General features: G+C 38.1%; 9 protein-coding genes across 24 annotated transcripts; 3 read left to right on the top strand and 6 right to left on the bottom strand.

The window, feature by feature from the left end:
* Window positions 1–11,668: 11,668 nt before the first annotated feature.
* Window positions 11,669–17,979, bottom strand: LOC119555070 (retinal-specific phospholipid-transporting ATPase ABCA4). Of its 2 annotated transcripts, XM_037866279.1 has the most exons (11): window positions 17,659–17,979; window positions 17,114–17,600; window positions 15,832–17,046; window positions 14,863–15,501; window positions 13,931–14,759; window positions 13,606–13,872; window positions 13,259–13,547; window positions 12,884–13,193; window positions 12,494–12,819; window positions 12,363–12,428; window positions 11,669–12,144 (listed from the first exon to the last, which is right to left on the bottom strand). In XM_037866279.1, the coding sequence occupies exons 1-11, from the start codon at window positions 17,868–17,870 to the stop codon at window positions 11,946–11,948; spliced, it is 4,839 nt and encodes a 1,612-aa protein (XP_037722207.1). In that variant the 5' UTR covers window positions 17,871–17,979; the 3' UTR covers window positions 11,669–11,945. The 2 variants fall into 2 exon arrangements, with proteins under 2 accessions (XP_037722207.1, XP_037722208.1); XM_037866280.1 differs by lacking the exons at window positions 11,669–12,144; window positions 12,363–12,428; window positions 12,494–12,819 and having other exon boundaries at window positions 12,890–13,048; window positions 13,105–13,193.
* Window positions 17,980–27,005: 9,026 nt separating this feature from the next.
* LOC119553704 lies at window positions 27,006–28,587 on the bottom strand. Its single transcript, XM_037864265.1, has 3 exons — window positions 28,441–28,587; window positions 27,251–28,183; window positions 27,006–27,183 (listed from the first exon to the last, which is right to left on the bottom strand). The coding sequence occupies exons 1-3, from the start codon at window positions 28,460–28,462 to the stop codon at window positions 27,116–27,118; spliced, it is 1,023 nt and encodes a 340-aa protein (XP_037720193.1). The 5' UTR covers window positions 28,463–28,587; the 3' UTR covers window positions 27,006–27,115.
* A 1,164-nt stretch (window positions 28,588–29,751) lies between these two features.
* LOC119554504 lies at window positions 29,752–30,412 on the top strand. The gene is made up of 2 exons (XM_037865441.1): window positions 29,752–29,979; window positions 30,042–30,412. Exons 1-2 carry the CDS (start codon window positions 29,952–29,954, stop codon window positions 30,350–30,352), a joined length of 339 nt encoding a protein of 112 aa, XP_037721369.1. The 5' UTR covers window positions 29,752–29,951; the 3' UTR covers window positions 30,353–30,412.
* An 848-nt stretch (window positions 30,413–31,260) lies between these two features.
* On the bottom strand, window positions 31,261–32,385 carry LOC119552525 (ribosome-binding protein 1; the record flags this gene model as incomplete). The annotated part of the gene is made up of 1 exon (XM_037862144.1): window positions 31,261–32,385. A coding segment is annotated over one exon (1,125 nt), but the record flags the coding sequence as incomplete, so codon positions are not given.
* Window positions 32,386–33,558: 1,173 nt separating this feature from the next.
* Window positions 33,559–77,966, bottom strand: LOC119555249 (rab11 family-interacting protein 4B). 14 transcript variants are annotated; one of them, XM_037866537.1, is made up of 12 exons: window positions 77,321–77,966; window positions 68,807–68,961; window positions 68,449–68,740; window positions 67,803–67,871; window positions 66,999–67,043; window positions 55,747–55,785; window positions 54,799–54,913; window positions 36,084–36,218; window positions 35,187–35,643; window positions 34,578–34,726; window positions 34,274–34,312; window positions 33,559–33,986 (listed from the first exon to the last, which is right to left on the bottom strand). In XM_037866537.1, the coding sequence occupies exons 2-12, from the start codon at window positions 68,937–68,939 to the stop codon at window positions 33,858–33,860; spliced, it is 1,602 nt and encodes a 533-aa protein (XP_037722465.1). In that variant the 5' UTR covers window positions 68,940–68,961; window positions 77,321–77,966; the 3' UTR covers window positions 33,559–33,857. The 14 variants fall into 14 exon arrangements, with proteins under 14 accessions (XP_037722465.1, XP_037722468.1, XP_037722467.1 ...); XM_037866540.1 differs by lacking the exon at window positions 66,999–67,043; XM_037866539.1 differs by lacking the exon at window positions 34,274–34,312.
* Window positions 48,367–49,328, bottom strand: LOC119555252 (peptidyl-prolyl cis-trans isomerase). Of its 2 annotated transcripts, none has more exons than XM_037866550.1 (2): window positions 49,170–49,328; window positions 48,367–49,106 (listed from the first exon to the last, which is right to left on the bottom strand). In XM_037866550.1, exon 2 carries the CDS (start codon window positions 49,063–49,065, stop codon window positions 48,571–48,573), a length of 495 nt encoding a protein of 164 aa, XP_037722478.1. In that variant the 5' UTR covers window positions 49,066–49,106; window positions 49,170–49,328; the 3' UTR covers window positions 48,367–48,570. The 2 variants fall into 2 exon arrangements, with proteins under 2 accessions (XP_037722478.1, XP_037722479.1); XM_037866551.1 differs by having other exon boundaries at window positions 48,367–49,065; window positions 49,170–49,324.
* On the bottom strand, window positions 64,165–65,149 carry LOC119555251. The gene is made up of 2 exons (XM_037866549.1): window positions 64,835–65,149; window positions 64,165–64,777 (listed from the first exon to the last, which is right to left on the bottom strand). Exons 1-2 carry the CDS (start codon window positions 65,051–65,053, stop codon window positions 64,256–64,258), a joined length of 741 nt encoding a protein of 246 aa, XP_037722477.1. The 5' UTR covers window positions 65,054–65,149; the 3' UTR covers window positions 64,165–64,255.
* An 850-nt stretch (window positions 77,967–78,816) lies between the features above and the next one.
* Window positions 78,817–82,168, top strand: LOC119553764 (transient receptor potential cation channel subfamily V member 5). The gene is made up of 8 exons (XM_037864371.1): window positions 78,817–79,215; window positions 79,555–79,781; window positions 79,895–80,688; window positions 80,838–81,064; window positions 81,127–81,278; window positions 81,345–81,453; window positions 81,512–81,934; window positions 81,995–82,168. The coding sequence occupies exons 1-8, from the start codon at window positions 78,817–78,819 to the stop codon at window positions 82,166–82,168; spliced, it is 2,505 nt and encodes an 834-aa protein (XP_037720299.1).
* A 9,859-nt stretch (window positions 82,169–92,027) lies between these two features.
* Window positions 92,028–93,949, top strand: LOC119554942 (SOX domain-containing protein dichaete). The gene has a single exon (XM_037866052.1). The coding sequence runs from the start codon at window positions 92,221–92,223 to the stop codon at window positions 93,367–93,369; it is 1,149 nt and encodes a 382-aa protein (XP_037721980.1). The 5' UTR covers window positions 92,028–92,220; the 3' UTR covers window positions 93,370–93,949.
* The last annotated feature ends 42,917 nt before the right edge of the window (window positions 93,950–136,866 follow it).

A 136,866-nucleotide genomic window follows, 5' to 3' on the forward strand; every position in this document is an offset into this window, starting at 1 on the left:
CGACGATTTTCTTGTAGATTTTTTTGGGAACAATTTTTCATGCTCGCCGCTATGGAAAATCGTTTTCCAATCACGTAAACACAGCTGGAATTTTATTGCTGCGTGTTTTATTAAAAAAGCGAAAAGGAAAAACAGAAGAAGAAGCTCCCGGGGAGGGAAAGGCGGAGAGGGAGATCCCGAAATCGTTGGACGCATTTTCGCAGAGCGTTGTAATAATAAAAGTTTTTCGCGAGGGAGGAAAATGTGGAAAGCCACCGCAGGACAGGGACCGAAATCTGGTACCGAGCGAGTGCAGTCTACAGATGCACAGAGATATGTGTACACATATCCTTTCGGGTTTTCGTGGGGCCTCTGGGGCAGACCATATAAATCAACCCAAAACGCACACACTTATTTGCCGCTCTGCGGCACTATGAACTCCCGAGTTGCGCTCTTTTTTTTTTGAGTCAGAGTCCTCTGGTTTAGGGTATTACGGTTCGGTTTGTTGTGCCAGCTGGAGGTCCTTCAAGCCCTTTATGTGCATGTAGATTATGGGATTTCCGGAGAAAGGTAATTGCTAGTCATATTCACAAAGGGTATTGTGAAACTAGTTTGGAATTCATATATAAAGTTTATTTATCTGGTAAAAAATATCTACAAATTGTTGTACTCATACTAAAAACTGTGTAATAAATATTATAATTGTATTATTTTTGTAAATATTATTTAAAAAAATAAAAACCTTGGGGTTTTAGGTAAGCAACAATATTTTAATAAGTTTCAACTTTTTAGTTGTCTACAAATAATAACCGATTCGCAAATTATATTTATTGGTTTTTTTAAACTGAGTTTTTCCGTAACTCTTGCCAGCGCATGCCAATGTTTTTTAATAGCCATTTTTACAGCAGATGTTTAATGGAACGCGTTAACTATAAATTCTTGAACATCAATAAAATCAAGTACCCAATATTCTGTACGTTCATGCTTTTGTCTGTTTCTGATTTTAATTGCTTTCCTGGATTTTTACACCTCACAAAGAGCATTCAATCGTCTCCAACGCAGCCATCCCATTGTCTTACATTTTTATTATCTTCTTTCCTCAGTTTTTACTGATTGTATTTTCGGTGAGGGAGGAGGAGTGGCAGCTGTTGCTACTTTCGCTGGTGCATGTTGCCTTGAAAACCCTCGCTGGATAGCGAAACAGTTTCCCCAGTTTTTTCGCCCGCTACCCTTGCATTTATTTATCATATTCTTGCTTTTGTTTCAGAGGGCGGGACTGGGCCAACGGGTCGCATGATGAATGCAGTGGGCATTAGAGGAAGGAGCGTGCGGTCCGTGGCAGTGACCAGGGAATTTATTTGTTTTGTACTTATGGTGTCATAAAATTGTTTTAAGGCCAACTTAAATAAAAATACAGAATGCTGAGAACAGAGAAAGGCAAAAGACCGAGGCAAGTGGCGGAAAAAATGCAACAAAAAAGCACAGCGGCGAGGAAACGAGGCTAAAATCAAATGGTCATTGGGGAGAAAAAAGGGAAAAGTGCAAGGAAAATGCATGGCATGTCGTTTGCTACTTATTTTCTAAATTGAAAATACTTTGCGTTATAATTTTTCAATGTAAGCGTCTTCAGGGGAAACGGAATGGAAAATGGGTACATAATTCAGATGTGAAAATCACTTGGATAAGAAGGGCAGACACTTTTTAAGCTGAATGAACGTAAAAGAATTATTTACCTTTAAGATCGCTAGCATAATAGCATTAAATGGTCAAAACAGTTCGTCCTTAAGCTGTACGGCTTGAAAAAAATTCAAAAAAATTAAAAACCCGTAAAAAACGAATATTTTAAACTAAAATCTAAAACCTAAAAAATCAGTGTTTTGGCTGGCATAATGCTAATACTATTCAGAATAAAGAATGTCATACCGCGTTGAGCTCATAGTTTAATTTTCAATATTTTGGCACCAAACTGTGGAAAACTTAAATTTCTGCCAATTTTCGAAAAAAAGGTGATGTAACCCCTTATAAAAAATGCGAAAATTGGTCAAAAAATAAATTTTCCTCAAAGTGATGAGGATTGTTAGCAAATGTTGAAAGCTGCTCAAAACAGTTGGTCTTTTAGCTGTACGTCTTGAATTGGCTAAGCTACGATTAAAAAACCACAAAAAAAGAAGTATTTTTTACTAAAATATCAATACCTTTTTTTCTGCCCTAAAAATTTAGTGTTTTGGCTGGCATTATGCTAATAAAGGTCAGAGTGAGGAACGTTATACATTATTGAACTCGATGCTTCATTTTCAATCTTTTGACACTCAAGCCTGACAAATTTAAGTCCTAGCCATTTTTTGCATAAAAATGTAAGGAATACAAAATTCAATAAATTGGCGAAAAAAAAGTTTCTTAAATTAAATTTAGCAAAATTAATTTAGCAAGATTAAATAATATTCTTGTTGTATGAATTATTTATTTATCATTTATTCATGAATAATTTATCAATTTTTAAAGCACATGTTAATTAGTTGATCCCAACATTTTAAGTGGCGTTTATGTCATGCATTTACCATGATTTAATTAAGCTCATGAGAACATAATATATATTAGCAACCTAGTTTTACATAATCTGTTATTGACAGTTAAGTTATTATGACAGGGGCTCCAATCTAATTGCCTTCTTTATAAATTCTAATTAATTTAGTTTATTACGTTTTTTTGCCTTCTCATGTACCCGAGAATGTTTTATTTAATAAACATAATTGTTCTTCTTTATACGTTTTTAGTAACGAGAGTTTCCAGTCATGCGAACATTTAACCCTGACTTGGTTTAGCTGCTTACTTCTTTTCAATTCCTTGTAGTTTCCACATCGACACAAGACCCTTGGCAAGAAATTCATAGCCATTACCCATAACCCACCTGAAACCACTTTGGCTAAGGACCCACCTTTCAGCTCTCTTCCTCCTTTTATTATATTTATAATACAAAGAGAGTGGGGAGAAAATTCTTTTTGAATTCCTGCCCTTGGGCTGCATTAGATATTTCGCTAAGCTGCATAAATGAAATGTTTGCAAGTGCTTAGCAATGCAAATTCGCGGGCCCTCAGGTGTGGACGTTGGTCCAAGATCCGTGGAAAATAGATGGCAACTCTCCTCGGGCCCCACACAAATTATCTAATTAAAGCAGAATGAAATTCCTTGCCACTGTCAGCAGCTGGGGCTTAGGCCAGGCTTTAAGCATTCTATGCAAATAATCCACAAAGGAAAAGTTACAAATTTTGCACCACTGCCGTGGGTTCAGGGGGGGACAAATTATGCAAAGGACCAACTTTCTGTTGCAGCTATCTGAAAACGCCACTAAGCAGCTTTAAGTGTCTGTCAATGTCATATTTTTTGCGAAGCTTACAGCAATTTTTTGGTGCTTCATACTTGTACTAGCTGATAAGCTTAAAACAAATGCAAAGACCCAAAACGAGGAGACAAAAATAACATGGAACGTGAAAAAGGCGAATGAAGTTGGAGAAGGTTGAATATCGCATACGCTATGGGGAAAAATATGGACTGCAGGACGGCTTAAAACTCAAAGTTTTAATTTCATTAACCTTAAATTAACTGAAAATAAAAATTAAAATATATTTAAAGACCTATTCTTGGAAAATAAAAACATGTACAATTTAAAATCTGTGGCACATAAATTCTGAAACTTAAATATTCAGATTGCATCACCAACAAATAAAGATCAATAACGTTAAATGTTATAAACTATTAAAATACTTCCGTTATCAGGGATTACGAGTCAAAGTTTATACTCTACCTATTTCAAAAAAAAAAAACACGTTCCAAATAAAAAGTTTTACCTTAAACACGAGCATAAAGAGGAAGTTTCAGGAGAAGGATGCTTTTTTTTCGTAGTTCCTCCTTTTCCCCTCGATTTCTGTCGGACCTCCTTCATAATTAAGTAATCTCCCCGACTATGCAGCTCACCTTAAGCTGCCAACTGGGAGAACCACTTCGAATCGCAGGGGTCTGAAGACTGGAGAACGGAGACTTGGGGACTGGGACAACTGGTTTCCACACCATAACGGAGCTTTGAGACAACCTGGCAGCATAAATGAGCTGACTAACCGAAAAACGAATAAAAAAAATTAAATTTAAGGCAAATTTTTCACTGAGGCTGGCAGAGAATAAGAACCAGGGTCTAGCGACTTCAACGGTAGCCGAAGTCCGCACTGCAGGCATCCCAATCACAATCAGTGAGTATGCGATGCAGAACAGACAAATATACACTGGAGAAATCAGAGAGCTACTTGTATAAATTCTCAGTAAAATAAAGTAAGTTAACAGAAACTTAACTATTCATTTTTATTTAATTTTTATTATTTTATTTAATTACAAAATAGGCTATAGGTATTTTAAATCAAAGCAAAATACATGTCATGCAAGGTAACATTTTAAAATATATTCTAATACAACATCTACTTTGGTAGTTCCATTTTCTAAAACGTAATATAATAGTTTTAACATTTAAGTGAAATACAGTTGCTGTTTCTTTTTTTATGTGTATACGAGAGGACCCAACTGAGCATATCTTATTACCTCTGCAGAGAGAAGTGAGGGAATTATATTACCAAGTAGCCAAGGCAACTTTAACTGCCTCTCGCTTTGACTTTGACACATGTTATGAAATTTGAATAGATCACCACGAGCATTACGGCCCGAATGGCGTCAAGAGGTGAGAGGAGCACATCATGATGCAGCAGAAACCTGTAAGTTTTACAACTTGATTTCTTTTTAGAAAATATATCCCGTGAGTTCTCCGAGAGGAACATCTGTACAATAAGTTAACATGAATTGAGTACCAGTTAAATAAAGCCATTTACTTGTATAAAAGATTGGAGGGGGGAATTACGGAAAGTGGGAATAGATTGAAAATTTGAATTGAAAACCTGAGGGGGGCAAAACGCTTTGACAAGTATAAGAGATTCTTTAAGAAAACCAAATGTAAAGATTTACAAGGAAATTTTGTGGCAAGTCATCTGGAAATTGGAATGTAGTACTCAGAACATTACAAGTGATCCGAAACTAATCTAAAATATTGAGAACAAAAGGTAATAGAGTCACGCATACATGTTGGTCGTGATATAATTATGTATGATTTATTATGTGCCTGAATTTATGATGGATTCAAATAAATATAAATCGGAAAAAAATGGTTTTTATTATATTTAAGTGTTTTGATTTTGGGGATACCCATTATTTATTAAGTGTCAAAAGTTGAGACGAAAATTTAAGAATAGTATTAAGATATTTTAAAAATGTTGTAACCGCTTTGTTAAATGTATGCCAATTATGCCTTTGCCATTAAATTTCCATCAGATTCGACACCACCCATCGCTTAAATCCATGCAAACCTGCTGCTTGGTGCTTCTCTTCATTTTAAAAATCCCACCTCAGTTAGGTACATTCAACCTGAACTCCACTCAGGTCCATCAGAAGGACAGTGACCGTCAGTGCACCTAGGGGCAACATTATCTAATCAGCTGGGGCTAAGGCTATTGCAGAGACTTGCACTTAACCCATTAGCCGCAATTGCCACAGACTCGGCGACTAGGTGCAACGAAAGATGGAAAAAAGGTTAAGACCGTAAGGCGAGAGCTCTGTGAGCGAGTCAATAATTTTCATAACTGCCGCTTAATTGAGACATTAGCCATAATTGGCCTTAGTAAGTGCAATACAAGCGACAAAAGCAGCCACATCCATTTAAGCGCAGTGGAGTGTTAAGGCAGCGATGAAACAAAACAGGAACGAAATCGGAAAAGAGGACATTGCCTTTAACATAGTTAAGTTTTCCTATCGTACACTCAGAAAAAAAGAGGAACCTTAAAGGGGTTTTTATCTATAAAAATAAATGGGTATCAACTAAAAACTGATTAGTCCCAAAGTAATTAAGAATTTGATTATATTATTTTTAACAGACACATGATAAAATCCTGTTTCTAAAATAGTCCTAATATTTAGAGATCAGATTTTTTTTACTGTACGGGGTGTTTGAACCCCAACATACAGGGTGCTTCTGCTCGCCTGGGCGTGAAATTGGCAGAGGGGTGAAATCAAAGCCAAGTGGCCAAGTGTGTGGCAGGCAAAATGTGTCAATAAATTATTTCAGCCAGGCTTTCGCTCAGGTGTTAAATTGTCTCCCTGCCGAGAAGGGGTTAAGGCTATATCCAACCACCTAGGACCTCTATACTTCGATGATTTGTCAGCGCACGTGTTGCACATGTCAACTGCGTAAATAAGCGGGAAATTGGCCAGCAGTAAAGGGAAAGCGCCCAAGACAGGAGAAAGTCGAGACCCTCGCACAGTCGTCGAACCATGAAATTTTCTACAACACTTGGCGACATTTCCCTCCGTTTTCCTACCAAATTCCCGAACTCCAATCAGTTCCTCTTTGGCACACTTGGCGTATGAGTGATTTATTACCTCTGACTCCTCTCGACCATCGCCTGAATCGAATTCAAATAATAAAGTTGAAATTAGTTGCGGTCCGAAATGGAAATGGCCAAATTGGAATTGCAATAGTTTTATGGCAAAAAACGCACAAAAACAAAGCGAGAGGAAACAATAAAATTGATGAATCGCATAATACGGGTAAGGTTGTGGACTTTACGGGGGGAAAACATTCTGTGGCCAAGTTTGGTTTCGGTTGGGTAAACTTTTCCAGGAGATTTTTATCGGTGGCAGATGAATCTGGGTTAGGTAAACAGCAAAAGGACTGTTCTATATAAAATTGGAAATAAAATTAGAACCAATAATTTAATAACTTTAAAGGAAAAATTTTATAACTTAAAGGTAAAACGGGTTGAATTTAACAAGGCAAGTATAAGGCTTCCACTTACTATATAGTTAAAGCCTTTCAATTGTTAAAAAAAGTATTCATATAATCTTATAAATTTATATCCATTCTCAAAGATTTTAATTTTAAAAAATTTATGTTTTCTATATTTTTGTCAGGTACACGTTTACGCATCTTTATGGCCTTGCATATATTTATGTACATCTGGTGACTGTCAACATCCTGCCCATCGCAACTACTCATCAACGCATGGTCATAAAATTTGAGCACCCAACTGGACGACTCCTCCCTATGATAAAGGTGGTACCCGATTGGTTATTGGGGCCCAGAGCTTTAAATTAACCGCAGGCTGAGCAGTGGACTCCGTAACAACATCGGCCTACACCCAATCCCACATGGAGCCCCTGCCATAGGAGAGGTCTTCCTGGGCAACTTTGGTGCACCATATGTGTTGAGTGATAAAGAACATGTTAATGGCTTTTAATCAATTTTCCATTTTTCTTTTTTCCTATATATATTTTATTTTTTTATTTTGCTGTGGCTCACTGGACTGTGATGTAATATGTAATGCGAAATTGATATTGCTGTGACGTGGCTGAAGGAAACATTGGGGGAATGGGGGGACTTTCCACGAGATTTTCTACATATTTTAATGATAGTTTAATTTGCGGCAATTAAAACGGTCTACACCAGTCGACTCTACCAGCGATTACGTAATCAGTGAGAGAAGACAACAACAAGTAGAGGCACCAGAAGAAGCTCTTCTCGGCGGGTCTTGCATAATGATCAGTCAGTGATGTTATCCTAAGAAAGTGGATAAAATTATTATATTTAATTAATTTTTTTAAAGTGTTTTATATTCTTAGCATATTATTTTGTTTTCATTATAACTTGCTTTGTATTATATTTTTATTTTGAAAATTTTATATATTTTAAAGGGATAAATTAAAGCTTTTTATGGTTATGTATTAGTAGTCAGCTATAGCTTAGTTGGCATCACAGCTCCTCTTCCTCCGATTCCCGAGTGATTTCCGCTGCTGGCTTGCGCTTTGGCTTCCTGACTTGGCATCGATCTCGAGCCCACCTGGATGGGTTGGGATGGTATGGGATGGCCCCAGATGACTCTGGCTGAGACTCCAACCAGTTATCTGGGAGCCAGCATCTTGGCAGCCATCCATGGCATTCGAAAGCGTCGAGTTGCGGCGACAGCAACTTGATATGCAGACAAGGAAGACAAAGTGGCAGGATCGTCAATTAATTCGCTAGATGTTGATTGATTTCCAACAGATAAAAAACCCTTGAAACCCTAAGTGTACAAATGAAATGTGAGTCCCCAACCCTGATTTCTGTTAATATCATCGGTCAAAAAATGTATATTAACATCTACTTTTACACAGGATTCAAGAAACTTCTCAACATCAAAAAGTTGAATGTATCTTTAAATAAATATTTTTATAAAGAAGAATTTCAGTCCGTACATCGTCTTCGTTTTTGCATATATTCATATTCCCTCTCTTGATTGATCCATTTATAATTGGCACATAATTATAGTTCCATTAACATCAAGGCCCTAGGCAAAAGCCACACTTTCCTCTATCGGTTGCACACTAGATTTCAATCTACGAGATTCTTTAGCGGCTTGTTTGGCCAGTTGTATAATTAGAGTCTGTCGTGTTTGGGGTGTGTTCGCCCAAATTGTCGCGTTAATTGATATTAAATGGGCAGTTTAAGTATCCTTCCATGGATAATTGACCACATAGAGATGATGAATGGGTGCCATTATGGTCAGGAGATTGGAATCAATTGATAATAATAAGAAGAATCAAGACTGCATAAATGTAAATAATATCTTAATGCGAAACTGAATGTCCTAATAGTAGTATCGTACTATTAATATTTAATGATTCCAAAAAGTTTGTATGTATATGATTTACGAATCCAGGGTTCATGACTAAAATTGCTTTTGATTATTAAAGTATAGGAATACATCCTAGTTTAAATACAATTAAGAGAGGTATTTAATAAATACTTAAGAAATAAATTTTAAAAAATTAAAAATTAATAACTGAAAACAACGTATACTTTAAAAATGTCTCAAATGTAATCTATAGTCTGTGATTTATTTCTGAGTTGTACCAATTATGGGACCCCTACCTGTTTCATTGTTGTTTCAGTTCAATAAATTTAAACATTATGGAGCTAGGCCCGCAATTTTCAATGGGCCGTAATTATCCGCCCATTGATCTACAATTTATAGCTTGCCATTCGCTTAATCCCTTTGCCAGTTTAACTTTAAGCGCGGAATTTTAAATCATCGCAACTGTCGCAGCTCATTAAGCATCCAAAGAATTTTTGGACCGCGACAGGGTCTGGAACAGGCCATGGCTTACTTGCTCATAAATTAGCAACAATTTCATTTCGCTATTGGAATTGACGGCCAGCACCGCTGCAAACACCCTTCATCCGCATCCCAGTTCCCATCCCGGTTCCCAAAATGGCACTGGCACCAACTGGGTCCATAAATCAAAAGCAGAGCATGGCGTTTAATACACTTGACGTCAGATTTCCGCGACAATTTGCGCATGAATTAAACATAAAAGCAAGTGAGGTATACACGAGTGGAATGCCCCAGCATCCATCCTCTCACCCATACTCCAGGGAAGTTATATAGGGCGGTGGGAGGACTTTTTTTTTGGAGAAAGAGGGTCTACAACAGCACTCAGAAAAATTAAAAAAAAATGGTTTCACATCAAATATTTTTTAAAAGGCCAAAAATTATATTCAAAAGTTTTCGTTTTTTCTCAAGGCAAAAGAGTATTCCTTTATTTTTATGGGTTAAGATTAAATATAAAAAATTTAAACGCATCTTTATTTATCTTAAATGGTATTTATTATGTTAATTATTATCTTAGAAATTAACTTGAAATTTTTCTCTTATGCTTTATGCTAGTCCTAAATTATTTTTTAGTCTTGGGAGAATCGATGTAACATAACTATGTTATAGGTAGTTTTCAAGGCATTTTCCCCAAAATTTTTTTTTAAATATATTTTCCCAGTGCCGTTTCCCTGGCGAGCAGGCAAATAAAATCAAAGTAGGTAACACGCGCAAATAAAACACTTGACACATTAAAACAGCAGCAACGGCCGCACACATGGTCGGCCCAAAAGGGGGGCCTTGATGTGGGTGCCTGGGGATGGGAATGGGAATGGGGATGGGGGGTGAAATGGGCGCAAAGGGGGCGTGGCAATGCCATGAGCAATGCGGCAACAAATTTCCATTTTGTCGCTGAAGCGATGACGACGCCATGCAAATAAGAGACACTCCACAGACCCCCGACTTTGGGGACGAGCAAAATGAGCAGGATATGAGGCTGCATATATCTCGGATATATATGTATAGCCCTCACATATCCACTCACGCATTATGCACGCCCCGACTATGGAGTGTCATACATACAAATTTAACGAGTCGCATTTATGATACCACAGACAAGTATAATAATTTCAATTAACGACACCCACGGGTGTTTTTGTGCCGCTGCAGGTTTATCCGAGGGATGGGCTGCTGCGGGGGATCCTGTGGCAATTGGGGTTACGGGGTGAAAGGGATATCGGATGTGGGGAAAAGGGAGAAAGTGTGCAACAGCCTGTGTGGTAGGGATGCGGGAAGTCACGTTTAAATAACCACCTTCCTAGCGTTGATTGTTCTTACGCTAAGTCACTATTTCAGTGCCATTACAATTTGCTAAAGTGGAATGATATTTCTTATAAACTAGCAATATCAAGAGTTTAACGGGCATTGTATGTAATCCCCTTAAGTGCACAGTTAAAAATGTCGAACATCTTTTCAATAAAAGATTTAATTATTAAAATAATTGAATTAAACTCTGCTTAAGACGTAACTCATGATAATATTTTATGTACCCATAAAAATGAAATAAAAGAATCAATTTTATAATGTCTTTTTTCAGCCTCCTTTTACATTCTACAAATTGGGATCTTTCTAATTTCTTAATATCTATAAATCTTTAAAAACTCTTATTAATAAGATGTTAATTTTATTACAATTTTCAATCTTACAGAGCAGCTTAGCACAGTATCCTAAAAACTGTGACTTTTCTCTTTGAATAAACTCAGGTGTGAAAAGTAGCTGTTTATGGCACGTTCACCACCACATGAAGGAGAAAGAATACCTCTATAAGGCTTAGGCCTTAAGGGTGTAATGTAGAAGCAACAGTTTATGAAAATATAGCCAAAAAAGATGAGATCAAATGGCATGTGCGTGCCATCTCGGCAGGTGAGCTTCAATAACCTGGATAAAGTGAGTGTGTATCTGCATTATTACGCCGCTAATTAACTAAACGCACATACGTACACCCACGTACACAAGGATATATTTGCCTTGGCCACACTTCTTGGCCAAGTTTTTACAGCCTTCGCCATCTCATCAACATAAAAGTTTTTAATGAGCCATTTTGTTACTGTTGACAACGTTTCCGTTGCCGCATTTCACTTGGAAACGGGGCTAAAGCGGGTCGTGGGGCGTATTTCAAATGTGAGGCGAATTTGTTAGGACACGCTCAGTTGACACATTTTAATTAAATTTAATTAATGCATTCAGCAGCATCCCGCACCCTCGGCAAAAGCCAAAACATAATGCCGCCACAGAATGAATGAACATGAAATCGGGCGCTTGGAATGGCAGAGTGAAAGTGTGGTAAATTTTGTTTTATGATGTGTTACATTTGTCGCCTCAAATGAGATAGGTAGTGTAATTGAAACATGTGTAGGAAAATCGAGCTTAACAAAAAAGTTGAGCTTGTTAATTAGACAATTCGAATTGCTAAATACAAATCAAATATTAATATATTATTATATAATTTTGAAAATGGTGGGTCGGTCCAAATAATGTATTAGAAGGTACATAAAAAAAAAATTAAATATTATTATTGGCCAACTTAGTCACTTAGAGCCCAACTAAACTGGGTAATTGAAGTTTGAGTAAAATGTTACCCATATACTGGTAAATCCAAAGTACCCAAGTCAAATGGGTTTGAGGTATGTTGGGCTTTTTTTGTAGGCTTGATTCTCAGATCAGGCTACTTATAGGTAGCGAAAGTAGCACCTATCTAAAGCCCATTTTCCTTTCTTTCTTCTCTTCGGCAATCTCCACAAAGACATCTTCTAAAGTTGGTTGCGTTATAGAATAGTCTGCCACCTGCCAGGCATTGCGATTGTTTTCGACAAAATTAAAAATCTGCGACCAGCTGCTGTCTTCTTCGGGAATTAGAAATAAAAGCCTGCCACTAAACTCATACTTTTCTCTAAAACGGAACGAAGAAAAGAAATTAATTTGTTATATGATTCGATTAATTAGCCTTATATTCTTTACATTATTCAGACTTTTTGGTTAGACATAAATGGCAAAAGTTTTTAAGTCTTAAAGTCCAGAATAATGGTGGTATCATAAATGTAGAAAAACGTCATTTTCAGCTCTAAAGAGCTCCATACCAAATTGGCTTTTTCTCGAACTTATACTTACTTAGTTCTTGCGTTGGGGTAGGCTCTCCTTATATCATCCTCAATCTTTGCGAGTGCTTGTGACATTCTGAAGGAAAAGTTCCCATAAAGTTAAACAAATTCAAAAATACTTTGAAAGAGCTTAATACTCACGCCTCGGTCTTTTCATTTACAATTAGCTTAAGCAGCATTCCCTTGGCAATTTTGTTTTTAACGTGCTGGGTCGATCCCATGGCGTAGATACTGCCGTCCACTAGGATAACGCTTTTCGTGCACAGGGCATTTATCTCGTCCATGTTGTGGGAGGTGAGCAACACGGCCTTGCCCTTGTTGGCCGTCTCGTTGATGATGGTCCAAACATGACGTCGTGAGGCAGGATCCACTCCGGCACTGGGCTCGTCCAAACAAATGAGCGATTTTGCCCTACAGGCAACCGCGGCGTTGATTTTCCGCTTGGTTCCACCACTGTAGTACTTAATCTGGAGGTGAATATAAATACTTTAAACCTTTTTTCAGAAGAAAAATGTTTTCTTGTAACTTGACCTTCTTATCCAAGTGCTTGGGAAATCCGAATTGATAGGCCAATTGTTCCGATCTTTCCTTCAACTTCTTGAATTCAGTGCCTCGCAACAGAAGATAGAATTTCAACAACTGGCGACCAGTGAGAAAATCAAAGGACGAGTCAAACTGAGGACAGTAGCCGAGTTCCTTCATCGCCTTCATACGTTTCATTTTCATGCTATAGCCCGAAATATATATATTACCTCTGTCTATGGAATGCTCGCCTACAATCATTTTGAACGTACTGGTCTTTCCGGCCCCATTGGGCCCGAGTAACCCCACACAATAGTAACTGAAAGTTATAGAAAATAAATAAGGATCCCAAGAGATTCCCCAAAAACGGATGGTAATAGTTACGGTTTAACAGCAAAGGAAATATTTCTGACGGCTAAAGGACCGCAGCAATATTTTTTTGATACCTCATTTACAACGAGTGCTCTACTTTCTATTTGCTCAGCATCCATAATCTTGATTTTCTCTGCCTCCCTAGCAACTTTTGGATCCTCAATTGGATTATTCGACTTACGAGTGCAACAGCCTTTGCATCTGTACCACAAACAGCTGCCGTACTCCAGGAACATTATTAAAATCCAGAAAATAACAGCCCCAACAATCATGACAATCATCTCAGGCCAGATTATTGGATCTAGGGATAGGTTATTTTACTAAGTTTCACTAGGGCCTTAACCATTTTTAAGACTTACGCTCGCACACACATCGCGGAAGATAGAGACTGTAGGGATTGACACAATTCATATTATGCGTGGCTGCTGCTTTTGGATCTTTAGGCTCTGGCGTTAAAGATGCTGCATTGAAGGACTCGCATAGATGTTCAAATTGAAAGCATTTGCCTAGGCAAGCATAACCAGCTAACATAGGATGCAGGTTAGCGATATAAATTATTACATATAAGATCTTAAAATTTAGCGCTAGTGCTCCAACGATAAGAACAAAGAATATTGCTATGTAAGCTGAAAAACAAAAGTTATCGAATAAATGTATAGCGAAAGTGTATGTATAAGGCCTTACCCGCCAGAAGGATCAAAGATACTGCTAGAAATGTGGCCGAAATCGCCAGTGTCACGAAATATGTAAATATCAGCCCCGCCAGTCCGGTGAAAAAGAGCACGAGTAGCACCTTATCCCAAGGTGCATATTTATAGAGTGGAAGCAAGAGGGCCAGCGCCAGGATCAGAAAGACCACCATGTCGAAGAGGAGGTGACTCAGCCAGTATGTGATCATGCCCAGGCCGGACACCTCCTGCTGCATCTTCATATGCGAGACTCTCTCCTGGATGATCGCGCTCGAGAACAGGATCATTGCAATGATCACATAGCATAGGACGTATACAGGTATTGATGCAGTGTCAATGGATATTAAATCGGTTTTGAGGCGCTTCTTAAATGGCACGTTTGTTACCTCTATGGTGATTTCAGAACCCAGGTGTTCAAAGGCCATGAGATTATATATAAGATTAACGGTCATAGGCGCCGCATGAATATAATGTCTGGGACCGACCCATCCGATAATTGTGGGCTCAATGCTGACTGCCATCGGCATAAAGGTAATCTCTCTCAGTCCCTCTTTCGTCTTCGAGGCTCTCTCCATGTATTTCTCAATTGGTTCCGATATCACCTTCAATTTGATGTCTTTCCCGATCAAACTCGCAATATGATTCGAGGGTCGTATTCCCACAAATGATTTGTTTATATGTTCAGACACCAAAATGGTAGCCTCGTCGCCTCCGTAGTCGCCCATATTCAAGTAAAGTTTGCCCAAATCCTCCGGATTCTTATCCTTCAAAAGCGTCGACAAGTAGTAAATAATAGGAAGCGACCAAAGCAGCAGGAAGAATACCTTGTTGCAGTATGGGGAAATTAAAAAAAAGTTATTATTAATTTTATAATCAATAACCGGGTATATTTTAAACAAATACTTCCTAAGTCTTACCCCTCATTACCTTGTTGTCATAGAGAAACAGGCCCTTCTTGATCATCATCGCCATCCAGTGCCTTCCACAGTTGCGTTCATTTTCCTCCTGATCTTCATCCTCGTCCTCAATATCGTCGTCGTCGTCATCATCGTCTTTTTTCTCAGCACCTGCAGTCTGCCGAGAGTCGAAGTCCTCCGCCCCGAAAGACATGAAAATCTCCTCTAGACTCACGGAGCTCATGCCGAATCCCCGAACACCCAACTCCTTCATCTGGTTCTCCAAGTCCCGGAATAAAGCGGAAAATGACTTCGACTTGCTGAGCGGCAGCTTGTAGCAAACATCTCGACCTTTCATGCTGAACGGCCTGATTTCACCCACATGGCGTGCTATTAAAGCCGTCAGCTTATTCACTTCACATCGTTTTCTGGTTTCACAGGTGAGCAGGCAGGTGGCATCCACCATTTTCTTGAGGAACTGCAGCGATCCAATACAACGCAGTCGACCATCGCTAATGATCACAATGCGATCGCCCAGGACCTCCCCTTCGTCCAAATGGTGGGTGGTCAGCAGGATGGTGCAGCCCTCCTTCGCCTCCAGTATGAGTTTCCACAGCTCCCGCCGGGCGCCGGGATCCAATCCGGTACTGGGTTCGTCGCAGATGAGCACCTGAAGAAGTACGAAATAAATGATAAGGTTTATTCATGTACCCTACTAAAATAATCTTTTAAAAATCGTAAAAAATATTTATTTATTTAAAGAAATCAAAAAAAAAATGGTAGCTTTTGTAGGATATGGTTGGATAGATTTATAACATAGTATGTATATGAAAACCCTTAAATGTCATAAAAATTAATTAAAAGTCAGTGCTGAAGCCATTTAAGCTTCAATCATATTACAATGCTGTCTGGACAGAAAAATTTCAAAATTAATTAGTAAAATATGTGAGTTTATGGAGAGTTTTTTATATAGCAATTGCAATATTAACGGTTACAATACCTTAACACCTCCGCAGAGCGAACAGGCCACGCTCAGCCGTCGTTGGGTTCCGCCGGAGAGATTCCGGGCAGCCGTCTTCCTCCTGTGTTGAAGGTTAAGCTTCTCCAGATACTTCTCCACCTCCGCCTTGACATCCGCGCCTTTGACTCCCCGAAGCCTGCTGAAGAACCAGATGTGGTTGGTCGGGCTCAAGTGCTTGAATAGGGAATTGTGCTGCGGACACAGACCAATGCATCTGCGGGCCTTGCTGCGCTCCCTTCGGATGTCATAGCCATTTACCACAGCCGTCCCAGAAGTGGGCGAAATAAATCCAGCCAGCATGCTAATCAGCGTCGTCTTGCCCGCTCCATTGTGACCCATTAGCACCGTGATCTGATCCTCGAAAATGTCGAAACTCAGAGGTTTCACTGCCTCCCTCTTGCCAAAAGTCTTGCTGAGACCTCTGATCTGAATGCCAGCTTTTTTACCCTGCGGATCTGCCTCGATGAGCTGCATATCGGGACGTTCGACATCTGGAGACGTGGCATAGAGGCCGAAAATCCTGTAGAAAAGCCTCTTATAGGGCACGAGGTTTTCGGCGGGGCAGCAACATGTGCAGAGGAAATGCCAGGGTCGAGATACCCCATAAGGACCTGGCCGGATCTTCTCCACATATAGGCAGATGAGGACGGACAGCAGACTGGCCAGAAGCATAAACAGCAGGATATATCCGGCGCAGATCGTATCGCCTGGCCACGAGTGCTTGAAGAAATACTCCCACTGCAGGCCCAAGCCATAGGCCTCCCAAGAGCTAATTGATATTGTCAATAAACGCAAACCGGACAAAATGAAAAGGCTGCTGAATGCGCTCACTGCCTCCTTAGAACTATTGGTATACAGGACCCAATGGGGAATTTCAGTGGCGAACAAGGCAAGGATAGTGATAAGGGAGATGTGACGGGTGGTGCTTATAAGGCTGCTCATCAGGAAGCTAAAGCAGATCATACAGTGGCTGAGGATGAGCAGTATGAACAGGACTACCGACCAATGGGTATTGGGCACAAAAGATGTGTCCGCTTTCGGTAGGACGATTTTCCAGCAAAGCGTTATTACCGCCGATCCAAACAAGAGCACTATGAAGTTCTGGACGTACCATGCCAGCCACTGCAAACTGGAACCAACTCCCAATAGATTCAGGGTCTCCTTGAGCTGGAGTTCCTTTTCTTCGACAATAGACTGTAACGGATAATATGAGAAAATCTGGATGATAAGGCTTACAGAGATTCGAGATTGTTGTCGATACCTTTGTCAAACTTATGACCACGAAAAATATTATGATTTGAATCAGAATTTGGGCAACACCACGCAAGGCAACTGTGTAGTCTGTGCCATAAATTGGTGGCGTGGGAAGATCCTTAAATTCTGGAAACGTCATATTCCCCTGACACTTGTTTAGTTCCTTGCACTTGTACATTATGTGCACTCGGCTCAATGCCTGCTGAACGCTTAAAAATGCGGTTAAATACAATTGAGATCCTTCCATCGAGAGCATGTCATTTACATCCAACACAGATCGTGCAGGAGCACGGAGAGCGAAGGATAACTTATCTGGCCATTCGGTCCAGCTGCCGTTAAATTGAATACCAATCACACTACTGTTGTCATAAGGAAAACCGACCAACGCTTCATGGAGTTTTTCCGGACTATTGAAGGCTGTGGCTTTATTTATTTTCAATTCACCCACTAACGTCCTGAGTAATTGAGTTTTAGGTGAGTAATAAATGTTTTCCCTATTGATATTTAAAAGGTAGTACACTTTATCTTAGGAAAAGGAAACAGAAGACTTACGGAAAATGGTTGAGAAGCGCAACTGTGGGAACTGATCCAGGTATGGCTGGTTGAGTCCTTAAGTCCGGAATAAGCCTGAGACACATACATAATATAGGCAGGAGGACAAAGAAAATGAAGAGGCTGATCATGTAGCATTTTCGACCGGGTAGCATTGAAAAGTTTTTCCACACCAGCAGCAAAAATTTTACAAAGCAGTTCGGAGCAGCCATACTAATTTAGTTTTGTGGGCAATGCATAGGCAATTTTATCTATTTTAAAAACTGTATGTGTATAAATCAATAAACTCTAAGCCACTTTGTTTTGTTTTCGCCTAGGAGAGGATTTTTCATTCGAATGCATACATAAATTTATTTTTACAAAAATGGTAAGCTATAATTTAATTTTATATTGATTGTTGTATGTTTTAATGTTGGGTTAGTTTGACGTTATTTTCTTTAAATTTGTATTCTAGTGTGCTTAACCCCATTTAAATTATGATTATTTGACTCTTTTACACGTTCTAAATTCTGGTCAGCGATTTTCCTTTATAAGGTAGCTTTTAATATATTATTTTTGTCGCAATAAGTCAGATATCTAACTAAGATTGGGAATTTTGTGGATAGTAGTATCTACGGACTGGAACACATCTTCCCAAACGTATTGCTGACTTATACAAATAATCACTTTATCTTTTTTACATCTTGTAAGGTTCGACAAATAGGATTACTGCGACACTTCCAAAGCAAGCTCCTTCGATTGCAGTCTGTCCTGTCATCATCACAGGGTTATCCATTTTGTACAAACAGCAGCAGAGGCGAAACCCCAAAAGTCAATCAGTCTGAAAATTATAAATGCAAATTGATGAGCCTGGGAAGGCTGGCAGCTCATTGATTACTGGGATACAGGAGAGCATAAACAAAGGCCCACCTCACTTCCACACACACACACATTCAGGCAATCGACGGGGCTAAGACGGATGGACAGTATATAACAATTAGAAGTTTCCTGCTCATCCAAGAAATCGGGGGGTCCACGGAGGTACCAGGTAATCTGAGGCCATGTGGACAAACGACAGTGGCAAAGGCAACTTGTCAGCTCGAATGACGTTTTAATAAGTCACATAATTCATGGGTCGAGAATGGAATGGGTGTAGGTTCGGTTCTGCATAGCGATAGGGGGACTGGCTGGAACACGTTCCCCGAAACTCCAGATTTCTCGTTTAGCATGGAGTTGGAGCTTGCAACGCCAATGTAATACAGTGGGTCTCATGGGGACCAAACTTGCCGGGACTGGAAACTCTACAAGCGTGGGGTTTTAATTATTAACATTAATATTAATAGTATTTGTCGTGGCAATCACTGACGATACAATGTTGTGATCACCTTAAGCATGTTTACTTTTTTAATTTATTGGTAAGTGATAAAATGAATATTTATTTTGCATAAATTATTGGTCGGTGATACAATGTTTGTAGTTAATTTTTTCATATTAAAAAAAAGTTAATTTAAGTGTATATAAGTAAATGTTGATATTGATCTGGTCCATCTGAATACAAAGTTCATAGAAATATTTTTTCCCTTCAAAAGGCGTCTATGAGTATGCTACGATTTATTTAGAGTTCAAAAGATGTTTTGAAAACGTTTTTAAACCTTCGGGAATTTCATTATGATTATTTTTTTTGGATTATTAAAATGGTAATTTGGTTACTAAATTTTAGAGACTATACATATGTACTCAACACACTGTGCACACTCACCTGGTTAGACCGCGTAGCATCCATTGGCCTCGGGGCAAACGGCGCTTTTGGGACGCTTGACACATGCTCCCTCCGCAGGCTCCACCACCCATCCCCCATCCCCCATCACCCATCCCCCCGGCTTGTCAGCTGCTCATTTGTCAATGTAATTGATTTTATGCCTGAGCTTTTGACTAAGGTTGTCGTGCCGTTAAGTTTGCCCGTGTGGGGACTTAGTGAAGGAGATAGCTTGGCCTAGAGCAGACACTCAAATCGGAACACTGGAAAAAATCCATTGAATATTATTAACAAACAAATAACAGTAAAAAAAATTTAATCGTAATTCCTTATGGTTTTTATTTTATTTAAAGGAAGCCCTGCTTTTTGATTTCAAATTTTAAGTATATTTCTAAAAATTGTTATAGGTCTAAGTATAAATCATATACATATGTAAGTAGGCTCTTTTTTTGAATTATAGAATTTGGTAATTCTACATTTTTTTCGAGGTCGCACAATTATATCCCCAAAATATGTTGTTCGATATTTCTTTCTGTGCACGCCGATAAAAGGGACGAATGAAGGGGCATCAGCATACTGGATTGGTTTTTGTGGCTAAGATAGTTGGAGCTACCTGGCGACTTGGGCACTAGCCTTTTGCCTGATATATTATTCGATTACAGTTAGACGTAAATCAAGTGGAAGAGCATGATGTAGCCATCACTTCAGCTCCGGGTTCGGGATTCGATGATGGGTTGGAGTTGGGAGAAGTTATTGCGTTGACTTCATATGACAACGATTCAAATTGAATGTCAATGTCTGCCCTGACCGATGGTCACCTGGGGGAGTTGAATCAATAAACTATGAGGTAAGGTCAAAAGTGTTCACACATGAGGCGACGTTCAAAGGGAGTCGGTTAGTTTGTAGACTTAGAATAGGAATACAAATATGATTTGGGACAAGAAGTATATTTTTTATTTTAATAAAAGAAATCAAGATAATTATATTGAACTATTTAGAGCCGTTGCTAAAAGTTGTCAAGTGAAAAAATGTTATTTCCAAGACATAAAAATTCTCAACTTAATAAAAAAACAAAACAAACTTTTCTTTTAACGCGATATCCAGTAAATCGTAAAATATACAGTACAAATGTAACTCCAAGTGAGGAAATATAAAAATCTGCCGTTATAAATTCGCTCCTTTTCCAGCATTTCTAATTGAATTTTAACACTTTTCGTGACGGTATGATTGAATGATGGATCGAGTGAGAGATTGAGGAGTGCGCCACCCAATCGGCACAACTTAATTTTCAATTAATGCACGAAACCAGAACAAAAGGCTGGCCAAAACCGGCGAAGGAACCGGTAGCCCGGGGAACTGGGAGCCGGCTGCAGTTGAGATTGAGGCGACTTTTTTATGGGTGAGCGCATTGTATCTGTGAGATACGTAGATGCTTCTATTGGCTAGCACCCGAGGCTCACACACGCATTCGCGTTTTGTGGTGGCAAAAGAAAATCCTTGGCGCTCATAAATTTTTATAGCTTGTAATTATTTGGAATGTCGGGCTGGACGGGTCCGCCATTGGGCCCTCTTTCATCCGGCCCCTCTCCATTATGTCTGGTCTATGGCTATCAGTGTTGGGGGAAATGTATCTGGCTATTTTGAAAGGTCAAAAACCGGTAGGATAAATAAAATAGTTCTTAGAGTTTTGAAAAACATTTAAAACCCAAATATGAATGGTAGGAATGCCACCACACCACTAATATTGTAAATAAATCATAGCTAAGTAATATTTGTGTATTGATTCAAAACAAGAAAATAATTTTAATATTTTTTGATAATTGTAAGGCTAATCCCAAAAACACCAAAACATTATTTTAACTTTTATCGAAACACTTACAAATTTTTTTCAAAACAGGATATATAGTGTTTGTTAATGGTTAAATAAATATTTTTTTATATAAGAAAAATATATTGCATGTTGTGTAATTTTTGCAAATTAATTTAATGATCCTTTCTCCTAGCTACTTTTTATATGGAAAGCTAGCTCTGATGGCCATTCTGAGCTGCGCATGCGCGGCAGGCGGTCCGAATGGCTGGCTTTGGCCAGCTTCCTGCTTTATTTGGTTTTCGGCTTTGGAGCAATGCGAGATTTATACATTGGCTTAATTAATGGCAAAGCTCTCGCGATTGGCTTTTATGTCTCGTACGCGTATCTGCTGGATGCATTCGAACAGCCAGAGTCTGTAATTAGTCGTGGCCAGCTGAGAATCGTGTTTACTAGGCTGTCTTGGCCAAAACCATCCGCTTTGCTTTCTCTCAGGTGCTAATAAAGTTGTCAGCTAATGAAATTGGCAATGCCAAGAGCCACAATCACGATTTTTTGCCGATAAACGATTGATAAAGAATGTTTCGTCCACTTTCTAGCATGGTCATAAGTACAAGTAAAATATAGTGAATGAAAATTGACTAAGGAAATACTTATACTGGATTTATTAATAGTTTTTTTTTTAACATAAACTTTTTCAATAAAATAATTTTAATGGGGAATTAAAGTGTCCCGATTTGAAATGCAAACTAATTTTAACTCCTTACAGTTCGGAATTGATGTTTAATTGTAAAAAATATCTACTTGAAAGATATTAAAGCTCGTGTTGTTAAAAGTTTTTTAAGACCTAGTACAACAACTTTTGGAAAATAAATCTAGCTATTTCTAGTCCATCACTATTTCTTTAGTTCACCAGAATTAAATCATTTTAGAAATTAAATTGTGTCTTAATGTAGGTTAAGTAGTAAATTATAGGTATCAAATTCGTAGCCAAATTGGTAATACCTCTAGTCGAAAAAATCCGTCAACCGTTTAAGTGGATAACTTCAAGAGATAATAGTTCCCATCTTTTGTGTTAGCTAATCACGGTTCTATATCGTATAAGTGCGGATCCAAACATTATGCATATAGCTCTGCTTGCTCATTATCTCCTCAGCCGGCACTTCTCCGATTTCCCCGATTCTCGGCCACTTTCAACGCCTCGGCGAGCAAACTCAATTACTTAGAGAACACGCTGTTGTCCCGCACTTCTGCATCCCTGCCACGCCCCCCGGCCGCTCCCCGCCCCTTTTTCCAGCCCGAGGCGATTCCTGTCTTTTGGCCTGGCTTTTGCTTTGACTTCGTTTCATTTCTGCCTTTCTGCCCGGCAACTTAAAATGCAAACATTTGCCGAGCTTCCACGGAGCTGCAGAGCCGCAGAGCTCGCTTCTCTACATGGCTGTTTTTGCCTTTTTGATGATTACAAATTAATCACACTTTAAACATGGCAATTACGCTCTGGAGGGGGGCCACAAAACTTGCATAGACACATGGCCCGACGAATCCGGGCTTCCTCAGCAGCGAACTTCGCTTCTTTTATATGGAAAATTGCTTCCTTTCGCTGTTTAACTTTCGTTTTAATAAATAATCAAGTAGGCTCGGAGTCGGGAGTTGGGAGTCGGGAGCCGGGCTCCACTTGAGCTGTTTTAAGCTCCACTTTAGCTGCTCCGGCACTTGGGAAAAAGAGTAATAATATTTAAGGCGGCTCGGAAATAAGCCATGCTAACATTTTTCTTTAATCAAATACAAAATAAATTTCTTTACAATCAATATTGATAAAACGATGAAAATGAACAGAACAGTAATGTTTAAATATTATGTTTATATGAAAATTGTTCCATCAAAAATTAAAAAATCTTCAAAATTAATATCTTTAAAATATATTTTGTATACTTTTTTATAACATTTTAAAATATTAGGGTAGTTTTAGCATAGCTATTATATCTTCCATCTGTACTCATCCATATATTGTTTAACCATTACAATCCGCAGGTAAGTACATATGCTGTAAATATGTAGATTGCTTTTATAGTTTTTAGAGGTGGACAAAAGCCAGTACTTTTAGGTTAGGATAATTATTAGAAAACCGCTCTAAATATAAAGAAAATCAAAGCCATTGAATATGTTCCTAACAATTTAATATACTTTTTTCCTCAGTGCTATTGCTCTTCTTGGCTGCTGCTGTTCGTCAAGTCCCTCGTGTAATTTCCAGGCAATTTCTCATACCCATAATTGCATAATTTCAAAGTTGTTGGCAACTTAATTGCGCTGCACATTGGACCAGGCCAAGACTGATTCTCCGGCTACCTGTCCCCTCTGCCTAGTGCCGTCCCGTTCTGGCCGCTGTCTTCGGTGTAAATAAAACCTTTTTAAACGCTTGTCAGGCGGTTGGAACCCACGTTGGGCCTAACTGCCAGCGACTTCAAAAGCGCGCATCATCATCAAACATGTGTTGTTGGACTGGGCCCAGAACTGTCCCACCCCCCCGGAGACCGCCCCCACTTATCCCACTCCCCTTTTCCTCCATCGAACCCCACGGCCATTTGCCATCAAAGTTAATATGCTTTATATTAAATTTTGTAGCCTGGCCTCCTTTTCAGTCCGGTTCAACTGCTCTGGCCGCCGGGCATTTTATAATCTGCATCTGCCGCACTTCCCCATCTGCCCACCGCCCCATTTTGTAGAACTGTTTTCATTTTCCATCTTTCCCCTGCGTGTCGCAAACATTTCGCATCAAATTACTCAATTAATTTCACTTAAATGAAAAACAAAGTTAAGGCGTGCATTTAATGTGGGAGAAACGGAAAAGCAGGAAATGCTGTGGCCAGTCGTTCCCACCAGGAATTACCAAATTGGTAGGCATTTGCGTGGAAATCGCGGATAATTGGCCGAGAATAAAAGAAGTTAAGCAGCCAATTTATGGTTCGTAGAATATTAAATGAAAGCAAAATTATACAGGTTCAGTGGATCAGGTTAAGATTTAAATAGGGGCAATAAGGAACGGAAAATATCCTGTTAAACACCAGAACTCATGGAAAATACAATTGAAAAATAATTTTCTTTACTGTTTTCTTGCAAATTATTTTCTGGGATCCCATCGTAAATACTCGCTCTTTCTTGCAATTAGTCTGGGTGGAAAATATTAAACAAATCTTTTAGTTACTTTAACAGAAGATCGATTCTACATGCTCCTTAAATGAAAAAAAAAAACAATTTAAGGCTACAAATGCTATCCAGAATTCCCAACAATCACCTCTTGAACTCCCCAGCAATGTTCAACCAACATGAATGCCAAAAAGTTGAAGCTCGTGTAACCTTTCAAAAACTTTGAAGCTTCCAAAACAGCCTCCTCCACAAAACCCAAAAAATTTTAGAAAGGTGCTCTACAAAGCAGTATTTCAGAGCGGACAGTAGTCAACGAGCATTTGCAAATTGATTTATGGGCACATTTCTTGCAAATGAGCCAAGCAAATCAAAACAAGACGGCTTGTAGGAGCTACATATTCCTGTTTCTCCCTCCAGAACCCCGATTCTCCACTGGCCATGGCCAATGTGGACTGCCAACAGAGCCAACGAAATGCATTTGGCACGCAATTACGGCCCAAAGTGTTAATTGCATTTCCGCTCTGCTCTGCACTGCAGCCAACCAAAGGAGCAGAATCAGAATCGCCAGCAGGAGCAAAAGCTGCAAGGTTGGAGTCGAGGCTATCCAAGCCATCAAATGCGGCACGGCCCACAGCTCACGCATTTGGCATTAACCAGAGACAGCCTACACACACTGTAAAAATTTCAATTGAAAAAAAACTTACATTTAAAAAAAAAGAAAATTCATTTTTATCATGAGTTTATTTATATTCCTTAAGACAAAATGTTTTAAGCAATGTGGTAAGAAAAGGAGGATCTATGAAACGACATTTTTTATGAGTCAATAGAATATTGTTCTTTAATTTCCGTTTAAAGAACTTAAAAAATTATAAATTAAACTTCATTTATTAAAGGTAAGATAAAATCTTTAAGGGTAAAAGTGCAGACAAACCTTATTTTCCTCCGTCAATGAGAAATTTTAAGTTCGTACTTAAGAACCACAGTTAAGCTGTGCCATTTATAATGGAAAGCAATGATGGAGTCTTATAAATAGGGGGTCCGTAGGTGTTTAAAAAGAAGATCAGAGATAAATTGGTTATATTTTGTTGCACCTTATACTTTGCCCTTTCTGTAGATGTCAATACAAGAATTATGAAGTAACAAGAATTTTTATTCTCACCAATTTTTCGCTCAGTGCATTATGGAGAAATAAATGTGGCTAAGCCAAAGCCAAACCAAAGCATTTGGCTGAGATAAGCGAGCGGCAGAGTTAACGGATTTTTTTTTGTGCGGCACAGTGCGAAGTGCAGGGGTTTTCGGCGGAGGAATGGGCATATAATGGCCAAGACGCATGCGTGGCACTGCGGACCAGGCCAAAAACAGAGCAAAGCAGTCCAGACACGCAGCAGGCAGCCAGATGGGGCGAAACTAAGTCAAACATTTGTAGAACACGGTGGAGAATCCAGCGAAGGGGTCTCTGTGCTCAGAAGATCTCCCGGGGGATTGCGGATGAAAAAGTGGAAAATTTATGGGCCCCAAAAGGCGAATAGATGTCGTAGATTTCGCATGCTACAGCGAATAGTTAACAGTTGGGGATGCGATGGGATGGAATGGGATGGGATGGGGTTTTGGTCTTGACCAAACCTACCATGTAGATGCTTGGATATATGTAAAATATGGGTTGCAGGAATTGATAGGTGCCCACAACGAGATAGCAATCTTTTTCTGAGATAACAAGAGAAATCCCAAAGCCATTTGTGAACTTCCCTTGAACTCCGTTAGCTGACCAGAAGTGCTTTTTAATTGGTCGTTGCTGCAATTTGCATAGACCATTTGCAGCGGCTATATCGCCCGGAGGTCTGACATTCGAAACGGGTCTAAGTTTCGATTCGGGAATCCAGCCCCCCATCAGCCAGCTACATGTGGCAACATTTCAGTGATAAGCCCCGGCAAAAATGTTGGCCAAGTCGGTGCCCAGCTGTCGATTCCGCTTTTGGCCATGCTCCAATCTCGAAAGCCAAGCTATCCCAATCCGAGTCCCCATCCCCGTCCCCATGGTGCTGTCGGTTTTGTGGCATTTGTATTGGCAAATCAATGATAATGACATTTATTTGAGCCAACTCCGCTGCGCTCGTCGTGCGGCTCTTAACCAAATCCGTTAATAAGCCATTTTGACAAATTGGATGATTGCCGCGCAATCGTTCGGCTGCCAGGAGCAGATGGGACATCATCCCAACGAATTCCCAGCGAGTTGGGAAAGTGTGGCGAAAGTGAAGATAAAATGTCAAGGAAACAGCTTCTCGGCAGATACGGAAAATGGAGTGGAAATGGGATGGGTAGGAAAAATCAAGAGAGCCATAATAATGAAAACGAAGATATCATACATACCATGTTCTGTAATACAAATTTAATAATAAATTTTGTCTTAAAAAATATTGTTCTACAAAAATGTTTTAAAAATGCTAAATAAAGTGTTTTAGTTAGTTAATAAATATGAAGTTAGTACACTTAAATAAAATGATATGAATATAAGAACTACAATATAGTACACAAATATAAAGAAATCAAAAGGGATCATATTTATAAGTAGCTTGAAGAAGCATGAAGTTAATACACTTAAATAAAATTATTTGAATATAAGAACTACAATATAATACACAAATATAAAGGAATCAAAAGGGATCATATTTATAAGTAGCTTTATTTCGAATTAAATTTAAGGTAATACATAATATTGACGAAGTGTTATGTAAATTCGTTGAGATAATTGCTGAGACTCCCTGAAGAATCACCTACATCATATCCCTCTTATAGCAAGTAATGGTGTTTTGGCACTCGGCATCGTGAACCTGATGGAAAACTGCAAGAAAAGTATAGATGTTTGGTTATTACATATGGACATTTTAGAGATGTCAAAAAACCATTACCATTCTTGGTGTTAAAGCAATTCCACTGACTCAGCTCACATTGTCCTGGAAATTTAACCACACATTTGCCATTGCTGGCACAGATGGATAAAGATTCTTTGGGACACTGGAAATTGCATTTTCCCAGCTTCATTTCCTCGCGATGTTGGGCAATCAATTGGGGAATGTGGGCATGGACTTGGTTTACGATATTGGATACTTTATCGGGAATTACCAAAGAACGACCCGTTTTGGAGGCATTTGATTGGGATGTGGTTTCAGTAGGCTCTGGATCCTTGTGATCATCTTTATCTTCCTTGTTTTTGTCCTGCTCCTTTTCTTTTTGAGCCTCCTGTTCCTTTTTCTGTTTAATGGCCTGGTTGACAGCCAAGGGAATGTGTTTTTCAGCCTGTTGCATCACCTTGTTCACATGCTGTTGCAGTTTGTTGAGCTTTTCGGCCACATTGATGGGTTCTTGACCAGGAAGTGAGAGCACTATTTGGTCCACAGGCGGCATCACCACCTTGTTCTGCACCACCGGACGTCCTTGATGGATTAGTGTACCGGTGGCCTGGTGATTGGTAATCTTCACCTGTGGATTGCCAACTTGCACCGGCTGTAGGCCAGATTGCAGCGCAGATGAAGGCGTTGGTGTGTCGGCAGGGGGAGTGGCAAGGACATCACCAGAGTGTGCCAGTGGTGGAAGGAGATCTGGATGGGGCTTGACCACTGGCGACCCACTCTTACTCCCACTCCCACTCCCATTCCAATCCACCGGCCCACTCAGAGTATTCGAGTCCTGAGGTTTGTTCTTTATATGCTGGAGTACATGATTGATGTGGCTGGTTATCAGGTTCTGGATGTGAATGGGCAGCTGGGGCTTCCCCGTTGTGGTTGTAGCTGCGGTTTCCGTGGTCTGGGGCAACTCGGCGGCTTGTCCCAGCGACAGGATGGCTACGAAATATAAGGTATTTATTTTCCAGATTCACTTTTTAACTTTTTAATAAGTTCAATCACGGTTAACACCAATTTTAAACTTAAAAAACGTATTCAAAAAATGTTTAATTTAAGTAATATTATAAAAATATTTAATCTTCTAAATTTTCTTGGTTTTTTGATTATTATTATTTTTTATACTATCCACTGAAGTTATAGTTACGGCAGTTTTCTGTATTATGTTTTTAGTTAACTTTAGCTCAGCTAAAACTCACCTAAAACCAAAATGACTTTCATGATTTTCAAATAATCTACACTTGCGTTTCTTTTCGACACTCAAAGGTGTTCTGTGACTCTTCCGAAAAATGTTGGCACTTTATAAAGGCTTTTCGGGCTCCCTTAAACGTCACCAGCCTTGCAAGCGATTTGTTTAATATTATTTGCTCATGTTATTATTTGATTTTTATTTAAATTCTCAGCACACGAGATGCTAACAGGTTTTTGGTTGCGCTTGAACGGACCAGTGAGCTGAGACTCGCACTTTGGTGGGGTAGGAGATGGAAAATACTTGTCTTACAGCTGGGAAGATCTCTCACATACAGCTTTAATCGCTTCCTTATGGAACATCATGTTTGGAATTAGCGTTTTAAAATAAGAAAATTATGAAGTATATTTGGAGAGTGTCCACAAATTACTAAGGGTGATAAGCAATTTAATATACAAAAAACAAGTTATTAAATTTTGAAGTTATTTGAATATTTACATGTGTTTTGCACATTAATCATGTGCCAATTAGATCGTAAGGTAAAGTCAAGCAAAATAGTATTTTGAATATTTTAAATTTATTGATTAGATTAACAACATTTAATTTTTTCAATTATTGAATATATTATCTTGAAGTAAAATCTTCTTATAATAGGAGTGCCGTTGAATCTTCTCTAAAAGGAGGGGCCTTTTGGATAACTTTATAGTAACATAGTTAGTGTAATCATATTTTAATATTATGCTCGATTCCTGCATTTTTCACTTTGCAACAAATACTTCAACGCCATCACAACAGCCACACGGAATTTTCTGCAACTCATATAAACTGGACACCATTCAAAGCGTACTTTTAGGCGGCAGAAACAGTGAGAGGAAAGTAAAATTCTAAATACACAGAGAAAAAATAGAATAGTCTTAAATCAAAGAATACAGAATCTTTTCCCCAGTCAAGACATAACTAAAAGTGTATAAATATCATTGCCTTCATGTAAACTGGTCTTGATTTAATAACATTATAAATGGTTTTTAAAATCTTTATTGAGAATTGCTAAAATTTTCATGAAAATTCCTTTTATAGAAGAAAGACACTTCAAGACACAAAGCAAGACAAAATTGGTCATAAACTTTGTTCTTGAGTTTTGAAAGCGATTTTCCTCTCAGTGAATAAATATGCAAATTTTATATTTCAGACTTTTGTATTTTTAGCCTGGCTGGCCGTTTAATTACAAGGCAGATAAGAATAAAAATGACAGACAAAGCTGTTGATGCCGCTGATGATGATGCAATTTAATATCCCTGGCAGGTGTTAAAATAAGGGATTATGCAGGGAATCAGGAAGGACAGACCGCAGCATCAGCAGCAGAAACCAAATGCTTTTATCAGCAGAAATCTGTTGGGTGTATAAAATCGTGGCCAGTCCGTGGCAAATTCAACAGTTTTACAGTTGCTGCGAAAACAGCAAGGTAAACGCATCAAAAATAAACACAAACAGTTTCAACCGAAGGTACCTCGAAAACCAACAATGAAGCTCATCTCGTTATACTTCCTGGGTTCGTCCTTTTGTATACCACATAAATAATTATTTTATTATAACAATAACATTTTTGTACAGCCTTTGTTGCCCTTACTGCCGCTAAAGTGGTGCCCGTTTCAAATGGCATTAATTTAAGCATTGATCAGCATGGAAAAAGGGTTTATGCGGATGAGGTCGAGGATAAGTGTGACTACTATTGCGCCAAAAAGGATCCCTCTGTGTGTGCCACCAATGGACAATGCCTTCTGAAGTTCGAGAGTCACTGTGCCATGACAGCCTACAACTGCCGCAATCCCCAGAAAGAGTTCAAGACCGTGGAGGACCATCGTTGCCTGCAGGACTGGCAGCCACTTTGCACGGAGGCAGATCTCAGGGAGTTTGGATTGTGAAAAGGAGTTTCGGTTGATAGGTTGTAGAATAAGGCTTTAATAAAACTAAATTGGACAATATATATCTTATGTTTATTACTTTTTGGCTGTACTTTCAACAAGCCCAAACCTATGATTTTTTTTCACATTTTAAGGATCTACGTGTTTTGGCCATGATTATGAGAAAAATATTAAAAACATCATTCTTATATAAAGGAAACCTTCGTCTATAGCCTACTGTTACTATGCTTAGCAAATGAAATACAGTTAATTTTTGATCTTGTTCAAATTAAATTTCTTGTTATTTCCTTTAAGTTCTGAGAAAATATGTAAAAAATTATTGCTTTCTCTGACAAAATCCTTAGCAACCATTTAAAAACAATTAAAACCTTTTTGTCTGATTTCACAATGATGATTAGTAATCATTTGCATTTACTGTGAGTGTGTAAACGGCGTTGTCAATACTTCATTAATTAAGTGCCGCTTCTGATTAATAATGTGGGTTTATTTTTTGATAAGCAAAACAATAAGTTTGTTGAAAGTAATGTGTGTATTTGAAATTACAGCGTCAAACAACTCATTGATCCCGCAATACCCTAATTTTATAGAGCACATCCCCGTAAAACGTCTTTTGACAGATATAAAGCCCCTGAGTACAATTTCCTCTTCTAATTTTATGAATTCCATGAGATAATGGTTAATTAACTGTATAAACTTATATGAACATATGTCAAATGACTGGCAAATTTATAAGAAAAAACCCACCCTTTTTTATTCATAGTTCACATTTCTTACTGATCATTAAACAATTAATTAAACAGGTAGATAATAAAAGAGTTGGCACTTGAAATATTTGTAATTGTTTATTATGTTTTATATGTAAATGAAAGTGTAGTGAATAAAATCTAATAATCGTAGTTCATGGTATTTTACAGCTTCAACTCCTCCTCCTCGCACCGCCTCATACAAACTCCCATTCTGCAGACCTCCTCGTCCACTGCACGGAAAGTCGAATCTCGATGTCTGCAATTGAATGTGTCCATCACACACTGATTGGCAAACTCATGGATGCAGATCCCGTTGTGGGCACAAATAGGCGAGTATTCGAGCTTTGTGCACAGCTCATCGCAGTTGTCCATCGGTGGAGGAGTCATTGTCATCATACCCGCTGGGGACATGGTTGTCATGCCTCCCATCAATAGATGAAAGCAATTCCTGGATGGCACTCGCTTGGCCGTTGGTGGTGAAGCGGGTGCGGTGGTGGTCTGACTTGGTGGCATTACCACGACCGGCATAAGTTCGGAGGCCTCGGGATTGGGGATGCCAGGATTGGGAATTCCGTGATTGGGGATACCAGGATTCGGAATACCATGGTTGGGAATACCAGGATTAGGGATGCCATCGTTAGGTATTCCGCGATTGGGTATTCCGTGATTGGGGATGCCTGGATTTGGGATACCGTGGTTTGGAATACCAGGATTGGGGATACCATCATTGGGAATTCCTCGATTCGGGATTCCATGATTGGGGATGCCACGGTTCGGGATACCGTGGTTTGGAATACCAGGATTGGGGATACCATCATTAGGTATTCCGCGATTCGGGATTCCATGGTTGGGGATGCCTGGATTCGGGATACCGTGGTTTGGAATACCAGGATTGGGGATACCATCATTAGGTATTCCGCGATTCGGGATTCCATGGTTGGGGATGCCCGGATTCGGGATACCGTGGTTTGGAATTCCAGGATTGGGGATACCATCATTAGGTATTCCTCGGTTTGGAATTGCTTGATTATATTGTCCCGAACTCGAAACAGATCTGGCTATCCGGACTTTGTTATCCGATTTGACTGTAGGTGGAACCACTACCTCCTGGACAACATGGACCTTTCCCGGCTTGATCTCCTTCACGGTGGCCACTTCCTCCCTATCCTGATTGGCCACGATCACGGGCTTTCCATTGGACAGCAACGGCACTTGTATGGTAATCCTACCGATTTCTGAATTTGGCACAACCTGCCCTGTGGCGAAGACGAAACACAGGAGCACTGAAAAATATAAAAGTCATTCCTGTTCCTTTCGATAAGGATGTTTAACTGCCCACCTGCGGCCAAAGGATAACACGGCTTAAACATCTTGAAACTTTAACTCCAATGTCTTCTCTGTCCTTGACTGCTGCATAACCCGGCTTATATAAGGAGTTCCAACTCAAAAGATCTTACGCAACAAAACCCGTTCTCCACTTCAGGCTTCCTTAATAAATTAAACATTTATGTGCATTTGTTTTTGAACGGGTTTCGCCCAATTAGCATCGCTTTGGTTATACGGGCAGTCAAAAAGGCGGGGGTTTGTTTGTAAAATATTCTTCTTTTTATTTTGATACAAATTCTGCGAGTTGCATCTGGTAAATTACATTTAAAATTCCATACTATTAAGTAGGTGTCTAAACGTTTTGGACTTTTTTGTTAGAGTTATCTAGGCCATAACACACTTTAAAAACTTCCCATTTAAGGCAATTAAATTTTGATTAACGATTTCACATCGATTCTTGAGTTTTCTTGGATATTACTTTAACTATTTTATGGTTGACCGCTTGAGTTGTTCTGTTGCTTAGACTATTAGGGATCGCTTTCGTTTGGAGCTTTAGGTGACACCTTTTCTTGTGCTATCCCTAAATGTTTGCACATTGTGTCCATTTCATGTTGGGTTATATATGCAGAGTAAGATTAGTTTTAACTGTGCTATACATTGACATATGTTTGTGGGTTAAGATATAAGTTCTCAGTTGAATAACTCCTTCTAGTGATAATTGCTTTCCTTCGATCCACATCAAACTAAATCTCCGTCTTCGTATCCTGGGATTGTCCATACCATAAACGCAAATTTTTTGATAGATTTTTGTAACTACTTTAGAGGCAAACTAAGAAGGGTCTACAAGTAGACAAAAAATAAAGAACAGATATGAAATATGGAAAAACCTTCTTAGCTGCCTTAACAAAATTGGAAAATATCTCTTATCAATCGTTAACACTTAATAAAATCTCATTTCATGCATATACATATTCGCAATCAGATTTTCCAGCAATTATCAATAAATTATTGGGTTCCATTTCATTAAAGATTAAACGAGCTCTTCACACTTAGTATCTAACAATATTTATAAGTAATATCCTTAGGGATCAACAACACGCACTATACAAAACTCAAACTAGAAACGAAGGAATATAATCTTTTACACAATTTTAGACTTTCTTTATACAAAACATTCTCTAATCGAATTAAGGACTTTTTCATCATTTTGACATGCAATCTTTGTGTTCTCTGTGTTGTTTTGGTTTAAAAAACTACATTAAATTGTTATAAAATAAATTACGACTTAAGTTAGGCATAAATACATGTATAGAGTGTAGCTTAAAAAGTTAACATAAGTAGGTTTAGTTAGTTTATTCATTTTAGTTAGTGTTAGGTGGTTGTGGTACTCTATCGAGTGCCAAGGGATTGATTTGTTCTTCCGGTTGGCTGCTTTACTTCCGCTCCATGGGCTTAACCTCCAGCAATTGAGGATAGTTCTCCACAATGTTGAGTAGAATGGTATCAATGTAGTGCTTGAGCCGAACATTTTCGTCCTCCTTTTCCTGGAAGGCCTGTTGCAGCTGTAAGACATAGGTTTTCATTAGTATTTTGTTTTAAATTTAGTCGAGACGAAGAACATGAAAAATAAACAGATTTATGAGTTTTTATACACACAAATGAATGTTAGAGATTTGACCAGGTGAAAATATGCCCGTTATGAGTTTGATAAATTAGATAACCATGAACCAACATTAGTTTTAAGTCAAATTTTGTTTAAGTCGAACTGCAATGCGTGCACAGTGGCTCCAAAACCGTGTTTTATTATTTGTTCATTTTGATTGTGGCTTTTGCGTGATTGAAGCATTACCTGACTTAAGGATGCTAATGTGGCTGAATCCACAGAATCCTGTAATACAATAAATGTCAATTTAAATACACATGTGGGCAGATAAAAAGTATATTTTATAGTAAACGCAGGGCAGTACGGACACTAGGAGGCTTTCAAACTGTAGGTTTCTAAAAGCGATTTCATCAGTTTTCATTTTGCGGTGACTGTGCGTGTGCTTTTGGACTTGGCTTCTAGACTGTGTTTTTGTGGGTGTGGGGATGACGGATTGGACTACACTAAAAGCGGAAGCAGGCGATGTTACAGGTGGGCTCACAATACACACCTGGGCTTGTGACATCTCCTCCAGCTCCTGGGCCAAACTGTTGAGGGTTCCGTTCAGCAGATGGCGACCCTGCTCCACGCCATTCGTCAGCATGGTGGCCTGGTTGGTCAGCATCGTGGCCTGAAGCTCCTCGTTCTGCTCTTCGAGTGCTGGAGAAGGAAAATAAAAATATTAGTTTAATTTTGTCAACATTTGATCAATGCAATTCAATACTCAAGGAAATACAGACTGATTTTGTATTATTTAGATTGTATTATTTGGCTATTTGATCTTGTTGCAGTTGATACCAAGGAGCTACTCTAATTTATTCGAAAGTTCTTATTGAGTTCTATATAATAAATCTACCTATATACATATCTATATTTATAATGTTTTTATTCGTTTGATGTCAGGTGATTATTAAACCTTACCATACGAAAGTGAATAAAAAAATGTAGCAATTTAAACAGATCAAAAGTATTAAAAATACATAATTCATCTAACAAAAATTATGTAGGATACTAAAACTGAATACTTTTTCTTCAAAAAAGTAATTTCTTTGTGGTACAAAAATCTCAGAGAGAAATATTTCATCAATCTCCTGAACAGAACCTTAGCTCTCCCACTCACATCGATTCTTTTGGCGCATCTCCTCGAGCTCCTGATGCAGCTCCTCCAGTCTTATGCTCTCCGGCGACGTGGTCGGCATCGCCCGGGCTCCGCTCTCCTCGCGGGCACGTTGCAGCTCATTGCCCAGCTCCAGCATCAGGTCCTCGGCGGACTTCTTCTCCTGCTCGTGGCGGCGCAGGGCCTGTGCCTGCTCCTCGGCCTCCTGCTGCAGGACGCTGATTTGGTCGTGGGCCAGCTCGAGTTTCTCCTCGGTGCGATGCAGGTCGTTGGCCTGCTTGTCGCACAGGACACGCAATCGAGTGGCCTCCTCCCGCAGGGCCGATGCCTCGATCTCGGTGGCCCGGATCTTCATCTGGCAGTTCTCGTTCTGCAGCGAGGCTTCGCGCTCCACGCGGGCCAGGATCTCGCGGTGCCGCTTCTGCTCCTCGGCCAGACGCTCTTCGGCACGCAGTTCCGACTGGAAGATTGAGGATAACATTAGATTAATATCTCATAAAGAAAATTACGTATCGTACTTTCCCATAGTCCTAACAAAATACATTAAAATTTTTTAAATATAAAAAATAAAGTCTAGTGCTAAGCGACTTTTGAAACATTCTTAAACCAAAAGAACAAATTTTGTATTTGTTATAATCCTCGATTATATATCATTATTTACCCTTCTATTAAAACCCCTTCTATGATAACCCCTTTTATTAAAAAACTTTTTCTGAATACAAAAACAAATTAAATCCATGTTAGCAAAGTGTCTAAAATTTTACTAGTGTTTGATGTGATTTGGAAAGAGTACTCTTTGATTGAAAGCGTTTACTTAAAAGTCAAGATAATCTTGGGACACCCTTTATCTGTCGATATTTACCCATATCAGAAAAATATTTAATAAACCCTTATACCAACCTCTCGGTACTGCTCCTCGAGCATGTGATATCGGGCCTGGAGCACAGCATATTCGGTCTTCGTGCGAGTCGTTCGATCTTCAGCTATATTCTGCGTATCCGACAGATCGTCCACCTTGCGCTGCAGCAGTTCCAGCTGTAAATAAATATAGAGAAAGAGAAACTGATAAGTCTATATTCGAATTCAGGGGTCGTGTATCGACTAACACAATCGTTTTTCATGTGCCGCAGATCGAGGAGCAGATCGTTCACCAACTGCACATCAGCCATGGGGTATTTCACATACATTTGCCTATATCTATATGGTGTGCAACTTTGTATATATTTTCGTTTATATATATTTTTCACATTATTCAGGAATGCTCATCTCTTGCAGGCTTAAGAAAAATTCAAATTATTTCTGCATCGCCGCGTAGTCTTTGCTCATTTGATGGTCGAAACAGACTGTTCGGCTGTTCGTTTATATTTTCTGAAAGCGACAACGACAACTCACTGAAAATGCTGTTAATTACACCAGTCAACACAGGCCAACAATATGTTGATAACGAAACTTATGCCTTTATATTCAACTTTTGGAAAAAGCACTCCCCCCGAGAAACTCTTTTAATGCCTTTCCTACACATCTGCCATCCCACTTCGGTTGCCCAGTGTGTTATTGGCATGCCTTGCCCATATGAATCTCATAAATATTAAGCATACGCCTCATGGGCCAACACTTCAGCAGAAGGCGTAAAAAGATACGCACACACACTTTGTCAGTGTTTTGCATTCAAGTTTTGGCCAACTATTCGCTGGCATGTGGAAAAATCTGTTTTCGCCATTAAAGATTTGCTGGCTGCTGCTTTGTGCGCAATTAGTCATGACCCGCCCGCGCATTTAAAAAACATATAGGAAATATAAAAACAGATGATTTGAACATGAGTCGGTTGCCTGCTTGAGGTGATAAGAAATGTGCAAAATGTCAGCAGTACAGGAGGTCGTCGAGCTTTCTTATCAACGCAACAACAAACAGGGTGACTATAGGGATTTAAAAATATAGTTTACAAATTTTCTTTAGTTATTTTAAAATATATGAAATTTTAAGAGATTAATGAAAGTTTTCTTGCAATAATTAAAATATATTCATAACACAGTTTAATTACTGAGTAAATTGATATAATATTTTGTAATATATTTATTATTCCTCTATTACTTTAGAAACCGATTGTAGAAACCAATAGTGATTGTCTACCCCTGGATTCATTGTGGGGCTTCGTAAAACTCATCTAATAATGGACAACACAGCGGGATTCCTGCTAATTAAATTTCACCACCTCTCCCTGATTCCACCCCCACAACCCAATAGTAATACCCTCAGAAATGTCAATTGAGAAGTTCAATTAGCAGTTACAAGCGGCTTTTATTTGGGGTCGGCGCCCAAGGACTGTCAAACTGTGCGGCATAGGGTTCAATTAGGCTTAATTAAATGCAATTTGCTGGCCACAATTCGCAGTTGACCACTTTTGCTGGATTTACAGAAAGTGTGGCACTATATGTTCGATCGAGATGAGAGCACGGTATAACGATGGACACACGGACACACAATCGACGTCAAAGGCGGCGCGGAAAGTACTGAAAAATGGGCCTAGGGCCCCAGTAAAAACAAACAACAGAGTGGCATAGGAATGGAGAAATGTTCAGAGAGTGAGAAATGAACTGAGAGAAGAATAAGCCCGCTGAGTCAACCAAAAAGTACGATATGGCGGGGGTCTTAATTAGGGGCTCGGTATGTGTACAATGAACCATGCCAAAAAACTAAGCATATTATATAGAAACTAGAATTTAAATTAAATGTCTACCGAATTCTTCCGAAAAAAGTACGAAAAGTCCAAGAAGCTGAAAAAAGCAGCAAAAACAAAAGTCGCTTCTCATTCAGAAACCGTTTGGTCAGAACGTAAACAACAACAGCAAAAAAAAGTAATAAAAATAAAAGGTTGCTAGGGGCATAAAGAGAAAACAATAAAAGTGTAAGACAAATTGAGTAACAAGTGACGAGGAGTTGTACATAGAAACTTGCAAGAATGTTATGAACGAGAACTAAGACTAAAATATACCCTCTGCCTTATATCATTAATGGAACTTTAATGATCTTTATTTATGGGACCATCAATATTATAAAGTCGAACTAATTTTTATGATAAGAAAGGATCTTAAAATGGTTATCAAAATAAAGTGATAAAAATCTTAATGATCTGATTAAGGTCTGTGAAATGATCTTTTTTATCACAAATATATATATATTTAGAAAGGATCTTAAAAATATTTTAAAAATAAAATGAAGAAAATCCTCTTGATCTGTGAAATCGTCTTTTTTATCACGAATATATATTTTATGGAAGATCTCCGCAGAACCACATTATACCCCTGATTAAAATACTCTACAACCGCTGGGTAAAAGTTGTTCGGTTACAGATTTATTTTTAATGCGCTTTGCTTGTGCTTGTCACTTTCCTCTTTCTTCTGCCTGAAAAAGGTGTTCCCGGGGTCATTAATGCCCCTCGGCCTCTAGGAGGGCCTTTGATTTTTCCAGTCTCGTTTTGACAAGTTGATGGCACGACAGGTGCGACTGAATGATGGGAAATTTGTAATGGCAAGTGCGGAAATACGCAAGGTTGAAGGTTGCCTAAACGGGGAAAATTACGGGAAAAAATTAAAAAAACAACAAGGTCCCCAAAAGGGACGTACAACATTTTAACAAGAAAAATTGAAAAGGTTAAAAGCTAATTGGTTTGATTTCCTATTAATATCAAGTGTAAAAGTTGAGAATTTTCTCTAAACGAATAAATAAAAGAATCATAAGTATTCTAATCTTCTTTTCATATCGATTTTGAAAAAGTTTTACAAAGTCTCACCCCAAATGTTTCTTGTTTTTGTTCCAGCTTACTCGTTAACAGCTCGTAAATAACGAAATGAAAAACAATCGGAAAAGAACTGGAAGCCTTCGGAAATTATAATCGGCATTAGCTTTGACCCCAAAAAGAAAATCTTGACTTGCGGCACACACACTAAGAGCTTCCTCCTCCAGCAATACAATGCCCTACAATTGTTTCATTTATCAAATGAGGTTTCCCCATTAGTTTATGTGGATCGAGTATAGTAAACAAATCTAGCATCCGCCGGAGGTTTATCGCTTTTCAGAAGCAAAGAACTGACCTCCAGTGCAGTGGCTACCATTTGTAGTCCCACTGGGAATAATGAGATTTATAATTGCTTGCATAAATGCTGGCAATTGCATCAGTACCTCATGCAAGGTTCTTTTCTCTCACTGCGCCGAAACTAGAGCAATCGCCTTAGAAATTAACCTTTCATAGGTCTTCCTAACTTTTCTTTCCATCCACATAAGCTCATAGCTTTGTTACTTTCGTTGACACATTTCTCCTTCACGGCTAATCATTAATTTTGTACAGTTTTTTGTACCATTAGTTTTGGCTCCCTCGACTAATTTTTCAAAATGTCTGTTTCGATTTTCCTTTCTTTTCTCACTCATGATTTGTGACCGATGATCTCATTTGACGAAAACTACAGTATATTTTTGTTTATAGTTAGCAGATGTCTGGCAAATTATATGGCAAACACAACAAGTTCTTCGACTTTGATATTTTATTTTTGGCCCAGTTTTGACGTTGAAAATGGTAAATAAGTCAAGGAAATCGTAAACACACAATCAATTTTCTAAAAAGGTGAAAGCATTTGGTTGCAAAAACTGAATACCGAATTTTATTTAAAACATGTTTATTATTTTTTTAACGTTTTCTATTTTAACTCACGACAAAACAAATGTTTTTCAAGCAAAATTGATGAAGATGGGTAAAGTCTTGGTAATTTCTTTCGGTTTTTCAACACTCCACTAATTTGAAGTAGATTTTCTGCATTTAATTCATACTTTGGATAGAATTTTCTGTTACTCAACCCACTTCATTGGTTTCCAGCATATTATTCCTGATAAAGCCTTCCAGTAGCAATTGATTAAAATGTCAAGTCGGAATTCCCACCGACGAACCGAACAAAACAGTTGAACTAAGGCAATTCAAAGTTAGACTAAAGCAAATTACATTCAATTGCGGCTTATTTATAGTGAATGGACTGGCCATTATTGACAGGCCGTATATACTATATATTACTTAGATGTCGTGACATGCGAACTAAATAAGCAGAGGGCGGCGTCACCACCCCCAAATGAACCCTGAACTTTTGAATGAAATTAGCCCGCAGAATCGGGGGAATTAGTGGTACTCTGCTTACTTGCTCGTTGAGATTATCGCAAATCTCGGCACTGAGGGCCCCGTTCATCATGCCAACAGGTCCTGATCCTCCACTGCCTCCAACTCCTCCTCCACCGCCGCTTCCGTTGGTATCCTCGAAATCACAGAGTAGTTTGTTCTTGAAATTCTTCAGGTTCTCCAATTTGAAACCGTTTGTGTTTGTATTATTCGTTTTATTATTGAATTTACTTGTCAAATTCTCCAAATTGTAGATCTTATTGTTATTATTGTTGTTGATATGATTATTGTTGTTCGATTCGAGGCTGTTGTTGTTCGTCTCTAGCTTATTTTCGATGAAAACCAGCGAACTGGGCTCCGAATTTGATGGCACAATGTCCTCAAAGTCCGCTGGATTTAGGCTGAGGAAGGTCTCTTGATCAATCAGTACTGGCGGGTGTTTTCCAAAACCACAGTAGTCACTCCCAGCACCGCCAGTGACTCCCAAACTGTAGGCGTTGCTTAGCGGATTTTGCGAGGCACTCGTGTTGAAGCTCAAATTCAGATCCTCTAGACTATCCGTAGATAGCTTTCGATTTTGTTGAGCTCCAATTCTGCACTTGTTGTTGTTCAGACTGGTATTATTGTTGCTGTTCTTGTTGCTCTGCTGATTTGTGGGTCCTACGAACTCGAATTGGCCCGCCCACATATCATAGGCTAAATCGATGCTATCGGGCTGGCTGGCAGGTTGACTACTCATGATTTACTTTTTATTTTATATTTGCGTAATTTGTTCCTTAATTGGCTAAATGGTTTTGCTGGGGCGTGGCACTGGTTGGGATGGGTTGTTTAGTTGGTTTGATTTTCGCACTTTGTTGTTTTATTTCTTATATTGTGATTTTACATTTAAGTGGGAAGACTGTTTTGTCTTAGTTTCGTAGGCACATAATTCAGATATTTGTGTGTTGCTTTGTTTTTGTCTCTCCAGTCATTTTTAAGGCACTTTTCTGGGCATGTTAAGGCTTGGTTCCGACTAAAGAAAATATTTTACAATTAATTCGAAAACCTTTGTGATTTTAAAATTTAATTGATTTTTTAAGATGTTTGTTTACACATCATTTATTTTTTTTATGTTTTATTATTTTATTCACTTTGTTTATAATGATATAATTATAAAGTTTTATTTCATGAAAGTATATATTTTTAGAACAGTGTTCTTTGATTGATTGATTTTAGAAAACTTTAGTTTTTAATGCAGTTTAATCTACCTATTTCTTTTACTCCAAGAATAAAAAGCTCCCTTCAACAATTTTAATAGTTCCCATAGAAATCCCATTAAGAAATTCTTTATTGCATAATTATAAACGGAGCAATTCTCTTGCAGATCTCTTCTCAACAGATTGTCCCCCATGAACTTCTTTCTTTTTTCTTCAAAAATGAGTTTATTGAACTGCCAGCAGAGTTCACCGAATAAACAAAAGAATTTCCATTCCCCCCGGCAGTCAAATGAATTATGCAGAAAAATAATAGTTGGAAAAAAAAATAAATAGAAGCTTAGCAAATGATTTCTTCTTTTGTATCGCGATGGCCTTTAGCACAATTCTTAACAAATTGAAAGGTAATTGTTTGGGATTTGGATTTGGATGGGTCCCATACAGAGATGAGAGATGCAGAAAGCAGAGCAAGAAATTGACTGGATACAAAGGCGGAGAATGCTGGAAAACCATAAAGAATTTTTCTGTATTTCATGCAGGAAATGTGCGCTTGCAAAAAGATAAACAAAACAAAAGAACCGACGAAGACAGTCTCCCCAATTCTCCTTTCTGCCCTGCAAGCCCCTCTTTTCCCAACCAGAGTCTCATTCTTTCTACACGACTGAGTTTGGTTTCTTCTGGGCTTCTGGCTAAGTTTAATTTCCTAGTTGAATTGATGAACTTCGTGTAGATAAAACAAAGTAATGGAAAGAAGAGGCTAAGAAGGGGGAAAACTGTTGGTGCATGCAATTCTTCTGCCGTAACTGAAAGAATTGCATAATCTAGTCGGAGACGGCCTTTGCTCTTCATTGCTCTCTTCTCTCAGCCGATGATTCAATCCTTCGCTAGAAATGGCGGCGTGAAATGTGTCATGAGTTTGAATTTTTCATCATAGGCAAAATTGTTTATAATAAATTGTGTGATTCAGAAGAGCGCAGAAACGGGAATTATACAAATTAAGATGGAAATAAGAAGGAGAGCAGAAAGAACAATTCTGCACATTTGCCCAAGTCAAATGGGTTTAAGTGGCTTGTCATAATAAATTAGAATTTATTTGCCTTACTTATATTTCAAGCTAAGAAATAAGAGCACATTTTTCACATAAGGGGAATTATATGTGGCAAAGTAAAATCAGTTTGAAAGTATTAAATCATTTCATACATTTCCTAAACATTTTCTAAGAGTTTTCTATTCCAAAACACTCTGAAAAGCCATTAAAAACAAAACCACAAATCCCTCAAAGACCGAAAACAAAAGTCCAAAACAACTTGACCACAAGACTCATTGATCTATGGACAATTTTGTCAATGGAGCATGGCAAACACAGCAACAACAAGATAAACATGCACAACAACAAAAACAACAACAACTTTCACCAACAAAACTTGTCCAATAAACAACTGAAAATAACAACAACATCGTCTGTCGTACACATCTTGTGCAACTTGTTTCGTTTCGTCGGAAAATTATGATGAAAATTGAAAGTAAGTGAAACAACAACGTCTTCAATAACAATTTCTATTTTCAACTGCAATATTTTCAGGTCTTTATGCAGTAGCAGGCACGTTTTATGATGCATTTTTCATCACCAAACGCTTGAAAGACGAACTGAAAGAATGTTTGGGATTCAGATGAAATATTTGAGCATAAATGGGGGATCATATAATGGATGCACACGCGCTAGCTAGGGAACTATTCGAGTTTATGAGTTTCCCAAATAAAGCATTTATGAGGGGCCATAAAGATTGACTTGTTTAGCATAAATAGCTCAAATTTGTGGCGATATGAGATGAGGTAGCAAGTCATGGTTAAGTTGGGATAGGGTGTGCATTATAAATAGATTAGTGGGGATACTTGGGAATTCGGAACTATAATTTGAACTTGAGAAACAATTTTAATCTTCCAGAATCTTTTTGAAAAGTTTTTTTAGCATGTAAAGACCACTTGAAAACTTTTTTCCAAATGACACTTGAACACTCATCAATTATTTACTTTAATATAGACTGAAGGGGGTACTTATCCTCGAACCCTCATAATTTAAGTGTTCTAATATAGATTTAAGTGGGTAATTTTTTTCGGACCCTTTACTCCTCTGAACCCCTAAAAAAACTTCCAATATTTCAACTTGGCAACAAATTCGTGCCAATTACCCCGTCTAACCTCGATTTCTTTGCCTGGTGTTGCAGTTTGCAGTTTGCATTCGCAATTATTTCTTCTGTTGTTGCATTTTACATGGCAATAAACCTTTTGGACGACCGCCCACGCTAAGACAAAGAACTAAAAGGTGAAACCGAAACAACATGCTAACCCCATTTCACAGCCTGAAGGGAAACGACAAGGAGGGCTACAGAAGAATGGAAAGAGACAAAAAACAACAGCTGTGTGCTGTCACAAACTGATCTACCCCAAGAAGTATTTCCTCTTTTATCAAAAATTATTATTTCACTATCAGAAAAAACAAATAATAGATTAGGTAGATAGAAACAAGTTGCATTTCTAGCTCTAAGAACCACTAAAAATATGCTAATCACAGTTAGTTTTCTATTCATTATATAAACCAACCCTCTCTTCTCTCTAGATCTTTTTTTTTAGATTCAACAGACCGTTAAATTATTTTTGTTCAGACTTCAAGGCAAATTCTTAGACAATTTACATATCCTCTCCGTACAGCTATTTTCCAACCTCTCCCCATTTTCTTTGTTTTTATTCTTTTGGTTTTGACTATCCGACAAGTATCTAATTACCAGAAAATGCAATGGCTGGCTAAGTTTGTTTTTTCTTTACTTGGAATTTTCTGTGCCATTTAGTTTTGTAGTCTAGCAAACTGAATCATTTTTAGTCTTATCAAAACGTACGGCGACTTTTAAACGTAGGTAAGGTGCCCTTGTCAAAGCTAAATAATCACACTAACACATACGCACAAAGGTCAATATTAGGGCCAATTTAAACCAGACTGATAACGATTTGACTAAATTGAAGACAAAACAATTCGACTTCATATTGCATTCCACATTTATTAAACAAGGCCTAATTGAAATTCGATGATTATTGAGTCACGGAAAATAAAATGGTTCTAAAATATTCAACGACAAATATATACAGCTCAACAGATAAGAAACCATTTAAAAATACAATTGTTTTTGTTTTTATACAGATACAGTCAGCATTTGAATATAAGAAATCCTGATTTTTATTCATTTTAGGTTTAGTCAACTGAACCAATTCAATTAAACCACAAATTGTTAATGAACTAAACTTTCCTTTTTTTCAGCTGAATCTTTTTAGATTTCCATATCTTTTAAACAATTTTTACATCGCACATGCCCGGCAATCAAAAACAGCATAAAAGAAAATTATCATTAGCTACTCTTCAGCAAAATTGAATTCCACAAAGATTTGCATACAATGGGTGCAGAAGGGAGGGGGAAAAAGGGGGATGAGTCGAAGGAGGAGGAGGAGCTCATTAAATGCAAATTTTACTCCTACTGTGCATTTTTCATGGCATAAAGTAATACAAGAAAAAAGTTTGTAAAATACACAATGATTGGGCGAAATGGGATCAGGAATGTCGAACACTGTATGAAATATGCACGCTTCAATCACTTTTAGCAAGATAATAAAAACGCAAAACCCATTTCCAAAATATTCCTGAATTCCTAAATTTCATATTATTTCCAATTGTTAAAGTCAACTTCCGAGACATGGGTTGATTTCTTTATCAAGGGATCACTATAAATTTAAAGATTGAAATAAAAAGGCAGATTGTGTGAATTGTTTTGGTGTGATGTGGCAATTTTTATCGCAATCCTGTATGATTTTACAACCAAAAGCAAATGATGTAATCAAAAAAGAATCCCTGGGGTTTCTTTCAATTTTATATTACAAGAAATGATCCCAAACGTTTGCACAAATCATTTAAAATTTCTTTAAAATAAATTTTTTAACATTTTTGCAATTATTTAAAATGGTGTGTTATATGTTTATTACAACCGCAGTCGAGGGAGGCAGGCAAAATTCGATTAAAGCACGCGAAACGCGAAAAGCAAACTGAATGAACCAGAAATTCAGGGGCAAAATAAACTAAGGCAATCAGAGAAAGAGAGAAAAATGAGAGACCGAGAGAGCAAAATCGGGCAATCTTTATAAATAGGAAAAAATAATAATCAACAAACAGAGCAATGACAAGGGGCTGAAGAAAGAGAGCGATCCCCCCGAAAGAAAAGTTTTTCGCCATATGTCCGAGGGTGATTCTCCCGTCGATTCAGTCTGTCTCTTTTCCTTTTTGAACATATGGTTTTTGACTCAGAGACAGCGCATAATTATGTGGAATTTTTTTATAGGGTCGCCCCCCAACCCAAGCGCTTCCAAAATCCCTCCCCCATATTATATCTTTCGCTCATTACTCAGCAAAAGCGCAAGTGAATAAGCGTGGACACGAACCGAAAAGCAAGAGTAACGGGACGCATGCGGGATTGGAAGGTATTCCCCATCCATCCCATCCCATCTCTTGCGAACACCCCCTTTTTTGTTGATGTCATCAGAGGTTCTGTTCCGTTCTTTTTGTTATTGTTGGTAGCTTAGGCCTTTTGCTTATTGGTTTTAATGGTAGTTTTCAGTTCCGGTTCGTTGTCTTCTTCTTTTTCTGCAGCGGGCACTATGCCGTTAGATTTATATGCCTACTAATTGACGAACCTTCGCTAATGAAAGAATATTTTCTTACCAAACTTAACGGTTCGGAAAATGCCCAGTAGAAGAAATTGAGACGGAAAGAAAAGATACGAGCATATATATATCGAATGAACTTAAAAAGGCTATGAATGATTCCAATTGGAGAGTCTGGATATATTTAATTCCCTGTTATGGGGGAAAATTTCAAAATAATACGTGTTTTACTTTTAAAACAAACTATCCCAAGTTAACTAATGACCCTTTAATAATAAGCATTGAAAAGAAAAATTATTAACAATAATCAACACCCATCAAAAAATAATGTATTATTTACTCGCTTAATTAATTAATTCATAGCCCAAAACCTTTACATTGTCCATTTTAAGTTCGTATATTTTTTAGCTTTATTATCTGCTTTCATTTTTTCTTCATCAATTACAGTCAGGGCTTTATCAATTCATAATGCCTCATATCACAATTTCTTTGAACTGCTTTTTATCTTTGTTATATTTTATTTCCGTTTTTTATTTTATATCATCAATTTCATCATTTATCAATTTTATGCCACACTTCCATTTTCCATTTTTTTAATTTTTCGATAAAACACTTGACAGACTTGTTCAACCGCACTTTTCAATTTAAGATCAATCAACCAATATATTTGCCAGAGGGCACGAAAATTGGAAACATGAGGCGAGTGGGGTTTTATTTTGATTAAGGTTTTTTCACAACAGACCATATAATTAACGTGTTTTGGTTTGATTTCGTTTTTGTTTTATTAAATAAGCGTTTAATAAGCCAAAGGCACCTGACACTGCTGATAAACGATTTCGATCGATAAAGAGGTAACAAAAAATATATAGAAAACACACACGAATTGAGGTAATTTTGGTTGAATTTTAAACCTTTTATTTTGGCTATTTTGCCTCAGGAGAGCAGCAGCAGCAGCTGCATTTTCCTAAGCATTTTCCTTGGCAGTTGCATTGCCCAACAACAAAACACCCGCGCGAGAGAGCGCGAGAGAGACAGAGAGGGCGGCTTTTTTCGCTTTTCCGCTTTTTGTAGTGTTGTTAACGCGGCAAGAGTTAAATGCAATCTGAGAGAGGAAAGCGCTATAAAGTCGGCGCCAAGTCGCGGCCCCACCTCTGCCGCTGGCGGCGTCGACGCTGACGGCGGCAGAGACCGCGACTTGTTTTGGGTGCCCAAAAAACGAAAAGAAAAACAAAAAACCAGAGCCCCAAAGCAAAAACAAAACAAACGCAATAGAAAAATGCCACTAATGCGACTTAGTGTTGGAAATTCGCATTGTATGCACTCGGAAAATAGTATTGCAGCTACTTTAGAAAATCTATACTTTGTAGCAGTGAAATAACTTCCAACTGAAATATAATAGAAAACTTTTTCAGTAAAAGTGCTATAAAAATACATTAATTTATATTATGTTTAATTTTTGGAATATCAGCCTACCATTTTTTTTTTGTTTTGCTGTGTTTGCTAATAATTTTTATTTAATTGTAAGGGTATTCTTTTATTTTGTTTAATTTTAGTCTTTTCTGCGAAATTCGGTATAATTTAATTTTGCGTGTTTATTAATTCTTTATAATGTAGTCAATAAGTCTAATTTTTGTAATTAAATTAATGATGATCGTGACAGCCAACTTCTTGAGAAAGAAAAAGTTAGAAATACTTCTGCGGTCAAGATGGAATGGTTACATATTTATTTGTGGTTTTTTTTACTTCGCATATGGCAATAGGTTTTTCAGTGTGTATACCTTAATAGAGATTTGCAAAGTGCATTTGGGTAAAGTGGATAGAAAGGCTTGAGGGAAAGGTAATGGGAGACGGCAACAGAATCGAGTGGAAAGAATCAAAAGCGACATATGCGAGAGCATCACTTGAACTAAATTGAGTCAATTAAAAGTAATGGAAAAGAAAATCAAAGGAAAATGAGTCAGGGCAGAGTACTGGTCAGGGTGCACCAGATGAGTCTACGAGTTTGTCTGTAAAATGAGTAATTTCACCCAAATTTTAACACGTAAAAATAAATTTTTTAAAAGGAACCCCATGGTTTTAGTTTGTATTACACATTATCCCCTTGTTTGAGCAAACCATGAATGCCATTTTGTTGTATTTTAGGCTCCCATATATTTTCGTTGTCGTTTTGCACATTTACTTAAAACATCGAAAGGTTAACTAAAGTGTGTTTCAAGTGTGAATATAGTAAGTCGGTTCGCACATTAACATTAAACTTCGGAAAGGATAATTACAGCGTTTTTCAAGTGTAAGTATAGTAAGAGTATTTTCGGTGTAGCAGTGTACTAGCTCCCTTTTAAAGGGAACCGCAGTCTGCGATGATGATCTTCTTGCTGGTCTTCCCGTCTTGGGATCCGTATGATTCCACCTTCTGGACAATATCCATTCCCTCCACGACTTTGCCAAAGACGACGTGCTTGTTATCCAACCAAGTGGTCTCGTCAGTGCAAATGAAGAACTGAGATCCATTGGTGTTGGGCCCGGCATTGGCCATAGATAGAGTACCAGGTCCAGTGTGCTTCAGCTGGAAATTCTCATCGGCGAACTTATTGCCGTAGATGGAGCGTCCTCCGGTTCCATTTTGTTTGGTGAAATCGCCACCTTGGCACATGAACTTCGGGATCACGCGATGGAATGGAGAGCCCTTGTAACCGTAGCCCTTCTCCCCAGTGCAGAGGGCACGGAAATTCTCCGCCGTCTTGGGCACCACATCCGATCGTAGTTCCATCACGATCCGTCCGATATTCTCACCTCCCGCAGATATGTCGAAATATACACGCGGCAACGACATCTTCACCGCAGAAGCCGATAATTTACGTAAGAAAGCCAGATCTATTAGGATTAATGTCTTACTTTTACGCCTTGTCCGAAAACAAGAAAACAAAAAATATTTACCGGATAAGTTGTTGAAGACAGGTTGATAGAAATAAAAATAAATTCCAAGAGAACCTTACAGCCGAACAGTAAGAACTGAACTGACCTTTTTGTTGAGCTGTCTAGGAATCTAAAAAATAGGCTGGCTGAACAAAACGGCACAGCCTCCTAAATATAACAACTGAAAACAAAGCCTGCTGTTCACATGTTTTAAATAATTTTGAATCGCTGAAAAAGAGACTACTTGATTCAATGAAATGCATTTCAATTATATCATGAATTTTGTACAGATGGACCTAAATAAAACATTCTATAGATTAATACCGGTTCTAAAGTTCCCCCAGATCCCATGCACCCACTGTTTGCTTTCCTTAAACTTCCCACTGCGAAATATTGCAATCTTTATTTACTCTTCTAATTTGTTTAACCGACTCTTTAATCAACGCAAGACCCGCAGATCGGAAAACGTTTAAAGCCAGCACTATTTACTTTTCATTTGCAGCTGTGTACAAACTTTATATATTCAACCGATGATTGTATGTTTGCATAATTAGGCAAAAATATAGTCAATATTTATGTGCCAAAGCAAAGAAAAACTGTGAGAATTATTCAAGTTTTAAAAATCTCGCTATTGCAATTTGAATTTATTCTCTTGTTTGTTTTCAGTACGACTCCTTTAAGCCTCACCAATTCCGATTTGTTTGCATTTAGCGTGTTTTGTGTATATGTTTATTATAGTATAGGCTGAGTTAGTTACCAAGGTAACGATTGCTTTTTGGGTAGATATACATAAGAATTTCTGAAGGGGGAACTAAGAAAGGTTGGTGTACGATAAGATTGGCTGGTTACCAAGGAAGTTGTAAACAAAAAGTTGAATAAAGTAAGCCACTTATATACATCTAGAATTTAAGAAAACTTTATAATGTCTTACATATTTATAAAATTTTGAATAAAGCTTTCAAAGATTTCCTTATGATAATCTTTCTCCTTTAAACCTAAAATAATAAACTCGATCTACTTTAATAAACCTTTAGTTTATCCCATCCCAAAATGCCAAAAGTTCAAGATGATTTAACGAAAGAAGTGCTGGCAAAAAAAGGTAATTCACACGTAGGCCGTAATTGTTAACTCAACTCTCCACTGGCTCATTATTTATAATAAATTGTTGTGCGGCCAAATAGCGAAGACAAGAAAAGATACAACCCATAGTTGGCCAAGACAAGTGCTGCCCCAACTGAACTCGAACTCGAACCCGATTCGATTCGATTTGCTTTGACTAGTTACCCATTAATGTAACGCCCCGTTTGCCTTGGACAACCTTGTGCAAAAAATAAGATACTAAAAGCCAATATGACGTAATGGAAAGCGTAGGATTTCTACTTGCCAACTGCTCCCACTGCCACGCCCCCAGAAAATAGGCGCCTCTTTTTGGGAGTGAGTGTGTGTGGGAACATAAATTCACATAATGGCCAATTCTTCGGGCGATTTTTCAGCTTAGATAAAAGGCAGACAAGAAACACTTTTGTGGGTTCGTTTTAACACTTACGAAGTGGAATCGGTAAGATAAGAGTGCTTGAGGTAGTTTGTGCTTTTTGGCCATTGTTGTGCTTACCTGGAAGTAGAGGAAAATAAAGAACGAATTATTATTAGATTTGGGATGGCAAAAATTTAGATAATGGATATGGAAATGAGGTGAATGTAAAGTCAACATTAGAACAACTTTAATGTCAAGCAGTAATAGGTTTAAGATAGGGTAGAGGGGAAAAAGGGAACAAACCGGAAACAACAAAGAAAATGTAAAATCAAAAGCAAACAGGCCCTAGAAAAATGTTTCTAAAAATGCTAGACCAAGAATAATATTTTACCGTCAAGAATAGCTGTAAAACCCCATTAAAAATATTTATCGCAAGCCAAAAGACCGTTTTACTAATCCCCTGCCCTCATCGATCGATCCATCAACTGCAAACCGGCAAAGAAAATCGGTTTCTGCACCCACTCTCCACAAAAAAAGACCACTGAAAATGGGTTTTTGTCTAGCAGTTCGTGCCATTCCATTCGCCACCTGCTATAGGGTCGTCTTATCGATTAAACAATTTTGCTGGCACCTTTGACGCCCACCTTCAAGACCCGCTTTCACAAGTCGAGGCCCGGCACAACATAAAAATTATAAAGCCGAGCCGAATGAGATATGGAGGGGAAAAACAAAAATAATACGAAAAACGAAAATCAATTTTTAACCCAAATGTGACGTTGACCCAGAAACCATCGAAATCCTAAAGACAAAGAGACCCACACACAACGAATTGAAGCATAAACGTTGCAATTATCATAATTAATGCAAATGCGCCTTAAAGTAGACCGAAGTAAAAACGGAATTAAATACTCAGAGACGTTTACGAAAACGTTTAGCCCAAATGGGGTAAAATTGCTGTGATAGGATAGATGTTGCAAGTCCATTAGGGGGAGGTTAATTGTTTGGAATGACAGAGAAATGGGTGGCTTAGTCATACTTCAATTATATTTTGTAGTTTTTAAGTGGTTCGTACATTAAGAAAGTCATAAAGAAATAATTCATCCTGTGGTCTTTTATGTTGATATTATTACTAAGAAGGTTTTTATGGCACCAAGAAATTGTAATCAATATAGTGGTCTCCAATAAAACCAAATAAAGATTTCCTTTCCTGCACACTTTTCTTTGTTTTTTCCATCCTGCTGAGCCTCATTTGTATTCCATTTATTATATTTATGCATTCTATTAGCCAAACACCTGGTGGTAGTTTTTTGTTTATGCGATGTCTTGTAGGTGGCTGTTTCCAGTAGACGCCTTCAACGGCAGAGATATATGTATATATGGCCACGGGAGCAGACAAAGTCGGGTAGATATTCAATTCGGAGATTACCAAATCCTAAACATTTTGCTTGGGCAACTTGAGTGATGTCGTCACCGCAGATACTCCACTTGTGCATGTATTAACCCAAAAAAAAAGAAGAAAAACAGATTTCTTCCCCACATCTCTTGCATACTCTGACAATTGAACAAATTGCAATTGTGGCATTGTCTTGGGCCTGCCTACAGTTATAATTGCATAAGTGCGACGATGCAAAACAGCTGGAAAGAGTCTAAGGCGAATGCAGATTTTAATCAACCTCTGACAGCGCTGGGAAAACTGGGAAGCCGATGTCAAGATCTTCGCATCCCAAAAACCTTATGTAATATGTTCGGTTCGATCCAGTGCGATTCGTCGTTTCTTCCGCATTAGATTGTCTGAAAAAGTGACCTCAGCTTAATTAAGCCAGCGGAGCATTGAGAAAATTTGGAACTGGGTGCCGAAATTTAGGCCAACAGAAGTGAAAGAAGAATTAAATAGAAAATCGTATTTGGTGCAGTGAAAATCTTTTTGGATACGCTTAACACTTTCCTGGGCATCGGGCCAAGGTGAGATGTGGAAAGTTTCTGGGCTTTTCACCGTCTACTTTCTGCCAGGGGTTAAATTTAAAACTGTTTTGACCGAATCCATTTGAGGTCACACCACCTTTACTTTAGTTACTTGCGTTTAAGAAATAAATACTCAACTCATTAGTCCTAAGAATTATGCGTCGTTATGTTTATAAACATTATATAATTCATATAAGGGATACAGTTATCGCAGAAAACATTCTCTTCTTTAATAAACCTTCTGTTTTTCTACTCGCAACTCATTTGGTATTCAACGCCAAATTTCACACAACAATCAAGCCAAATGCGACGCACTTCTTTGACTTGTAATGATCTTTTGGCCCAGCTCCACCTGTTCCTCACCTGGCCAAAGTGCCCTCCCCTCGCCCACAAGTTCCACTTCCGTTTCCCGTGGGCCTGTTGCATAAAAGAACAATCGCACAGGGGCGTTTAAAAATTGATTCGTACGTGAGATTTTTCTCAAAAATCATTTTCACTTCTGTTCGTTTTTGTTTTTTTTTTTGCTTTGTTTTTTCCTGTGTGCTTTTCCACCTTTCCTTTTATGGTCGTTGCTGGTGACTTTTACCAGCTTCATACTCCTTTTATATGTTTATTTTTAGCAATTATGCAGAAAGCAATTTTACACCTGTCCCGATCACCATTACATTTGTGTATTCCTATCACTTGATTTTTATTTTCTTTGCTTTCTTTCAGGAAATCTTAAAGTGTAAGATGGCAGGAAAGAAAGCCTTTGTCTGACCTTTTTAATGATTAAATAGGGGAAAAAAATAAGGTAGGTATTCAACAAATACTTTGCATAATTAAATAGTTTCACTTTAGAAGTAATTATGCCACAATTTGTATAAAATAAAAGAAAAGTGGTAAAAATTAAAATTAATATCGGGTCCAAAAACAATAGTTATGGAATCTAAAAGAGCAACTTTGGGTTCCCATTCTGGAAGCCATTGGACATACGAAAAAATCAGACATGAAAATGGGTTAAAATGTTTCCCCTCTTTTAAAAGAGCAATTTAAATGCAGAATATAAGAGAATTTTACCACAAACTCAGAGGTATCACACTTCAAAATCGGGATCCAATAACCCAAGTTATGGAATCTTAAAGTCCAGTTTTGGGTTCCCATTCTGAAAGCCGTTGGAAATACGAAAAAAATAAAACATGAAAATGCGTAAAAAAAAAATTTTGTTGTAGAATTTAAAAAATATTTCACCACATACAGTAACTGAAACATCTGCTTTGGTCAATTTGACTAAAAACAATTTAGTGTGCGCAACAACAAAAGTTTTTTACTCTTCCTCATATGTATATTCAAGATGTTTCCCACAAGGAAAAGCGAAAATATACCCTATAGGCCTCGTGATGATTTCCCGACCTCTTTGGCACTCAATCAAAAAAGCTCTTACTTGGCCAGTGGGAAATCTAATTGGCGGCAATTCGAGAGAAGGCTGAGTGAATTTCAATGACCTTGAGGCGCCAATGCACTCCCCCATTGGCCATGGCCAATTGCGGAGAGCCTGCTGAAATGCTTTTGCTTTTTTCGCTTTATATAATGTAATAGTCGGCGCAGTACAATCGGATTCGATCCGCAGAGATCGCGATAGACAACAGCAACCCACACCAAACCAAAGCACTGAATTTCACCTGCGAGGTAGCCACGAACTCCCAGTGAAATACCAGCGAAGGTGACTGCCACGGCGATTGAGGGAAAGAAAACACGTTTTATTTCATTGCGGCCGAAGATCCAAAGTGAAAAGTCACAAATTCACTTTTCCAGGGAACTTTTTTCCCAACAAACAAACATAAGAAACATTTTCGGAATTTCGTCTCAATGAAAATGATTTTCAAGCTCACACACATGAAAGTTGGTAAATTAGTTTTTGCAATTTCGAATTCGGTTCAAGTGCAGATTATTCCCCTTCATCAGGGAATTTTGTTGATGAAATATCAAACATTTTCTGCCAATTCATACAACGGTAGATTTACTTATTTGCTCCGTTATTTTATGCCATCTAATGGTTAAACTTTGAAATCAAATTGTGCAAGATAGTATGTGTAATAAGTTAAATAAACAAATTTGCGAACGATATCTAATTAACTGAGCAAAACCATTTTTAACTAGCCCCTTCTTGATACGGAAAATGATCAGTAGTAGTTAATATTATTATTATTTATTTTATTTAATAGATGTACTTACCCTATAATCGTAGTCATGACGATTCTCCAAGCTTATGTCGCTGTACATGTCTTCAGTTGTATCACAGTTGGAGCTACGGCCCGATGAGTTAAAGCTCGATGATCTGTAGAGTTGGCTGAAAAAAAAGGATTAAATATTTTAATTTATGCATGTTATTAATTGATTTTTCTCCTATTTTTTATATTCTTCATTCTCGTTCTTCTATGTTCCTACACTTTTTTAAAGCTAAAAAATTCAATATTTTTGAATCAAGGCGCCATGTTATCTTCCTCTACCATTTTTCCCTGATCTTTTCTAACAGAAATGTTAAGATGTAACGTTTTCTAACAGCGCTGCTCTGCCACTGTTAGAAAACGTGCAAGTGTTTCATTCGACTTCCGCAAGAGGTCGCTAGAATCCATATCCACGCTAGTGGCAACTTTAAATGAAGAAATTAAAATTCTGAGAATTTAAAAATCTGGTTTAAGTCTTTACTAAGGCAGAGCAAATTTTTTTTCATTTTCTATCAAATTGAAAATTGTTTTAATTCGCTCAGGTCTTGTTCGATTCGCCGCAGTTTGTTCGAATTCGACGTCTACTCGGCGAATTCCTAAGACATACACCTAGCATGTAAGTTACATTCTCCTCCATGTAATTAACATGGTTTTTGGCGCCACCTATGTGAAACAGCATAAACCAAGCGATTTCAGAAAGTGTTGCATACTTTTCGACAGAAAGACAGACTACGGTACTATGGGTCAAATCACCACTTTTTGTGGCTTGTTTGTTTATAATATTTACACGTTTTTTGTATAAACTCAAATTTTCTTACTAGATAAAAATCTTTCTTTGGCAGAATAGAAGTATGTCCTTAAGCTACCCTTTTTATGGAATTGACACAAATCGATTGCCCCATAGTCACACAAAATTATAAGAATGTGTCTTAAATTAAATGTGTTTTTAACTTACCTGGCTAAGGCATTTGAACTGATCTGTCTGCGACCGGAACTGAAAGCACAGATAAAGTATGGATTAGTAAGTTAAATATAATGCAAAGAGTTTTCACACTTCACCAGCAAGCCACCAAACCACTAAGAATGGATAAATACAAGTTTAACCCTAAGCCTAAACCAACCACAACCTATAGAAGCCCTTCAAAATGAAAGAAATTCTAGCAATTCGAAATGCAAATAAATTAGCTGGCATTGAGTGGCCAACAAAAAAGGCACTACCAACAAAGGCAACTTGTAAAACAACTTGACGCAGGCAGCCAAACGAAAATAAAAGGAAACCAAACACGTGATAATGAAAAACAGCCAGCCAAATTACAACAAAAAATGCGCCACCCACGCGAGCAGGTAAATGAAAAGTGGGAAAAGCCGAAATGCAGCCAAGAAATTGTAGCAGCAACGAAACGTCAAAGACAAAATAATTGCGAAAGATGTAGATGTACTACAGACAGATAAAAGAGCCTCAGATAGAGACAAAGGCGCAGACGACTGAATTTCGAGTAAAAGTGGAAAAGTGGGGGAAAATGTGTGTTTGTGTATAGTGCACATTGGGAAAATGGGTCAAAGGTGGGAGACATTTTGCAACTACCAGTGCTGAAAGCCAAATGAAGGGGAAAGGAAATGGAAGATGAAAACTGCCGGAAAAGTGTCTTTATTTATATATTTTTGTTGAAAGGTATTTGTAAAAAGTGAACTATATATTTTTTGGTCAGCTAAGTCGTAATAACAGGAGATAAAATATATAAAAAAATAATTTATTTAATTCATAATAATTTATTTAATTATTTTAATTGAGCCATTACAGCGCAGATAATTTGTTAGTATTAGAAAATCCCCCAACTCATCACTCATTACAAACAAAAAATGATTTTCAAACTATTACATCACCTGCATTTATGAGTATTTTGTTTTCTTTAATGCCTTCAAGCATTTTGCGGTTTCTAACCGAGGTGATCTCACATGGATAATTCATGGAAAATGTTTTGCTTTTAGTGGGGCCATTAATGCGTAGATATGAAAACCGCAAATAGTTTCCGTTTTGGAAAATTAAAAATAAGTAGACTAAAATTTGCAAAGCCAGAAAAGTTTGCAAACAAAACGTTAGATATTCCACTTGTTTCCCTCTCTCTTTGTCTTAGTTCGGCCCCAACTGAACTCATTAGCCCACTTTTGAGTGTAGTTGAGCTAAAAACATAAAACAAATCTATCTCATCTGGGTTTATGGCTCTCTATGAAGGCAACTTTATTTTATGTTTTAATTTACTTTATGTAAAAACAACCTACAAATTGAAGTTGCGTGCTCGTAAAAAATGCAAAAAATCTAAAAACAAGCCAGCAAATTATTGCAAATTGACCGAAGCCGAAAAGTGTTGGGGGGACCTGCTGCAAAGTGTTGCGCAATTTTTGCAGCCAAAAAGCAGAAGCAAAAAATGCAAAAAAAATCATTTGCGGTTAGTTGGATAGCTGTTTTTATGAGTCAGTGGTCCGGCTGGCATTTTATTGATGCAAAGTGAAGTTGACATTAAAATGGCAGCCGAAAAGTTGCAACTTTAAATTCGTCTGACTACAAAAGCCTGTTTTTTCAGCACTCAAAAGTTGTATTTTGCTAGAGGCAGCTGTCCACATACGGCATAATAAATAAATGCAGACTGAAGCACTTTGATCTGATGTAAAGCATTAAATGGAGTTATCTATTCAACTATTTTATAAAATAAAATAATTTCATAAAAGCATTTAAATTGAGTGTCGGGCAAATTTTACAATTTGTTTTATTATTATGTAATTAAAAAATGAGCAAATAAAATCAAAAAATTAACAAAAAATAGAAACGGAAATATGTAGCTTACATAAGCAAACTACTTATATGTACTTTTCTGGTTAATTTTTTGTTTGCTCACATTAATCTCCACAATAAATCCACATAAAACAAAACAGTAAAAGAAAATACCGAATCAAAAAATGACAGTTAATTGTAGACAAAAAATGATCAAGGTAATGGTATGTAATCTCTATAGCAACGAAAAAAACTGTTTAAATATGATTAAGGTCGTTGGCAGCATTTCAAGGAGTGTTGAAAAGGGGAGGGGTTTATAGGGGAGTGGAGTCAAAATTACTGAATCAGTTTTCATCATTTGGGTAACCTTGAATTTCGGAGGGGAGTGCTTGAAAATTTCAATGAAATTCGAGACTTTGACCGGAAATCGTGCAGCGGTTTTTCTTTTTTACAGACTGCTTACTTGAACTTCAACTGATGATTTTAAAATTCTCCACACAATCTCGAAGGTAATAAATCAGAAGATATATAAAAAGGTAAAGAAGTGGAGGTATAGGTAGAAAATCTGGCAAAGCATTTTACCAAAACACCTGTTGAATAACAAAGTCTACCAATTCTAACCTCTCCGTTTTATTTTTTTTTTACCGCTCATTGCAAGCTCATTACTCTACCTTTATACCCCCCTCGTTTATTCTATTCCCTCTCGCAATGCGTTCCGCTTCGTTAACCTTTGCGAGGGCGCGGGGTCAACTGAAAAGGGTGGGAATGGGAGGTGCACGAAAAACAGAGAGGGAGCTTTCAAAGGTATTTCAATTGTTATTTAGAATGAGTTGCAGTCATAACCAAATATATGTATTTTTGTGTAATTTCTAATGGTATTTGTTGGCCTACCAAAATTGTATAATCAGAAATAAAAGGTAACTAATGGGAACAAGGCTTTTTTACAAAAATAAAAGTTTATCACCCATTAAGAACGAGATAGATCAGGGGCTTATATATATTGATTACATTATTATAAAATTGTTCTCAGCCCCAAATATTTACAAATTGTACTGAATATATAGAGTACTTAAAATGGCCGTTTTATTATAATTTTTTGTTGCGCTCTTTATTTTATTTTTACAAGTTCTGTGTTGAGTATCCCTGATATAAGGTATTTTGTTCTTCCAGCTAGTTTACAAATACATCAACTTATTGGCTGATCGTCTCGCACTGAGATGACAAAAAACGCATCAGTTAAATTAACTTAACTACGTTTCCCTACGTCACTTGCACCTTTTAGCAAGAAAATGTTAATTGAATGCAGGGGAAATTCCCTTCCTCTCTTCAACTAAAGTCACCTGACAAAGGGACTCGTCTCATAACGAGTTAAGTCTTTTCACAGAAGTGGCAACCAGTTTGCCATACTTGTTATGAGGCCCGGCTTGAATTATAGTAAAAGTCAAACTTTAATGATTGTCAGACCTGCGCCGAGGGTCTTCCGAAATTAAATAATCAACTAAGTAAAGGTGGCAAAAGTTCCATGAACTTTGCTGCTTAAAATTCAAAACAAAAACAAGAAACAAACAATGGATACCAAGCCGAGTTTGGGTTTTACGGCCATGATCTCCCCGAGTTTCTTTTATTTCCAGCAATTCTCTTTGTTTTCCCCTGTCTTTCCTTAGTGCAATTTATGTCTCATATTTTGCGCGCCAATCCTCAAAGCGCGTCAATCAATCACGATCGGATTATGTAAAAATAAAGGAGGGAAAAGCAAACAAAACGGGGTAAAAATGAGCTAGACAAACACCTGTCCCCGTCAGGTGAGATTGACCCACATAATGTGGCGGAAGCTTTTTTTGGCAGCCCAAATCAAGTTTTCTATTGCAGAAATTGTTGTTCACAGCGAGACGCCTCAATGGTTTTGGGCTTACTGTTACTATTTCAGCGGTCTTGCCAAAGGGTGAAGCACACCTTGCCCACTCACCTGGCCACGCCCCCTCGCCCCCTCGCCCCCCTTTCAGGTGGTGCGGCTGGAAACCGCTCATTAAGCGCCTGGGAAGTTCAACTAATTGAAACTATTAAAAACAACATTTTTTTGAGTGCCTTAGTCTGGTTTTCGTCTGGTTACGAGAGTATCTTGTTTCTTGAAGATTTTTGTGGATAATTTAATTATGGAAAAAAGCAGAAAGGTATTCATTAAAATTTCAGAGAGCCGGAGAAAGAGGGGATGGTCAAAGAAATTGTAATTATGTATATGAATCTTTAAATTTTCTCCAAAGATATTTTTAAGGGCAAATCGTTTAAAACCTTAATTCATTTATTTTTATACATTTTTCTTTATAATAAATGGTCATTATAATTAATTAACTGACACAAAACTTTAGTTATTTATTTCTGAAAATTATTTCCCGTTCCGAAAAAACTTTTACCCCAAAGAAGCATTTTGTATGCCTCAGTTGGTTTCTTTAGAAATGGTAACAAAATTACTAGGGGTCAAAGAATGTCGCGATTGTTGCGATTTCCAAAGAAACAATGTCTTGAGTCACAGCAAATATAAAGAAGAAATGTCTTTTGTTGCCGGACAGGTGAAAGTATTTATGGACATGTGGGCGTTAGCTGTTCCAACTAACTCATTGTGGGCGTGTCTTGTGAGCTTACTTGAGAATTATATATGAGTATAACAAACAATATGAATACAACTAGGTGCAACAACAACAACAGATTGTGAAGGTTTTTTGGTGAGGATTCAATACGCACTTGTCTCTCAAATGACTGCGACGACGGTCATAAGGAAAATACTCAAAATATTCATCATCCATTTAGGCGGGATCTCTTTATTTTTATTTAATTGTTTATTAAGCGGTCTATATTTTTTCGTTGGGTTAGCTCATTTGGTTATCAGTTTTTACTGCCATTGGCCGCATTGTGAACGTCATTGACTTTAATTTGTTGATTTTAACCGATAAGGTCTACTTCATTATCTTTTTGATAAGATTAAAAGCTTGAAAGAGTTGAACCATAATTCTTTGTGCATTAAACAATTTGTAAGATACCATAGAATCCATTTAAGTGTCAAATCTCTATAAAGAATCTCTTTAAAATTTAATAAATGAAAAAGGAAAATGATTTGCGATATTGCAGAATATTAACTATGCGATTTATATGCTTAATAAATGCATTTACAGTCTTAGTGGCTATTTAATGATACATTTTGTTTAATTTCAAAGATACATAGTATATCAATAAGTATTGTCTGTAGACTTTGAACATAAGGAAAAGATTTGCACATTATGTGGCACTTGGCACTCGCATATTGATTTTTATTCAGTTATACATATAAAAAGGTGATAAAATATTTAATTGACAATAATATATAGTAAAATCCTTATTTGTAAACCAATATTATGGCTTTTTAAGACCTTCCAGGATATACGACTTTTTACACTACAGCTCAATTTGTTGCACCTCCATTAACTTCACTTTTGATTTGGTTTATGAGCCGCTCAGCAAATTGTTGGCTCGTTTTTGCCACAGAAAAGGAAATTTCGTTCGAGAAAACGCACTCGCACTCATCATCGGCATATTAGACACACTTTCGCAATTGACGGGTCCGCCAGCCACACTTCACTTTTCATTACGAATCTCCTCAAGCCGAACATCCAAGAAAAACCATACCGAACCCAACCGCAATTGTAGCAGCCGATGAGCGGATGGTTAATATTTCAGCAGCACGCTGTTGGAAATCGCTCTGATAACGTCGTTAAACGCTCTTTGCCAGCGAAATCGAAATCAAACTCAAAAATCGAAAAGAAAATCGCTGGAAAACTGCACTCTCGACTGCACTGACCAACTAGCAATGAAATCGTGGAGCCCCCCACGGGCAACATTTATATGGCTGCTCTCCGGGTAATTAAGGCTATATAAAACTGATTCGATTTTGATTGATGGCTCTGAACAATGCGAGCAGGAAAGGGCGTTAAAGCGGAGCTGAAGATGCGGTGAATGTGGCAATGGATCGAATGGATCAACTGCACTTCGGGACTTGGCTTTAAAAAGTCGATTACTCTTCCAACTCCTAACGCAATCAAGAGTCTTCAGTTGATTGGCTAGGTCGTTACTGCTTTTAAAAGGCGTTGAAATAAGGGTGTAATGTGGAAAGATGTGATTAGGAAACACGTAACTAATCTTTTTAGAAATCTAATGAGCAGAAGATACGATAGGTTCCAACAACTTGAGGTTTACTAGTGGTAAAAAAAGGTATCATAAATAAACTTATGCAATCATTTTTCCAGATTTTGTTTTTAATTTGAATTTTAAATTATTTTCCTTAAAGAAGCACCAAATTAATATTTTTATCTTCTTCGAATAAATAAAGGTGATTACAACAATTTATTATGTTAAAATAGAGCAATGTTAGGTTCTGAATACTCATGTGTGAAAATAAACTCTGTAAGAATATTCACTTTCCAAAAAGAATACAAACATTCTTTTAAAAACTCGAGTTCTTTAAAATATTTCAGAGGTTGTATTGCACAAAACTGAATAACTAGTTTCAAAATAGTCTAGTAAGCCTGCATCAACACCTTCCTATACACTTCTTTGTGCACATTCTGAACCACCTCTTTTTTACCTGCCTGTATACAAAGGGGGCTTTAATTTGGATGAATGCATGGGAAAAGTGCAGCACAAAAGGGCGTGGGCCCCTTGGAACCCAGGGAAAAGTCACGTGCAAAAGACGAGACACACATGTCGAAGATGGAGAAGAGGATAACGCACGAGAAGAAGAAGAAGACGGCGGCAAGACCCCCCGATTTTGCATGGGAATGTGCAGTATATAGCCAAAGACTGCGCTTGTTATTGCGGCTATTATGATGGTAGTTGAACGTCATTAAGGCGTGACGCCGTAAATTACCAAAGTGTAAGCTACAGCACAAAACTATGTACAAAATCTCATAAAACCGCGCAGCTCGAATTAAAAACGTTTTCTATTTCGTGGAAAGCGAAATTTATGGCCAAAAACAAAACCGACAAACAAAAAATCACAATTAAATCTATTTGCACAAATGTTTCACATATACGACGCGTAGTCTGGGGCCCCCAAAAAATATATATGTATATATAAAACAAAGCCCGCACACAGACACTTTCACATACTTTTGTTTTCTCAATGGATGCGGCGGAATTTTGTATGTTTTTCTTTTTATTATTATTTGGTTTTGTACCGGAACACTAGTCACAGACTCTCGGGCGATTAATAAATAATCAAATCGGGCCAAAACGACGACAGAAATTTGCCGACATCCGCACGCGGTTACAGTGAAGTTTGAACTAAAACCGAAAACCACATTCCAACTTTTTAGCCGCCTGCCAATCTAAAGGCGACCAAGAAACAGGTTCGAAGCCGGAGAGCCAAATAATAAACAAAGCGAAAAGCAGGCCAGAAGAGCGAACAAGTGTGTGGGAGAGCAAATGAGAGGGCCAAAACCATTTTCGTTGCCAGATAGTTTGAAATAGACAGGTAGCATTTAACACTGCACTAAAAGATATAAATAAATTGGAATTTTTTTTAGTAAAATTTCCTGACGAAATGGTTTTTTTAAAACTTTATTCAAACCTTTTACAAATGCTGTACTTAGCGATTTTTATTAATTTACGTTTTAAGGATTAGAAAATTAAAATATCATAAAATAATATTGGTCAAAACTGAATTTAACTGAAAACGTAAAACGTCAGTAATTGTTATTATATATTATTTGAGGCCTTAAGACACTCGCTTGATTTTTGACGAACCTAAAAATCATTTTCACAACATGTTGGAAATAGACCCCTCCATTCATAAGGCCTTAAGAAAAAATTTTAATTTATCAATAGATAGACAATATCATCCAAATAATATGATTTATATTTATATTTCTTATCCTTAAAATGTTTTATTGTATTTTAAGATGTTCTTTCTTTAATATTATTTTTGAAATTATTTTTCATAGTAACAGTAGTATCTTAATTTTTACAATCTGGCAACTCTTCTGCAGCCTCTCTGATTTCCCATGCAACTTGTTTGCTGCCAACATGTTGCCCGGGAAAACTAAAAACTAAAAGTGCACTAAAAACAACATCAACAAATCTGGCCAACAATGAACATTCTCAAGTGTGTATTAGATGGAAACTAACAAAAACCGAAGCCAAATTGGCGACAAGAGGTACTTTCGAGCTGTTTTTGGCTGCCAAATCATTCAAATGCATGCAAGCCACAAAAACGTGGAATTGTCGCCGAATCTGCCAATTAGCCAAGAAATGCAAGCCAGCTGCCAACAAAGTTTGGCCCCCGCAAAGTGGCTTGGAAAATGCCTCGATTAGGCAGCCGGTCACCTTTAAGGCTAATTGAGGGCCACCAACGGATAGACTGGGGAATTATGTGCGGCAAAATAGAGATAGACAATGAAATAGGTGAAAAGTACAATAAGAGACAATTTAAAATTGAAGGCAAGATGTCAAGGTTAGAGTAGGACTATCAGAAAATATAAGGAAATATTTCCAAGCGATTTAAAAATGTAAAAAAAGGAAAAAGGAACTAAGAATTATGTGATTGATGATTACACATAGTAACATTACTAGATTGTATTTAAGGATGTCATGATACCAAAAAATTACAAATCATTTTATTTAACAAGGTGCATCTGTTTACTTTTCTATGACAAGCATAAAAAGTAATTTATATTTTCCATCCTGGAGTCGGGACTGACATAATTGCACGTTTACGCATATTGCTCTGATTAAAGGCTCTTGGCACGTCTAAGTTATCTTTTAAGTCATGTGTATTCTTGGATATCTTCCGTTTGGGTTTTGGTTTTATAATGGGCTTCTTCAGGACACAAGGTTGCGTCACTAGGGAATTCTCTTCAAAGTGCACCCTATGTTTCACCAAAGGAACTTCTTGAGGCTTAGGTAACGGAATCTCAGGTTCTGGAATCTCGGGATCCGGTTCATTATTCTCTTGGTCTGCAGAAGTTGGTTCAACAATCGTTTCTCGATCCTTAGGTCCTGGAGAACTATCTCGTTCTTTTTTGGTCTCGCTCTCATACAAGGCACCAATTACATTGTTTACAACCTCTTCAGAATTAGTTTCCAGAAGCTGGGGCCCTATAGCCGCATTGAGGGCATCTTGCAACATGACCATATCCTGGCTTACGAACTGAACACGATCTCTCAGTGATTGGATCTCCGACATGGGCACCTATAGAAAAATCACATTTAACCCCCTCTGATGTAGGTATTCCGTATTTAAACTTACTTCATTCCACCGGCGCTTGAATGATTTAAATGCCATATAAGAGAGTCCTATCAGGAAAATCGTAAGAATCACCAGGTAAGTCGCGGATCGATCCCATACTAAGAATCTCCACAAGTCAAGGCCCTTGAGCATAAACCAGCAAACCGATTGCCAATTATAGCAGAACGGTGATATCTTTACCGATGTTTCTAAATCAATTTCTTGGCGTATTTCCCACATTTTACTGTTGAATTTTTTGATGATTTGGATCAAAAATTTGGATTGTCTTACACAAGGAGTTGCCTGCTGCTAGTCAAATTTGAACTGAAAGCCACAGGAGAATGGAAAACACTATTTTCTCCGATTGCTAGATTGAATAAAATTGGCTAACTATATGAAAACGGAATAGAATCTAAGGTCTTTTTTTAAAGTTCTTAATTTTTGCCAACTCTTGTTTTAAAAACAAATTAATAGTGGCGTTTTTACCATTCCCTTTTCATTTTCAGATTAAAATCTTTAATCTCTTCCCACAATTTTCCCTTAATTGTTCTCAGTTCTTTAAATGCATTTCCCCCCTCCATTTCCCAGCGCAGCTTTGTTGAATGCCAAGTGCAGAGACTGGGAAAAACATGTTCCCAGCAGATGAGCAAAAACAAAGGCATTTGCATGACAAATTCAAGTCGACCAGAGTTGTAGAAGCCATGGGAACATTAAGGTCCGGAAAGTTGTCAGAGCATCCACAATTTACAGCCTGCGTGGGGTTAACTGATTTCCACACGCCTTAAATGCAGAGGAATCTAATTACTTTTGCAGATTTCTCGCATTGTTAGAGTCTTAATAAAATGACATTGTAACTCACCCTATTACCCTATTGAAATTACCATGTCGGTCATTATTAAAGACATTGATACATGTGTCAAAACATTGATAAAATTATGGAAAATTTTTGGAAATTAAATGTTTTATTAGCATATGTTAATATTTTCAAAAGCCAAAGTAACCAATAACTCAATTTATCCAAAAATATTTTCTTTATAAAAGTTAATACCGATCCAAATCAAGTCTTTAAAAATATGTCAAAATCGATAAGACCTCCGCAGACTGAGTTTTATTTTGGGTCAATTTTTTTTTGCGACTTGACAAAAGTGCCGGCCTAAATTCTGAAGAGTAAACAATTGCCGCAAGATAAACCTGTTTCTGGACCCTCTCACTTCACTTCCTCTGATCGCTTGAGCGAAAAAATAAATTCCAACGGCATGACAACCCCAGCGAGTCAGCGAAACTTGTAAGCCAAGTTAAGAGGGAAGGAGTTGGCCAAAAGAGGGGAGCAGAAGAAAAGACCCGCATCTTCTACCTTCAACCTTTTCACTTCGTCCCCGAGAAGAGTTCACAAAAGCAGCCAAACTACTTTTGGCCCGAGAGCAGGAAACACGGTCCCCAGTTGACAAGCAGAACTGCCAAAGGAAGTTATATAAATACTAGCAGATCCCATCGCAGAGTTCTCATTCTATTAACTTAAATCTCTTGCTTTTAATCTGATAGATTTATTTGACTTTTGTTATGGTCTCAGTTGCAATTAAGTCCCGAGTAAGTAAGCAATTTCTTTTCGTTGTAACTTTTATGACAGCCCGCAAGCTATAATAATAAATTTCGGTTTTTGGGGGTGGTGGCGGAAGAAAAGCTCTTGAAAATTACCCAATTGAACATTCGGTTGTACAACAATTGAAAAAGGCGAAAAAGATGGGAAAAGACTGATAACTTATTTGGGCAGTCGGAAAATAGGCAATTGAGTAAGGCAACTAATGGAAAATTGGGAAAATATGAGCCAACTCATGGCCGAATTTAACAAATATGGAATCAAGTTCCCAAGAAAATTATTTCGTTACTTATAAGAAAAAAAAAACCATTTAAGTGTTCAATTAAACCAGATTTTATACCTAAATTTTAAAAATAAAATATTTAAAAATGGCAAAACATTTGAATAGTTACATTTCCAAAACTGATGGGACTAAAAAACTATTTAATTATAAAGTGTAACGTACCAGTAGGATTATTCATAATTAAATTACAATATGTTTATGTACAAATTATTAAACCAAAACCAAAATGGGTCAACAATGAGGGTTATGATACTTATGAAGCTCTACATGAAAACCCAAAAGAAAATATATTTGAGATGGCTTACTGTCTCATGGATCCCCAACGACGCTGGGATAAACTATCAGGATTGCTGTAAGAAAAATGTTTATCAATTGGGGAAACTATATCGATTTTTAGATTTTTTTTAGATAATAAGTATAAACATAAATACTTAAATTTGACAGCACTTTTTGTAGTTAAAAAAAATAGAAATAATATAATGGGTTATTTTCTAGATAGTGTGGACTGGTAAAAAAAAGGTTTTAAATCGTCTATGTCAGACGATCAAAATAAGACCTCATCACTGTATAATTTAAGAGAGTTATACCGGCTCTCTTACGATCAGGTGAATTGGAAACTCACCACGGCTTTAGCAAGTAGTTGGACAAAGGCGGAAATACCGAGAAAGAGACGGGTGAACACGACTAGAAAGAGAGGCATGATCGCTGTGATGTGAGAGATTCCGAGACCCGAAGACAGAGACACGCATGAATCACGGCCCAAAGCGTTTCATGTGCCCAAGACTGAGCATAGAAAAAACTGGTTTCAGTCTGTGTATGCATTTTTTATGCCCCACACATATACCCGAACCTACTCACAAACACAGGTTTACATAAAGAAAAGGTTAACTATTCAAATACGCTTTTTTAATGTTGCCACGGACAGACAAATTGAGAGTTTTTGAATTGATGAAGTCTCTGGGCCTGGTCAGCTTTATTTTTATGTTCGCGGCTATTACGTATTCAGCCCGATTATGTGTGCAACCTAATAAACGTCTGACAACTAAGGAAATTCGCATTCGCTTCGATTTCCATTTTGGGACCTGGCCCGATCAAATGGGCGAGATTACCTGGTGGGAGTTCGTCTCAGACTGCGCCTGGCCCAATTGTCCCGGGGCATTATGTTCAGTTCGTCATCACTGCAACAATGAAAGCGAGTTAATAAAGTAGTCAGGAGTTTGAACAATAGAAGTTTACAAGGCGTTTCAGTGTCAGATATTTCTAACGATTTTATTCAATTTGTACTAATAACAATTAAAATAAAAATGTTAATTTACTAAGCCTCATGTTTAGAGCACGACTGCTGCTAAATACGAAATCGTAATTGAAATATGTAATTGAATTCATTATTCTAAAACGGTTCCTTATCAAAGAAAATTTAATACTTAAGAAATGAATCGAAATATTAGATAATTATGTACATAAATTGTACAAAATAACAAATGTAGTTCTTTGTTAAATAACGATTTTCAAAACATGATGAATATTGATCTAATTTAATAATAGTTTTTTCCTACTGAAAATTTTTATTTTTATTTTGTAAGAAATATATAATATTAAAATAAATCGTTTGGGAGCCGGCTTAATTTAATTTTCTTTAATATTTTTAAGGGTTTCTATTCACAAATTATTATTAATTTAAATATTTAGAGTGTTAATGTATTATGTTTCTACTGAGACTTTATAACGCCTTGTATAGCATCTTTGAGGACTTACTCTTGGGGTGTTGATGAGCCGACGTGCGGGGCCAAATCGAGTTCGATTCCAGTGCTGCCATTTAAATTGTTATTTCCGTCGTTCGAGTGTCCACTGTGATTGTGCTGTGAGCTCGTATTGCCCACACTGAGATTATTATTATTATTATTGTTTATGAGGTTGCTGTTGTTGTTGCTGCCATTGGAATTGGTGCTGCGACCCTCACGAAGTTGGGTGGGATACTCATTTTCGCCATAGCCCTCAAAGGATTCGCCATCGGAAAGCGATGAACACTGGGATTTGGCAACGCCAGCTATTTTTTTTATAAAATTAATATATTAAAAACAATTTCATCATTATATCAAAGATATATCCGTACCTGTGCTGGAGGGCGGACTGCTGGGGGTGGGACTACTATCGCCGGACATTGTCTCCGCAAAGAGAAAATCATTTGTGCTGGCCTTTATCGAAGCATTGCCATTGGGCAACTGGATTCGGGGCATAGGAGCCATTTTGAGGGAAGAAGAACTGCAACTGAAATAAAAATGTAAAGGTTTAAGTTCGTTGTCTGCAAAATTCATTTAGCTATTCAATTGACTACAGTCATGACATGCAGGTCAATAGGTCAAAGTGCTAAACCAAATTCGACATGCAAGTGCAAAAAGTTTAGCAAAAGTAGGAAAAACCAAAGGAGACCATCAATACATTACTTATTGATTGGAAACTTAACGAGAAAGTTAGTTGGTCTTAAACTACCTAGTGCACTTAGTGAAATTAAAACCTTTGTGCAAACCTTATACCCTGAATAAAAGTAAAAATATCCTTTTTTAAATGAATAGACCTCCAAAATAAACTAATTGTTTAGGAATCCCTATAAATAATGTAATGGCATTTCCTTCATAACCAAAAATTGTCATACTATTTAGGAACAACAGGTGCCTTTTCCGTTTCCGGCAAAAGGAAAATGATAATTATCAGTCCAAACCCTCATTAACTAAATGGGTCGAGGTTTTCCTGAGGACATTACTTCCCTTACTGGTCACTTGCATTAGTCCCCACTTTCCCTCCCTTCAATTACCCAAAACTTTGAGGCATAACTAAGACCCTAAGTACTTTCATAGAAGTCCCCCGATCTAAGCGTGAGTAATTACCTATATTTCTTTTTTAATTGGTTGTGGCTCTGCCTCGCCATCATTTTCGGTTTTCTTTCCCGAGTTTCACGCTTTCGTTACTTTTGGGCATTGTCACAAAAAACCGGTGGGTGTTCGAAAGGAGATGGAGAATATGTAGTACAAACAAAAACCTATAGATACTGTGAGTACATTTGCCCCAGAGTTGATGTCTGATTGATTGAAATGTCAGGGCCGTTAGTTGTCGTAGAAAGCCGAATTAGGTCAGCTTTTGTTTTGGGGATTAGGAAAAATTACATTGACAAATAAACAGAATCAGAAAAAGATTGAGGAAAACGAGATAAAAAGATATATCCCGAAATGTTATGAAAACCATTTTCTGTTTTTAAATATTCTCCCATAATTTTGGGGGTATGAATCATACCTGAACATGAGTAAGGCGAGCATTTCTAAGAATTTGCATGATCATTTCATGATAAACAAAAACTCTCTCTAAATCACACACAATTTAAAAACGACCAAAAATATTATTTAATATTTGTTTTATATTTTTTGGAAAATTAACAAAGATCATTTGGTATATCATCTCTTTAAGTCTTTCCATTAATTTCTCCTGCTATAATCCAAATTACATATTCCATCATGGCCAACCACCCATCAATTTCATAATAAACTAACCATAAACTTGTGATTAAATATCGATTGTACGTTTAATTCGATGCAAAACGTTTTCAGCTGGTATAATATGCAATAATGAGCATACATATGTGATTAAAAGAGTGAGGTTCAAAAGAAAGAAAAGAAAATAGTAAACACACAGCCGGCAATCAAATCAAATGAAATCAAATCAAACATACCATTGACCAGCCCACAAAAGGAGGTGACTTGGAGGGAAATGCAAAAGCAAAAGAGCAACGAACCCTGGGCGAACCCAACGAAAAAAAACAACAAGTGTGCACTGAAAAAATCGATGAAAGTTACTCAAAATAAAACAAAGCTAAAAAAACCGCACACAAAATTGTTTTTTCCCTTATGCAATGTTTTCTTTGGCTTTGGTCGCTTTGCATAATGTTTTCAAGTTGGGCGTCAGTTTTTTATGAGAGCTGCCACCCCCAATGGTTCACATGGCTGAAAGCTATGACATTTGATTAACTTGGCTAATTCCGATTGCTGCAGTAGGAATTTCTCTAGAAAAGCCAAATATTTTTTGGAAATATTCATTATTACTTAAAAAATGATCAATCATAACATACAATAAATATTTTTTTATGCTTTATGATAACAATAATCTTCCTTTGTGACTTTTAAAATAAAGTTTTGTTACGTAATTAACGGCTTGACGTTGACTAGAGCCTTTTCTTATTTTTTCCCTTATATAAAATATACAAATTAGTTATTAATGCAAATGGCAATCTCTATTGCCAGCTGGTTTGGTCACAAAAAGGCAAGAAATAACTAAATCAACAACCAGCTAAGCGAGAAATGCAGTTAGAAGAGAAGCCAACCGCTCAGTTTACAGTTACTGCAGATGCTCGAGGGGCTTTAGTTTTTCCGAGCTTCCCATGAGTTTTCCCCCTCTGGCCATTGAGATTATAAAATATATTTCCCATGGACGGATTTCTTTTGTTTGCAGCTTCGTTGCAATTATCGTTACCTGATATGCAAAGTAAAGTAAGAAATATTTGAAATAGAAATAAATGAATAAAGAATTGTGTGAAATTTCAAAACAAAAGAGAGCCCCGAGATAGAGATAGGTGGTATTACCAAGCAAAGAATGTCGTGATTATATTGGGTTGAGCTTCCATTGGAGATCTGAGATTTTCAACATGCAACAATTTTGAGCGGAATTGAAACTGTGTTGCATTTTTGGTTGGTGACATTTGTCTATATATATATTCATTAAAACCTGTTCTGATATTTTATTTTATTTACCTAATACTAGACTTATATTCACTTTACAAATGTTCAATTATTTTATTTCCCGTGTTACCAGACTTTGTTACAATTTCCTTTCCTTCTGTATAATTTAATAATAGCTTTTATAAATTTAAATCATTTATTTTTCCTCATTCAATTCCATTTATTCACGTCCAATCTCACCCATATTCGCCTATTAGCCATTAACACAGTGACCCAATCCAGCCTTGAACCATTTCTCAGGCCACTTTCGATCCATTAACGGCAACAACAGAGAGCATAAAAATGAGGCACTGCAGTTCATAAGGCCGAATCATTAGCCATATGCTAAAGATCAAAAACCCGATCCCGCCCCCGCCAAAAAATGAACAAAACTCATATATGTCTGTTCAACTCTATATGGAATTGTATAATTATAGCACAAGTTGAGAATTGGAGGGGGCGGTACTGCGCTGACAGCATGCAACTGAATTTGGGTTTTATTTTTATTAGATGTTATCCGAGTCTTGACCAGCTGGCTGCCCTCCCCCGAGTTTCCCCTGGCATCCACTTTATGACTAATAAACTTGAACTTGTGCGAGTGAAAACAATTGAAAAATTGAACCGATGAGAACAGAGAAAGAAAAAGGGGGTGTAGTATCTCATGGATTGTTCAATTACTTGTCAGTTGTTTTGTCAAATACACATGTAATCCATCCATCCAATGGTTATGTAGATGCTGTGTTGTTGTCGCAATAATACTTGGGGATTATGGAACCGCACGTACCAAAATAAAAGATACAAGACACCAAGGAAGCTCATTAAAGATTCAAAGCCATGTGGCAAAGGGGCGAGTTCGAATTCAATACGATACAGAGAGTGGATTGCACAGTTCATAAGAATAGTTTTGAAAATTCCTACAAAAACCCTCAATTAAAGCGAGGAAAGTGTGCGGAGATTTCAACAGATCCTTTTTCTTTCAAGTGGCAACAGATGCGGAGATTATTTCAACTACCTGCTCGAGAGATCGTATCGATAAGCAGAACAACTGTTTTTCAATTAGTTTTGCTTTACTCAAAAAATCTTCTTCGGTGAGTTATTTGCTTATCCCACTTTGCCGAATCGGTTCAGAAAAAATTCATGGAGAGCCAAACGTGTTTAATGCGTGGAAACGAGAATTTTGTTAAACCGCAATTCTTTTCAAATATAATACGTGCTTTTGATAAATATTCTGCTACACAGCAATCAATTGCTGGAGTAACTAACAAAGGCATTGAAAATTTATCTAAAATTCGAAATTTACCTAAAACCAGGTTCCATTTATCACTTTCCAAGATGAATGGAATTTTTTCCATTATAAAAATATTTACTTTTTATAATATTATTAACATTAGATCATAAAACCACTTTTTTATCTTATGCCTAACCTTCAAGTAAACTTATCTAGTAAATTAGCTCCCAAAGTCCCAAAGTAAACGCCCCACATAAGCAATCCAAAAACGCCCACAAAAAACAGACACAGTATAACAACAATTGAAGGAAAAGACAGAACCCAAAGAGGTTGAAGCAATATTGATGAATTATACAAAACACAGACTGGAAAAACAAAGAGGGAAATTTTGTTACAACACTTGAATCGGAAAATTGGGTCATTGGGGGGAGTGAAATGAAGGGGAACTTAATAATGGAAAAGCGACAAACTCTGAAGAAAAGAAAAAAAAACAATTAAGGAAAAACATTAGCAGAAATGGAAATTCTAAGTTTTGGATTTTATAAAACAACTTGTTTTTACGAATGTCTTAAAAAATTTTAATATTTGGAAAGCTAAATAGATTTTTAAACTAAAGGTGATATCTTGTTGAACTATCTTGAAAATTTAAAGCGCGAGCACCCAACATTTTTCACTTTAAGTGTAGATCTGTTAATCCTTATGTCGCTGACACGCACTGTGAATCCCACAGCCCACACTGTACACTTTGAAATCAATTAGTAAGTCCACAACACGTCTGAATCAACTAGAAGACAAATCTCATTTGCGCCCATGTTGACATATTTTATTTTAGCTCCATGAATTTATTTTTATGCCTCGAACTGTCGGCACCCATGAAGAAACTCCAGCGATATATATCTTTCTCTCTAGTTTGCACTCTATTTTTGATCCGATGAATGCTTCGCTGGCAGTTCCCGCTAATTTGTGTCCCTCCCCGCAGGTTTTGAATTCTCCTGCCGCACACAGAAAGCGGAAGCCAAGGAGGCCCGTGGAGAATCCACAAGAGCAAAAATTCCACGTCAAGTTTTTGGTGAATGCCTTTGCTGAATGAATAATGAGGCAGGCGTGCCGTTTCCTATTTTTCTGGGTATACGGAGGGGTTGAGGGGGCGGAAGATAAGCCGGCAGAATCCGTAGACTTGTCTGCAAGATCTTGAAAGGAAGACTAAGGCAGGTCAGGAAAATCAGGCCGGAAAAACTCTGATCTTTGTTTATCTAAAAAAGAAAAGATTCATGATCTGTTTTGGGTGATTTTTGGATTTATTTAAATCAAAAAAGAAATACCCCTTGATTATAAAGTAATGTTATGCCTTTTATGGATATTATATGTTTATTTGACTTTTTTTATGCTTCAATAATTCAGTTAGGTACCTTAAAATAATTCAAGCATGACAAACAAGCCCTAGTTAGTGTATTTAGTGAAAAGTAAATACGGAAGTGTATCACAGATATAAAACCTGGTAAGTACATATGTCTGTATATTTATATATATGCGATTGTAAGATGCACCGCCAGCAACAAAGATGAAAAGCAAAACACACACATTCAACCACATGGCAACACATGACAGAACAACAATAAAGGAATGAAAAGCGCAGGAAAACAAAACAGACTGTCATAAAATGCGACACCTGTTTAAAGTAGAGGTAGTCCCCCCACCAAAGACCCACCTATTCAGTTCTTTTCGTGTGTCTGCAATGCATTTCATTTACCGCAATTATTTACTTTGTCTTGATGCGGGCTCTTCAAAAAGGTAAAAAGAACCATCCACACCAAATGTAGACAGAGGATTTCCTCACAAAACGAACTGTGAAAAATGGTATACCATTTAAGGATGAGCTACAAAATAAGTATAAAACAACTTTTGTTAATTTCAAGTAATTTTTTATAAGAATTTATTAATTTTGGTAGAGGTTATTCCTGTTCTTGCTCAACATTTATGGTACTCCTTTACAATATCAACTCTGATTTTTTACCTTTGCAATGATACAACTATATATCATCATAGGAGTTCCAAGTTTTAATAATATATTTTTTAATAATAATAAAATAAATACAGTATATTTTTAGAGTGTATAAAAAATAGTCTACAGAAAACTTAATTGATGGCTTCTTCTTTTTAGGTGCATTGAACCGACGGCACAGGTGGAAGAAGAGGAAGTCGAAGAAGCGGCATTTGACCCAGTTTGATGGAATGGCATTTGAATGCATTTCCATTTGAGGCGCTCATTCAGTCAGTCAGTCAGTCAGTCGATCAACAAGTTTTCTTTCAGGTTGTTTTTCAAACCAATTAAGTGTCATCTGGCTCTTCAATCAGCCATTCATTCAACCCCTCCGGAGAGAGCTTTTCCCACCCCCATCTAAACAAGCTTCTGGCACAATTGAATTCTTTCACACACTGTCTTCTCTCCACTCTTCATTAGGGATTCTACATTTCATTCTTGTTTAGGTTTTTGGCACAATAACAATAATAGCAACAACTGGCACGAGTTCTCTCGTCATTGCCTTGTTTATAAACAAAAACAAAAAAAACCTGCATTGAAATTAAATAAAAAGAAATACGAAATCTTTTTATTTCAACTTGTTTACCTTGAATCGCCTCGAATTGAAGTTCAAGCAATTAATTACACTCAATTTTAGCTGCCTTTTTTTCGCTTTGCATTTATTGCATTTAGCTTAATACGATTTTGTAAAAGCCTTCTCAATCAAGTAATTAAAATACTAATGACTTTTTGCTTAAAATTGTATTATTGAAAGGGAATATTTACTGGTAATGTGTACAAAATTATATGTTTAGTTAGGAAATAAGTTTTTTGAAAGTGTTCTTTATTACCTATTGCCTTTCAGGCTTCTCAATAAGTTAATTAAAATATTAATAACCATTTGTTAGGGGATGTGGGATTGTAAATTATATGGTGTGTTTTTGAGACACCCCAGCTAAAAATTAAAAAAGAAAACGCAAAAAACACTACCAAAGCCGCATAACTGTGCCAAGGCGAAATATTCCAAGCCAGCAGCAAAATTTATTTCTTTCTTGGTTTTTTCTCTTTTGTTTGCTGGCCAGTATTGTTTTTCTTTTTTTTTGGCAGACTTTGCAAAGTGCAAATGTGAAACGAGAACCATGTTAAACAGAGGCCAAAATGAACTTAGGGGAAATAGACGCACTTACAAACCAAAAAAAAAAAAATATCAAATTACAGTGATGCAACCGAAAGAGGAAGCAGCTGCCTCTGCAGATTTTCCATCTAGGCCCAAGTGGATCTCAGATTACGGGGGGAAAAACCAGAAGATACTCGAGGGCAAGATGAGCCACTTGTAGGGCTGCATCCTGTCTTATAAGGACATCGATAAGGCAGGTGGTCCGGAAATAGTTGACAATGCACGGGCACTTTAATTAATTAATCGGTGGCATAACTTCCTCAAACTCCAAAAACCACAAAGCCCAGAAAAAGTGAGGGGGCGGGTAGAAACAAAAGCTGAAATAGCAAACAAACCAAACAAAAAGTCAACGATGTCTCCGGCTGGCACGAAACCTGGCTCAAACCCACAATAACAAAAGCTATGAGGGAATTGCAAGCGAAAAGCAGGGGAACTACAAAAATCAACAAATAAATAAAAACAATTGCGAATTTTCGCATTCGTGGAAATGTTACAACTGTCCCACACAAACACACTCGCCAAATAAATAAATGAGCAAAAGTCGTTTACTTAATTGCCAAAAAATAAAAGAAAGACGACACCAAAGTTCCCTTTTCAGACGACATTTGAGAATCAATAATATTAAGAATGCGTGACACTTTTGGAAGAGAAGTTAATGGCCCATTATGGAATGTGAGTTAATATATTAATATTTAGATTTTTATAATAGAAATAAATGGTAAAATGTAATTTTAAAATACCAATTTGAACATTTAGCTATAATGACTCAATGGGTACTGAAAAGTTACTTTAAAAAGCTCGTAAAAAATCAGGCAAATAGTTGTATATGTCTAACAAACTGTCCAGATGTCAGAGAAAATATCACCCTTTCCAGCTAACAAATAAAAAAACAATTAAAATCAAACAAAATTTAAGAAGCCATTGAAAATGCTCAAAAAGAATATTCAGATCAAAATAAAATAACAACATATAATACAAAATATTTTTTCTTTGTAAAATAATTTTTGAAGATATATAATCTACAAGTTGCTTAATATTAAAAATATAAAAGGTATCAGAGATGTCTAGCTTTGAAACGAAATCTTTCAATGCTTTAACTTTTCTAACACAAAGTCTTTATATTTAACAAGTTTTATTGACTTAAGATAGTGGAAGTAGGCTTATGTACGTATAACTTTGTGTAAGCTAAAGATCAGATTAGTATGAGATCATTTGGGATTATTTCTATAGAGCTGATTAAAAATAATGTGATAAATCTTTCTTTTAATTCTTTGAAACCTTGACATATTTTAATCCAAATCTACTTAATATCCCCCAATTAGTAATACCTTATCTCCGTTCTGGTTTCCCCCACTTTTGCTAATGCGAGAAAAAAAAATGTGTCTCAAACTTTGGCTAATTAGCAGCCGTTTTGGAAACAGTTAGTTCGGTTAACACACCTGTTGAAATATATTTGCTTATCCAATTGGAGCAGACGACTGATTTTAACGGTTAACGGGACATGGATTTGGTTAAAAACAAAAGAAACGAATTATTTGCACTTGGCGAACAGCCACAACAACAATTGAATGGTGAAAACACACACAAACGCGCTTAGAGGAGCGAGAGGGACGGAGATAGCCGGCGGAGCGCAACAGTTAGACTTCGTTGTTGTTGTTGCTGCTGTACTTGTATTTGTTGCAGAACAGGTAGTTGCACAAAAAATGGCCTAAAATCGGCTAATTGATTTTGTATTTTATCGATTTGATAGCACTTTCACTTAGGTCTGCATTATCCGCATAGCAAAACACTTTTTACTTGATATTTGTATATAGATTGTAATTGTACGCGTGCGTAACGTTGGTAACGTCTTTAGCTTTTTGTTGTTGTGATTTTTTGGGTTTTTACGTGGGAAATTATACCGCGCGCGCGCTATCGAAAATATGTAAATATTAAAGTGATAAAAAGTTTTGAGTTGTCCCTAGGTGTTCATGGATTTGTTTATGTTTTTATTCGACTACACGCGCGCAGCAGCAACAACCTTTTGTTTTAGATCACAGAGTAAAAATTCCGCAGCGATCCGACGTCGAACCTTCCGATTTTCCGATTTTGAACAGATTGACCAGTGTGACCGCGGACCGAAAAAGTTTTAATACCGTAAGCGGATACACCTTCCTGGCTAGCGGAGACACCACCCTAGTTTTTTGTTGGTATTTTTAGTTTTATTCTGGTATATACCGGCATTTTTCTTAGCCCCTTTAAGTATGCTATGTTTCAGCCTTAAACAGGATTCTGTTAAGTGCCAACTATTCCTAAGGCGCCATCTATAATGGCCCTGTAAAGTGTCGTCGTTTGGTAACACGCCATCTAAGGTAAAATAGCGAAGACACAGACCAAGTGTCGTGACTCGATAGTTTATGAATTTAAATTGTATTTTGGCGGGCCCAAATTGTTGATAAGCCGCTAAAAAAAATCATAAGAATCCTATTTTTTTTAAAGCTTACCTTCCAATATAATTTTGGAAATTTATGTATGCAGCTTTTTCAAAAAATTTTTAGATTAAGAACTGTTATTGGCCTGCAAAGAATGTTTGAACAGAAAAAATAATAATTTTTCTGTGATATTTTGTTTTTAGAGTGTGTAGTTCGCTTTGTAAGCTTTTTTTCCAAAAGAAAAAACAATCATTAATGAAAAGGCTTTCTAAACTTGTTGAGCAGGTGCAACAGGTAGGATGTCTTGGCAACGTCACGTAAACAGAGCAAAGGAGCTCAAGTTCAGCTGTTGCATTGGAAACGGGCGTGCTGCGGAATGTTTTATCGATAGCCACCAATGGACAAGGACCACGCCATAACAAAAAGGAATTTCCAAGAGCAGGCAGTCCCTCCAGCAATGTCGCGCTACAAAAGCCTTTAAAAATTGGTAAAACCCAGTGGGAAAGTGAGTTCGGGATCGGATAATGGGGAATACGGAGAGTAATGTGACCAGCGGGGTCAAGAAGCAGGCCGGAGTGTCCACCCAAGCCCTCTACAAGTTCGTAAATCTCAAGGGCGGCGGTCTTCTAGTGGACATGATGAAAAGGGCCTGCCAAACGAAGCAGTTTGCCGAGATCGATCACGCCATCAAGACCAAGGTGGAGCCGTTTTTGTACAACAAGGGCGCTGGAAGGTACTTCCCCATCTCGAAGCTCGTCCTGCTACGCAATGTGGATCGCCCCCGGTCCCGCCAGTTGCCAGAGATCCGAGCTCTGGAGAATCCCGACGACGATTTCAACATCCATGACTACTGCCCTGAGGTTTCCGAGGCCGAGTATATCTCTAATCCAACCGCATATCGATTCGTCTGCTGGGATCTGAATGTAAGTGGATAACAAAGTTGGGTGTTTTCTGGAAGTCTTTGCTTTTTTTACTCTTTTTTTACTAATCATTGTGTTATAAAGTATGCTACACAAACTATGAAAACGCTTCCTTAACGAAATCCACTGGGTCATCATGTATATGTATGTTTGTTTATGCTCTAAAGGTTCCTAGTAACTATTGTAACTTAATACAGTTATAGATTTAACTGAAGGATTAGTATGACTACTTCAAATAAAACACGAAATCGAGCGCTTTAAAATTTTCAATTAAAATTGGAATATTATATGTAACTTATGTATTATATTTAAAGCCTAATTAGTCCCTTTTCTTATTTTCAGATGCGTGGTGCTGTGGGCGAGACCATCCTCCATTTGTGTCTGCTAAACGCTTCTTCCTTGCACGCTGATCTTGCCAAGAGGCTGCTCAAATTCTACCCGAAACTTATCCTGGACACCTATATGAGTGACGAGTATTACGGTGAAAGTGTCCTGCATATTGCCATTGTCAATGAGGATCCTGCCATGGTAAAATATCTATTGGATGCCAACGCAGATGTCCAAGAGCGGTACGAAACTTCTTTATAGTTCTATATTACAATTAAATAAGAAAAGAGTTCCAAGGAATTCCGTTTATATTAAAATTTTGAATATATATTTTTAAAACATTTCCTTTATCCAGTTGCTGTGGAGCCTTTATGTCGGCAGAGGATACAAAGTTCTCCCGCACAGATTCACCAGATCACGAGTACGTGGCTCTGTGTTCCATGACCAACTACGATGGCTATGTCTATTGGGGCGAATACCCATTGAGTTTTGCCGCCTGCTTGTCGCAGGAAGAGTGCTTCCGATTGGTTTTGGCCCGAGGAGCCGATCCCGACTTCCAGGACACCAACGGAAACACCGTACTCCACATGCTGGTCATCTATGAAAAGATCGAAATGTTTGACGTGGGCTATGAAGTGGGCACGAATATCCATATAAAGAACGTTCAGAACCTCACGGCCTTGACTTTGGCTGCCAAGTTAGGAAGAGTCGAGATGTTCTTCCACGTGATGAGCATCGAAAGGGAGATCTACTGGCAATTGGGTAGCATCACCTGTGCTGCCTATCCGCTTTTGATGATTGATACCATTAATGAGGAAACCGGGAATATCAACAAGGATTCGGTGCTGAACTTTGTGGTATTTGGTGATAAATTGGAGCATCTGGAACTGCTCGATGGCGTGGTCATCGATCTACTGAAGACCAAATGGGACACGTTCTGCAAGTCGCGGTTCTACAAGCAGTTCTACATGTTCGCCCTCTACTTCCTCATCTCGCTGTTCAGCTTTATCCTGCGTCCAGGTCCGGACAGTAAGGAGGATGATGAAGATAGCGCTAATAGTACTACGGTTAAAAATGATCTATATAGGCAAAATGGTTCCGATTCGTACCACCGGCAAACTAAGAGGGGCTCGATGACTACCGAATACAGTTGAGTGTTACAAAATGTTACAATAATACCCTAATAAGTTTTTAATTTTCTGTTACTCGATTATAATTTATTTTGTTACATTCTTAATGTATTTTGCATAATATGGTACAAAACCATGATGGTATTGATATTTTTTTTATTTTCTCAGAAACATTCTGGCTAAACTTTACTGAATATTATGATCCGTCGGAGGTGGAGGTCCTCCCGGCTTGGTGGGAAAGTTACGCCCAATGTCCTTTAATGAATCTTGAATCTGATTTGGCCAAGCTCCGTATTATTGCAGAACTATTGAACTTCGTTGGAGCTATTCTATATCTTCTGGTCGCCTTGCGAGAGGCTCGCTTCTTGGGCCTGAAAATGTTTATTGAAAATCTGGTAAGTGCTTCTACTTGAACTGGAACATCTATTAATTATTATAATTTAAAATATTTCCTAAGATGACGGCTCCTTCGCGAGTAATGTTTTTGTTTTCCTGCGCTTTGATGATGACCATACCCTGGTTAAGGGTTTCCTGTCTCACCGAAATCGATGATCATGTCACCGTTGTGATAATGCTAACCACTGCTCCGTATTTTTTATTCTTTTGTCGGTAAGTTAGATTTTTACACTTAATTTTTACTTTACATTAACATGATAATACTGTATATTTTTCCAGTGGCTTTAAAACAGTTGGTCCCTTCGTAGTGATGATATACCGCATGGTCATGGGAGATCTGCTCCGATTCGTCTCCATCTATTTGGTGTTCGTGTTGGGTTTCTCCCAGGTATCGATATATTATCAACCCATTTTGAGCAGGATTTCTAATTATAACCTTTCTCCAGGCCTTTTATATTATTTTCCTGACCTTTGACAGTGGATCGCCGGCAGATGGAGAGGATGCAGAGTCCAATCCGATGCCGTCGCCCATGGAATCCATAGTGGCCATGTTCCTAATGTCTCTTACCAATTTCGGGGACTACTATGGAGCCATGGTGTCCACGCAGCACGAGTACGAGGCCAAGATCCTGTTCTTCCTGTTCATGGTGATCGTGAGTGTGCTGCTGGTGAACATGTTGATCGCCATGATGGGTAATACGTACCAGGTGATCGCCGAGATCCGCAACGAGTGGCAGCGCCAGTGGGCCAGGATCGTCCTTGTGGTGGAGCGGAGTGTCCCACCCGCCGAGCGGTTGAAGAACTTCATGCAGTACAGTCAGTCAATGTCGGATGGCCGAAGGGCCTTGGTCCTAAGGTTAAATATGACTGTGGGTTAAAAATAATTTATATTTGAAGAGGTAATCACAATAATAATCCCATTATCTTAGGAGGAGGAAAAAGAGGAGATGAAGGAGGTGCAGGAGATGAAACGCATCCATCAGCGGTTCTCGAAGAAGAGGCAAATGGAACGCGAAGCCCGCGCCCTTCGACGTCAACAGGAGTACGAAAAGTTCTTCGGCACCGCCCCCAAATCGGAAAGTTCCGACAACAACAACTTTTGAAAATCCATTTGGAAAAACCAGAGTCACTTAATTAGTTCAAGTTTTATTGGGCCTTGTTGAAATGTGTTCGTTTTGAGCAATAAATTTAGTCTACAATGCGCTTCACAATTCAATATTTAAGACTTATTTATTTATTTAGAACAGTGGTCTTCAAAAGGACAGAACTACCAAAAAAAATTGGTAATGAACTAGTTTTGTATATATCGTTGAATAGGACTTAATAAAGGACTTTTTGGGGTACTCCCTCGTATGACATTATAAACATTTATGTTTAAACTTAAGCACCAGCTGTTTAAGAAAATTAAAAAAAATTCAAATGGCAAACACTTGAAACCATTTTACCCACAGCCATTGGCACATAATCGATGACTTATTTAACAGAGCGACGAAAAATCTGTGGCACAAGTGTCGATGCATGCAAATGACAGGTCGCCCAAACAAACAAATATCAAAATCAAATTCACTCAAAATAACATTTAATAAAATCAATGTGCTTATAAAGTTTGCCACCCAGAAAAAGAAGGAAGAAAAATGTTCAACAAAAGCGGGCAACAATCATCCATCCTACAATGGGTCCTAGGTAAATTTGCATTTTCATGGGGCGAGGTGGTAGTGGAACCATAACTCAACGACTGGCACTCTTTTTCAGCTCTCATGTGCGTTGACAGTTTTAAATCAAAGAGCAAAGCACAAATGCAAACAGAGTTTAACAAAGGTCAAACGCTCAACCCTTGACAGCCCTCACCAAAATCTGCACCCAATCGGCAAAATAAATTGCAAACTTTTCTTTCTTTTGCGTTTTGATTTGCATAAATAATTTACTTTAAACAAACTCTTGAGTATCGGCAAAAGAAAGTAAAGAAATTTCTAGCCAAGAAAAAAGGCAGTCAAACGTTAGGGGGGAAAAGGAGTCCGAGGAAAACCGAATTTCCTTTGAGTTCTAGTGGCAGTTCACCTGGGAATGGTCCATAATTCTTTTTTGAATGCTTGTTTAAGCATTTTTCTCCTCCCAAAGCCAAATCCCTAAAGGATTCAACCTGAGTCGCGTATAATTCTTGAGTTTTCCTTTTTAAAAAACATTTTTGTAAAAGAACATGCCCAGCGAAACAATTACGATAGTTAAGGCCAAATCACAGACGGCATTTAAAAGTCATTTGGCAAACGCCCCTCACCGAAATTGCGCTATAAACGATGTTGCTTAAGGATCATAAAGCAGGCCGATTTTCCTGGAACCCATAGAAGGTGAAAAACTGTCCGTTCGCGTTTCCATTTCGCATTTTCCTCGTCCCATTACCTTCTAGCGCTTTTATTGTTATTGTTTTACAATGTTTGTGCATGCCGAGGGGCGTAATTAAACAGCTTTCTCAGCCTTTTTTATGACTGGAAATTTCACAAGTCGAGAGGGCGAACGAGATCCCTATCTAGGGACTGTAAAACTTTATTACACCCTTCTTCTGTATCTAAATAAATTAATAGTTTGTATCGTGTTGCTAAAGTAATTTAATTTAAAGTAATTTATAACTAACTAACTAATGGGTTCGGATTTTTATAATCGATAATATATTTGTTTTTAACAAAAATTGTATGTGAAAGGAATGAAAATTCGTTAAACCTTTATTTCTATGGTTTTTTTTAATGTCTGCGAATATTTATACAATATGAATAAAGAATGAAAAATAATAAATGCATTTCTTAAGGTCGCATGAAAAATATTTACATTTCGCAATTAGGGGAAGTGGGCGTTGATTTGGCCCTGTGGGCGTGCCCACACCATTCACAGCTGCCAGCGGAGCTGAACCCAAAACATGTGATTACGCAACGAACTCGACACCTAGAACTCAGAGCCAGACTCCGACTCAAAAGGTGTGTAATTACATGGCCAGGACACAATGGCAAAGCCAATCGCCAAAGCTGGGAACATACTTTCTGGCCACACTGTGACACATTCAGATGGTAATTGTTTTGCCCAAAAAAGGGGGTGACCCTGTTTGTGGGGGCACGGTGAAGGGGTTTTTTTTCGGAAGGGAACCCCTTTTGTTGTGACCGCCAGGGGTTGGACACCATATCATTAACGCCACACCGAAAGAAAACAATTTTTCCAGCGGGATGCGGTGTGAGAACTTCTGCACAGATCGAATTGGAACGCAGAATCGGTTATAAAGCCTCGATCGCAGCGGGAACTAAATTGCTCTATTCAAACTCAATTAAAGTCAAGCTGCGGCCCCGAAAGAGAGCTCCGATTGTGAGTGATCCCTGCTCTTTAACACTTTCAGATGGAACGCGAACCCTGCTCCTTGATCCTTTGTTCGCGATCTGGAACAAAGACGGTTGCTAAACGCTTCCGGTGCTGAGAAAGAGCGGGGTCCCAAAGGATCCGACCTGATGCGATCCCAAAGCGATCCGACGATCCGACGATCCCACGCATTATCCGGCAACGCTCCCATTGATGTCAATCTCTGATATACCTCTCCACGAGGACAACAATGCAAGGTGTCAGTTCTTTGTATCTCGTATCTGTACCTCTTTTCTTTTCAGCCTTCAACCTTCATCTTTTTCTTTTCTTCTTTGTTTGGCTGCTACAATTGCAATTACGTAATCGTTATCATGATGTGCAAATCGATAAACGGATGTTAGACGTCTCCTCCCCCTTGGAAAATCTTTCTCCCCCCTTTCGGTCCCCATCTTTATTGGCCCAGACGAGCCCCATAAAAGTCGTTGGCTTAATTCAAATGGCCGCCACTTGCCGCGAATCTTTTCTGTTTGCCAACTCATAAAGCGGAACTTTTATGAGCTCAAATAGATAGAAACGGGGTGGTTCGGATGTGCATAGATGTGAATAAGGCCATAAAGGAGTGGTAAACAAAACACTAAGGGGACATTTTAAGAAATCGCTATAGAAACGAATTTTAAGATTGGGTAAAGCTATATATGAGTAAGTCGTACCCATTGCATATCATTTGAAGTCACTAATCCTATACAAGAAATCTTATTTTTTATAGGTTCAAATAATAATAATACAATGTTTCTGATGTAGTTATTATGTATTTAATTTTTAAAACATCGTTCTACAAATATTTTCTTGAATTGTAATACCTTTCAGAATTTTTTGAAAATATTATTTAGTACTTAAACATATTTCTAATACACCAAAGTAAACAAAGCTTACAAACTCACCTTCAATTTATTGATCGGATCCTTGTCTCCCGCCTCACATCTTCTCAGCCGTTTCAATAATACGCCTCGATTTGATTGAAAACCACTTGAAAACCGAAGGGAAGCGAAAAAAAACAAATTCTAACAACAAAAAAACCGCAAAGTTTTAATTGAATTTCCTGAACAAAATAATGTTTTGCCACTTGAGTCTCGCGGGAGGACGCTAAGCAAACAATCAACAACAACAGCCACAAAAACGATGACGGCGACGCCGCCAAGTCTGAATGACTGACTGACTGATTGACGGGGAGATTGAATGGTCCTGGCAAAGGATGGATGGGGATGTGCCTTGGTCTAGATATGCATACACACTTGGAGCGCAAATTCAATTCGCCAAATCAAATCACTTGAGTGAAAATGTTGCATTCAGCCAAAGAAAATAAATAGGAAAGCACACAAATAAACAAGTGGAAAATGGTAAAAAGGGGCGGTGGTGCCAAAAGGTGTCTTTGAATTGCTTAAAGGCCGCTTTGATCTACGACAGCATTAAACGCGCTCAATCAAACCCTTTGACTTTAACGAAACCATTTGCCAAATGACTGAAATTAATTAAGCGAAGAAGCCACAGGAAAATAAATCAAAGCGAAGCACTGGCGAATGCCAAAGGATAATTGAAATGGAGCCTTAAAAGCGAATGATTGCAGCTTTAATTAAATCCAAATTGTTTAATGCTGACGGGGTCTTAATGTATGAAAAAATATATGATTTATTTTATATATATTTAAAAATTTTTGAGTTAAAGATTTTTATCAATAATAATAAAAATAAAGACTGCTGGAAGTAATTGTAATATGTATCTAATAACTATTTTATTTTACTAAAGTGATCTGATAAAATCGTATCTCACTTTTAGAATTTATTTCACATAAGAAAAATCCTTAAGAAATTAAATTTGTAAGTTTATAAAGTGTTCCAAAGTTCAGATATTTTGAAATTTTAAACGTAACAACAATATTTTTCATTAAATTTTATACTACAAGAGAAAATTTTCAAATTAAGTACTTTACTAAACCGTCTGCCTTTGATCTATAAACATATATGTATTATTAGGTCTTAAAAATGGGAGACTCTAATAAAGTAATAAATCGGTTCAAAACCGGAGGAGGCGTAAAACATCAATGCAGAAGATTGCAGGCTGTCAAAACGATTCGAGTTGTTATGTCCTGGGGGGTTAGAAAAATGCTTCTGACAGCCGCCCGTCAGGTGGAGTGGAGTGGACCTCATTTGGCAGCGGTTTTCTCAGGGACACGCCCATCCGCCCATTAAATCGTTGGTGTTTTGCCCTCGGGCCATAAAACCGCAAAATTAGGACACAAATTTTGGTGTTTTTCGGCAGCTAATCGATGGAAGGCTGTACATGGGACTGAGGAATCCGTTCCAACTGTGCTTGTTGGTCGTAAACACACACCGTGGGATTCGGCACGTCGGTCCGGAAGGAAACTCACCTCTTCGCCACTCGATTCCAGAATCCTCTGCACTCCACTCCGTCCGCCTGTTCCGAATCTCGGAACCCACTTCAAACGAAAGTCGCATCGAGTGGGCACTTTGACGGCGACGATTTGCCCGGAGAGGAGCGACAACAAAAATTAGGCCCACACTGGAAAAAAAGGTGGTGAAAAGCTGGTTAAAAGTCTATTACACATATATTTAAGTACAAAATCAAGCAGAATAGAAGGCTATGAACATAATGGCTCCTTAACTCTCTAGATGTTTGAGATTTCTTATAAACATCCTTATAAATATGCGAAAGTCTTCAGGATTATTTCCAAAAGAATGTTATGAATATCCTAAATTCTCTAGATTTTTAAGATCTCTTTCAAACATCCCTATAAATATGCGAAAGTCTTCAAGGTTATTGCCAAAAGACCACTTTATTTTTCATAGCATACTTTTTATGTACTTTTTGAACGTTTAAGAAGTAGAAGAATTTTATAGCATACTTTTCGACACTTTGAAACCTCTTCTCTACCATGAGCATATAAGATATTTTTTTAAAGATATTTTTCTCCACAGTGTATCAAAGCACTTCAAAGACAACCCCACTCCCCTCGAAGTCAACCCCTAAATTCGCCAGGAGAAAAATGTGCAAAAAGAATAGAAATGAAATGAAATATGAAAACGAGGCATAAAGAAATTTGACTCAAGGATCGCGGCGGTTCCTTAAGTGGCTCGTTTCGATTACAAACGAGTGAAAAAGACCTCAAGACGCGATCCCAGGCCAAGTCGTAGGTTAACCCCACCGGACGGGCACTCGAACTTCGTTTAAGAAATTAACATCGTTTAGTCCAAGTGGCTGGATGAAGGAATCGGCGAGGAAGGGTTAAGAACAATGAGGGCGGAGGAGGTGGTGGGGGAGATGTGTTAAGGTTTCTCGGTTAATCTGTTATGACATCTAGGACCTGGAAATGTAATGAACTCTAATCGAGCAAGGATTATGAGTGGCCATCGAAGACCTACGCTCTGACAGCTCCGACAATTGGATTTGCATTGCATTTTCCCACATTCAACCAGGGCTGAATAAGTCGATGCGGGCTTACACATGTTTTTCACAGCAATTATCCTTTTAGCAAACACCGCAAGTTGCTCGGAACACAAAAAAAAAGGTGAATTGATTGTTTTTCCTGGGATGATATTGCGAAATATTATTTGAACAATTGCAGATGACAATAACTGACCCCGGAAATAGTGTCCTATACAAAACGATAAACAACGCGTTTGTTATCCTCGAGTTCCCTTGAAACGGGGAAAAACAATGGGTGCACAAAACGGATACAAAAGTTGCAGGAATTGTGCAACATCCATGACAGTAGAGGAACCGGTCTTGAATCAGGTGAAGCCGAAACGGAAGTCGTCAGCACATGTGGGCGTCCCTTTATCGCTATAGAGATTTTCTCCAGAGCATCCTTAGAAGAATGGCTCGTTTTGTTGCCCTAATGGTCTGAGCTTGGGATGAGCCGAGTGGCAAAATTCCAGAGACAATTTGGCCATTTCTTGTCGCATAATCACGCCCGGACCTGGAAATGCAACCCTGATATGATTGGAAATGTAAAATTATAATACCATTTGAGTTTATTGTTTTTTATATTTACAAGTAAATGGGTCTTGTAAAAGTATAATAAGATCACATCATTGTACAAGTTTCTATATTTTCTATAAATTCTCTATCTGTGGAAAAATTCTCTATAGATGTGGAAAGCAACATTAATAAAGTTAAGGACAGTCTGTGTCATTCAGATTTTAAATGATGATCTTGAAAATAATTCCAAGCTGATTTATAACACCCTGATTTACCCCTATATAGTTTAGTAACCAAAATGTGTTTATAATCCCTAGCAGGACCTGCCATCCCCCAAAGAATCCCCTTCCATCAACATCAAACGATAAATGCGCCATAATTTTTTATTTTTCGAACCCAAAATGAAACGCACCAGAAATGCAAAGGAAAGGAAGGGAAATTCGTGAGCATGCCAAAAATGCTCTTAACTGGAATGACATGTGAAAAGCGCCGAAATCTGTGAGGCAATCAAATGGACACGTACGCCAAGAACCAGAGGAAATCAAAGGAAAAATCCAGTGGGAGGGAAAATGGAAATGCAAAATGAACAAAGTACCGAACTAAAAACGTGAGAAAATCCAGCCAAAACGATTCCTGTTCCATCTGCCAATGCCAGGTGCAAGGCAAACTGAATGATATAACTCTAAGTAGGGGAAAAAAGCACATATAACTTGCAAAAATGATACATGCATATAGGCCGTATCAATAATTGAACAATTCAATCAACTGAACAATGGTGGGAATGTAACCTCATTTGGCTTTTATGTTCGTTTCATTTTTGTCATTATCATTGAATCCATTCTGGACATTGTTAAGTCTCACATTTGCGCGATTGTTCCTGAATTTAATTAAAAAAAGAATGAATGAAAAAAATTATATTTGCGGAATACAAAAAAAATAAAAAACAGAAACCAGCTCCCCAAATGACAATTGAATGAAAACAACAACAATCAACAATCGAAAGCAACAACAATGCAGGAGTACACAATGAAATGCGAGTCTTTCTCTTTCTCTACAGAGAAACGGAGAATTGAGAATGGGTTAAGCGGTGAGGGTGATTTCTGGCGACAGGATAATGTTTAATATTGTATTCGAATAATAGTAATCACGGCACAACTTGACTCATCTCTCACCTGTCACTAAGCGATGAAATTAAAAATGTACTCATCAAAATTTCAACTGCTGACATCTGTCGCACACCAAATAGAGTTTTATGGAGTTTTGGGTTTACGAACTGGAGTTATTTCACTATTTTAAAAACTATTTTGCATTCATCATTTAATGTGATTTTGTGAAGTTAGGCACAAATAAAAGAGTTATAACAAAGTTGTCCCAATACATGCAGAACAAAAGTTGGTACTTTTTTAATAAATATGTAAATTCGATTGCTCGTTGAGAAATATAAAGTATAAAAATCGTAAAAGTTGACCAAACAAAGAAGTATACATTTTATTTTAGTTCTGATTCTTTATATTATATGTAGATCCTAGACCTAGTTATAAAGAATTATTTAGATATTCTCTTCAGATTCTTTATATTTTACTTACATTCTGGATCTAGCTATAAAGATTGAAGAATTCTTTGGATATTAGATCGTAAATGTAGCATTAACTTAAGCCGCATATGGGTGGTGTGATTTGTAAAAAGCAAGAGGCTGTATATTTTCCATTCTTTATCTCACTCTCTGTGCTATTATCACTCACTTAGTGTCCTCGTCTGCTAAGTGAAATGCTGAATACTTAGAAAGAAAAATGTGGCCCGGACAAAACTTTTTCCATTACACAACGTACAACAGTTTTTTCCTTTCATTATTATTTGAGATTCGTTGTTGTTGCCGTTGTCCTTTCTTCCTTTTTTTGGGGGAAAGCAGACACAAAGGAAACGTTGAGGACGCTGAAAGCTTTTTATGCTCTTACGCTATGGGCCAGGTATAAGAGCTTTGTAAATGCAATTGGAAATTGCACTAAGCTTTGGTGCGTCGGTGTGTGGGTGCGTGCATGTGTGGGAGAAAGGGAAAAAGAAATGGTGGGTGATATACAAGGGGAGAAAGAGAGGGCAAGTGTAGAGCTAACTTTTGGTTTTGAGGTTATGAATTTTGGGATCCTGAGATCTCCCAGAATTAGAATATCAAAGACTCATTCAAGAACGAAAGTTTCTAGCTAATTGGTTACAAAATAGCTAAGAACAAACCAAAAACAAGGCTGAAATATCAAAAAAGAGATTTCAAATGATCTGATTAAAGTCCCAATCCAAACTTTTTACAAAATATTATATAATTTAAAGAAGCTTTATTTGATAATCTTAGGCCGGAAAAGACTCTGCGGCCAGGAAAGATTGAGTGATAGAAAACACAAAATCAGTGGATTGATATACACATAATATTCTGATGATTGCCAATTACGAATAGGAACTCTAAGTACATTTCATTACTAAAATGCATTTAAAAGCACCCAAAAACATTCGATTGCCAAATCGAAAAGGTTTCATTACTGCAGTACAACTTTTCCTGCTGCTTATTTAGTACGCCAGAAATAAAAGATGGCTAAAACATCTTTGTAACCAGGCACATAGGACCGTTCTACATGCATCTGGGTGAGGACTTGCCCCACCTCCCCTCGCTCCTTTGTGGGCTCCTTTATTCGGGCTCACTTTTCTATGGCCAAATAAGTAAATAATTGCAGTAATATCCTTTCTGGAGCGGCCAGGAAGAAGTGGCAAAAAGGAAACGGAAAAGAATGGAGAAGAATGGCGAGCGAAATGAAAGAATGCGAGAATGAAGAATGGAGAATGGAGAGCGGGGCGAGAGAATGGAAAGCGTGTTTCCATGTCCTTTTCACAAACTAAAAAGTCCTTTCACACACACACATAGTGCTGGGCATAGAGTACACATAGAGGACGGTATATAGCTGAACACAGACACCCACAATGGACAAAAATTCACACCAAAGACCCATTGTGATTGGCCCAGCACACACACCAACACACGCACACTTGCAAGTGCGGAGAGAGAGTTTCACTCTCTCCCTCGCAGGCTGTGCCTCTTCCTCTCTCATTCTGGCTGCAAGGGAGATGCGGAAGTGCAACGTCGCCGTGCAAAACAATAACGGAAATTGTGTGCCCACTGTGCGAAAATCAATGTGCTCCCGCACTCTCTCTCTCTCTCTCTGTCTCTCCCTCTCTGTGGATCCCCTGCCCCCCAAGAAATGGGGTCGCTAAATCGAATAACACGAAGCCGAGCCGAACGAGCTGCCTGGCTTTTGGCTCTATTGAGCTCCTCTATTGAACACACCCCTCAATGGGCGAACAACTATAACCGATATAAAGGAGCCAATGGAACAAAGCCAATGGAACAATGGGCCACAAAACGAAAGAGAGAAGGCGCTATGTGTGAGTGAGAGCGCGACGGCGGCGCAGCTCTCTCCCAGGTAGGAAATGCACTCTCCGTCCTGCTCGCACTTCCGCTGGCTTACCTGGGCAATGGTGCGAGGGTTGCTCGTTCACTACGCTCTTCCGAAGAGAAACGGGATTTGGCTGCAGTCGTGTCGGCCTCACTGGAACGCCACACAAATCAGTCACAAAAAAGCAGTCGAGCCGAGCAGAAGCAAAGCAAGAGCAAAGAGCAGAAGCATAAGCACAAGCAAAGCAAAAGCAAGACATAGAGACAAAAACCAGAGATATCTAAATCAAATCTCAGTTTAACCACAGACATTGTGTTCTAGAAAGTGAAGTGTTGATCTTGAAAGACCATAGAAACATTAAAACGAAAGTGAACCAATTACTTGGAATGGCCACCTTATCGACACATCCCAATTACGGTTTCCATTTGGGCCAGGCCCAGGGATTGGAGGACTACGCCCCGCAGGGTCAGCTCCAGCTGAGTCCCGGCATGGACATGGATATCAAGAGGGTGCTTCACTACTCCCAGAGTCTGGCGGCCATGGGTGGTTCGCCCAACGGGCCCGCCGGTCAGGGAGTAAATGGCTCCTCGGGCATGGGTCACCACATGTCCAGTCACATGACCCCACACCACATGCACCAGGCCGTGTCCGCCCAACAGACCCTATCGCCCAACAGTTCCATCGGTTCCGCCGGCAGTCTGGGCAGCCAGAGCAGCCTGGGCAGCAATGGCAGTGGTTTGAACTCCGGCTCGGGTCACCAGTCCGCCGGCATGCACAGTCTGGCCACTTCGCCGGGTCAGGAGGGTCACATCAAGCGTCCCATGAACGCCTTCATGGTCTGGTCCCGCCTGCAGCGTCGCCAGATCGCCAAGGATAATCCCAAAATGCACAACTCGGAGATCTCCAAGCGTCTGGGTGCCGAATGGAAGCTGCTGGCGGAGTCCGAGAAGAGGCCCTTCATCGACGAGGCCAAGCGCCTGAGGGCCCTGCACATGAAGGAGCACCCCGACTACAAGTACCGCCCGCGCCGCAAGCCCAAGAATCCGCTGACCGCCGGACCCCAGGGTGGACTACAGATGCAGGCCGGCGGCATGGGTCAACAGAAGTTGGGCGCTGGACCGGGAGCCGGTGCCGGAGGCTACAATCCTTTCCACCAACTGCCGCCGTACTTTGCACCCTCACATCATCTGGATCAGGGCTATCCGGTGCCGTACTTCGGGGGATTTGATCCGCTGGCCCTGTCGAAACTCCATCAATCCCAGGCAGCGGCGGCGGCGGCGGTCAATAACCAAGGTCAGCAGCAAGGACAAGCCCCGCCCCAATTGCCGCCCTCGTCGCTGAGCAGCTTCTACTCGGGCATCTATTCCGGCATCTCGGCACCCTCGCTATACGCCGCCCATTCCGCCAATGCCGCCGGACTCTACACATCCTCGTCCACCTCCTCGCCAGGATCCTCGCCCGGCACCATCACGCCCAATGGCATGGATGGCTCCATGGACAGCGCCCTGAGGCGACCGGTACCGGTGCTCTATTAGGGCCTCGATTTAGGGTAGAGTACAGAGTAGAGTACAATTGTTGAAGCATTCCCAAAGTGATCCACTGGTTTTAAATCTTCAAAAGCTCTAAGTAAGCCAATCCTCCTCCTAACCACTCCGCTTAATTCTAGTACAATCTTCGCGCACTTCAGATCTTAGCAATAAGTAAAAAACGTACACAAACACACAAAACATTCCTAGCCAATACACAAACTATAAACTATAATTTATTTAGCGCACTCACTACAACCACAAACAAGAAAATGGAAAAAAACAAAAAACCTAATTGTAAATTAATTTTATTTAGTTTTAAGCATTGAGAGAGCGCCTCCTCCTTGTTGTTTTTTTCGCATCAGCACCAATCTTAAATGTATCTTCTAGTTTTTAATGTGTAACCCTCTCAAATTGTAAATATCCCAGCCAATTTCGTTATAGTGTCAGTGTAGCCCCAAATGCGAGGAAAAGAACGTACATCAATGTATTATTGTATTATTAATTGTATTAAAAGTAAACGTTATCATCTAAGCAAAAAATGGTTTATGAAAGCCAATGCAAAACAAAGACATTTAAAAATGAATAAAAACAAAACTAATTTGAGAAAACCAAATTTGAAAACCTGCCTATTCAATTCGAAATATTTTTCAGCTTGAAATAATGGGAACTGGTATTTGATTTTGTCATTTGATGCTACATCGAATCCACAAAATATGTTTTGATAATAAGGGAAAATAATTTTACAGGCTCTACTTTACAAAGCAACCTTTTATGGGTCATTGCTTAAGAACTTTAGAGTCCCAAACTGGATTAGTTCCCAAAACCGTTTTAAAATAAAGAATAGTATTAATTTCCCTAATATTATTAACTAAAGTTATATAAGAGTTAACAGTTCACAGTTCACATTTTCTAAACGCCTGTGACCCAAGTTTTACTTTCAACATAATGATATTCAACATTTTCTGCTTCACATTTTCAATGAATATATTTTCCTTCCCTAATTGGATTATCATATCTTTTTCCATAAACTTTGAGATTAAATGAGTTTGTGTTCTCAACTCGGATCAAAATTATCACGAAATTCATTACGAATTTGAATATTCATAAGGCAGATACTACAGCCATTAACATAATATTCTCAATGCGGTTGAGTGAGTCATTCGAATAAGTGTGGTCTTTAAACACTCATTTCATCATCACCTAATAATGCGGACGACTTTTCAGCTTTTTGTGGTATTCACCTTAAGCCCAAACTCCTCTCCTTTTGCTGATCAAATTAACCTTGTCTCTGGGAGTCTTTAACATTATTTTGTTCATTTTTGTGCAAGAGTTTTTTTCTTGGTTAGTTTACACCCGCTGGGTAGAGATGAAAAAACTAAAATTTGATTTGCCATTATACAACTATTTGCCGTTGTGTATTAATTTCTATTGATTAATGCGCTGTTTACTTTGCGCCTCCAAGACAAAATTCGATAGTTTGAACAAAAGGTCGTTTTTTCGATCTTTGGATGGGAATCACATTGGGTTTTTTTTTCGGGATCAACGGGGGGCCCAGGCCCTCTAAGACCTCACTATTCAGAGTGTAACAGAATACCCTGGCGAAAGAAATCAACGCGTGTTTTTTCCGTTTTGATTTTTGGCTTCTTCTCGTAATAATAATAAGAATAATTGCGGTCATTAATAAATCCACTTGCATTGTCTTCCCTCGAACTCCAGCTTTTTGATAGTCGTTTTCTACTCTTCGGGGTCTATTCAATCTTACCCTATCCAAAGAGTATGTCAAATGTGTTAAAATATCAAATATTGATTATTGTTGTTATTATGCGTATTGTTGATATTGGTCTTTTTGTTGCTGGTTCTTGCCTTGTTTCTCCATTCTCCGTTTGCTCTGCGTTCTTTATTCGATTCTACATTTCACAAATATTTACCCAGCATTGACGTGATAGTGAATAATTATATAAAAATTGGATTCTTATGGCTTAGCCCTTTAGAACATTATTTGGTTGGAGTTAAAATAGGATGTTTATAAAGTGGAGAAGTCAACATAATTATTCAGGGGATAAATTGCTTCCTCGGAAAGAATTTGTTTTTAAGTGCTTTTGATTTTTATAGAATCTTTATTTATTTAGATAAATATAAATGAAGTGTATTTAAAATAAATTTTTTAATCTTTCTAAAATTTCTGTATGTAGTTGGTAAGTTGAATTTAGGTCAGATTCTTCCATCTTTCAGATACGGTTTTGCGTTATTGAATGATTTCTAAAAGTTTCAGCTGTAATTGTGTGATAATATGATAATATGATTGACAGATATGACCTTTGCATACATTAAAATAAAATTTTCAGTAGATATTGACTTTTTTAGCGCAGACCATAAAATTTATTTACATTCACTGACACCCATTACAAATCCCAAGGATTAAAAGTCAGCTATTTCCTCTGCTGAACCCAAACGGAAGTGATTAGCTTTTGTTAAAGACCTAATCCATCCAACCAACTAAGCCTTGCTTAAAACAAAGCCCATCTCACGCCTTTCTAATCCGTAGTTCCCCCCCAATTTCATCGGGAAAATTATCGCACAGATCGAAGTCGAATAATTGAAATTCCATTTCAACTCGTTGGGTTTTTAAGGATGGTCGAAAACGTTTTTACGACCCGACTCGCCTACGCCTCCTACTCCCAAAAGCCACGCCTTTCGTCCCATTTGGTCACGTCTGTATACAAATATAATTTGCAGCCTCTGGGTGCTTCGATTTTTTTACGACTTTATGACGGGGGATTAGCGTCCGGTCCGCAGAAAGGAGTGTGCAGAATGTCGCGAGATTTTTATGCGTATCTATTGGGTTGCTGTCTGTTTGGGTTGTTGTTGCTATTTCCCATATAGTGTTTAGCTACCTGAGGTAACTTGAGACCCGGATTAGCCATCAACTTTTCCCAAAAATCCGTAGGTTTTTGTGCACTTTTTTAGCCGAAAGATGGACTCGCTAATCCGGCGGATTAGCGACAAAGGACCAGACGGATTAGCTAATAACGGTGATACAATTTGTTGGCCAAATTATTGCGACGACCTCGTCGTCAGTCTGCTGTTGTCATTTTCCAGTTTTCCCTTGCAATTTCCAAATAACTTTCTTACGCGGAAGGTTCGGGTTGCGGGTGCCATAAAATATTAACTGGATGGCTGGATGGTTGCAGGATCGGCCTGCAAAGGGGTCAAGCTGTTGTCTGTTCTGTAGCTCTCATAGTTCCCTATATATATTCATCCTCCCCATCGCTGTTTAGTATATCCTAAACATGGCGGCGTTGTCTGTCCTCTGTCGTCTGTCAAATCCTCCCACTTTCCCCTTTCCCTTCCCCATTTTGTGTCACTGGCTGTGCAGCCTAATTTGTGGGTGGTGGCTTTTTGTCAAACTGTTTCATATTTGCAATTGCTTAGCAGGGTTGTTTAGCGGGATACACTGGGCTACCAAAGTGGGGATACATAGTGAGCAAATAGATAGAAGGAATATTTTATGTAAGTCAGCAAGAACTCATATATAATATTATAAATTATTTAAATTTATTTATGGCACCCCTTTAAAATAAAATTAATTGTTTTAGGTGTTATTTTATATATTGTATTTATTTTTACTTACCCAATATACATTGAATTTAGCATCTAAATTTATTAATGCGCAGGGAACTTTCATTGGGCTTATTAGTTGATTATTTTAAAAACATTTCAAAAAATAAGTTATTATAAGTTATGTTGCTAAATGAAAAGAAATTCCAATTATTATATCCCAATTAATAAGAAAAAATTTCAAATCTTAAAATATATATATTTGACTTATACTTTATAATACATATTTCTATCAGGAAATTGTTTCTATTTCAGCAGTTTAAAAATCGATTCCTTAGTAATCAGGATATATTCCAAATAAAAATTAAAAATATTTTTTTGTGTTTCCAATTCTTGCAGCTTAGTGTCGTGCCTCATATTTCATTCAAAATCGACAACCGCTCCCCACTCCCCAGAGCCACTACCCCAACCCATCGTCATACCGTCTGGACGTGGAACATATTGTCGAGGGTGGCTATAGCCCTGGATGTGGCTGAGGATATATCCGACTGGCACGGCGACTGTGGCGCGTGGTTGACAAGTAGCAAAGCGTGGCGGCTGTTTAAGTGCTAGTTTGACATTTTTTGCCTCCACTGCAGTGGTGCCGAGTGCTGCGCAATGCTGCCAACCAACCAACCAGCCAACCAGACCGTCAATAAGTCGCAGGCTAACAATTAATTAAAAGCCTCCACCGCACAAAAAGCACGGCGCACTTAGGCAAATGAGCAGCGACGAGGGCAAAAAAACGGGCGGCCCACGGGGCGAATGCGCGATGTCGACTGGGACATAATTTGTCAGCGAGCACAGGGCGTCAAAGCAGCTAGGAAATTGCAGACGTAAGTGCAAGGATAACGCTGATTTGCCTCGAGTGAAGTCGAAACGAGTCGAGTTGTTGTCAACTCAACAGCGTCATTAACATTTGGCACGAACGCCAAATGGAAATTAAATGATGATAAATTTGCAACCAGCCGCAACTTGACAACTGATTGCAGGAGCACAGGAGTGGCGCAGAACAGGACCTATTTGCATATACGGATGCCATTCGAGGCCCATTCAGTTGTATCAAATTTGATTAGGTGCGAGGCATTTGTCAAAGCAATATGTGTATGGTATGCTGAGAATAGTGCGCCCCGACCTGGGCGACAAATTTGTGGTTTGCCTCGCTTTTTCACATCCAACCCTCCCAAAGCGACAGCGATTGATGAGATGGGCTCTTGGTTTTTTTGTTCTGAATCCCGAATATATTCAGATTTTCGAGCTGGACGCTCGACGTCGAGTGCCAAAACAATTACGCCTTGCATACGAGGTTGATGTGTTGATGATCGCCGTCTGGGAATTGAAAAATCACACATTATTTTAATCAGAAAAAAGGGTGAAAGGCTGACAAAGGATCATCATCATTAGCAAGCAAATTAGCTATAAATCAGGGATATGGTTGTATTAGGTGACTGAACACTGGATATTTTCCAATAATGAGTCTAAAAGGAATTTTCTACTGAGCTGTTTATTTTAAAATATTTTTATTTTAACTAAATCTAGAAAATTAATACTTTAAAAGGAAAACTCCACCTAATTGAATGTTCCATGTATAACAATTGGATTTAATGCTAAGGCAAGCTTATTAAAAGCTAAAACTCTTTGAATTCTAAGAGGCTTAGGCCAGCGTGGGCATCAATTAGTAACTTATTCCCATTGAAAAGCCTCAAATTTTCACCTTGAAAAGCTGCGTATAATAAGTATCAGTTGCCATTAGAGCTTAGTTATTATTTTTTACCAATTATTAAGGGTATTTTTTTATACTTTTTAAAATATTTGCAATTGATCCCAGGACTCTCCATTATATTTTGAGGCTCTTGGCGGGCGTCCAGCGTTCGCATGACAATGGGCCAGCAAAATGAAAGGATTTTTATGACGCGAGCCGAGTGGAAAACTTCCGTTTCGAACTCCTGGCCGCCCCTCACCACGTGTCAGAAAACATTGGAGCAGGGGCTGGGAAAAGGAATTGGATTGGAATTAAGCCCCGAATCCCTGGCCCGCCGCCACATTGTCTATTCTGTTCCGTTCTGCTGTGGGTTCTCTGCTACACTTAAAAATATTGTTTTAAGTTCTTTTATAAAAATGATTTTTTTTTTTACATCTCTGTTGGGATTTTTTCTCAGTCATTTGTATTTACATAATCATTTGACATTTGTATCATTTATTTAGAATTCACAAAAAATTAAAAATCAGTGTAAAATTTCTATAACAACACAATATTTTTAAAAATCATTATAAAATTATTATAATAATTGTTTAACACTTCATTTTAAAATATATATGTCGTACAATATATTTTCTTATTAATTTAACCCTTGGTGCCGATATCTCTTGACTTGTTTTGTATTAAAAAAACATTTGACATTTTAAACATTTACTTAGCAATTCTAAAATATAAGAATTCCATTAAAATAGTTGTAAATCAATCTAATATTTTCACAAAACATTGTTTTTATTTGGGATACATACAATATCTTTAAAAATGTTTTGAAAACATATTTTCATTTTAAGGCCAAACTGGGCCTTATGTTTACACATACTAATCTGAAAAATGCATATTTATTTTTCGCAGTGTCCTTGGATGCGATCCATGGCATCGTTGCGGCTGCCTAATGCATTATTGTTCCTGTCCAGTGAGACGAGGACAACAACAGCAGCGGGAGAAGGAGCAGGAGCAGGGGCAGGAGCAGGAGGAGATCCGGGAGTCTTTATGGCATTTCATAACTGCTCTCGAGCGTAATTTGTTTCCTGTTTACGCGCAGCAGGACATCGCACATCGCGTGCGCATTGGCGTATAAATTATTGCCCGAATCATGGCTCATGGCTCGATAAGTACGGAAACCACCACCAGATATACCAGATCCATGTGACCCATCGCCGGTGCATCTCGGACTAGGATTCCCTGCCACCATTCATACAGCTTCAGACTCAAGTGCCAGCCCATTAATTTGCCTAGGCCAGGGTGCTCTAGAGGGCAGCTACTTTAGCCCTCCCCAGCCGCGCAAATATTTGCATAAATTTGTAATAATTTTATCGTCAATTTGGGTTTTATTAGCATGTTCCGAGGCCCTCTCATCTGCGAGTGAAGCCTCCCCCTTTATTTTTTGTGGCTGAGATTTGTGGCCTGTAGCGGGTGTCTTTCCTGTTTGGTTTCATTTTCATTTTCATGGCTTGTTTTTTTTAATTTTTTATTAATTTGTTTAAAATTTGTCACTTTTGCCGTGGTGCCTCTCAATGGCCACTGATTATGATAAATGGATGCCGAATGATGAAAGCGCGCAGTGGGATGGAAATTTTTGAAGGGTTTCTAGGGAAGGTGGTGAAAATTTTAGCACTTCAAATAGACGAGTTGAGTGCTGAGCTGGGAATAAATACTTGAAAATGTGATAAAAAAATTTAAAAATAATAAATTATAGAACAAGCATTATACCTGAAAATGATTATAATCGCGTTAGCGCTTCCAAAAGTAAAATAAAATATATGGTCCTTATCCTACAAAACCATTTTTCATTCAATATAGTTTATTAAAAATGATTGGGGTTCGTTATTATTTGGATTCATCTGTGAGCTTCAACAATGGAACTGTGTTTTTGGATAAACACGTAATCCCTACAACACATGGAGGAAGCCACAAAAGCCCCTAGCAATTCCTCATTCCGGTTAAATTCTCGGAAGGAAATGGCTTAATTTTTGCTTGGCTAGCACATTGATTTGTCCCGTGTTACAGGACCCGGAACCAGACATCCTGACAAAGGAAGAGTTGCAGATCCCCAAAAACTGGAAAAGAAGAGGGAGGACCAACAAAACCAACAACTGCCACAAGGCAAACAGATGAGTCGAGGGACCTAACGAGTTTGGTACCCGGTCTATTATGACATAATTAACTCCTCGAATTGGCCCGACAAGCGATTACATAACGCGTACTAAACGGAGGGCGGAGGGATTACGCAGCCGATTACGCACAAAACGCAAACTGTTTACATTTTTGGCAAACAAGAAACGGAAATGCAGGCTCCCGGCCAAACAAATAACCCGTACACTCTACACGACTCCGAAAACTGGGGTGGGGGTATTGATAGGACAAAGGTCCCCTCACAATGGACATCCCAACATCATCGGGCCATCTGCGCCCGATGTCGATGCGACACATACCATGCATCCCATGTATAGATCCAGAAGAAAGCCGGACCCAGAGAAAAGAAAGCAAAACATCGCTAAGAGTGGAGAAACAGCAATAGCAACATAAATAGAAACAGAAAATAGAAAAGCAGTCTTTATCGATAACTGCATTTCGCCCATTGTCAGATTCCGAACTGCTCAATGGGTTAAACGCCACCAGATGGTATGGCCCCTCTTCTGTTAACTGCCAATAGCTTAGGATTATAACTGTAACCCTCGGCCAGGCCAGAAAGAAGAATCTACTTGGGGCAACGGAATTGTGCTCTCTTTTTTGTTAGGCACTAATCACATTTAATAACAATTTTTTTTGGCAACAGTTTGGTGGGGGGGGGGATAGGGTCGGGGCCGAGGGGCGGGGTCTGCTCAACTCATCAACATCTTGACGAATCGTAAACAAAACCAAATTTGAGTAATCAGCTTCATTCAACAAAAGTTGAAAAGAGTTGAGAAACGTGTACCAAAAACACAGACGGACAGAGGGACTAAGAAACACAAGGCGGAATAACGAAAATGATTTTTTTTAACTTAAAGAAAATGGTAGAGAACTGAATACTCTTAAAAATTTTCAAAAAGTGTAACAGGGATATAAAACAGATTTATTTAAGTACTTTACTGTACTCAATGACTTTTTTTTAAACATTAAATATTTGTAAAATAGAATTTTATGTTATGATGGCTGCAAGAAATAGAGAGATATATATGTATTTTGAAATACGAAGTAAATATCATTCCCTAAAATGCTAGTAAAGTTTTTTAAAATGTTAGGTTAGAAGAAATACATGACTTATTATATATTTCTAAAAAATTGAGCTAATCTTATGAATATTTGAAGGTTATAATAAATTTATTTTGCTCCATATAATATTAACAGACTCGAAATAAATATTATAAGAAAGTTTGAAAAGGAGGCCTATAGTAAAAACTAAAAAAACCAACCTCTTAGTATTCTGAATTGTTAAAAATATTGAAAATATTTTTTGAAGTTTTCGGTTTTTCTCACACCCATGGGGAGGGCATTGGGAGGCCAAGACCCCGGTCTTTCCCACCAGTCAACACCGTAGTGGGAGCTGAGTGCGGGGTCAAGGGGCTGGGGGTGGGGTCATAGCCGCTGAGCTGGGGGCCCCACAATAATAACAAAACGCAAACAACAAAAGCGCTTAAATGAAACAAAGCCAGCGGACAATGGGTGCGCATTATTTTCTAATTTATCGGCATTGTCTGGTGGAAGCCCCTCGCTTTGGATCGGTTCGGATCGGTTCGGATGGGATTGGTTCCTATATACTGGGGCTTGTTCGATTTGGTGTTTTGATTTGGCCTTTTTCTTGGCCCGAAAAGCTCATTGTTGTTGCTTGTTTTCATTATTGATTTAAACAAATCGAACAGCAAGTGAAGAGCGGTATTAATGCGGTTTTAATGAAGTAATAAACAACGACTGCGAGTCATCGTTTTTTTTTTCTATTTTTTGCTTTCGGCTGATGCCTGATTTTTAACTAAATCGCCTGAAAAAAAATCTGTGAAATAGCAAACCGTAATTAGTTTTTATCTCGCAGAACTTATCTATGTCCGGACAATCCCAGCAATTAATTGCATTTTGTCATTACAAATTATAAAACAGAAAAACCGGGGAGATAACCATTTCTGGTTGCAATTTGGCACGCAAAGCTATTTGGCCTAGGTTTTGGGTTGGGTTTTTAGGCTTGCGATTGTCCGGTTCTGTTGGGTTGGGCCAAACACTTTCGCTTCGAGCCGACTCCATTCTCTATCTCTCTATTTGTGTGACAAATGTTACGTTCCAATAATTATGTAAAGAGCAAAAACGAAAGGTTTGGCCAGTGATTGACCCAATTTTTCGGTCATTTATGTCGAACAAGTGATTTCTATGAATAGAAGTTTTGGTTTGCAAAATGTATTCTAAACGAATTTCGATTGAATGGTGAAAAGGGTGAGATATTGTAAAGTGCTTGGCATAAAAGCAATAAAGTTTCTATCATCTTAGGCTAATTATATGTAAAATACAAATGACAAATTATTTTCAATTCAAATTCACTTTGCAACGGAAATAATATAAGAAGAATGTAAAGTAGCGGATACAATGAAATACATTACATTTTAAATCTAACTGAAGAAACCTAAAGGGATTTATAAATATACCACCTAAAAGTATAATTTCCTATTACCTCCAATTTTGTTTTCTTCAGAACTGAAAATTGTTAATTTAAAATCAATTAAATACCCATAAACAATTTATATTTGGAATTCAAATGAGCAGTAAAAGGACACCCTACAGCCAAAGACAAAACCCCTGCAGGGTTCTAAAAGGATTCCAATATTTGTTCAATCTGTGTTGGCGTTACCCATTATCTTTGCACTCCTGTCACCGAACCCTGTGATTACCGGGAAACGGAATGAATTGGTAGAGTCTCCAGCGTCACGAGCTGTCTCCCCAGAGGCCAAACAAAGTCGCGACAAAGCCAATTGACAGAGAATCCTGGCGAGCCTTGGAGTCTTGGCCGAATGTTAATTACAGAAATAACTGAACCGGCAGACAAAAAGCGAAGCGACAGATTCCAGTTAATAGTCGAGAAGAGAACAACGCTGCCATCGTGTGTACAAATCAATTAGCAATAGTTTGCGATGCACCCAACTCACGACTATTACAAGGGCCAACTACTGTGTGGATCCGTTCGATATATGTACGCTATATTATTTGACTTGACTGCTGGCCACTAAACGATGGCAAACAGAGGAGCAACAGGCCCGATTGGCTGCCAATCGGCTGTGGAAGCGTCAACTGGATCTTGCAACTGCAGTTCCAAAGATTTAATAGCCAAAAAAATCGGAGGGTATATCGTTTTTATATACAGCTTAAAGGGGGAATTTATTCTTAGCATCCTAGTAAGTTGAAAAACTTTCAGTGAATTAGACGTACTAAAAAATATAGAAGAGCTTTACCACAGATTTTTTAAATTAACGTTAAATGATCTCACAAAAACTTATAAAGATCATATTCTAATTTTCAGTCAACTGATGATCCCCAATTAACTTTAGGAAATCTTTTTAAATCTATTTAAAGTGATAGGAATTGAATTATTAGAAATGGTACTAGTGTCATTCAAGTGCATTCTTAGTTTCGGGTGGAAAGCATTATATATATTATATATAGACGAAATCCCACTTAAGTAGGCAACAAATTTTAGAAAAACCTTATAAAAACCGGGTATCTGATAGTCGGAACAATCATATACACCGCATTTACTTGTTCCTTGCTCTAATATTCAAATGAGCCCCTACAATGGGAGTAGTTTTCTATCTGTTTGTTTTGGGCCATTTGTAGTTTGACTTTGTAATTCGTAGCTTCGCTTAACACTCGATTGGTTTTGTTGTTTAGCACGAGTACGAGTGCCCGATCATGGGCTACCTATAGCTATGGTCCGAAAACCCTCAACACTCCATAACAGCTGCCTGGGTGCCCCTGTTCGATATCATTAGGGTTCATTATGTTCGATGTCCAGGGGAAAAGGTGTTCTACTCCCCGCTGCATTTCGTTTGATTTGGCATGTTTATTGTTTGATATTGTTTTTGTTTACGCTCGATACCATTGCAAATGCTATGGCGCAAATTCTGTTGCGAACATAATTACGTTAATTCTTTGTGCCCATCATCATGAGGGTAGCATCGGATCCGATATCGCTAGAGGCTCTCCACCCCTCCCTCTCCAAATACTCGTATATATTTTGCTTGATTTATGATGTGACGGAAGTGTAGTGTTTCGGAATTTATTAGACAAAACATTAACGTCTGTCCGGTTTTGGGTTACGCAATATCAAAAAGATCTCCGACATACCGATGTCCACTAATATGCGCATTCTACACCTAGGAAAATTCAATTTTTAAGTTAAAAATCTCTTATGTCGTTGGTAAAGTGTAGGTAGTTTTTTTTCGAGTGCACGAAATCTCCTGGTAGCTGGAAAACTTTCACAAAAGGACTCGAAACTGTCACAAAAAGGAGCAGCAGCCTGGCAAGGAGCAGCCATTCGGCAAATGCTGTCACACCGAAAAAAGGGCTTCGATGGCATCGCATTCAATCGAGTGCGAGTTCCATGCGAAAAAATTGAGAGAAATGCAAACTTTTGACGAGACATTTTTCGCTGAATTCATCTACAAAATACAAGCAATATGGATGCCAGTGAGGCTGAAAAAAACGGGAGGGGAAAATCGCGGGGAGTGACATAAAGGATTGTCGCCAATCGGGGCGTGTAAACCAATTAGCGGCCGACAAAATTGTTACTATGGCAAAAGGTTACACAACGCAAATTATATTCCGCACATGCGAAAATCAAATTGAAGCTGTAATAAATGTCAGCAGCGGATTGGGAGTACATATAGTTGCATTGAAGACTTTAAAGTCTTTATCGTTTCATGTTCGAAAATTGGGAATAATATACAAATTTTATTGAAGATTTATTATAATATTTATAATCCACCTAATCTTAGTTTAATCATTATTTGGTTTCAGCAAAGTGTGCCTATATTTTTGTGTATTTTAAATGTTGATTAAAGCCAATGACGAAAGTAAACGAAAATATACGTCTTTGCCCAGTACAAATAAAAAATTCCTGTTTAAACTAGTGCTTAACGCAAATAATACTTTTTAAATAGAAAACTATTGTTTTAGGAAAAAATGGCACACAATTGGGGTTGTTAATACTATAGAACAATTGATCATTTTGGGGAATTCCGAAGTGTGTTTCATATTTAGCAAAACTGTTTAACAGATGAAGCCCTATTAAATTTATTTGGGTTTTCCTTCATATTTATTAGAACAGCTTTAGAGTTCTTTTGAGTACTGCATTCCTCAAAATCCTTTCGCTTGCAAAAATTGTACTAAAACAGCCTTGAATAAGATTGTTTTTCCTCGAGTTACTGATTACTGGGTTAACCTTTAAAGAAACTTTAGCCTCTGTGGAGAGTATTACGCAACGGAGTGGGTAAACAGAGAAAAAAATGGGTAACTGCGTCACTCGATTGGAATGGTATGCAGCAGCAGCTGGCGATTGCACAGGTGTGTCTAGATCTGTATAGAGGTATATATCTTATAGCCCGGATCGATGGCGTTGTCATAGAGGGTTTTTTTCGAGCCTCGCCTGTTGCTGCTGTTACGCATTTCATCGGGTCAAAAAAAAGAGATAAATAATAGAAATGAAGCACAATTAAATCGAAACAATTGCGATTACAAAACAAGTTGGCATTGTCTGATCTATGATCGCTATTTGTGTTTGTTTCATTTATTTATTTGTTCTATTTGTTGTTGTTTCATTGCGCAAATGGTGCGAAAACTGCGCTTTCAGTTCTATGTGTTCCAATTCTTTATGTTTTTTTAACCCCTAGAGAGTATAGCCTTAATAAATTTATTTACACTTTGTTGCGTTTTTTTTTCTATTTTCGTTTTTGTGATTTGGGGCGCGAGTCATTTGTTCGAGGATGATTTCCGGACCTACAGTGCAACCCCTAATTGTCGTCCACTTGAGAGAGCAAAGTACAGGCCTTCAGCTGCACTTATCTAAACCGAACCATCAGTTGTTCGGTTTCTCAAGCTAATTCCATATGTTTATCGCTGGGGTCTCATCGAAATTATGCAATGGCCGAAGGGGCGGTGTGTGTTTTAGCTTTTTGCGGTGGTTTGTCCCTGGCATAATACCCTTGTCACACTCCCCGCTAATTGGTAAAATTCTTTTCACACGCGTTTATCGCCGTCACTCGCTGGTATTTTAAACGATTAACTTAGCTTGTTTATTTGAGCACTGATCTGGTTTACTGAATGGTCCAAAATATTCTGTTAGTTCCCATTGAGCAGCTTTTTTTTCATTCAGCAAATCACATATTTCTGTGTCTATTTTGGGGATTTGAATTTATTTTCCATAATTTGTGTTACCCCTTAAGTGTGGTACCTTTTGTGGTGTGTTACCAAGAGCGCTAATTTCTGGCCACAATCTTTTGTTGGCTTAGACCAAGCTATAAATTTGTTTACTATCATCATCATTGGTAGCTGCTTTAGATTCAGGGCTAATGGCCTTCATTGTTTTAGCTTTGAAGGCGATTTACTTTTGGGGAGCTTAGTGTTTGAACAGCCTGTTTACAAAGTGCGTAAAAGTATTTTTAGGGTTTCAAGGAAATGCTTTTATTCCGAAAATAGACAAATGTATTTGGCTTTTGTGTCAGAACAATTAGGGAACAATCTAGTTCTCCAGCGTGTATTTTATGGATTTAACCCACCTATTTAGTTCTTCCAAATATTCCAATGCTAAGAGCACGTCAAATTCGATTTGCCACCTCTGGAGCGATCATCACTTCGCAATTGTTATTGCCGATTGTTGCATTTAAAATTTTCCATATTGTATTGGCCAACGATTGTCGGCGATTCAGACACAACCTGAGTGTGTTTGCCTATGACGATCGCAATATGCGTTACCAATTAGCACTGGTTTCGGCCAGAAATGTCTGTAAAGCGATGGCGACAATTCGCCTTTGTGGTCGATAGATTATTTTGCAAACCGTTTTTTTCTCTTTGATTAACTGTATCAATTTCGATTTTCCAACCGGTATTGAATGGGTATTTATCACCTGTTGGCGCTTTTCATTGAACTTTGTGCTTGGCTCTCGGGTTACCCAATTTTCAATGGCAATCCGGATGGAAAATCTGTTCTCACAGGCTGACGGACTTAAGTGGGCGGCTTCATCGGCGGCCCACTTCAGTCGGATGCTCACAATGAAAATGTTTTGCCCCGGTTTTTCCACCCCACCTTTTCCAAGCCCTGCCACTCCAGCGAACCAAAAATTGCTCGCCCATTAGAGCATGTTTAATGTTATTTATTCATTAGGCTCAAGTGTGCGCGCAAAATAACAATTATCAAAAAACCAAAAGGAAACTCACCATTTTTTTTTCGGCTCGCATAAAAAAGTACAAGTCCGTTGCGGGGTCAGATTTCCCGAAAAACGATAATTGAGAGGTTGAGCTCAGCAGAGGCTGTGAAAACACGAGCACTTAACACAGGGGCGTATGAGGGATTTTATTTTAAAGGGATTTTTTCTTTGAAAATGTGGCTGGAAAATTGTCTTAAGCATATCAATAAAATTATGTTGGATCAATCTTAGACTTTCTACATATTTAATAAATATTTATCAGGAAATATATAAAGCCAAAATTGTTTCTTATAAAAATTAAAGTACCTAAATTAAAGTAACAAAAAAAAACACTAGTAATTACATTGTTTTTTATATTTATAACATTTTTTTTTTGTCTGGCTACGCCTCTGAACCACTCACACTTTCCATCTTTTCCATAACATATTTTTCGCGTTACTTTGCTGCAGCTGTATTGGTGTCAGGGGCGGAGGGGGGTTGAAGTGCAGGATGTGAAATTCGCCAAAAGATTCTGTGGTGTTTTTTCATGGGCTGTGGCTCGAAAGTCCTTGAAAACTTGAAGGGGGCCAGCTGTGGCAGGCACAATTAGACAGACAATTGCGCTTACTCAATCGGTTGGGATACAGGAGAGCCTTTAAGGGTTATATTTTTATAAAAATGTTGAAAAACTTATTGTTGCTAAATGGAAATCAAAAATAAATGATTCTTAATGCTAAAAAGGCTTTAAAAGAGCGGCTTTTAAAAATAATACATTTAAGGGTTTCATTTACCAAATCTTTTATTCGATTTTTAATTGGGAAAAATTTATTGTTTGCATAAGATTATTGCTTAACGTGGCCATGATAATATAGGTATTATGCTATTAATGGTGAGAAAATTTAATTGTTTATTTGAATTGGTTTACTGTGTTATGGTATCTCACGTACTTAAAGGGTCTTTCAGATACAGTTACTAGCCTTTAGAATATGAAAATTCATTGCCCCACTTCCTATTCCAATAATTCTTTGCATTTAATTTTAGAACTGCCCAAACAAGTCAACTAACTAGCTACATAAGAAAGAGAATAAAAGCTCCGATACTTTCTTCTCATTTTTATGACCAAAGTTTTTTGTCTAGGATAATGAGTAATTTTTATACCCTTGCAGAGGGTATATTGATTTCAGTCAGAAGTTTGCAACGCAGTGAAGGAGACGTTTCCGACCCCATAAAGTATATATATTCTTGATCAGCATGACTAGACGAGTCGATCTAGCCATGTCCGTCTGTCCGTCTGTCCGTCTGTCCGTCTGTCCGTCTGTCCGTCCGTTTCTACGCAAACTAGTCTCTCAGTTTTAAAGCTATCGGGCTGAAACTTTCCCAAAAGTCTTATATCTTTTGCAGGTAGTATATAAGTCGGAACCAGCCGGATCGGACAACTATATCTTATAGCTCCCATAGGAATAATCGGACAAAAAAATGAAAAAAAATTATATCTTTGGTGTTTTTTAGCATATAAACTCCTAAGCTTGGAAATAACAATTTTTAAATAATTTTGAATTTTGAATTAAATTTTATCGAAATCGGACAACTATATCATATAGCTGCCATAGGAACGATCGGAAAATTTGTGGAAAAATAATATGAAAAAAATTATAGCTTCGGTGTTTTTCAACATATAACCTCCAACGCTTGGAAATAACATTTTTTAATTAGTTCTGAATTTCGAATTAAATTTTATCAAAATCGGACGACTATGTCATATAGCTGCCATAGGAACGATCGGAAAATTGGTAGGAAAATAATATGAAACAAATTATAGCTTCGGTGTTTTTTAACATATAACCTCCTACGCTTGGAAATAACATTTTTTAATTAGTTCTGAATTTCGAATTTCATTTTATCAAAATCGGACGACTATATCATATAGCTGCCATAGGAACGATCGGAAAATTGGTAGGAAAATAATATGAAACAAATTATAGCTTCGGTGTTTTTTGACATATTATCTTATACTATTGGGAATATCATTTTTTGTGTTTTTAAATTTAATAATTATAGCTGCAAGGGTATATAAGCTTCGGCTTGCCGAAGCTAACTTCCTTTCTTGTTATATTTGCTATTCAAAGCTTAAACTAACATAACCTACCCCAAGTTGGCTTACAGGCTTTATGCTCAGGTGTTGGCCACCAACACAACTGCCAACACACAACATCCATTTTAGCCAAAGGCTTTTGTAGCCTTTGATAATTATGTGCCCCTGCGAGCGGAAAACAGAAAAACCAGCTATTACCCATGCCACATGTGGCAGAAAGAACGTCAACTAGCGAGAGTTCCAGCACTTGTGGGGCTTTCATTTAATTAGCCACAGCTGACAGTTAGCCCAAGAAAAGAACAACGCACAGTCACCGTCAAAAGTTGACACATGTGAGTTGGTCGCGACTTAACCCGAACTCGACTTAACTTGAGTTGCCGGCGGCGAAATTTTCGCATTGGAGTTGGGAGGTTCGTCGAGTTGAGTTTGCCATTTTCGCCCACTTGACTTGGCAGGCGACCAGCTGGCAGGGTAAACTCAAAACCTTCCACACAAAACACAAACCCAAGTTAGGAGATGCACTGGGGAAAATTACAAATGTAATTTAAGCCTCATTTAAGAAACCAGTAGACATTCTAACTAAAAAAGGTATGAATCGATGAGCTTTCATATATGTTGTGGGAGAAGGAATTTCACTATAATAACTTTAAGAAAGGTATATAAAATTATATCGTGTACGGTTTATCCAAAAATTGTATTTGTTATAATTAGAGCTTGAATCGGTCCTTAGAACATACAAACAATTTTTTTTCATAAGACATGTTTTCAGGTTCCAAAAGTTAAGATTAAATTACATTTATGGGGTATTAACCTAAGACTAGAATTATTGTGAGTTGTGAAAACCTTTTTTAAAGCTGGAATATACAATATGTTATTTTTTTTCGGTATTAAAGGTAACAATATTTGGAGTAATGTTTTTGAAATCGCCACATTTTTCTCTCCGTGCATCATTGAGGTTCCGGAACGGGCCGAACCACTTGACGCTGCTTCAATGGCTACAAAATGCAATACATAATGACATTTCACTTTGCAATTACAATATAATATTGCGCGGGCATTAAACGGCTTCAACTCTGTGCCCGAAATGCACTCGAAAACATTTCAAGTGAGTTGTTGAGCATAAAAACGCAAAACGAAAGAATTATAAATCAAAATGTGGAAAAAAAAAGGAAAGAGTGAGTAAAAGTAGAGTGAGAGAGTACCGAGGGCAGTCAAGCATTAAAAATTAATTATGAATTTTTGAAATTCTACTGCACTTGGGCCAAGGCATTTCTATGATTTATGGAGTAGGTAGAGGAGTCATAAATTTGACTTATTGAAGAAGAAACCTCTGTGGTTCCTGGAGAGGAAAACACACCCTATTACCAGCCCATTTTCCATTACCATTTGCTGGAAAATTTCCTTGAAGGCGCCAAATGTTTTGGCAAACAAAGCGTAAATTATGAAAATTATGAATTGCCCTCGGCGTAACCATGGATATAAACCATTTTTATGGCTCACACAGACTGCGATCTACCCGTTTAGGATTGTATCTCATGGCCCGATTGTCTCCTATGGCCAATGACATCTTTATTAGTTTCCACAACACTGCATCGCCGACACTCGAAAAAGTGTCAAAAAACTTATAATGAATTATGATGAATTGCTTTTCGTTCTCAGCGGAATCAGAAATAAAGAAAAAATCCCGACTTGAGGCCAACCAGGCAACAACAATGCGTTCATAACAAAAGCCAATTAAAATCTTTAATTAAGCTTCGACTGAATGCCAGAAAACTTTAAAGCTGACACGGCGGTATTTTAAATGCTCTTTTAGATGGGTTTCTTGTAAATATAGCTTTAAGATCAATAAGTAAAAAATATAATATAACAGGATTAATCACCACAATAAGCAAGCTCTTTATATATTTTTTGAATACCTAACTTAAAGGTATATCGTTAGCTAATATGATCAAATTTATTGATTAGTTGCATAATATTTATATATTTTTTTTAGCATTGTAACCTTTAGCGATGACCAACTTCATCACAAAAGTGTGGAACTCTTCCAAAAAAGTAAAGATGCGAACTTCAAAACTTCCTCATGCGATGACTCAAGGATTGTCTTCGTGCCAAAATAAGAGCTTTAGACCCAAAGACATTTCGGATCCCTAAAGTCTGAACCGCCCGCTGTGAATTATCTGGGGATCAGCTCGGAAGCCGACTGGGCAGTAGCAAAAAATAGTTTTATACATTCTTTTTGGAGCGGCCATTTTGACTTTACGATTTTGTTCCATGACATGTTCAGTGACATTTGAAAGCGCTTTAAGGCCCCAATATTCATACGCATATGAATATCTTTTGACATTAATTGTTTGCGTTCCTTAGCCCTTGACAATTCGAAATTCATTTCAGATCGATGCCATAACAATTGCGTCAAATTAAAAAGTGAGCCAGGTTTCCTGAGCTCGGACACCGAATATCTCTTGTGTGTTTTGTTTGAGTATTTTTTGTGTCTTCAAGTGGCACGTGCTTTTGTGATCGGTGAAACCGTTGCTCGCATTTGTTTAGAGAAAGGTTTCTTTTCAAACGAATCTTATCATATACATAACAAACTGTGACAATGCAACTGAATGGCTTGAGATTGATTGGGCCCTGAAAGTGGGGTCTTATTTACAGATAGATTAATTCGGTGGGCTGGCTTCAAAGGGAAAAGATTAAGGTCAAAGGAACTTGGCCTAGCAGCTGAACAAAGATAATTCGATGGGTCGGCAACGATTTTCCCAAATAAAATCCCAAAAAATCATTAGCATTAATTAGCTAAAATCATTAGTGATGCCAAACAACTGACCCGCAATTGTAGGATAGTAAAAGAACAGATATCTAGGATCCTGGTGACCATTCACTAAATGCTGGTAGTCAGATCATCAATAAACTGATTGAAACCATGCTAATGACGATGGTTTTTTGCTGTTCAATTTGATTTCATTTTTTCCCTATGTCTGGCACTATTTCAGATGCGGGAAAAAACTCAAGGGAAAGGGAAGCGACAGACACTGACCGTTAAGAGATCACATTGAAAAAATAAAAATGAAACCAAATCGATCGATTTGTAACGTTCGAAATAAATTTTTTATGTGCCTGCCGCGCCCCCTTTATGTGCATAAATTTCTGGAGAACAAAAAAATATATCTCCAAACCGAAAAAGGTAGCGAGGGCCCCGGCAATAAAATTAACATCTTTGACACTAAGCTCTGATTTACTTTTGTTTTAATGTCGCGGGCTGCTTTTGTTCACGTGGCCCGAACTTGATTTTTATTCGATCTGATCGCCGCTCAACCTAACACGCCTACCTGTCTTGATCGCATTGGATTTACATAAGGCATTAAATCGGAAGATATCTCTCTAGTTAAGGTCGATGGGAGCACCACACTTTGATTGGCTAAGACCGAACTTCAAAGTTAACTCAAATCTCTTTAGTTGAGTTGATTTCCATGACATCTGTGTGAGATGGTTTAAATTTGCTTTACATTTTTATTAAAATGGAATATGAACAAGTTGATTGGCTTATCTAAATAAATATGGAAGTAACTTTTAATAATCCCTATTATGGTTTTTATATTCTAATGGAATTAAGGAAATGGGTAGGATTTATTTTGAAATATAACTTTTTGTAATTTATGAATGTGAAGCAAATGTTGCTTTGGATCTACAAGGTTTAGTAAAACAATCTAGACAATTGTTCGGGTATAAGATTATCTTGATAAAAACAGAGACATCATATTACAAAATTCTTTAAAAATTACCAAAATTTAGAAAGTTAATACTATGACAAAAATGTATTTGGCAGAAAAGGTCTAAAAAAACCTTTGCTGGCAATTTAAAAGTTTTGGATCTACCCTGCAAGCTTACCAATCAGAATCCAGAGCCCTGTGTCATGAGAATGGAGAGGGGGCTCATGAGACAGGGCTAAAGAAAACACGGCAAATCCTTGTTTAACCTTTGCCCTCTAGCCGGCAGCTATTTAACTTTGGCAAACACATAACATGTCCAAATTTTCGCACCGACAAACTTTTCGCACAGCCCGAGATTTTGCCCCGGGCAAAGGTTCGCCTCAACCCAACCACCCAAGAAAAATGCGAGACGGAACGGGTTGAACTGGAATTTGCATTCGGCAAACGGAGGGGGAAAGCCAAGGGACGTGTCGCTCATAATCTTCACGCAGTCCCCAGAAGCCCAGAGGGGATAATGGAACATTGATTATTATTTTGATACCACCACTCAAAAGTCTTGCAAATTAAGTACGCATTTATCTCAAGTAATTTGGGTTCAAATGTGCCGCAACTGCGGTCAAATTGTTGCACATACTTCCGTCGTTCTCAGACGAAAAGCCCGATGACATTAAGCATATCTACAAGATACTTTGCCTGGGCAAAACAGGCTGCCATCATCTGGCCACTTTGCCCCTTTGTGAGAGTAGCCAAATGCGAGTCTTCCTGTAGCAAATGGGCCGTCATTGGGTTCGGTTCGGTTCCTATGATAAATGGTTGTTCAGCAGGACCGACGAAAACATCGCAAAAAGTATCAAAGTTTTTTCGTCTTTTTTATTTTTTGGTTTGTGATTTTATGCTGGTTGAGGGTTGTCCCCGAGATTGTTATAATTTGGGATTTTCGTGTTAATTACTCTTCTATTATGTTTATGGGGTGGAACCGGAAGTTTGGTTTTGGGAGTAAGGAGGTTCCCTAATGGGGGAAATGGAGACGGGGTGGCACAATAGTTTGTATGGTTTAGTTTTGGATGAATATGATTTGTAAGAAATGAAACAGTTTTGTATTTCGGGTGGGTTTCAGTGGACCAAATATATTTATTAAACTTTTATTATTTGTTCCTTCATATATTTTTAGATCAACTTTATTCCAGTATTTCATGTTTAAATTATTAAGATTTTTGGTATAGCTATGTTTTTCATCATTAAAGTGTATCAATTGTGTAAGCTATGAGAGTTAGGTAGTTTCGTTATCATTTAATGTCCAGATTTAACTCATTGAATTTACATAGATCGCTCAACTGGCAATTATTCAATTAGCACGCCGAGTGACGCGTAAAAATAACGCGTTCTAAGCCCCACAACATCAACACGAACTCAAACTCGAACAAAGGTGAAACAAGAGGATGGGAATCAGGAGGATTTATCCTCTCCAAAGCACATTGAACGTTAGCTTAGCTGGGGAGCTGGGGCTCTTAATTACGTCGGACTCATACGGTTATGTGTGGGAAACCAGCATTGGCAAATGTTTCCACATGCTTTGGCATTTCCGTTTCCGCTTGGCGCCATCTCGCTTCTCTCCTGTTGCCAAATCGTTTTCAAAACTCAAGTGGCGTAAATTAATTACAGCACCCACTGTACGACTGTGTGGGGCCTTCCTGATATATCTACTTGTATGGCTTTGTTTTCATACCAGCCAACATTCTGTTGCCAAGGCCTTCTAATTGCTCTAAATGCTAGGTGGGCTTCGTTTCGTTTTCGATTTGGGTTCGCTTAGGTGGCTGGCATTGTTTTAAAAAATTTAAAGAATTGTTTTTGTTCAGCGAAATCATGGCGAAATATTTTAATTGCATATTCGAAAGGGTGGAGATTAGCAGTTAGATGTCATTAAATAATATTAAGAAAATTGCCAGCTACTACTGCACAAGGGGTTATAAAATATTTTCTTTGAACAGATGGTTTCGCAGTAGAGTCAAAAGAATGTCATGAATAAAATAATATTTTTTAAGACCTGGTGACTAAAAATGTAATTACGAATTATAAGACTATTTGCTGAAAAAATAATTGAACTGCAATGTTAATATTGTATTACAACAATCTTATAGATATGGGGATATAAAATAAACATACTGACAAAAAGGTAACTTTCTTTATAGAATTTTAAATACCTTTTAACAAACCGCCGTTTATTTAATTTTCATAATCCTTGGGACCACAGGCTCAAAGGGACAATTGATTTAATCTACTGATACTTTCTTTCTGCTGACATTATTAACTGAGATGTTGAATATTTCCCAGAGACAACTAAAGAACATCTGGCCAGTGTGCAGTGGTCCACAAGTGGTTTAGAAAGGAAGGATTCCCTAGCCTATTTTGATGAGCACTTACCACTAAACGCTGCTCATTGTCCCTTTTGCAACCGAGGACCTCCCAATATGACTTTATGTGGTCTCTTTCGCTTCCTTTCTCCCCGCATACTTCCTTTAGACAAAAAGACAATTCTTTAACGCAAAATTAAAATTTTAAATACGCAATTGTCCTTTTTGTCCTGCCAATGCCGATCCACTGTCTCTATTCCAGTGTCTTTTGAAGCGAACCGCGCGGCACAAAACAACCAAACAATTGACAATGACAATTGTCCTGGCTTGGAACTCGGTACGCGGGGTTCAGTCGAGCCTCCCTGAAATTAGCATTTTCGACCAGGTTGCTTCGCGACCCATTCCCTAGAAGTAGTGCCATAATAAGTGAGGAACTGAGACCCACCGCAAGGCAAAAATGAGGCTCATAAAACTCTCGCAACGAGACGAGAGTCAGGGCGATGGCAATAAAAGTAAACCAGCTTGAGAATCGCGTGCCTTGCAGCAATATTTGCATTGCCTTCTCCTGCTTCTTCTCCTTCGGCGACCATCACCATCACCCATCCAAGTGTAACTGTTGCGAGGTGTGATTTATAACGTTTGTAAAAATATGACAGACTTGTCGTATAAATTTTCATATTGTTAGCAGCAGTGCAAAAATGCCACCAAAAGCATCTCCTCGAGCGCCTTTTGTGTGCTCCCCCTTTTCAATTCTGGTCTTTATTTTTGGTTTTTTTTGCAGGCATCCTCTTGCGCATTTTCTCGATTCCCGATGATCTTGGCCGTCGGGGTCACCAGCTTTTTGTTCGCTTTACAGGCTGCACGTGCTTTTTGCGTTTGGTAATAAAGCATTCCCCATTGTTTCTCTTCAACGCCAAGTGTCTGAAACTGAATGGGTCCATAAAAAATATATATACACATTCATAAATATTCTTGTTTAGATATTATTATTATTGCATCGGACGCGAGAAGTTGAGGCACAGGAAGTTGGTCTTGCAGTGGGCGTTGAGTTGGCAATACTTTTGGCGGGGGTGGTCAGAGATTTTCAGACTGAGAGCTCCTTAAACGGAAGCTGAAATTAGTTTACCTTCGAGCAATTCTAGAAGTGTAAATTAGTTAGTTGTATTTGGTTATTGGGTTTCCAGAGTTATTACGTCTTTAATAAAAGTAAGCGTATATTAGACTGTTTTATATAAATTTAACCAAGAATATTAGTGAATATACTTTTATAATGATCTTAGATTATTATGAAAATAATGGGCTTAATTATCATACTACATTTATAGTATAAACCTTTCTCGCAATAGAAGTAGCATCATTTCGTAAATGGAATGTTACTAAAATATACTGTGAAAATAACATGTATCCTATGTATAACACCGATAACGCAATGTCACAACTTCGATTAGTTCTGCCACTCAGGACTGTCATGATGAGAAGCTGAAACATCCCTCCCACCTCAGCCTCCCACCAGAAGAGACCTATCATAAAACCTCGATCCCTATTTCGATCCCAGGTCAGTTGTCCTTGATCAGCAGTCAGTGCTTCGGGTAGGAGTGATTTCGAGGCGTTTTCGGTGAGCTAAAGTTATTAGGCAAACAGTGTGACCTTTATGACGGCTCAGCACTCAACCTTTTCGCGATCAGCGATCTGAGATTTAAAATCAGCATTAAGCCTAAGTAGAAACAGACGCGAGAGTCGCGCGATCTGTTGTGGGTATTTCCATTTTTATCGGATGGGTGGGAAGGTCGCGTGTCCAGGGACAAAAGCTAAATGCCTGGCCCATTCCATTGTCCGGCTAATGCTAATACCACTCGGCCAGTTTCTTCGGCTGTTTGGCCCTATTAGTGCGGCCGTTTTATTGAAGGCAGGAAATTCCGAAATTAACCCAATCCCAACTTCCGAGAAGGCGAACGATTAGCGCTTCTCTGGGCTGATTTTCTTCGTTTTGCCTCTGGGCTTCTGTGAAAATTCCGTGGAAATTTCACACATCCCTGCGAGGGCGGGGATCAAGGTTCGTCCTGGGATATATGCTTCGACCTACAGATGGTTAAGTGTATCCGATATTTAATACTTGATTGCGTAATCTCTGAACTCCGAAGGACCCCCCTGCCCCATCCCCATCGGATGAATAATATATCCTGACATATTAGACAATCCCGGATACAAAAGGTAAAAACGCAATACAAAAACATTAGGAAACAATTGAAAATGTTGAAACATAAATCCCCTGCCCTCCCCACTCGAGACTTTATGTATATCCTTGTGTATCCTGCGCAATATATGTGTAACTCTTGTTGTTGTTTTCGTTATTGTTGCCGCCTTTCATTGTTGTCTGGGTGTTATCTAGTCAGAGTGAGAGGGATAGCGAGAAAGAGGGAAAGAGAGAGGGACAGAGTTCGCGTCATCGTTATGTTATTTTTTCACTTTGTTCGCGTTCTTTATTTGTTGTACTCCACGGCATTATTATCCCTGATATTTCCTTTATATTGAATGGGAATTGGAAGGCATTATTTTTTATATATCGAGCAACAACTAAGTGCGCATTATGACAGCCTTTGCCATGGGTTAATTGAGCGACTACCCCGACTACAGCTAGATTGCACTGAGGAAAATGTGCTCTTGAGTTCTTCAAAACTTTGATTTTATAAAATTGAACATTTTATTTTACATTAAAATTATTTTCGCTAAATAGTAGTAGTAGTAAGGAAAGTAGATTTGAAAGTAATAATACAAATTAAAAAGATTAGGAAAATAATTACAAGATGAAGTAATACCAACTTTAAATATTAACTGTAAATAAGAACACCTTCAGTGACAATAGAATTTTATCCTGCAATATATTTAAAAATTTAAGAATTATTGAAAAACTAGATTGGCAGTCTCTCAGTGTATTGATAAGTAGGCATAACTGTACCTAATCAATCGAGACTGACACTCGCCCAACAATGCCACTTCCCACTCTCCAAAACTCTCCTGAGGATGACCGGATGTTCTAGAGCATGTTCCACGCTGATCTAATCTGACATTTGGTAGACAATCAATGCATCGCTGCACAGATTTACCAATAAACAAATTTGCACATGGAATAGATACACGCACTCATGGATGCAGGCCAAAAGATACATAGACATTCTGCGGCGGAGATTAGCGTTTTACGCTCGTTTGAATTTTTATTATACTAAGCTCGGGGATTTAAAACTCCCCATTGTCTGGCAATTGAAGAGGGGTTGTCCTGTCGATTGTTTTCAAGAGAGGAGTTTCGAGATTTTAGGGTCGCTTTATAGGGAGGGTGGCTGACAAAAATGTTGTTGGGTGCGGAGATATGCGTCAAAATGTAACTGTCAGAATGGATTGGTAAGCTCTGATCCAGAGATGACACCTGAGTGACCCCGAGAGACCCCTTCTTCCAAGTGAGCAGCCTCAAAAGAGATCCATTTAGTGAATTATCATGGTCCAAAGACATAAGGTGGTTAACAAGCCGAAAGAGATGAGACGACACACAAGGTGACTCGAACCAGTTGGTCATGAGATCGAGATCCTGCCAGACAGTTTGTCGCCACTCCAGGGCCCATTCAACCATTCAGACAGACATGGAAACAGAAACAGAAACAGCAACAGACACAGAAACAAAATGCATATAAAGCATTTAAAAGAAAATAGATTATACCATGAATGAAATGAAACGAAATGAAATTTCAGAATGATCTCAGCAATTCTATACTAATCTACAGAGGAGGGTCCATTGTGTCAGTCCGAAACTGCTGATCTTGCCAGACATGCTGGCGACGGCGATCGTCCAACAATAAACCATCGGGTGGCAGGTAGGTACTCCTACTCCTACTCCCATTCCCTCAGAAGAAGAGGAAGTTCAGACGGCCCTGGCCATTGTCCATAGATCTTAGTTTATGCGTCTGCCACGGATCCGATCCGAAACGATCCGAACCGATCCCATCCTATCCCATTGTTGGCCACACGCTTTTCGTAGAACAGTGTGTGCGACAAACAGTGGAACAAAAACCGAACACTGAGAGAAACGACTTCTCTACAGTCTTCTATTCTCTACTGTGTCCCATCTTTCTGTTCATATTCTTCCCATTATGAGCATTTATTTTGCTGCCTTTATGCCCAATGTGTTTGCCTGCTTATTAATGTGGAAATGCCTCTCCAAATTGGAGTGTCATTTGGTCTGATAGCTATGGCCAGAGACAAAAGGATCCACCGTCAATGCCCAACCGAGTTGTTAGGGTAGAACTTCGCCCCGCTTTATATTGCCCTATGGATGTATACCACCAGACCCATAAAAAGAGTGTGAAGGGAAATATTCAGTCTGATAACAATGGAATTTGTTACAATTCAAGCGACGTTCACTTTATCGAGGTTGACATGCTAAAAGTGCCACTGATTGAGGGGAAACCATGATAATAGAAAACTAATATGTATGGAGTCATATAACTACGTGTATGATTTTTCTTTGAAGTTCTACTGCAATGACGAATAATATTTTAGACTTAGTTTTGAGCTACACCGAAAAAAAAGAAAACAGAATTTACTAAGAACTGTTAAAAAAAGAAGGGACAAATAAAAGTCTTTATCCAGTTCCCTTATATAATACTTTAGGATTTTAAACATATCAAGACCTAAAATCGAACTGCGAATTTGTTTATATCCTTGCTGATAGTATTACAATTTTTGGTCAGAACTTTGTAATGCAGTAAGGGATATCTTTTGAATCCCTTTGAACTTCATATATTTTTTAGCGTATCCTAAAAACATTTTTTTTATAATTTTTGAATTTATAATTATTATTAAAAAATCCTTTAAAAAACATGTAATGTATGTAGAAACTTCAAGAAGTATCCCTCGAGGTCCTATGTTCATTCCCCACTTTCTTGTTTCAGGGATTACTTTTGGGTATGAAGTCCATTTATTTCAAACTCATTTGAGGAGGATTTCAGCTGAGCTCTGAACTTCTCTTGCCTCATTTAACAATCGAAGCACAATAAACCAAATCCTGCTCAATTCAGACAAAAGAATTGTTAGGAAAATACAATTCTCATGGATATCTATAAGAGCACTCGAGACTGAACCAATAATCCCATAATATAAATGATGTCAGATCGGGAAATGGAAAGGAAAGAAAGGTGCGGGCGCATTTGCTTATGTAAACTCCTGGTACATAAAAGATCAAGTACATATAAGGTGAAGCCCAGACGCCGACGCGCCAGACAGTCTGTCGCCAGAAGAAAGAAGAGAAGACTCCGAAGAAGAAGAATCAGAGAGAGGGGCTACAAAAGAAAGAACCAAAAAGTAGCAGGCGAGCGACAACAACACGCACAATGAGAGCGGGACAAAGGTATGTGCACTGCACAAGAGGATCACTTACAAGAGCGGGAGAGAGATACGCATGTGTAGAACAATGGCCTCCTACTCAGTAGTGGTAACTGATCTCGTTCAGATCCCGGATCCTAACTCTACGATCTCTCCGATTCTCGGGCCCGTGCCCCGCGGCCATTTGACTTTTGTTATGCCCTGCACTTTATTTTCATTTGTTTTGGGAAATTCCCAAATAAAAGGTAGTTAAAGCCAAGACAATGCCAACAGAGGGACAGGTAGAGTCCTCGGGCGAGTACAGTCCTTTGGTGACATCGGGGACCGAAATGGAAAAACACCTGAAGCACACAACGGACTTTCCCAGGCTCGATTTTAGTCCAGCTGGTGTTTCTGCAGGAAAAACAACAACCATCTATAGACAGGAAGGAGTAAGCCGCTCCCTAAGCCGGCTTTTACTTATCAGCCCAAAACGACAGATCCCACAGATAGGATCGAACGGACTTGCCAAGTTAGCCATGGCCAGATTTAAATGACCGCAGCTCAGTGGCGATTTGTATAATTAGAAGCCGCATGCAAATTGTGTGAATTTCTGCCTCACTGAGCCGCCGACTATTCGACGTGAAATGGGTGGGAGGATGGGAGGAGTGGGCGTTAATATAATACGAACCTAATTCACACTGTGCTAACCCAATTCAGACATAATGCCGTTATTAAACCGGCAGTATTAAACCTGGTAAGTAGCCTCAGACAGGTCTATATAATGCCATTAATGGGCTTTTTAAAATGAATACTAATATTTATTTGTAAATTAAAATCATATCATTTATAACCAATCTTAAAAGACAATCGTAAACAATCTTCAGTACTTAAAATTGTCACTTATAACTAAAAATTATCAATATCAGTATTATATAATGTGAGAACCAGAGCATTTCACAAATAACCTTTGACCTTTTATTACTGCCAAAACTCTCATAGCAAAAATCGAAGTTCAGTTTCTTAGCGAACCCAGTTGTCAAGGTCGGCAATAGGTTAAAGTTCTACAAAAATGATTTATGAGTTCCAAATCGAATTCAAAATTATTTTCGGAATCGAAACAATAACCCAGAAAACTCAGACAAAATGTCAACCGAAATTAAAGAAAATTGCGAGATTCGCCTTCGTTAGGGCATCGATTGTCAAGAAAAGGTCGCGGGTCGCAAACCCCTTTTTTTCGCAATCGTATTTTTGTATTCGCCGTCAAAAAATCAAATCGATGCGCCCTATATTCATTCAACCCTTCGGAAGACGTTCGCCAAAGCCGATCCCACCTGAACGTTTGACAAAAATTAAAATTGAAAGGGAAAAAGGGGTCACGCACCTTTTTGAATTTGCAGAAAGAGTATAAAGAAGTGAAAGGGGCCGGGGCCTCGGGGTCGAGGTCTTGGGTTTTCGACTTGATTGAGTTTTTGCGCTCGCTGATCTTCGATCGAGAGTCCTGCCCTTTCGATCGGATCAAAAGGTGCAAAATAATTGAGTTCGAAAGGTTGCGAACAAAAAATTTGCAAGCATGTAATTGTCAATTCTCTCCTCCTAAGATATTTTTTTTGGAAAAGGTCGCACCATCAGCAGAAGAGCTGAATTTAACTCCTTTGTTGTTTATTTATTGGCATCAGATCTTGGCCCCGGGATCGAAGTAGAGCAGATCAGTCTGAGAATCGGCAAAGGGTTTGATTTTTGCATTCGAATGCGAACAATGAAATCGTAATTGCAATAACATGCAAAGCGAAAAGAAGAAAAACAGAACTTTGTCCTCGAAAAATGGCGCCAAAGGGAGAATTATGACATTCCTTGGCAAAAAATGAAAGGATATGAAAGGAGTTATAATTATGATTGGATTGTAGGGGATTTCTTAGGCTGATCTTAGCTTTATGTAGGGCATAAAGTGTAGCAAAGAAGTTGATGCAAATTACTTAAGTGATTTAAAAATGTGGTGGGAACTCTGTTTTCCAAAATGTAATAAAATATTCAGTCAAATCAATACCCTAACATTCTAGAAAGATTTTAATGTAACACCCGTTGGCTTTATTTTGGTGTCGGGCGGGAAAATTTTTCCTTACCTTGAGTTCAATGAATAATCAAAATAAGAGATCAATCCAAGCGATCACTCAAACTTTTTATAATTCCGCAACCAAGAACTGAAAATCTTTGAAGCCACTTTGAGGATCTATTTCAACTTTAACATACATTGACGATCAAGATTTTTGCGATCATTTTTGCGATCACTTAGAATGTCGTTAGCGGTTTTTCCCCTTAAGAAATGAGCAATGGCCCTGAGGCAGATGACATTTTACTATTAGAACACAGGACTGCTACTGAAGTATGGCAAAAAAAGAGCAATGCTAACTAACAATTCAATAAAGTATCACTTTACCCCCCAGGCCGGAGTCAGAATTTGCATTGATTTCTATGACCATTCAAAACCAATCGAGTGTGAGTGTGCGATCTAGCCAAAGCGATCTATATGCAAATGTTGGTCGAGAAGTTTATACAAAGATTCAGTTTCATTGCACAATAAAGGTCGAATTGCAACCGTGGCGAAAATCAAAGAAAGAAAATCGTCTCAGGAAGGGGAGGGAAACTACCACCCGTCATTCGTTTGAAATCGGGGATCGATCGTGTGACATTTGAACTCGATGCGTAGTGAAGACGGCAATTTTCCTTTTTGCGAATGCCGATTGCGTATCGAAGACAATTGGCATTGGGCTCGCATTTGCATGCATCTCAAATTCATTGACATCGATCGTCTTGACTACTGTTTGTTGATTTTCAATTTATTTTTTTTGATTTTTTACCTTGGCAGCTGGCGTTTGCCAATTGCGGTTTCCTGAAGTGCAGCACACCATCAAAGTGTCATCCATCATTTTGATGGGTTTTTTGCATTTTGCGTAACGTTTGTGTTTGCTTGTTTACATGTTGTGCCTCCTCGAGGCAAAGTCACACGGATCTCTGTAATTGAATCTTTTATCCTGACTGAGAGATCGCTGGGAAACTTTTGCATACGCTTTGGGAAAGGAAATGTATCCTGTTAAGAGGCGAAGTTTAAAACACCTTAAATTAAATAATACAAATTTAGTTGATAGACATAAATGCAGAATTTTAATTTCTATGAAGTCAAGATAATATATTTTGTACCAATTATTGTGTTGTAGTTATAAGTCCCACATTATTTTTTATGTTTTAAAAATATAGTACACTTCCAATTTTATTATTTCCAACCTATTAAAAAATTTTCATTATTGCTAGCCCTAGACGACAAAGTTATTTTTGTACTTTGCAAAAAGTAATCTGTAGGCTCTGAATTCGACCAATAAAAATAAATAAAAACTTATTTACTTCACACCCTTTATTTAAATATGCAAATTATAGTCTCCAAGATATGCTTCTCTGCCCTTTTCAAACTTCTCACCTTAATAACAACACTTTCAACAAGGGCATGCCAGAAAGTCAAATAAATTTGCATGAAATTCGCCCTGTGTGCGTGGATGCGTGGGGGTCTCTATTCACAATGCCAAGGAGCAGCCTAATGGGGCAACTTGAATAATAATTTTCCACTTAGCCAGGCCGGTACGGGTGTCGTGGGTCTTGGCCGGGTGTTTTTGGGATCAGTGCCCAAACTAATCAACTGTCAGGGCCAAAATAACTCAATTAACTTTATCTCGCCGGCGAGTTCCACGGAATTTTCAAATGCAACTGTCAAAATTGTTGTCGTGCGTTGGAAATTCGAACGAATTTCGAGATCAAAACAATATGGAAATGCATTTCTCAAAGACAAGAGCCAGACCGAAGCGATCCAGCCATTGATCAGCCCCACATAAAGTGGCGACTGTCATTTCCACAACGGCCACGATGACTTTGTATGAAATGCGTTTCGATGGCAGTTAAGTGGAGTGCACAGAAAATTTAAAAGTGTAAAAAGATCAAAACTTGTTGAGGTATACTAAACTGGTAGCAGTTTTAAGGAACAAAAAATCAAACATATTCCAAACTTGTATCTTATAATGGTCATAATATGTTAAAGTATACATCGTAATAAGAAATATTTTGAAAACTCGTTTTGATAAAATGAGAATTTGAAATGATGTAATATTTCTTTCTGTGTGTTTTGAAAAGGAGAAAAAAGAAATACACACACGCAGCTGGTGGTTCCAGCCTGTCTGGTCTTGGCCAGACCAAGTGGCGACCCATCCACCGACAACCACTTGTCTTGGAATGTTTTCACGGGGGGAAAATGATTTCTTTCTTTCCGCTGCTTGTTGCTGCCTGCCTCGAATTAAAAGGCAGCACCAGCAATCAATATCCAATAATCAATAGAGCAGCAACATTTCCATTTTTCCAACATATATTCATGCATCTGCATCCACACAAATGACAAAAGCGCATCCACAGTTGTTACTGTATCCGTATGGGCAAACAATGCCAATGCCAACAACAACCATACCCGGAGTCACTCCTTCCCAGATACAACAACAATAACAATGACGTTGCCGCAAAAAGTTTCTTATGAAGGCCCCCAGAAGAAGAATCGAACCTAATGAGTTGGAGAGCAGCACTTCGGGGACCGATCGACTGGGACCGGTTGTTCAAAGTGCAGTGGTATGAAAGGGGAAAAATTATTACAAAAATGCATAACATTAATATATCTCTACAATCTACCCTTTTACTCTACGAGTTACGTGTATTAAAAAGGCTAAAAGTTTTACCCTTTTTTAACAGAACCACTTTAATACATTACGTTAGAGAATTCAACCACAAACTCATAGAGGTATCAGAAATCAAAATCGGAGTTTAATAACCTAAGTTATGGGTTATAGAAGTGCAGTTTTTTGGTGCCATTCTGGAAACCATTAGAAACTCAGAAAAATCCGACATGAAAATGGGCTAAACTTTTGACCCTCTTTTAAAAGAACAATTTTTACACAGAATATTAGAGAATTCAAACACAATTTCATAGAGGTATCACTCTCTAAAATTGGTGTCCAATAACAGAAGTTATGGATTTTAGAAGTGCAGTTTTGGGTCCCATTCCGGAAACCATTGGAAATACGGAAAAATCTGACATGAAAATGGGCTAAAATTTTGACCACCTTCTAAAAGAAAAATTTTAATACAGAATATTAGAAAATTCAGCCACAAACTCATAGAGGTATCAGACTTCAAAATCGGGGTGTAGTAACCCAAGTTATGGATTTTAGAAGTGTAGTTTTGGGTCCCATTTTGGAAACCATTGGAAATACGGAAAAATCCGACATAAAAATAGGCTACAATTTTGACCATCTTTAAAAGGAAAAATTTTAAAAAATAATTTTAGAATATTAAACTAAAAACTTATCGAGGTATGCCATTTAAAAATCGGAGCTTAATAACCCAAATTATGAATTATAGAAGTGCAGATATAAGTTCCATTCCATTGCAAATACTGAAAAATCAAGGAAAGGAATGAAAGAAAATTTACGATTGTATCAATGTGCTACAAGGCTTGCCACTTAATATAATGAGATTAAATAAATGGAACTTCAAAGGTTTTTAACAAAATTTAAAGTTTTTCATCCCACTGTATCTCTCGAAAGCCTGTGCCCCGGCTGTCTCTGATTGAATCCACTATTTATGCGCTTAAGGTTAATCAAAGCCCATTCCAGCAATGCCTTAACACTTGGACATGGAGAGGGAGACGGCAACAGCGACAGGAGAGAGAGACGGGGAGACAGGCGGACTAACAGACAGAACGGGAGGCCGGCAGAAACAATTGGAATCTTTTCGGTCGTGTCATAAATGCCAATGAATATATGGGGGAATATGAAAAGAACGGCCGCAGGATATGCTGGCCCAGTGCCATCCATAAATAATCAAATTTTATGACTTTCGCGGGTTCTTCTGGGGATTAACCAAGAAAAAGAATCCGGTGTACACATATATATTTATATATGGGGCACCATGGGGCGCCAACCGATTGTCCATACTCAACGGCCTGTTTGTTCTTATTAAAAGAGAAGGTGCCCGCTACACAAAAATCTAAAAAATGTTAATGAAAATCCACACCAGCGAGTTGAGAAGTTATGCAGCTTAGGACCATCTTTCAAATAACTTTTTATTAGGGATGGCATATGATACTTAACTGTATGATTAGAAGAAATATTAACTATTCCGTAAAATATTTTAATGAAATAATCCAAAAATATCACAAAAGTGTACACAAATGATAATAACAAATACAAATGTTTGAAAATTGATGAGAAATAAAACATGATTCACAAATTTAAAGACCTTGTGTTCATCGTATTTATAATATAGTATTGAACTTAATGTAGATATCGATTGTTCCTCCGCGAAATGCATCCCTAATTCTTTGTGACTCCTTCCCCTTCATATCTATAGGTAGAACTATAGGCTGGCTCTTATTTATCACAACAAATCAGTGCGAGCACCCACACAAAACCGATTCGACACGCGCCCAAGGTGGCCTACCCTTCTTTTTCCCCTGGGATCCACAATTCAGGGCTCCTCAAGCCTGTCCACACGATCAGTGCAATTAAGAGTCGAATCGGATCGGATCGGGTTCGGCTTGGGCTTTTAGTTCCCATTTGGGTTGGGTTGGGTTGGCTTGCGCTCCTTTTTTCGGGCTCTGTAACAAGGTGCTAAATCATTGGCACGACATTAACCCCAAGCTATGGCACACTTTATCAATGCAAAAAACCAAAAATGTTGCGCCTATCAGCGCCAAAAAGGATAATGTCTGACTGCAATAACAACACGAACAACGGCAGCATCAACAACAACAGATGAAATCTGGGAGGCCTGTATCTGGATCTGGATGCTGCCCATTTGGGTGAGCAGCTAATGAAAGCGAAATGGCTGAATTACGACTGCCACAGACAAAACCGTGGGTCTATAAACTTATTCAGTCAAAAAGTAAGTGAGAACCATATATACCCTATTTTTTACCCTTTATATATTTTATTTGTTGACTTTTTTAAGGCCCAAACTCTCTTAAAATTCTGTTAAGCGTACTTTGTTCTTAATCATCATATTCAGAGAAAAATATAGTCATATTCAAAAACTTTAATTATGATAGGAAGACAAGTCTGGCGATCTTATATATACTATATACATAAAAACCATTTATGTAAAGGTATAAATTAAACAATAAACATACACAACAAATTATTTTTTTTTGCAAAGCCTTCTACATTATTTTACTATATCTCTCTATATTTTTTTCCAAGGGTTTTACTTTTAGGTTTTGGCTAATCTTGCCCCACTGTGCATTCCCATTTCGCTCCTCATCCGAAGTGCGACAAAATAAAAATGCGCAGCCAATACAACGACAACAACTTGTACGGAAAAATGGCTAGAAAAAATGTGTAAAAATTGTTTGGATTTTTCACGCAGCCGTTTTCCCCTCCTTCGCGGGTCCAAACCCTTTACCACTTTGTTACCCCACCATTTAATGGATATTTGTAGTTCATATGGCGACCATCGGTAGTTCATTCTGCGCCCAGCAGTTGCCAGTTGGCAACATTGTCATGCCTGGAAATTTATGGCGAAGTATGGACATTGAATAAGGGGGATATGCAGAACAGAACCTTTGAGCCAAGTCAACTGCCTTTTTGCTTAAATAGCAACTTTTTTGAATAGCACATGTTTGAGTGTGTTTGGAAATTGCCATTCAATGCCAAATGTTTGCCAGAAATTGGGTCAAAAAGCGTTTGCAATAATGACTGCCGAAAAATAAACAAATAAATGATAAAATAAATAATGATTGAAAAGTAATAGCAATAATGAGACCGAGCGACAAAATGATCAAAAGATATAACAGAAAAATAGAGAAAAAACACATATAACCATTTATAACAACTGTAACAACATTAACAACGAACAGTGGCAGCAGCACGAGAAAGCTTAAGAAAACATAACAACAAATGATACGGAATTCGCAATCAATCAAATATTGCTTAATAATTAAACAATTCAATAAAATCAACAACGAACACGGTGTAGTTATAATAGCAGGCACAAAAGCGAGATAATGGGAGAGCTAAAATTGATTTTTCGGGAAACACTGACAGTGCGATACTCTTGAAATTTTGCAGAACTCTGTAATATTATATAACAGATAATACAAGAAAAAGTGCGAAAAAAATATACGGAAGGCTTAATATTCTTTAACACCTTGGGATAGAAGAAAAGTATACAAAATGGAATTCTTAAATGCCACATAGTAAGATTTATATTCTCCAGTTAAAAGAGCGAGTTAATCAAAATGTAATGATCTTAGATTTTTGTAAAGAAATGTATAATATTAAAATTTATTTTACTTCTCCGAATATTTCTAAGTTCATGATCTGTTTATAGTAAAAATTACATAATTTAGAATAATACACCAGAATAAAAGACTCAGAAGATGATACATCAAACTTTTTTAGAGGACACCGCTATAAAGAACGGAACCGTTTTGGGAATCTGTCGAAATCAAAAGTTGTTGCACCTCTGCTTTGGGACCGTTGCTTTCGGGGCTCCAGATAAGAGTTACCCTCTTTGGCTCGTTTCTAAGCAGGGCTTTGGTGGCATATTACTGGGCAAAATGACAAATATTTGTTGTTTAGTTGTTGAGCGGCATGAATAGGCTTCCCTGGTCCGCAATCCGATTTGGGGCTTTTGTCACTCGATTGGTTTGCTGTCGCTGTTTTGTCTTGCCTTTCTCTGCCGGCCTTTGTGGCATTCGTTTTGCTACTTTTTCTGGCCGTTTCTTTTCCCAATCGAACTGCCTCCCCTTTCGGGTTGTCGCTTTTCTTCAGCCTTTGTTTGTACCACGAAGTTTTAATTATAAGCAACTTAATATCGAAAGAAAAAGCCAATTGTCATTGTCGTTGTCGCATTGGTAAGCTCATTTATCAGAGCGACCGCCGATCAGGGTTCTCGAAAAAGATAAACAGAGAAATTGTTGAGCTATGGGAAAATGTGGGAAAAGTTTGTGGCTTCATCTCAGGTACTTATGGGTAAATCATAATTTTAAAAAAAATTTTAAATCATTTTTTACGACTGATGTAATAAAAATTTAAATAATTTTTGGTTGAGGGTTCAAGTCTTAATTTTTAGGAAACCTTATTTATTTTTATATCAAAAGTTGGATCTAAGCTATACGAATCCATAAGCTTTCAGGACCAAAGAAAACCTTTTTAAATTGCAAATACAAAATAAAAAACACACAATCCTCTTTTGTTCTCAAAGTTTCTTAAGAATAGAAAAACGTTTTCCCATGCAGATTCCAAAACTTGAAGATAAATGAATTTTCAAGCTTTCAAACCAGTCTGGTTTGTAACTCTATTTACAGCTACAACCGTTGTCAGACCTTGACCACGTGATCCACCCCACTTCAGTTGGCTTTTTGTCTCAAAAACAGCGTGAAAGATGGAAATTATTAATTCACAGCAGCAACCAAGTCAAATCCGCCACCCTTTTCCCCTATACAAAATGAGCGCATTTTACAGATACAAATCACTTTCGCGCTGCATCTTTCAGCACGTTCGTACGCATCAATCACAACTACTTAAACAGCATATGAAAATATGACCAAAAAAAACCAGACAAAGGCAAGAAACAAAAAACCAACAAAATATTTACGACTTTTTGTTGGGCTTCACGCCTTTAAGCCGACAGATACAGGGAAGAATAAAAATGAAAGAAAAATGTGGAATAATGAAAAGAAAAGCCCTGAAAAATAATGAATATATCCCTTGTTACATTGATTCAGAAGTTTCGGCATTCTTTGACTGACTGAAATGCATAGTAGTTGTAAATTGTATTAAAGGCGCAATACAATTCAATTTGTAAGTATTGTTCATACATTACTAGAGAATGAAGTGTAAATATATTATTAAATATTTTTTAGAGGTCTTCTAAATTCACAATCTTATTTAAACAAATTAGTATTTCTTTTGCTTGCGGTTTATTTTATAGCCATGTGTTTTCTAAAATTATTATTCTATTGGTAGGTACCTAATTAGAAAAGTAATATATCTTAAAATTTTTACAACCTCGAGGGAGATAAACACTAACAGCGTTCATTATCATAAAATAATATTATGTACATACATTCAATTTCTGTGGTTCTAAAACTGATTAGTTATTACTTAGCACCATAATAAACACGCAGATTTGTAAAAACAAGTATTTTAATATATTATTTACTAACAATTATATTTAAAATGTTTTTTAATAATATTAATTTATTTAATAGTCAATTTACTAGAACATAATGTTCTAAGCTCTCTAAACATTTTATGGTAATTCCTTGTCAACAAATTTGTTAGTAATACTTTACCTATTTAAAAATAAGCATAACCCCATAAAATTTGCTATGCATCCAGACGGGTTGCTTTCCCTTCTTCCTTTCCTTCTAACTCACGGACATTTAGAGGCCTCTATAAAATTGCTACAAATTTCCTTTACAGTTTTTATCCCTTTTTTTTAGCAAAGATGTCAACGGGCCGTTTGGGTCAGTCAGCCAGTTTGGTTATTGTCTTGCTGGAAACTAAAACTGGGCTGGGCAGCAACCACCGAGGGAAAACACATTTTCTCAGCTTGTAAGTTGAAAATTTTATGGGCCTTGACTTGGGGTAGCAGCGTCATTATCATTAAATTAGGGTAAAAGAAAGGAAATTTATGAAGGCACCGCAATGGGATGCGCTAAATTTTCGTTTGACTCCTTGCACCTCTCTCCTTCCCATTTTCTTTTTTTTTGATTTTTTTTGTAACATTGGCAAACTTGTAATTTATGAGGCTGAGAACGGAGAAGGGACAGAAAACTGTCTTCGTTTTTCCAAGGTGTGGCCAATTAGTGGCAGCAAATGGCAGGAACGGAAAAAGGGTCCAGGGACAAGGAGGTAATTTTCCAGCCCAACCACCCACAGAATCTGCAACCTAATTGAATTGGGGACAAGTGCCAAAATCGCTTTTGGGCTAATCCGATTTGCGGTGAGGTTTTGGTGGGGGTATGGGATGTATCTGAAGAACCCTCCAAGGAATCCCCACCAGACTGGACACCCGCAAAATCTTGGCTTTTTACTTTGATAGCTCACAGAAAAAAAATTGGTCATCGCAAAAAAAAAACTGGACAAATACTCATGTGCACTTGAGTTTCCCTTTTCCACCAGCCTGTCCCTTTGTGGGCAGATTTTCTTTCATATTTTTCCGTTTGTTGTCAGGGCAAGGAGATGGTTGAGCGTAGGTGGAGCTCTTTTGGCTGGTCAGTCAGGCGCAAATTATAAAGGAATTAATGGCAGATCCAGGGAAGTAAAAAGGCGGCACAATAAGCATAAGAAAAAACCGCACAAAGGAAGAGATTCGGGACAAAAGGGAGTTTGAGGTTTGGGAGGGATTACGGGCTGACAATCTTGGCGCAAAAATTGCCATTTAAATATGCACATAATCGTAATGAAGCCCAGGCTGTCCCGGAGCTAAGCTGATTGATGGCTCTGGCCAAAGATGATGTAAGGACTCTACTCTCTACCTATCCATCAAAACGACTGCCACGATTTCAAATTTCAAATGCAGATATCGTGGCTCGTCTGGAAGACTAACCCACTTAAGACTGTCATTATGATTATTATTGATCATCAGCCGCGAAGAGGAGTGAATGGAGAACTGGATCTCGGATTGTCTTCATTTGCATGATGAACAAGTTCTGCAGATTAACTAGCCAATGTTTTGGGAAAACTTTTCAGCAAACAATCCACCCAAGGACAAACACCAATCACACAGCCGAGAAATGAAAATGAAATTGAAATGGAAATGGATAGGACATGGCATTCAGAGCTTGCCGTATGACGGGATTAGCGTTCTTGCTTAATTTTTTCTTCGAATACTGTTTTTTTTTGCCATTGCCATCTTGAGAGGGGACTGCCAGCTGTCAGCTTAGATGGCTAACTTGATCTTAAGCTGTTTTGGTCATGTGAAAATTATGGAAAGCAGGCAAACAAACTTCGGACTCTGCCGGCGGACAATGAGTAACAAAAAATTGCACAAGATTGCAGCGATCGCGTTATCGCATAACGATCAACACTCGCCAGGTAGGACACATAAGAAATATGTATAACTACCCATAAGGATTCCCACACGGGACATTGGGACGACCTGAAGTGGTTCAACTAATCAAAACTGACAAGGCAGCAGAGCGGTTCGAGATCAGTTGCCCAGATCCAGATCCCTGCGATGATCCAGATGAGGCGAGGGTTACGGAGGCTGGCCGGAAGTGCGAGAGGAGTTCATCAAATGGTTAGGTGACAAAAGGGTTGCTCGGAACTTACAAGGACCAGATCCCGACCGAGGTCAGGTATAAGACAAAGACAAGGGTCAGATTCATTGCCCCCGTTCGTCAGCCGATTGACAGACACGGGGTCAAAGTTTAAATTAAATTAAATTCATAGGTTCAAAAGTTGACAACAACAATCTGGAAGAGCCAAAGGGATAACCTTAATGAAGCCGGGATGCGTGACGACGGGATGGACGAGATATAAACTGGTCAGCTTCACTGGGAGATCAACGCCGATATGGTCTAATAGGCAAAGCAGTTCCTGGGAATGAAAGATGTTAGGAAAAAATCTTTTAAGAAAACTACAGGGCGCCTTTAAAGTACTAGAACTTGTTTACAACTGAAGATCGGAATAATATTTGTTTTAATTATTTTAAGCTAGGTGTTAGTTTAACACACTCTTAAGTTTTCGCACCAACTTGGAAAATATAGTACATTTAAACCACATAGTGTTTGGTAGCTTGATATTTTTTGATCTACATATTTTGGTATTCCAACAAAAATATATTTAAATATATATATTATCGATTTTGGACAAAAAAGATTGTTTATACTTTATTTTTGTTATAAGCTTATATTTGTTGCCGTAATTTGTTTGCCAAAAATCTTAAATTCAAATACAACAATCATGTATAAGCTAAATTGCATTTGATTAACTTTAAAAACTTCCAAATCTTCTAATCTTTATTATAATTCAATCAATTGTAAACGTTTCCCTTTTGGTCACAGCATATCCAGAACAAATTTCATGGTGATTTAGCAATGATATGCCATTAGACATATGTCTCGAATTCTAAAATGTGGCACAAGCCCCATTCAGTACATATTCCATTTAAGTTCCATTCAATTGAAAGTTTGCCATTTTTTTATGTTTTGCTGAGATGCGTATCATAAATTCGCATAAATTATGCCAAGGGATGGCAAAATCGATACGCAAATTTTCCAGCAATGAAAAATTTCGCAAAAAAGGCGGAGAGTAAAATGTGACACACGCAGACAAATGGAAAACATTTGTAACGGCCATTAATCGATGTTTGTTATAACCAAATGCAAATTGTATTAGCGAAGGGGTTACAGTTGAAAGGGCAGACAGGGGCGGGGAAGGGGTGACAGGGGCTGGAGGGGAGTGAGTCACCCGTTTAATGAAGCCATTAAAAGATTTTTCTCGATTCTTGACATTTGTCAATCGCTGGGCGTTGCCGATGAAATAAAAAATTTGTGAAATTTAAAAATTGGCAAATTTTTAATGGCCTACCAGGATACGCCTCCTGAGATCGACAGATTTATAAAGGCATTTATTTCATTGTTGTGTTTTTGGACACTGCGGGGTTGCTAAAGGGTTAAATGTCGGTTACAACTTTGGTTTCTTGCCATTCTTTTTTTTGGCCGCGTGTTCATAATGACAAAGTTTGGCCATTAACATTCGCCATGCGCCCTTTAAAAGTTTCCAGCTTTTGTCGAATTATAATTGCTAAATCTTGTCAAAAATGTTACAAACCGTTAGCCAACTCACACTTGTTACAGCCAAAAGCCAGATCTAGATTGGGCAGAGAAACAAAACTGGAAATGGAACCAGAAGGCGAAAATAGAAGGGACTGGAACCGTTTCAACTTTAATTTGTATTCAATCAGACCCCTTCTTCGGCTCTCAGGTCTTCAGGTTCCTCACGGTCACTTCGCCCTGGAACTCCAGAACTTCAGAACAATCGATGCTCATCAACATTCGAGGATCCTCCGTGATTTGCATATGGATGCGATGACCCTCGGCCCGACAACACAAACAAATAAACAAAGAGTTGCTACACTTATGTCGCCTTGGGCAGTTCATCATTCTGCGGCAATCGGCGGCGAGATGATCATCCAGATTGGAATTGGGATCGGAATCTTCAGCGGGATCGAGATGATCGCGGTGCGCAGCTGCTGATTCCGCAGTTCCCGGGGTGAGTCAGCCTCATCTCTCGACTCGCGATGTGTCTTGTCCTTTGGTCTCGTCTTCTCGACGAGTCCTTCGAAGGTTCGCGCGCTGTCAGAAGCAATCAAGCCGACACACTCTTGACACAAAACGATGCGTAACTCTTCGAGAGCGAATTCATCATCATCATCAAAAGGATCCGTGACCAGGGCCGAGGGCGCGCTAATTTACTTGACTTGATCTCGCCTTCCCCCGGCTCCTCAGTTCCTCTATATCTTACCATCTACCTCTTCCTCCGCCGATCCAGATCTTGATCGTGGTCTCTCGAGTGGCCTTTTAATGCCTGGCAGCTGCCCGGTGGTTCCGATCACAATGGTGCCCGCTAATTGCTGACTAGTCATTGTGAACTTCGAGGATTGAAATGTTAACTAAGTTTACTTTAAGCCGACCTGGATAATGAGTTTTTAAAGGGGGTATAAGAACAACCATTGGATCTAAAGTCTTTAATAATATATAAATGCTTTAGGCTTACAAACATTAAGGTGATTAAATCGTTGGTATTTTACAATGCATGTAAAAAACACAAAGTAATGCAGTCTACCACAAAGTACTATAGTTCAGTTTAGATGGGTCATATAAAAATTAGGATCATTCTAAAGAAATATGCTTCTAGAAGGGAGAGAGATCCAGGTTTGAAAATTGTGTTATTTTAAAAATAAGCAATGACATGTTATATTGTAAAGATTATTCCAATTTTTATTCACCCCAAAGCCAGAAAAAAGTCATTCGATGAAAATCCCTTGACATCTTCAGGATAAAAGAAAACAAACTTCGCCATAAAAAGGAATAATAACCAGATTATAAAATTTTATTTATTTCTAAGATCCTTTTCTTTCACTTTTTTTCACATCCTATTTTACAATTGGCACTTGATGCCTAATTCGCTTAATCCGAATCAGCTTTAAACGATTCCCGATAGAACCCTCTTCATGAAGTTACAAAATA

The sequence above is a fragment of the Drosophila subpulchrella genome, chromosome 3L, assembly GCF_014743375.2.
Source record: "Drosophila subpulchrella strain 33 F10 #4 breed RU33 chromosome 3L, RU_Dsub_v1.1 Primary Assembly, whole genome shotgun sequence".
NCBI classification, from domain to species: Eukaryota; Metazoa; Arthropoda; class Insecta; order Diptera; family Drosophilidae; genus Drosophila; species Drosophila subpulchrella.

Coding starts and splice junctions, on each gene's coding strand:
- LOC119554504 (XM_037865441.1), top strand. CDS start 29,952: ATGAAGCTCATCTCGTTATACTTCCTGG. Junction 29,980..30,041: donor CATCTCGTTATACTTCCTGG/GTTCGTCCTTTT, acceptor ATTTTTGTACAG/CCTTTGTTGCCCTTACTGCC.
- LOC119555249 (XM_037866535.1), bottom strand. CDS start 41,080: ATGAGTAGTCAACCTGCCAGCCAGCCCGATAGCATCGATTTAGCCTAT. Junction 36,219..40,363: donor GCGATAATCTCAACGAGCAA/GTAAGCAGAGTA, acceptor ATTTATTTACAG/CTGGAACTGCTGCAGCGCAA. Junction 33,987..34,273: donor CATTAGCATCCTTAAGTCAG/GTAATGCTTCAA, acceptor TATGTCTTACAG/CTGCAACAGGCCTTCCAGGA.
- LOC119553704 (XM_037864265.1), bottom strand. CDS start 28,462: ATGAAAGTCATTTTGGTTTTAG. Junction 28,184..28,440: donor GAAAGTCATTTTGGTTTTAG/GTGAGTTTTAGC, acceptor TATATTTCGTAG/CCATCCTGTCGCTGGGACAA. Junction 27,184..27,250: donor TTGCTTTAACACCAAGAATG/GTAATGGTTTTT, acceptor CTTTTCTTGCAG/TTTTCCATCAGGTTCACGAT.
- LOC119555070 (XM_037866279.1), bottom strand. CDS start 17,870: ATGGCTGCTCCGAACTGCTTTGTAAAATTTTTGCTGCTGGTGTGGAAA. Junction 17,601..17,658: donor GCGCTTCTCAACCATTTTCC/GTAAGTCTTCTG, acceptor AAATATCAATAG/GGAAAACATTTATTACTCAC. Junction 14,760..14,862: donor TGTTTCTCTATGACAACAAG/GTAATGAGGGGT, acceptor TACTGCAACAAG/GTATTCTTCCTGCTGCTTTG.
- LOC119555252 (XM_037866550.1), bottom strand. CDS start 49,065: ATGTCGTTGCCGCGTGTATATTTCGACATATCTGCGGGAGGTGAGAAT.
- LOC119554942 (XM_037866052.1), top strand. CDS start 92,221: ATGGCCACCTTATCGACACATCCCAATTACGGTTTCCATTTGGGCCAG.
- LOC119553764 (XM_037864371.1), top strand. CDS start 78,817: ATGGGGAATACGGAGAGTAATGTGACCAGCGGGGTCAAGAAGCAGGCC. Junction 81,279..81,344: donor TATTTTTTATTCTTTTGTCG/GTAAGTTAGATT, acceptor ATATTTTTCCAG/TGGCTTTAAAACAGTTGGTC. Junction 81,935..81,994: donor TCCTAAGGTTAAATATGACT/GTGGGTTAAAAA, acceptor CCATTATCTTAG/GAGGAGGAAAAAGAGGAGAT.
- LOC119555251 (XM_037866549.1), bottom strand. CDS start 65,053: ATGTGGGAAATACGCCAAGAAATTGATTTAGAAACATCGGTAAAGATA. Junction 64,778..64,834: donor TCAAGCGCCGGTGGAATGAA/GTAAGTTTAAAT, acceptor ATTTTTCTATAG/GTGCCCATGTCGGAGATCCA.